This window comes from Pelophylax lessonae (assembly GCF_965119305.1).
Source record: "Pelophylax lessonae genome assembly, chromosome: 10".
Classification (NCBI taxonomy): domain Eukaryota; kingdom Metazoa; phylum Chordata; class Amphibia; order Anura; family Ranidae; genus Pelophylax; species Pelophylax lessonae.
In genome coordinates this window covers 201,872,517-202,016,695 of record NC_138777.1, presented here as the reverse complement: position 1 = coordinate 202,016,695, position 144,179 = coordinate 201,872,517, and the positions used below count along the sequence as shown (strand labels likewise).

The window sequence follows — 144,179 nt, the reverse complement described above, 5'->3', positions numbered from 1 at the left end:
CCATCCAAAATTTGCTGAAATTTTATTTAATCCATTTTTCCTTCTACTCGTGAGATGTTCCCTGTACCACTGACTGCAATACAACCCCAAAGCATGATTGATCCACCCCCATGCTTAACAGTTGGACAGAGGTTCTTTTCATTAAATTCTGTGCCCCTTCTTCTCCAAATGTACCTTTGCTCATTCCGGCCAAAAAGTTCAATTTTACCCTCATCGGTCCACAGAACTTGTTTCCAAAACGCATCAGGCTTGTCTATATGTTCATTTGCAAAGTTCAAACACTGATTTTTGTGGTGAGGACGTAGAAGAGGTTTTCTTCTGATGACTCTTCCATGAAGACCATATTTGTACAAGTATCTCTTTATAGTAGAATAGTGTACCACAACTCCAGTGTCTGCCAGATCTTTCTGGAGGGATCGTGCAGTCAAACGTGGGTTTTGAATTGTTTTTCTCACAATCCTGCAAGCTGTTCTGTCTGATATTTTTCTTGGTCTTCCAGATCTTGCTTTAACTTCCACTGTTCCTGATGACTGCCATTTCTTAATTACATTCCGAACAGAGGGTATTGACATCTGAAAACGCTTTGCTATCTTCTTATAGCCTTCTCCAGCTTTCTGAGTGTCAACTATTTTCAGTTTCAGTTTTCTAGACCACTGCTTAGAAGATCCCATGGTGCTGATTGTTGGGGCAAGGTCAGATGAGTCTGGGCATTTAAAACCTTTGAGATTGACATCACCTGGTCTTCCCAGACGATGATTGAGAACAATCCATGACACTGGCAGGTCTCAGCCTTGCAAAGGGGGCAGTGCATGCTATAAATTCTGCAGGGTACCCAAACTTTTGCAGAAGCCATTTTTTTGTTTTCTGTAATTTTGAAAGTGTAAATGATGGAAATAAAATCTAACTTTTGTTGACCTATTATAAGAATGTCTAATCTGTAATTTGATGCCTTTTGGAGATTTTTCCATCTTTCCTTGGCTTCTTTATGCACATTAATACAAATTTTTACCTGGGGTACCCAAACTTTCGATCACCACTGTATATACCCATCACCTGATGCTGAGGACACTAACATGTGTATATACCTGACACTGAGGACACTGCCGTATATACCTGACACTGAGGACACTGCCGTATATACCTGACACTGAGGACACTGCCGTATATACCTGACACTGAGGACACTGCCGTATATACCTGACACTGAGGACACTGCCGTATATACCTGACACTGAGGACACTGCCGTATATACCTGACACTGAGGAGACCACTGTATATACCTGACACTGAGGAGACCACTGTATATACCTGTCACCTGACACTGAGGACACTACCATGTATACCTGACACTGAGGACACTACCGTTACCATATATACTTGACACTGAGGAGACCACTGTATATACCCGTCACCTGACACTGAGAACACTACCGTATGTACCTGATGCTGCGGACACTACCGTATGTACCCGTAACGTGACACTGAGGACACTACCGTATGTACCCGTAACGTGACACTGAGGACACTACCGTATGTACCCGTAACGTGACACTGAGGACACTACCGTATGTACCCATCACGTGACACTGAGGACACTACCGTATGTACCCATCACGTGACACTGAGGACACTACCGTACGTATATACCTGACACTGAGGACACGAACATGTATATACCCATCACTTGACACACTGAGGACACTAACATGTATATACCCATCACCTGACACTGAGGACACTGTCATATGTACCCGTCACGGAACACTGCCGTATATACCTGACACTGAGGACACTGTCATATATACCCGTCAGCTGACACTGAGGACACTACTGTGTATACCCGTCAGCTGACACTGAGGACACTACTGTATATACCCGTCACCTGACACTGAGGACAGTACCGTATGTACCTGATGTTGCAAACGCTACCGTATATACCTGACACTGAGGACACTACCGTATATACCCATCACCTGATACTGAGGACACTACCGTATATACCCGTCACCTGACACTGCTGTGTATATACCTGACACTGAGGACACTATCGTATGTACCAGTCGCCTGACACGGAGGACACTATCGTATGTACCCGTCGCCTGACACGGAGGACACTATCGTATGTACCCGTCGCCTGACACGGAGGACACTATCGTATGTACCCGTCGCCTGACACGGAGGACACTATCGTATGTACCCGTCGCCTGACACTGAGGACACTACCGTATATACCCGTTACCTGACACTGAGGACACTACCGTATATACCTGACACTGAGGACACTATTGTATATACCCGTCAACTGACACTGAGGACACTACTGTATATATCCGTCACCTGACATTGAGGATACTCCCGTCTATACCTGACACTGAGGATACTACCATATACCCGTCACCTGACACGGAGGACACTACCATATATACCCGTCACCTGACACTGCTGTATATACCTGACACTGAGGACACTACTGTGTATACCCGTCACCTGACACTGAGGACACTACTGTGTATACCCGTCACCTGACACTGAGGACACTACTGTATATACCTGTCACCTGACATTGAGGACACTCCCGTCTATACCTGACACTAAGGACACTACCCTATATACCCGTCACCTGACACTGCTGTATATACCTGACACTGAGGACACTACTGTGTATACCTGTCACCTGACACTGAGGACAGTACCGTATATACCCGTCACCTGACACTGAGGACACTACTGTATATACCTGTCACCTGACATTGAGGACACTACCGTATATATCCGTTACCGAAGATTGCCGTAAATACCTGACACTGAGGACACTACTGTGTATATACCTGTCACCTGGCACTGAGGATACTACCGTATATACCTGGCACTGAGGACACTACCGTATATACCCGGCACTGAGGACACTACCATATATACCCGTCACCCGGCACTGAGGACACTACCGTATATACCCGGCACTGAGGACACTACCGTATATACCCGTCACCTGGCACTGAGGACACTACCCTATATACCTTTCACCTGGCACTGAGGACACTGCCGTATATACCTGTCACCTGGCGCTGAGGACCCTGCCGTATGTACCCGTCCCCTGATGCTGAGGACACTATTGTATATATACCCGTCCCCTGAGGCTGAGCACACTACTGTATAAACCGTCACCGGAGAATGAGGACACTGCCGTATATACCTGACAATGAGGACGCTACCATATATACCTTCACTTGACACTGAGGACCCTACCATATATATCCGTCACCTGACACTGAGGACACTACTGTGTATACCCGTCGCCTGACACTGAGGACACTACTGTGTATACCCGTCACCTGACACTGAGGACCCTACCATATATATCTGTCACCTGACACTGAGGACACTACTGTGTATACCCGTCACCTGACACTGAGGACACTACCGTATATACCTGACACTGAGGACACTACCGTATATACACATCACCTTACACTGAGGACACTACCGTATATACCCGTCCCCTGACACTATATACACTACCGTATATACCCGTCACCTGACACTGAGGAAACTACCGTATATACCTGACGCTGAGGACACTGCCGTGAATAGCCGTCCCCTGACGCTGAGGACACTGCCGTGAATAGCTGTCCCCTGACGCTGAGGACACTGCCGTGAATAGCCATCCCCTGACGCTGAGGACACTGCCGTGTATACCCGTTGCCTTACACTGCCGTATATACACATCACCTGAGACTGAGGACACTTCTGTATATACCTGTCATCCAACACTGCCGTATATACTGGACACTACAGTATATCCCTGACACTGAGGACACTATCGTATATCCCTGTCACCTGACACTGAGGACACTATCGTATATCCGTCAGCTTACACTGAGGATAGTACCGTACATAGATGATGGTCTCCTGACATCCTCTGTTCGTAGTGTTCACATCCCGGCTCATCACAGATGTGTCATGCTGCTAGATTTTCAGTTGTTTTATCTGTCTTGGTCTTGTGTGGTGATAGGATTTGGTTGTCATTGCTATGTTTTGTCTTGCAGGCCGCAGACACTCTCGCTGTCAGACAGAAACGTCGAATTTATGACATCACCAATGTGCTGGAAGGCATCGGGCTGATAGAAAAGAAGTCTAAGAACAGTATTCAGTGGAAGTAGGAATCCCGCACAGTGCAGGCCTCATGTCTGCAGTTGTCTGTGAATGGATTAGTCTGATTGGTGGGGCTCGTACGGGGACATCTCTGGGTGATGGCACTTGTATAGTGCACTGTCCTTCTTGTCTGTGGGGTCAGACCTGAGGATGAACTGTCCTTCCTGTCTGTGGGGTCAGACCTGAGGATGAACTGTCCTTCCTGTCTGTGGGGTCAGACTTGGGGATGAACTGTCCTTCCTGTCTGTGGGGTCAGACTTGGGGATGAACTGTCCTTCCTGTCTGTGGGGTCAGACCTGGGGATGAACTGTCTTTCCTGTCTGTGGGGTCAGACCTGGGGATGAACTGTCCTTCCTGTCTGTGGGGTCAGACCTGGGGATGAACTGTCCTTCCTGTCTGTGGGGTCAGACCTGGGGATGAACTGTCCTTCCTGTCTGTGGGGTCAGACCTGGGGATGAACTGTCCTTTCCTGTCTGTGGGGTCAGACCTGGGGAGGAACTGTCCTTTCCTGTCTGTGGGGTCAGACCTGGGGAGGAACTGTCCTTTCCTGTCTGTGGGGTCAGACCTGGGGAGGAACTGTCCTTTCCTGTCTGTGGGGTCAGACCTGGGGAGGAACTGTCCTTTCCTGTCTGTGGGGTCAGGTCAGACCTGGGGAGGAACTGTCCTTTCCTGTCTGTGGGGTCAGATCAGACCTGGGGAGGAACTGTCCTTTCCTGTCTGTGGGGTCAGACCTGGGGAGGAACTGTCCTTTCTGTCTGTAGAGTGCGTCCTGTGAATGGACCGTCCTTTCTATCTGTAGGGTCATTCCTTGGTATGTCCTACTTGTAGGGTCAGTCTTGGGGATGGACTTCTCTGTGGGGTCTATCTGGAGGATGAATTGTCCTTTCATAGCTGTAGGTATATATATATATATATATATATATATATATATATATATATATATATATATATATATAAATGTGTGTGTGTGTGTGTGTGTATATAGTGTGTGTGTGTGTTATGACATTATAGGAGAAGTAGTGGGTATTAATTTGAACAGTCTACCCCACAGAGAGGGCAGATTGGAGACTGAGGCGTTGTTCATTTTCATTTGGTGGGTGAATTGCCCCCAGGCAGGGCATTCTACACATCCCCACAGTTGGAAAGCAGCAGTGCAGCTACAAAGTTGGTTGGTTCTGACATTTTATGCTTTTATATTTTTGCATTTGTGCACAGAAACTACTTCCATGTACATTTGGTTCCTAGATCGGACAGATGGATACTTCGTTCTAATTTCCCAGTCCAGATAGAATTTTGTATGTATGTGTACATTGAACTATGGAGGGTAATCAGTTCTATTTGTTTGCAGGGGAGTCGGTCCTGGGTGTAACACACGGGAGATTGCTGACAAGCTCATTGACCTTAAGGCTGAACTAGCAGATCTGGATCAACGGGAGCATGAACTCGACCAGCAACGTGTCTGGGTGCAACAAAGCATCAAGAATGTGACAGATGACGTGCAGAACACAGGATATCCTTTTCCCAACTGATCTACCCCCTTCCCCCATACACATTATCTGCCCCTCCTCTTCCACACTGATCTACCCCTCTTCCCCCCATTCACTGATCTACCCCTCTTCCCCCCCCCCCCATTCACTGATCTACCCCTCTTCCATCATATATATTACCTTTTTCCCCTGCCCTGTATGGGGCTGTCTAGTCTTCTACACTGCTTACTCAAAAGACATGCTGCATGTCAGTCCTGTGCTAGGGCTATCTACTTATTGAACCCTCATTATTATGGCTGATATCCATGTGGAGATGATCTACAGAGGTTATTAGAATGTTCTTTCTTAACTGGGTTCACATTAGCATACCTCACACACGAAGATATCTGTCGCTGTTTTCAAGGTTAGTCTTGGTACTGATGTGAGCTGGGATGGGATTTGACAAGACCTGGTTACCCTTCAGAGTTGATTTCATCAGCTGATTATATTGTCCTTCTAGTGGGTCATCCTTATGCTGGACTCAGTGGTGGTGTTTCCAATCTATTACCCATGTTCCTGTAATGCTAGACTCCGTGGTTGTTTTCCCATCTATTAGCCATTTCCTTTTAATGCTAGACCAGTGGTGTTGTTTGCACATATTGCCCATGTCCCTGTAATGCTAGACTCAGTGGTGGTGTTCCCATAATGCTAGACTCAGTGGTGGTGTTCCCATAATGCTAGACTCAGTGGTGGGTGTTCCCACCTATTGCCCATGTCCTCATAGTGCTAGAATCAGTGGTGGTGTTCCTACTTACTGCTAATCTTAATTATAATAGTGCATGCATTGCATTTTTGTTGGGGAGTCTATTGTGATTGTTGTGGTTTTTCAGGTGATACTTTGCTTGCAATTAGAGCTCCGTCAGGCACCTGTTTAGAGGTTCCAGTACCAGAGGTAAGTGTCCTTTATTCTGATTTGTAGCGTATGCCTGTTGACTACATAGATCCTAATTCTTTCACCACCTGCTCCACCTTCAGGCAATCAATGGGCAGAAGAAGTTTCAGATTCATCTGAAGAGTTCCACGGGGCCCATAGAAGTTCTTTTGGTTAATAAAGACACTTCAAACTCTCCTCCAGTTGTGGTGCCTGTCCCACCTCCCGAAGAGATTGTCCAATCCAATGCTGCAATCACAAACACCCCCCATCAAGCTGCCCTCACCCATGAAACAGAACCCAAGCCCCACCCACCAGCTACGCTTCAGAGCACTGTTTCTGGTGAGTTACTATAATGTAAGATCTTTGCTTTATGTATGGATAGTGTGATATCTATTCTTTACTTACAGAGAGTATGGATAGTGAGATATCTACTCTATACCCCCAGGGAACATAAACCATATGATGGCTTCCCTGTATCCACCAGGGAATATAAATACTATGACCATTGCACACTACTCCCCAGGGGGTATGAATAGTGTGGATATTGTGTTGGCTCTTCTCTAGCTTTTCCTTAGTGATTGTGAAGACAGTAATGACTATTCCCTACTTCTCCCTCTGCGACTTTGAATACCCTAATGTGCACTTTCTACTTACCTGAGGAGTATGCCAAGTGATGACTACTGCCACCCCAAGTCATACGGATGCCATGATGAAAGGGTGATTTCATTAGACTTTTGCTAATTAATTGTATTTGTTGTTCAGAAACACAGGAATGCCCTCCGTCCAGCCCAACAGTGGAAGATTCTGGATCCTCCCATCTACCCAGTGTAGATACCAGCTGCCCCCTCCAGTCTTCAGCCTCATTAGACAGCAGTGTTGATTTGCCAAATCCATCTACCTCATTCCAGCCAATCAAGTCTGACCCATCAGATGGTGAGTTTTGTTATCACCACATTGTTCTTTGTTATAGAAGAAGATTAACGTTTTTTATTTCTTAACACATCAATAAAAATCTTTAATGGATTATATAGCGGTTAAGTTCATTAGCTCCTAAGTGTCCAGCCATACTATCTTGTATCATTTGTGGTGGTGGATTACAGAAGTCTGTGGAGGTGTAACACTTCTTTTCTTTTTGTTGTAGTATTGGAGCTACCCACAGATCTCTCCGAATTATTCGACCCAACAAAAGGTAAATGGCGCTACTTCTTTTATTCAGTCATTTCAGAGGTTTCCAGGGACTTCTGTGCAATCTGTCTATCCAGTGTGAAGGCCTGAGTCTCTAACTGGGGTGGAGGGGCCATGTATCTTTCTGTGGTGAAGAGCCGGGTATCCCACACAGGTAGTATACTGAATGTTCAGTCTGTATAGTAGAAAATGATCAAGGATTAAAGATATGCTCAGACCGAGTTTCCATATTGCCTGACATTATGATAGATTTAGAACTGTATAGGATATGATGAGGACTGGTATAGAGGTGCACTGAATGGACATTTTGGTGCCAAAACTGAAAATGACAGTTTAAAAAAAAAAATATATATATATTATAATAGTGCTATATTGGACCTTTTTATGAATATGAATTTATTGTTGTCCATTATCGGCACCTTTAGCGCAAGAAAAGCTAAAAAAAAATCCCTTTTAAATTCTATGTATGTCTTTACACTGGTCTGTTGTGCTTCCGTTGTGGTGTTAAATATATTGTTTGCTGCATTTTTGGTCAGTTAAAAAAAAAAAAAGCACCAAAAACGCATTGAAAACGCATCAATAAAGCACTTGAGTTACGTTTTTTTTTTGTTGCATTTTTTAAATTACATGACCTATGAAAAACACACCAAAAGCACAGTCAAATCGTGGCAAAACTGCGTGTATTTTCAGGGCCAATGGCTCCCGCTGCTGTCAATCGGCAAATGAGAGAGGGGGGCGGGGCTGAGCTGTGGCTCTGTGTGTGAATGGAAGTGAAGCGGACCGTATGGATGTACATCTTGCGTTCTGACATATAGAAAACCCCATGGATTTATGTCATTTGGTCTGTTGTACAGTGAACCCCTTAGATGTACATCTTATAGTCTTCCAGTGTGACGTACAGTGGACTGCATGGATTTACATCTTCCCTTCTGGCTTACATTGGACTCTGTGGATGTACAGCGTATCCTGTGGATATACATCCTCTTCTGATATACAGCGGACCCCAGGGATGTACATATTCCCTTCTGGTGTACAGTGACCTCTGTGGATGTACAGCCTATCCTGTGGCTATAGATCCTCTTCTGACACGGTGGACTGCATAGAGGTAGATCCCCGAAGTCTGATGTGCAGCAGGTCCTGTGGGTATACATCCTCTCTTCTGACATACAGCGGACTCCATAGATGTACTTCCTGTAGTTTGATGTACTGTGGACCCCATGGATGTACATCTTCCCTTCTGATGTACAGCGGACTCCATAAAATATTTTCACTGAGACTATCTATGTATCTGACCCTGGTGTCAAGTCTCCTGACTGAAGGTCAAATCCTTTACGTCTGCAGAATGTATGTGAAGTGCTGAAGAATCTTTAGTTTGAATGTTTGATGTGACTTCTGACTATGGATTCAAGATCACTCGGCTCATAATTTGTTGTACGAAATGTACCTACAATGGATATATTTACATATTAGTGTAGAGTTCTACCAGGGTAACCAGATTCCAGCTTTGGTCTCCCTAAGGTGGATTATGGAGAAGAAGTGATTGTTTTCAGTAATGTTTCTTTTTTCCAGTGTAATGACTATGTAATGACTGAAATATAAAATGCAGTGCTAAAAGGTATGAGTAAAGTACATTATTGAATATGAATGTCCATCATAATAAGGTGAAAAAAGTTAATGGTATAAATATTAGGGATGCACCGAATATTCGGCGGCCGAACATTATTCGGCCGAAAATAGAAAAAATAGCACTTTCGGTGTTCGGCCGAATAAGTCAAAAGGCCAAATAATTTTGTGCCGAACAATAGGGCTGAACGATAGTCGATATGATATCGACTATCGTTCTGTGGCCGTAGGCGATATTCATATCGCCGAGGTCACGATATTTACAGGGGGAAGGGACTCGGAGGAGGACAGGAGGACTCACAGACTTCCGTGAAGCCGGGACACTTCAGCGGTGAGCATACATACATTACTCACTCGTGCACTGCAGCCCGCCCCACACATTCAGTGAGTCTTACTCTCCTCCCTAGTTTTTTCAATGGCACATTCAGGAAGCCAATCACGCCGTGATTAGCTGCACAGCGAACCAATCACGCGTGCCTGCACACCTGATTGGTTCCGCTGTGCCGCTACTCACGGCGTGATTGGCTTCCTGAATGTGCCATTGAAAAAACTAGGGAGGAGAGTAAGACTCACTGAATGTGTGGGGCGGGCTGCAGTGCCACACGAGTGAGTAATGTATGTATGCAGCTGTGCTCCTTTCCAGGCTCCTACTAGTCAACCTCCAGCCTCCTACTACCACCACTATGAGAGACTGTCACTATAATCTGATCGAGTCCACACTGACACTGACTGACTGTCACTGAGTAATTGATGTTACCACATTAACCCTGACCTGCCCAGTGCCCTGTATCTGCAATTAAAATTTACAAGGCTGCCTGCATGCTTCCTGATTTCCATTCCCAGCATCCTTCCCAATCCCTACAGTGTCACTAACATTAACCCTATGGTATAAGGCTGCAGTGTGCACTGAATCCCATTCCCTACAGTAACATTTAGGGAGAGAGAGAGACATGAGAGGACGAGAGAGAGAGAGAGAGACATGAGCGGACAAGATAGTGAGAGGACAAGAGAGAGAGACAAGAGAGGGGACAAAAAATTGGCAAAATAAATGGAAAAAATGCGAAACACCGCGTTCGGTATTCGGCCTTCGGCCAAACATTTCATTATTATTCGGCTTCGGCCAAGAATTTCATTTCGGTGCATCCCTAATAAATATATTCAAACTTCCACCCGTCTGATGTGTGAACATGGACTTATCATTTGGTGAGCAGCCTACACCTCCACCAGATAAATAAGCCTCTTACCAGAAGCCGTGGATCACCATGGCAGGGGTGATCAATCAAGCCTTTAGTATTTAAATCCGGATGAAAACATCGCCTGGGACTTCACGGTAACATGCAGTAAGCGGCAATATGCAGCCAAAGGAAAAAGATGACTCTCCCAATATTAGTAGCCGATCATTCCAGAGCAGGTTAGAACTTTCAGCAGAAACAAGCATGTCCCGATTCCATGTTAAATCAACAATATTCATTGTGATCCACGGCTTCTGGTAAGAGGCTTATTTATCTGGTGGAGGTTTAGGCTGCTCACCAAATAAGTCCATGTTCACACATCAGACGGGTGGAAGTTTTTTGAATATATTTATACATGAATTTTTTTCACCTTATTATGATGGACATTCATATTCAATAATGTTCTTCACTCATACTTTTTTTAGCGTTGCATTTTATATTTCATTTTTTTACCACTGTTTGATTGATGCTGCGTAGGGATGCACCGATCCGATATTCGGATTGGATATCGGCGCCGATATGGCCATTTTAGATGGATCGGGGGATCGGTAACATTGACCGATCCACTGGCCGATCTGGTTTTTGCTGAGTAACAGCTCAGCCATCCCTTACTAGGTGCAGTAGTAGTATGGGATGGGAGCTACTACTTCCTGTATAGATCCGGCTCACAGGCGGAGTGATATCAGATGCACTCCACCTGTGAATGGAGGAGCCACACACATGAAGCAGCGCCTTTGCTCTGTACTGCAGCCGCTTGCTTTGTGTGTAGCTCCGGATCGGTTCCATTATCGGTATCGGCGATTTCACAACGCCAGATATCGGTATCGGGTCCAAAAATGTCGGATCGGTGCATCCCTAATGCTGCGGCTGTTATTGTATAAGCGCGGTTTTCTTTCTTTTTATATGATGACTGACACCTTAGGAAGCAGAAAGCAGTGTATGCGCTGTCTCTAGTGTGTTCTCCAGGTCACAGGATTTGCTGCAGTGGGGTACTGTGGGTGGAGTACCACCTTCTTCCTTCCCTTTTTTTTTTTTTTTTTTTTTTTTGTATGATTATTCTGTGAAAGCTCCTCCCCATTTTTGTATCACCATGGCGGAACACAAATGTGGGATCCCAGTCCTCTCCTCCCTTTTTTGTATCCTTCTTTCAAAAAACTCTCTGCATCTCCATGGTATCATGCAAACAATGAAGGAATACATTGGATTCCAATAGAACAGACATAGCCTAGACCATTATGTAGTGATGATGTATCAATGGGCTGTCTAAGGCTGGATGATCTTGTGGGGGAACATTCAGTCACCAGGCATGGATTATGCAGGTCCATGGTTGTTTTTCCCCTGACATAACCTAGGTGTATAAAGATGCATGCCAAGCCCATGCAATGCACCATGTGTATTCCCCACTGCACCCGTTTTTTGTTAATCAAGTTTGCAATTACCTACTTTTATTGTTTGCAGTGTCTCCACACCAAACTGACAGGTCTACTTGAATGGTGTGGAATTTTAAGACCATGTACACATTAATGTGTTCTTTTTTGTCCCAGAATGCACGGCCTCTGACCTGCTAGAAGAGCTTATGTCATCTGAAGGTGAGTGTCTGAGCTGTGCTGTGATTGCCTGGCTGTCCTGTGTTTTACTGGTGGTCTTCTTACCCTCCTGGTCCTTCCTCTCCAGTGTTCGCTCCTCTGCTCAGACTCTCCCCACCCCCCGGAGATCACGACTATATCTACAACTTGGATGAAAGTGAAGGAGTCTGCGACTTATTTGACGTTCCCATCCATCTTTGATGTCTGAACTTGGCCTTGTGCCATATTGTGAATAGAGACACTATTTGGTTCCATAATGAAGAGTTGTCTATTTTTGGATTTGATAGTTATTTGTGCAATGCAGAATGGTGTAGAGACTTTGCATTACGGCGTTCCCGGAAGACACACCTCCACGTTGCCCTATGTGCCAGGAGAATGGCCATTCTTGCAGGAATATGTGGATATAAAGATATTTTTCTACCAAATTGTCCTTTCTGTGCTTCATGTTCTAATATTTTTTAAGTTTTTTTTGTTTTTTACAAAATAAATCCATTTTGGCCAGTAGCACTTTATGGACATAAAAGCTGTTCTGATTCTTGCTATGTTATGATGTAATTACCTGACATAAGAACTGTCTGTATTATTCACTACCTACCAGTTGGCTTTCAGTCACACACACACACACACACACACACACACACACACACACACACACACACACACACACACAGTTCCCCTGTTCCGTGAAAAAAAACCTACCCGTGAGAAATGCCTACCCTCGTCACTTCCGGTGCACCTACGTCAGCAGAAGGTATGAAATGTTCACGGTAGTGTGTTATACACCGCATCACCACATTAAAATATCTCCACTGCAATATGAGTCATCTCCGCTCCTACCCCTCTCATACTAAATGTAAAAGCGGATCACAGAGCCAAGATCTCCGTCATTTAGATTTCATACACCCGCCGCCGCTTTTACATTTGCTAGCCGAGATCAGGGAAATGACAGGGATAGGAGCGGAGATGATTCATATTGCAGCCGAGCTGTTTTAATGTAACCGCCGCTGTATATCGTTACACAAACTGCCGTGAACAATCCATACCCTCCGAGCTTCTCAATTCCTCAGCTGTTCAATGACGTATCCGGGGCTTTGAGCATGCGCACTGCTACGCTGCTCTGCTGTTCCTGACAGGAAGTGACGAGGGTAGGCATTTCTCACGGGGTAGGTTATTCTCACGGAACACCCCCATTATGCGCTACAGTAGTTCATTCTGAATCCATCTGCACCGATTTTTTTTCCATAGTCCCTCTGCAAAGTCTTTCAAATACCTGTTTATCTTGCTAAGTAAAGTCCACCCAAAGGTGTGTGGCTATCAGCATTTACAATCCTGTAGCTTGTCAATCATCACCTTGCCACTGCTAGTCCAGCCCACTGCTCTCTGCATAGACCCCACTGTCTCCTTTGATTAAATTCTCCCACTGTGAGCTGCAGTGTCTGGGATGAGGAGCATGCAAGAGAAATGCTGGAGGATGTGGCTCAGTCAGGGGTGGGAAAAGAAGATTTTAGTCTACTTTTATGGGGCTTTTATATAGCACCTAGATCTGGGAGTCATACAGGAGCCTTTTGATATACTGTGGCCCACCCACAGTCTCACTGAAACAGCAGTTGTTTTTTGTCTGGAAAATGTTCTAGGACACTTCTGGTCAATCTAGACAGTTCTTAATTCAGACTATACGTACCATTTTTGAGGGGCCCGGTCTGAAAAAGGTGAGTAGTGCGGTGTTCAGAAGTTCTAACTAGACAGGGAGCGACATCACACCAGTCCTAAATAGACAAGAGAGCAATATTTCACTGGTCCAGGTAGCTAGAGAGCCACATCTCACTGAATCAGGTAGATATAGAGGGACATCGCAAAGGTCCAACTAGCCAGAGAGCTACATCTCAAAGGTCCAACTAGCCAGGGAGCCACCTCTCGAAGGTCCAACTAGCCAGGGAGCCACCTCTCGAAGGTCCAACTAGCCAGGGAGCCCTTTCCTGACATAAGGGTCTTTGCATTTGCCAGGGCAGCCCTCAGGGGAAGCTCTGTACTAGATAAAAGGGGCCCGCCCTTTAACATTTTCAGGGCTTGCAGTCATAGGGTGCTCAGTATTCAAAATAAGGTGGTGCCATCACTGCATGCGCTCAGTACTAGGCATAAGGGCCTATGCACTCTGCAGAGGCTGCCCTAGGGGGTGCAAAGTACTAGGCACAAGGGCCTGTGCATTTTGCAGGCATTGCCATCAGGGAGAGCTTAGTACAGGCATACCCCGTTTTAAGTACACTCGCGAGTACGAACACAGCCTGGTCAGCTTGGCATGGCACAACTCCCGGTTTACCATCGGCGTCTATGGGAAATCTTGGTCAGCTTGACATGGCACTGCTCCCAAACCATAACTGACAGGGATACCAAACTTAGGAAGCACCGAGAGGAGACCCAGGACTACAACTTATCCCAGGTAATCTACCATGTCATAGTCCTGGATCCCCTTAACATGCTCCCCAAGCTTGGTGTCCTTGTCACTTATGGTTTGGGAGCAGTGCCTTGTCAAGCTGAACAAGATTTCCTATGGAGCTAGTGTATTTCCATGCATTGAGAAATGAAAAAAGGTATTGCTTCACTTTAAGTACCTTTTCGTTTTACATACATGCTCTGGTCCCATTGTGTACTTAAAAGTGGGGTATGCCTGTACTAGAAATAGGGGTCTGTGCACTTTCCACGGGTTGACATCAGGGGGTGCTCAGTACTAGGCAGAAGGGCCGATGGAGGCTGAGATATGGTCCTCCCCAAACAGGGTACAGCACTAAACCTGTAGCTAAATGAGGGTTTGCTTTTTCATAAATGGAAGAGTGGGTTTGATAATAAAGTTGGCAATGCCTCCACTCAGGACAGGGCCTTTATGAACAGGGGATTCCCTTCCTGGAAAAAGTAATCCGTAATCCAATCTAAGTAGTTGAGAGCAGAGGAACTATTGCAATCGGCTTAAAAAAATTTACCATAATCATATATACTATATTACCATAAGTATGGGTTCAATATTGAGTTGCAAAATATATAAAGGTACGGCGCTCAACAAGAAATGAATCAAATTATGTAAATTATATAAACCACAACGTGCTTAATAGTGAACAGTGAAGTAAAATGAAATTTGGCTACACACTCTTCCTGCTAAGAAAGTGTATTCTACATCAAGTGCCAATTTATATGTGGATATATATCAGTGTGAGATTTATACGGTCTGGTCGGGGTATATGCTGAAAGGATTACGTTTGTGACCCCCCTATAATCAAGGGGTCCCATATTTCTGGTAAACAGTAAGATTTGCTTGCACTGGGTGAATGAGTGAAGGTGGAGGCTTAAAGGAATACACACTCTATAAAGTTTAAAGCGGAGTTCCGGGCACAAAAACAAAATTTCAATGAACATACCCCCGGGACAGTCGGGGCTCGTACATTCCACAATGGCTAGCCTCTGATCTGTCCCGGTTCGCACTTACCTGCAAGAAGAAATACTCACTCATAAAATTTCTTCTCCAGCGTTGCCATCTCTGTTGTGGGCAGCTGAAGCCAGCGCGATCCTCTTCTGCGTCGTCTTCTCCCAGAATGCGCCTTCACCGGCCTCTCTCGTCACTTCCTGTGCGGCGCCGCATTCCTCCACAGCTTCTGGGCATGGCCAGAAGCTGTTTAGCAGGGAATGCGGCGTCGCACCGGAAGTGACGAGCGGGGCCGGTGCCATCGCATTGATTCCTGGGAGCGATGACGTTCAGCTCCCAGGAATCATTGCAAACCGGAAGTGATGGCGCGGGCCGCGGCCACAGAGGGAGGAAGTGCAAAATAGGTGAGTATTTCTTTCTAGAATTACAAGGTTAGTAAAAAAAAAAAACAAAAAACCTAACCATCCAATTCCTTTTCAGGTGAAGGAGACCAAGCGGATGGACACAAAATCGATTAGGTCGATTTTGTGACCGAAACTCCACTTTAAGATTTCCTATCAGCTGCTGATATTTGGATTATCTGTTTGATGTTTTGAGCACTAGAGACTTGATATATTTAATTGATTTATTGTCACTCCCTATTGATTGAGCACTGGAGTTTGACTTATTTAATTTTACTTCACTGTTCACTATTAAGCACGTTGTGGTTTATAGAATTTACATAATTTGATTCATTTCTTGTTGAGCGTCGTACCTTTATATATTTTGCATTTATCCATGGGTACCACGTTTATGTTGCAGCTCACAAGGTTGAAAGCAATTTCACAAAACACATGAATCCTTATTTATTAGTTCAGTATTATAATTATCACATTCATTAGCGCAGGTTTGTTGGTGGATCACACCAACCCCCCCCCCCCCCTTTTTTCGATATTGAGTTGGCCCACCCTTTGCAGCTATACCAGCTTCAAGTGCATGTGTGAGGTCAGGCACTGATGTTGGATGAGAAGGCCTGGCTCTGCTGTCTCTGCTCTAATTCATCCCAAAGCAGGGGGGATTTGATTTAACTTGCCATTTAAATCACTAGTAAAAAGACTTGATTTAAATCATAATTTTTAAAGAGCCACTGTCATCTCTATCCCGCTGCGGCTCCTCTGACCCGCTGTTGACTGACCGACAGTCCCATTCACTTTAATGGGACGGCTGGTGATGCAGCAGTGACACAAGGTGTGGGACATGGCGGCAGCAGGTGAGTGGATGCCTGCTAGCAGGCTCTGCCATGATGGATCTGAAATGACAGGTGCTCTTTAAATGTAAGGACTCATTCTTGCTGGTAGTTGGTGTGAATGCACCAATGCAGTGCATGTTATCTAGCAGAGCTTGGATTTATTGAATGAGTTTACCAAAAATGTAAATATTGCAGAATATACAGCCTATATAACTAAGCTCCATTTCATGCTGCATAAACTAAATTATTAAAGTATCTTAAATAGAAAATTACCTTTTAGATAGATTTTTTACTCCAAAAGCATTTTATTAAAATAAATGTAATACAAGAAAAAAAAAAAAATCTGATTTTAAATAAAAAAAAAAAAAAACAATTATCAATTTTTATCCACCCTGTCCCAAAGGTGTTCTATCGGGTTGAAGTCAGGACTCACTTATCCATGTCTTTATGGACCTTCCTTTGTGCACTGGTACAAATCATTTGGTGGAGGGCGTATTGTGGTGTGGGGTTGTTTTTCAGAGGTTGGGCTTGGCCCCTTAGTTTCAGTGAAGGGAACTTTTAAGGCGTCAGCATACCAAGACTTTTGTGGACAATTTCATGCTCCCAACTTTATGGGAACAGTTTGGGGATGGCCCTTTCCTGTTCCAAAATAATTGCACACCAGTGCACAAAGCAAGCTCCATAAAGACATGGATGAGCGAGTTTGGGGGTGGAGGACCTTGACTGGCCTGCGCAGAGTCCTGACCTCAACCCAACAGAACACATTTGGGTGTTCCAGGATGAGCCAGGCCTTCTCATCATACATCAGTTCCTGAGCTCCCAAATAATCTAGAAGAATGGTCAAACATTCCTAAACCTTGTGGACAGCTTTCCCAGAAGAGTTGAAGCTGTTATAGCTGCAAAGAGTGGGCCAACTCAATATTGAACCCTAAGGACTAAGACTGGGATGCCATTAAAGTACATGTGCATGTAAAGGTGGGCACCCCAAAACTTTTGGTAATATAGTGTAGATACACATCAGTAGCAAAACTGTACAAGCTTTGTATCAGAAGAGATAAATAATAGTACATGCAGCAAAGGGCCCAACAAGAGTCCTGGTAGAATTGTGCACATATACCCAGGTTTAAAACTTTTTTTTTTTTTTTTTTAAATCTTTTTTTATTGGTTTTCCAAAACACAAACAACAAACAGGTGCTTTGGGTTCACAGTACAGCAAATTAAGACCCCATTCAGACTAGCGCGACTTGTCAGGCTGACAAGTCGCGCTCGGTCGCTCGCCATTGATTAGCACAGGACCCATCCTAAAAGGAGCGACACAAGTCTCTCCAACTTGGAAAAGGGGTCCTGTACTACTTTGGGGCGACCTGGGAGCGACTTGCATAGACTTCCATTATGTGAAGTCCCTGCAAGTTGTGCCGAAGTCGCCCCTCGAAGTTGGATCACGCCAGTCTGAATGTGCTGTAAGTCAACATGGCAAGCAGCTACGATTAACCCACGCAGGGGCGATGAAGAATAGTGTAATTCTGAACAAGGGTAAATGGCTAATGGAAGACGGCCAGCAATGCGGGGGGGGGGGGGGGGGGAAGTATATGAAGGACCAGACAGCAAGGTATATAACATTATTAATAAAGATATTTCTAGTTTAATGCTGCAGGAAAGTTCAGTTGCAGGAGGTCCTGAGGATGAGGTGGTGAACTTCTTATGTCCGAGACCTGAAGACAAGCAATGATGGGGAGATCCTCCAACTGTTTTTCAACCAGCCCGGAACACCAGCAGAAACCATTGTGTGGCCCTGGAGTCAGCCTATCTACTCTGCCTCTTCGTCCCTAGTAGTTTCTAATCTGTCATGCAACCAGACCTTTTAAAGTGGAGTTCCGGCCACAAAATCATGGCTTTAGATTTTATGGCATCCACTTCCTTATCGTTACCTGTACAAGAATTGGATATTCCCGGCTTTTTTTTTTTTTTACTTACCTTATTTCAGAAGATAATATACTCCACTTCCTCGGCCGCGGCCCGCACCGTCCCTTCCTGTCCCGCAATGCGTCCTGAGAGCTCATCCTCATTGCTCCCAGGATGCAATGGGCAGTGACGTAGATGGCCGGCTGCTCCTCTCATCGCGTTATTTCCAAACAGGAAATGACGCAATGTTAGGCGGAGCACAGTTCTCTTTCGGTCTGCGCCTCTCTCTCTCTGTCTTCTCCTTTCCTCCACGCTTGTTGATCTTCCAGGAGGCGGAGAATGGCTTTATAGGGGCGGGAACTTCCTCCACACTGCCGTCCCTATGGAAACGCATACTATGCCAATCGCATAGTACTGGGCATGCGCGAGATTTCGCGCTGGATTCACCGACCTCCTCCCACTAGAAGCAGGGCAGACATTTCCCCACTGCGGACTTGGCTAACCCGGACAAAGATGGCATCGCTCTGCAGAAATTATATAAAGTAAGATTTTATGCTTGCCTAACTCTTATTTAACTGTATAAAACAGGATTAGCGGATATATAAAGGTCGGAGGGTCACTGTTTGGGGGGTATTAAAAAAAAAAAAAAGGATTCTGTGGCGGGAACTCCGCTTTAACTACAAAAAAGTGGCAATCTGGTGCCTAACCTGGCTCTAGCCTATACTGGTTATTGAGCCCTTACCTAAAACTAGCTTTAGAATCCCAGGTCAGAAGGGACAGAGTTAACTAAAATAACAGGAGCTGCAAATAAATGTATCTATATTCGACCCTAGGTCTCTCCTTTGCCCTCAAAAGCATCTAGTCAAACTGAGATTGGTTTGATCAAACTACAAACTGAAACCGGAAGGAACAAATTCCTTGTTGTTTCCAGTTTCATAGACCATTGAGTTGATCTGGGAACAGAAGTTGCTCCTTCATTGCTGTAGTGTGCTGCCCTGACTGCCAGTTTCAGTCCAAGGCTCTCTGGTGGAACAGGAGAAACCAGGGAGGCTGTGTAAGTGGATTTTTTTTACATTATAGAGCACTGCCAGCTCTAAAAAAAGATACCAGGTTCATGAATGCAGCTGCAGCCATGACTCTGGCAGATCCACTGAAACCTGAGGAAGTATAGGTACGTCCATCTGGGGGAAGTGGTTAAACATACTGTAGGGGTATTTGTCTAATAATAGAGCACCGAAGCTCCTCCTACATTGCGATCAGTCTATGTTCAGTCAGCTGCAGACATCCAAATTGTTTTCTGACACTCTCAAGATAAAGATTATAAATCAATTAAAGATGGAGTCCCTCCTAAAGGAATTAAGAAGTGATTGATTCATTGCCATTTTTGGAGTTAAAGGTGTTGCACCAAAAGGGGGCACTGATGCAAAACAAGCATGCAGTCAGTGAAGTGTCTGGGCATGTAATATGCACTAGGGCTGCACGATATTGAAAAAAAAGTACATTGCGATATTTTTTTTCCAACGATATATATTGCGATATTGAGAGAGTCAAAAATTACTTTGAGAAGTAGTGCAGCAGCCTTCTTCTGATTGTACTACAGGGCCAGCCAGGGTTAATGTTACTGTAGTAGGATTTGGGAAGTAGTGCAGCAGCAGCCTTCTTCTGATTGTCATTGCAGTTGCACCATATAGGGCAGGCCAGGGTTAATGGTAATGTAGGGAACTGGGTGGACAGGGAACTGCAGGTTAATAAGACACTGACAGTGTGACTGTGCTGTGGAAGGCAGAGCCTCATAGGACCCCTTTGCCCATCACAGTTGTCTCAGCCAGCTGAATGGTAGGAAGGTGGAGGAGAGGCAGGAACGTCCATTACCAAAGTCACTAGTGTGCCAGTAGTGATTTCTTGCATATAATTCGTTATTATAATACAATTCAATAAAACTTTGTGCTCATTATAATGTCCTTAGTGAGAAGACGTCACCGGATGTGACGAAACGTGTCAGCTTGGACCGCATAGCGTCATCACGCTACCCTGAGTGGAACGCAAGTCGGAAGTAAGCCCGTTGATTCCGCAAGGAGGACGCGCAGCCCACACCGCTGACCACCAGGGAGTGTTTTATACTTTGCTTTCATGTTCGGAACCCTATGTATGGGTAATAAACTTCACATTTGACTTTATTACGCTATTTGGAGCTTTCTTTCTTCTCCTTCCCTACCATACTGGATTGTTGGTCCCCGGAGTCCAGAGGAGCTTTACCAGTCCACAGGACCGCCCAAAGGGGAACCCTTTGGCCCAGGAGGCCACCAAAGCTTGAATGGTCTTAATGTCATACGACATATGAGACCCACTGCATCTGGTAAGTGATCCAATTCTTTCATTCACTTGGGAGAGGGAATCGACACCATAGCTAGCCAATCAAGTCACAGCATTTGCACCTTCCAGTTGTGAAGAATCACTCTCACTAAGGACATTATTTTGAGCACAAAGTCACTACTCAATACTGGACTGTTCTATTATTGAATTGTATTATAATAACGTATACTGCAGATTGCAATTATTTATTGTTTGATATATATATTTGAATTTTATGTCACAGCCACTCATGCACAAAGGGATATACTTTGAGCACACAATCACCCTTTCACTTTTTATTGTTTTTTACTGTGGATTTCATATGTTATCAAGTCATTTATGCATTTGGTTTAATCAATATTGGGAATCTTCATATATATAATGTATTCAATTTTCAGCTAGCAAGCGCTGTATGTGGCCTTTTTTCCAAAAAGACCATTCTTTTACACTACATATTTTATTGTACAGCAGCTGCTTTTACCTCTATTTATTAGATTCTCCTATTTATTTATTTATATATCCACCTGGAACCCCATCTTTGGCGCGTGGTATCTACTTTGTATATTTTTTCACATATAATTCGTTATATGGTGATTCACCCAGGTTAATTGTGACTATTAGGGACTCACAGTGGTGGTAGAAGAATACAGCCCGACATCCGTTGCACATGTTAAGTCTGCCCTGCAGCTCTCCTGATCGAGCGGTGAGCGCCGCACAGCGAACCAATCACGTTGTGAGTAGCGGCACAGCGAACCAATCAGGTGTGCAGGCATGCGTGATTGGTTTCCTGTGCCGCTGCTCACGGCGCACTGCTCCCCGCTCAGTCAGGAGAGCTGCAGGACAGACTTAACATGTGGGACGGTTTTGGGGCTGTATTCTTCTACCTTCACTGTGAGTCCCCAATATCGCATGATCCGGCGATGTGACTATCGCCCACGCCCGCAGCACGATATTCGATGTTACATCGAATATCGTTCAGCCCTAATATGCACACACTTGTTTAGTAAAGCCAGGATTAGGAAGTTCTGGATATTTACCTTAATATATTGGCAATCAGATGGAACCATGGGATTGGTTCTCTACTTTGTGTCACAGAGATCTAATGAACTGCTACACGGGAAGAACATCCGTCCCTTTTTGCAGGCCCAGTTTTTCCAGTGCCATTCAAACACCAAGTTCACATGTATCCTTTATAGCAGTGGTTCTTAACCTTGTTGGAGGTACTGAACCCCACCAGTTTCATATGCGCATTCACCGAACCCTTCTTAATTGGAAAAATAAAATATGATTTTTTCAAATTCAAAACATAGGTATATATTTAGGTATATATTTATACATAGGTGCACAAAATGAACAAAATCATTAAAGAACAAAACCATTAAAACATGATTTTCACACAAAAACATAATAATGAATATTTACTGCAAATCAGTGTGACTTCTGCTGTTGTCTTTCAGAGACCAGTTCAGAAATTACCTCTGCAGAACCTGCGAGACTGACTCACCGAACCCCTGGGGTTCAATCGAACCCAGGTTAAGAACCACTGCTTTATAGTATCTGCCATAGTTCTGCTTTAAATTTGAAGGTTAATATCCAGTTTTGGTGTTAGAGGTGACCCCAGAATTTGGAATTGATAAATGTTCTCTAGTTTGTAGAATTCCTCCAATAGATCTGTCATGGAGTTGGAAGTCAGTTTGTGGTCCCAGAATTCCTCCCTGCAGACAAACTGCCAAACCAGAAGGAACCTCGGAACACACAGCCATTGTTATAGTCATATGGAGACAGCGGTGGCCAGCGACCTTCACTACAGAGTTCAGAGCTGGGCCCCTTCCAGTGTAAGTTACACCCTACAGGTGCCAGCTAGCAGTACAGAACATACAGTCAAGTTACCTTGCCCTAGTACATGTGTCAAACACAAGGCCCGCAGGGGCCGAATGTGGCCCACCAGGCCATTTCATTTGGCCCTCACACCTCTCCTGCAGCTGCAGCAAGGTGAGGAGGAGTGCACTGTGATGTAAGGGAGGGTGGGGGACTCTTGACTTCTGAAAGTGGGGGGATGGAGTGCTCTGGACATCTAGTCTTAAGGCCCATACACACGATACGAAAATCGGAAGGGAAATTTCATCCGACGAGCTGCCAATTTTTGGATTGTTAAGCCCCATACACACGAGTAGAAATTCGGCCGGGAAATTTCGTCCGACGACCGATCTGCCGATTTTCGGATTGTGTTAGTATGGTGCTTCCGACAACTGACTTCAGGATTTTTTCGGCTGAAAAGTCGGTGTGCAGGCTATATAATTTTTGTCGACCGTCAAAACACGTCCGATTTTCGTCTCAGTACAGATTTTGATGGGGAAAAAATCTTATAAGGAAAACTAGGCATGCTCAGAGATGAAAGAACACAAAGAAACAATCCAACACATGACATCACTTCTGAAGTAGAATTCTGTCATGTGGGAAAATTCGTGTGCAGTCTAGGCACATTCCAACCAACAGACACCACTCTGGACAAAAGACGGACGACCGGTCGGCGGAAATTCGTTTCGTGTGTACGAGGCTTTAGTAAAGTGATTTCGACAGCCAATTACGGTTTTTCGGACGACAAAAACTGGATGTGCAGGCTATACATTTTTTATCGTAAGTCAACACAACGTCCAATTTTCGTTTAATTAGTACAGTTTTCGTCTGAAAAAAAAGGGTAAGAGCAAGACTAGGCATGCTCAGAAACGAAAGAAAAACGGACGACAGATCGTTCGATAATCTGATCGTGTGTACGAGGCTTTACAGATACAGACGGCCCTTTGAGGGTAACCATAATGCTGATGCGGCCCGTGATGAAACTGAGTTTGACACCCCTGCCCTAGTACAAGACAGTCATAGTCAGGGCTGGATTTCTTCCATTGTATGCTGCCCTCCTACAGGTGTCAGTTAGTAGTACAAAGCATACGGTCCAGGTGACCTCGTTCCAGTACAAGGCAGTCATGGCCAGTGCTGAATTCCTTTGTATGCTGCCCTCTACAAGTATCGGTTAGTACAGAACATACTGTCAGGTGACCTTATTCCAGTACAAGGCATTCATAGCAATAATTGGAGTCTTGTAGTCATGGCCAGTGTTCTATTCCTTCCATTGTATGCTGCCCTCTAGAGGTGTTAGTCAACAGTACAGAACATGTAGTCAGATGACCTCTCCCCAGTACAAGGCAGTTACGACCAATGCTGGATTCCTTTCATTGAATTTTTCCCCCTACAGGTGTCAGTTAGTACAGAACATACAGTCAGGTGACCTCATCCTTGTACAAGGCAGTCATGGTCAGTGCTGGATTCCTTCCATTGTAGCTGCCCCCAACAGGTGTCAGTACGGAACATACAGTCAGGTGACCTTGTTCCACTACAAGGCAGGCATGACCAATGCTGGATTCCTTCTATTGTATTTTGCCCCTTACAGGTGTCAATTAGTACACAACATATAGTCAGATGACCTCATCCTTGTACAAGGCAGTCATGGTCAGTCCTGGATTCCTTAAATTGTATGCTGCCCCCTTCTGGTGTCAGTTAGTACACAACATACAGTCAGGTGACCTGGCCCTGGTACAAGGCAGTCATGGCCAGTGCTAGATACCTTGTATTGTATGATGCCCCCCTAAGGGTGTCAGTTAGTACACAACATATAGTCAGATGACCTCATCCTTGTACAAGGCAGTCATGGTCGGTGCTGTATTCCTTCAATCGTATGCTGCCCCCTACAGGTGTCAATGCACAAATATCTTCAGGTGACCTGGCCCCGGTATAAGGCAGTCATGGCCAGTGCTGGATTCCCTCTATTGTATGATGCCCCCTACAGATGTCAGTTAGTATACAACATATAGTCAAGTTACCTCATTCTTGTACAAGGCAGTCATGGTCAGTGCTGGATTCCTTCCATTGTATGCTGCCCCCTACAGGTGTCGGTACACAAAATACCGTCAGGTGACCTGGCCCCGCTACAAGGCAGTCATAGTCAGTGCTGGATTCCCTCTATTGTATGATGCCCCCTTCAGGTGTCCGTTAGTACACAACATATAGTCAGGTGACCTCATCCTTGTACAAGGCAGTTGTTGTCAGGGGAACAAACTGACACCCCTTATGCCCCGTACACACGTGCAGATTATCTGCAGACTTTTGTCTGCAGACTTACCTTCTCTATGTAGTGCAAGGGCCTGCCGGATTGCATACAAATTGAAAGTGTTTAGGTTTGACCTCATATTATATGGTTTTGGTAAGTCTGCAGATAATCTGCACGTGTGTATGGAGCATTAGTCCACGCTGTAGCCGCAGATGCAAATTCTCTAAAAGAAGAAGCAGCTGGGCTCATTCATGTCATAAGAACTTATAATTTGTGAATACCTCCAATGCTTCTATGGGACATTAATTACATTTTTGTTTCAGATTTGGGTGGGTTCAGAGAACATAGACCATGTGAGAGGGATCTGTAGATTGCAAGCTCTGTCGGTTCAGGAAGAAGTATGCTGTCTACAGGGCTCCTAGTTCAAAGGCGTGACTCTTCTCTAGAGCAATGGAATGCAGACTTGTCCCAACCCGTCTGTGAGCCTCCACCTCCTCCTCCTCCACCTTCCTTGCCAGGTAATTCTGATCCTTCTCCATGATTCCTCCAGGACGCTGGGAGTGACTACGCTGTGTGTTTCCTGATCGGAGAGGTTTGTGGGGTCACCTGGGGGGATGTCAGTGCTGTAATCTTTTGTACTTGTGTTCTATAGGTGTGTAAAATGTCACCTTCTCACTTTACAACTGTGTTTACAGCAACCAGAAAACTTTCTTCTGTCAGCTACGCTCTCTCTTAGAAATGATCTCATATTCTCAACAATGGGCCACTTGTGTCCCCAGACATGGGCCCCCACAGCAGATTTGTATGATATTAAAGCAGAATTCCACTTGTTTTTGTGTTTATTTAAAGTCAGCAGCTACAAAAAGTGTATCTGCTGACTTTTATCAAACGCACACTCACCTGTCCCACGGTCCAGCGATGCGGCCGCCCAAAGCCTCTCTCTTCTCCCACTGGTCTCGGCGGCGCCGACATCACTGGTGCAAGCACCCGGCTGTGACAGCTTGCAGCTTCATAGCTGGGTGCACACTGTGCATGCACTAGTCGCGCTGTGCGTCGTGAATGGCTAGGCAAGCTTCTGGGGACCTCGGACATGTCCCAGAAGATTGCAGGGAGGGAGTGGAGAAGAGAACTTCCGCTCGAGCCGCCTAGGCGGCCTGAGCGGAAGTGGGAGCGGGTATCTGTCAGAACTAGGTACCCGCTCCACCTCCCAAAAAAATGACATGCCAAATGTGGAATGTCAGGGGGTCAGGATTATTTAAAGCGAAAGTTCCACTTTTGGGTGGAACTCCGCTTTAATGCAGGATTGCTTCCTTTCCACATATACATTATAAGAGATACAAAACAATTCCTGTACTTATGTAATAAACAATATCTCGTCATAGATATGAGTCTGTCCCTGAATTATCACCCTATAATTCCCTGCGCAGTAGGGGGATGGGGCAGCAAAAGGAGGCAATCCGGTGTTCCGTGAGAATTACCTACCCGTGAGAAAAACCTACCCCTCGTCACTTCCGGTACTCCGCACTGTATGTAATGCAGCGGGTACATTAAAACAGCTGTGCTGAAATACGAGTGATCTCCGCTCCTGTCCCGGTCACTTCCCTGCTCTCGGATAGTAAATATAAAAGCGGCGGCGGCTGTATGAAAACATAAATCACTGAGCCGAAAGCCGCTTTTATATTTACTTGCCGAGAGCAGGGAAGTGACCGGGACAGGTGCGGGGATGACTCGTATGTCAGCACAGCTGTTTTAGGTAAGCGCCGCGTCGGTAGGTTTTTTTCACGGTACACCGTGATCGTTTTATACTAGTGCGCATGCGCACTAGTAAGTTCCTCTGTTCTGCCATTAGGTATCCGGCGCTCTGAGCATGCGCACTGCTGCGCTGCTCAGATGCTTCTGGCCGGAAGTGACGAGGGGTAGGTAATTCTCACAGGGTAGGTAATTCTCACGGAACACCGGCCCAGCCTCAGTGCTTATGTGCTGACAGGAGGAGAGAGCAGAGTGATGACATTATTGGTGGGCTGTGGTATCAGGCTGGGGGTGTGTTCTTGACCAGGCTATGCAGATGCTATATTGGAGGTCAAGGACCTGGTTATATTGTGCGGCAGGAATTCTTGGATCATGAGACCGAATAGAATTAGAAAACCTTTAGTAGGTGAAACCGTTTCATATATGTATTTGAGCTGTAAAGAATAGGAACACACAGTGCATAACAGGAGTTACCAAGAGCTGCGACAATGTAGAGTAAACCCAGAGAGAAACGTGTCCAGCAACTAACATCTGATTCACCAGAGATAATATTATATGTTTATACCGGTCCTGCATCCTGTATGATGTAGCAGTCAGTATAATACATGATATGTGACATTATATGTGTATACGCCTCCCATGTCTTGTTTGACATAGCGATTTGGGGTGCCAAAGTTTGCCATCACTGGCAATTCTGTCCCATGTCCTGTATGACATAGTGGTTAGTAAAGGATATGTTATGTGACATTATACATGTATACTTGTCCTGTATGACATAGCAGTCAGTATAGTATACACTAAATTACCAAAAGTATAAAAGCAAGGTTTAGGAGTGTGTCTTTGGGAATATTTGACCATTCTTCCAGCGTTTGTGAGATCAGGCACTGATGTTGGAGAGAAGGCCTGGCTCGCTGTCTCCACTCTAATTCACCCCAAAGGTGTTCTATCGGGTTGAGGTCAGGACTCTGCGCAGGCCAGTAAAGTTCCTCCAGTCCCAAACTCACTCATCCATGTCTTTATGGACCTTGCTTTGTGCAGTGGTGAGCAGTCATGTTGGAACAGGAAGGGGCCATCCCCAAACTGTTCTCACAAAGTTGGGAGCATGAAATTGTCCAAAATGTCTTGGTATGCTGACACCTTAAGAGTTCCCTTCACTGGAGCTAAGGGGCCCAAGCCCAACTGCTGAAAAACAACCCCACACCGTAATCCGCCCTCCACCAAATGATTTGGACCAATCCACAAAGCAAGGTCCATAAAGACATGAATGAGCGAGTCTGGGGTGGAGGAACTTGACTGGCCTGCACAAAGTCCTGATTTCAATTTGATAGAACACCTTTGGAATGAGTTAGAGCAGAGACTGTGAGCGAGGCCTTCTCATCCAACATCAGTGCTTGACCTCACAAATGCGCTTCTGGAAGAATGGTCAAACATTCCCATAGACACACTCCTAAACCTTGTGGACTGCCTTCCCAGAAGAGTTGAAGCTGTTATAGCTGCAAAGGGTGGGCCAACTCAATAATGAACCCTACGGACTAAGACTGGGATGTTATTAAAGTTCATGTGCGTATAAAGGCAGGCGTCCCAATACTTTTGACAATATAGTGTGTGATATGTGACATTATACGTGTATATCTGTCCCATGTCTTATTTGACATAGCAGTCAGTATAGGATAGTTTGTTTGACATTATACGTGTATACCCATCCTGTATCCTGCATGACATAGCGGTCAGTATAGTATATATGGGACAATATATGTGTATATCTGTCCCATGTCCTGTATGACATAGCAGTCAGTATAGTATATGATATATGACAATTATACATGTATATCTGTCCCATGTCCTGTATGACATAGCAGTCAGTATAGGATTTGTTGTGTGACATTATACATGTATACCCATCCTGTGTCCTGTATGACATAGCAGTATAGGATTTGATGTGTGACATTATACATGTATACCCATCCTGTGTCCTGTATGACATAGCGGTCAGTATAGGATTTGATGTGTGACATTATACATGTATACCCATCCTGTGTCCTGTATGACATAGAGGTCAACATAGTATATGATATGTGACATTATACGTGTATATCTGTCGGATGTCCTGTATGAAATAGCAGTCAGTATAGTATATGATATCTGATATTATACATGTATACTTGTCCTATGTCCTGTGGGGTATGTAGTATCTGATACACACAGATGTCACCAAAGACTTTCAGAGTTCTTCTAGGGAACATTAATTTGACCTCCATCCCATCACATAACATTAGATCTCTTCTTTTACAGAGTGTTGAGATTTGAACCTTATTTTGGTATTGACGGGTCCTCTTTTGGGTATTGGGATTGCTTTTCTTTGGGAATTCCTACAGCCATTTCTTCCTTAATTAGTTTGGAGTCTTTGCGCTCGTATTGAGAATGACACACTATGGGAATCTACGATCTGTCTGGTCGGGTTGTAGACCAATCCTATCTTTGTTCCCCTGTTAACCTTGGATTGAGTTTTTGAAAGATTGGAGATCTGCTAAGAGACCGCTGAAGATAGAGGAACCCTCTGCGCATGGATAACATACAGTTCATAATGGATACGTTTGGGTTTAGGGTCCCCAGGTTCTCCTGAGCATCTAAGACAACCTACCACCTGCATCTTTGGGATCATGGGATCAGTTTCAGTCACACTTTACATTAGACTATCTGCTAACAAATGAAATGTTTCGGAAAGTCATGCTTTAAATTATTGGTTGTCATTGAATGCAGTTTTACTTCAAACCAGTTCTGCTCGACATGTGTTGTTGGGGCTGCTGCTGATGTGATGGGCATGAGCATAATGTGAAAAAGCTGCAGCCAGGTAGGTAGCATTGCAGGGCTGTCTATTGCTCCACCCCTGCTGGACATAACAAAATAACGCTTTCCTCTCTGTCAGTCGGGAGTTTCAGATAAATTATATCGCAATATACAGTAGTTTGAAATTAACTTTGTGATGTCTTCCCTGTAGACAATACCTGGGTGACATGGAGCCCCCCAAAAATATTGTGAAGATTGCCGTTCAGATGATGGGAGCGTACCCCCAGCTGATTGAGCTGAATCAGGTATAAGCTGGGTAAAAGACCGTGTTGGGGGAGATCTTCATCCTCTGGCTTCAATACATGTGGTTTGTCACAAACAGGGGGCACTCTAACACATTGCTTTTCTATTTTAGAGCAAGCCTCTGTCTGCAGTACTGAAGGATGTGTGTGACGCGTAAGTGTCATAATGGTGCTGTGAGACATTTTTAGGACCTTGTAGATGATGTGCTATTCTGATGATGGTTTGATGATTATTATTATTGTTAATATATGGGATTTATAAAGCAAATCTTATCTAACAAGTATCATGCAGATTGGAGGATGTGTAAAAAGGCAATCCTCCTCTGTTAAAAAAAAAAAAAAAAAAAGGCAATCCTCAGCACAGATAATAATTTACTATTATGCTCATCGTCAGGGGCGTAACTACAGGGGTTGCAGGGGTTGCAATTGCAACCGGGCCCCATGCTCCAGGGGGCCTGTGCGACTCCCCTGTACACCTGCATATGAGGGGCGGTGGGAGCAGCAGGTAGAGAAATCACTGTCCTCCTTTTTCCTCCTGTAGCTGCAGGAGGAAAATGGAGGAGATTGGTTCCTCTGTATGCTACCCCTGCCACTCCTCCTATCCAGTTCACTTGTGTTCTGCTGTCTCTGGGCCCCTGTGTGCTCCATTGCCCCCCCCCCCCACTGTGCTGCCAGTGAAGGTTCTAGTTACGCCTCTGCTCATCGTTATACAGTTGACATTTTTATTCTGATACTTGACAGGCTGCCCAATGGCAACTGGCATGCAGCAGGCTGACAACGCTGCGAGTAATTGAAGGGCCGTGGTTTAGTGTTGTCAGCCTCCAACAGGAAAAAAAAATCACAAGTGTATACGGTGAGACATGACACCAAACATACTGAAAAATCGATTGTGACAGTTTGAATATGATATGGTCCCTGGACAGAAATAAAATTGAGTTCTATAAGTGGAAGCCGAAATGACACATTTTCTGCTACAATGAGAAAGGGTAAGGTGTCAAACTGGTGGCCCTCCAGCTGTTGCGGAACTACAAGTCCCATCATGCCTCTGCCTGTGGGAGTCATGCTTCTAACTGTCAGCCTTGCATTGCCTCATGGGACCTGTAGTTCCGCAACGACTGGAGGGCCGCCAGTTTGACACCTGTCGGGATTGTATTGCAACCTGTGTCTCCATAAGTGATATGTAGATACATAATCGCCAGCACACCAAGGATCTTGCAAAAGCAGTCCAAAAAACGTTTTCTCTGTCGCTCATTGACAGACGTAGTCTTCTTGATTCACAAGAACTGGGTTATGTTGTCTCCGCAGGAGTAGGACTAGGCAGAAAGAAAAAACGTTCTGGCTCCACCTTAGGGGCAGTCCCAGAGGGTATATCCTCCCTCTCTCTGCTACAAGGAATCAGTTTTTTTCTGTCTAGTCATCCAGGGGGTGCGACATCTGGCTCCGCCAGTGCGCGCGCCGTTACCACCCTGGGATCTTGATTTAGTATTGTCGGTTCTTCAGAAACCTCCCTTTGAAGATATTAGGGAGATTCCTCTACCTACGTTGTCCCAGAAGGTGGCCTTCTTGGTGGCTATCACTTCTGCACGCAGGGTGTCAGAACTGGCCGCTTTATCTTGTCGTTCCCCATATCTGGTGGTTCATAGAGATAAGGTGGTTCTTCGTCCGAATCCATCCTTCCTACCAAAAGTGGTTTCAGAATTTCATCTGAATAAAGAAATTGTGTTACCTTCCCTGTGTCCTAAGCCCAGTCATCCTCGGGAGTTTGCTTTGCACTCCTTGGATGTGGTCCGGGCGATCAGGGTATACTTGAAAACGACAGACTCGTTTCGCAAGACGGATTCACTTTTTGTGATCCCGGATGGACCCAAAAAGGGGTTGCCTGCATCTGCCGCGACTATTTCCAAATGGATCAGACAGACGGTGGTACAGGCTTATTCTATTAAGGGTCGGGAGCCCCCGTTCCCTGTTAAGGCGCACTCCACTCGGGCACTTAGTGCGTCATGGGCCTTTCGCCATCAGGCGTCAGTGGTCCAGGTGTGCAAGGCGGCTACCTGGTCGTCGGTGCATACCTTTACAAAACATTATAAAGTTGATGTAATGGCATCGTCTGATGCCTCGTTTGGCCGCAAGGTTTTGCAGGCCGCCATTTGAGGAGACCAGTGGTCTACCTCGAGGGTTTTTTTCCGTTGGAAATTTTTATTTGAGTCTCATTCTTTGTTTATAATGAGCCTTTAAAACTTCTAGTTGGCACCGGTTGGGCCTTCTAGATTGTATTTTGATTTCTGTCAATCCCACCCCTCATTTGTGGCACTGCTTCTGGATGTCCCAGTTCTTGTGAATCAAGAAGACTACGTCTGTCAATGAGCGACAGAGAAAATCGGATTTTTGTAAGATCTTACCGTAAAATCCTTTTCTCTTAGCTCATTGACAGACGTAGTACCCGCCCCTCTATCATTGAGTTGGGTTGGGTTAAATTCTCTGTTGCTGCTTTGTGACAGAACTGATTCCTTGTAGCAGAGAGAGGGAGGATATACCCTCTGGGACTGCCCCTAAGGTGGAGCCAGAACATTTTTTCTTTCTGCCTAGTCCTACTCCTGCGGAGACAACATAACCCAGTTCTTGTGAATCAAGAAGACTACGTCTGTCAATGAGCTAAGAGAAAAGGATTTTACGGTAAGATCTTACAAAAATCCGATTATTCCAGATAAGGTCACATCAGAAAAATACTGTAACTATATTTTTCTGATGTGATCTTATCTGGAATAAAGTTTTTTGGACTGCTTTTGCAAGATCCTTGGTGTGCTGGCGAATATGTATCTACTTGTAACTGATCCAGTTGCCAACTGGTGATCGCTTCAGCACTCAGTATACAAGTGCCTACAAACCAGGAAGGTGTGCGATAGGAATATGAACTATATTCCATAAGTGATATTTCTCTTTTAACTAGAGTGGAGTGATTTTATGGTATGTAGAAAGTCTTATGGACTCTCTGTATTGTCTTCAGGTGGAATATCAGTAATTCCGAGCAATATGCCCTGCAGTATGTGGATGGACATCAGGCATATATCACCGAGCTGGTGAGTACTTCTGATTGGGGGTGATCTTTGAAGAGAAGACTATTTAGAAATTGTTTTGTAGATTTGATCTCAGCTTTTCCTAGTCACATGGGAAAATTTGGTACACGAAGAGCCTTATGTTCTTTATACTGAGCTCTGACTGTCCATCTTTAGAAATCACACAATGACACATAATGAAACTGATCGGATAGACACACTGCAGTGTTTTAGCTTGATCAAATTTTTTTTTTATTTTTTCTTTTCTAGAACAGAATGGAAATAAAGAATGGCAGCATCCTGAAACTGACCACATCCCCGGTGAGTTCCTCAGTTGCCTTATGGGGTTAGCGTTAAGCGTACCTTGACCCTCACCCTAACTTCAACCCTAACCCCCTAACCTTAAGTCAGGAAATGTAAGCCATAAGGGAGTCAGGTGTTTCCTTAAGGGCTAAACTATACAGGTACCAGTGGCCCAGATGTGTACTGTATCGGGGACATATGTGGCATGCAGGGGTGGACTGACAACTCATGGGGCCCCCGGGCAATCAGAGATCATGGGGCCCCCTGTGTCCACACTCAAGCCACACAAAGCCCCACCTACAAATTGCAGCTCAGCCACATAGAGTGGGCATTTAAATATTTACCACAGCATAGTCTGCATGGAAGTTCCTGGCTTCTTTCTGTAGTGTGTAGCCTCTCATGGGGCCCCCTACTGACCCTGGGCCCTCGGGCAGTGTCCTAATCCCCGAATGGTCAGTCCGCCCCTGGTGGCATGATGTGGCCAACTTTGATGGGTGGCTTTAGGTCAATCATTGCAGATCGTTGGTGACTGGTGAAGGTTTTGTGTGGCAGGCCGCCAAAGAAATCTCTCCCAAAGCAAAATACCTAAGTGAGAAGACTCAGATGGGAGCGGCTGTTCTTTTTCCAGGGTCACATGCTTTCCAGGGTAGTGAAGCTGAGCGCACTCAGTGTAATTAAAAGACCTGGGTGCCATAAAACCAGTGTGCTGATTGAGTATTGGAGAAGGGCAGCAAGTCTTCTAACTCACGTATTTTGTTTGTTGAGATTATTCTCTCAACACTCTGGCCGCTCCTAGTAGACGTCTTGTGACGAAACCGGTAGGGCGGAGTCAGCGACGTCTAACGTCATTTCCGGCACCCGGAGCCAGAGCCGTGGAACGCGGAAGCTTCCCGGCCATACAACACTGATCGCGGACAGCCTCGAATTTCCCTGTGAGTCTCTACATTTTTTCTATCATGTTGTTTGGATATGGTACCTAGGGGTCTCCTTTCTTCTTTCTGAGGAACACACAGACCCACAAGGAAGTCAGGGTGGACAGCGGAACCCATACACGGTACCCTCCTGCAACTGATATCAGGTCGTATAGCAGGGTGCGACACCTAGCGGTCACGCAGGTTGTTGCAACCCGAAATCATCACATTGACTCAATTATCTTATTCATCTCACACTTATTAATTTCAGTTATACGTTTATTATTGTTTGCTCACAGCAGCATTTACCTATTTTCTCTTCACTGAGCACCATCACCTCTGCTTCATAGTGAGGATAGCTATATGCTTCACCTGGTTTTTTAAATAAAATTCACTAATTTACTTCAGCCTTGTGTTTCTCTTTTCTTTGCACTAGTACTTATGCACTTTATCACCAATAATTAAAGATACAAGGCATATATATAATCTATTTTTACTGATTTCTGTAATTTTTATATAGCTTTTAAAAGATTGCACTTTAAAATTTATTTATTCATTTATTCACGGCACACATTAAAGCGGAGTTCCACCCAAAAGTGGAACTTCCGCTTTAGGGAGTCCTGACCCCCCGACATGCCACATTTGGCATGTCATTTTTTGGGGGGGGGAGCGGGTACCTAGTTTTGACAGGTACCCGCTCCCACTTCCGCTCGGAGCGCCGCGGCGCCCTGAGCGGAAGTTCTCCTCTCCCCCTCCCTCCCTGCAATCTTCTGGGACACGTCAGAGGTCCCAGAAGATTGCCGGCCAATCACGGCGCGCAGCGCGACTCGCGCATGCGCAGTGGGTACCCGGCTGTGAAGCCGCAAACTGTAACAGCCGGGTGCCCACAGCAGTGATGCCGGCGCCGAGGGAGAGGATCGAGGCTTCCGGCGGCCGCATCGCTGGACCGTTGGACAGGTGAGTAAATGGCTGGAACTCCGCTTTAAGTGGTATCACTACTCACGTTAAGCAAATACAATATTTCTATCTCTTTGTAATACGGTAGCGCCGTTCACAACCCCACTTGCACTATTACATTTCCAACCCAACTTGTTGGGTTTGGTTGTTGGCAACTTACACCGTCTGTTTCTGCATTCACATCATAAATCCATAGCGCTGGTCACCTTTGTTTCAATTAACTCTGGCTCACAATCTAAATTTTCTTTGGATTTAACGAGTCAACCACTTGACCCTTTTCCAGATCAAGTAGTAGAGTTTTTTGTTTTTGTTTAGTAGGACTGTACAATGGTAGACGTGAACTCTAAAACTTGGCCCGATCCATAAACACTGGAGCCATGCCCAGAACAGCTGATAACCTTGGCTAGGACAATAAGTACTGTACAATAATGGTACAGTATTGTCCCATACAATGAAACTCCAAGAAAGTCTTTTGTAGCTGATCCTTAGAGGAACTGGGCTAGAAGACATTAAATCTAATTGTCAATATTTACTTAGGCTTCGTTCACATACTGGCATCTTGGATCGCAGGCAGATTCTGCCTGTGATCCCGAATCATTGCAAATTGCGAGACGCCCGTGCGATTCCCGTTACTTGCAATAGCACCCCAAATGCTTTTTTGTCATGATTTTGCCACGATCGTGGTCAGATGAATTGCATTAAAATCGCACAAACAGAATCGAGGGACGCCTGCCACCCATTAGTAAAAATATCTCATGGTAGCCTAAAATAAAACAGTTCCAACAGATAATGGTAGACAGGCCCTGCATACAGATATTCACAGGTTATTAAAATATGGACAAAGTCATTATTTGAGCCCAATTAGCCTGTATTCAGCAACTCGGTACACAGAAAGGAATTCTCCCGAAGTGGACATTCACCCGAATTGAGAAATCCAAGTGTAATAGGTCAAAAGAGAGTGCCAAATGAAACATCACTAAGAGTCCGAAGTCATTATTGACCAACTGGTTACAACAAGGTCTAAAGAAAACCAATGCATTTCAGGGGCCACAAAATCCCCCTTCATGAACCATAACCCTAGCCCTGATGAAGGTGGATTGTGTGGCACCTGAAATGTGTTGGATGCCTTTTGGCCTGCTTGTTATAACTGTTTGGACAATAAAGACTTTGGACTCCCAACGATTTTTCATTTGGCACTTTCTTTGACCTATTACACTAAAATAAAATAGATGTCCTTGCTGTGACAAAAATATTTGACGGTTCCTGTGAAATGGCCTGCTGTAGTCCGGAAGTCTTTTTATTGTTCATTTTTTCCCCTTTGAATATAAAGGACAAGGAGGCCAGCAGTCTGTGTAATGGTGTTCAGAGTCAGAATCAAGATGTGAGATCAGAGTCTTTGAAGAAATTGGCTGCTTTGTCCGCTGATGTTACATTTGCCCAGGAATTCATCAGCCGTGATGGACTCCGTATTCTGGCCAGGACGGTGGAAGAGCAAAAAGAGTAAGGGTCAATAAAAAAATGCTCCATTGCCATTATACCTTATCAGTGCATTTTTCATGTTTTTTGCTGTCCTTGGTGCCTTCACTTCTTTTTGGGCCTGTGGTGGAAAGTAGAAAATCAAAAAATATTGAGAGGATGTTACTACACTAGAGATTATTCCTCATGAAAAAGGGTAGGATTGGTTGTAGGTCAATAAAATGTTCGTAATGGTTGATTAATATAGGAAATGGATGTCATGAGGGAAATTTTGGATTTCTCATAACTCTGTGTACTGACTCTCTGCACCACACTCCCTAGTATGTGATCAGTTTGATTGTTGACTTTCTGAGTCAACAGGCAATTGACCTAGATAGATAGTGAGACAGTGAACCCAATTTCTGAATATCTTTCTCCAAATCTCTAACCAGTTAAAATGTTATGGCTATGGTGACTACCTATCAAAGCAGTAAGGTCCCTTTGATGTTAATGGGGAAAAGGGAACAGCCATTTTATTTATGATTATCAAACATGGATTTATGATTAAGCAGATATATTGGATGTATATATTCTGAGAAGTCATATTGTATAACAGCTGTTGTATTCAAAAGCCATTTACAGCTCCAGCTGTTAAGATTGCTATCTCGACCTTTGAAGATTTGTTCAATTTACGAACTTGGAAGTTACACGTCTTTGTGAACAACTATTCTGCATTTCAATCAAGATGTGACTTCAAAGAAACTTTAGATAGATAGGTGCCACCCTCTTCAGAATGTATAAATTGTAATACAAGTCCTTAGGAAGTTAGAGCAATGTTTATTAAGCCAACAGAATGTATGTAACTGAATTGCTCTCCAAACATGTTTACCTACATGTTTGTCTAATAAATATAATTTCTCTTACGTCCTCTGACAGTCGCCGCCCACTCATACAGTCTTCACCAATGGGCACTGACCTCTTATCCACAGGAGCAAGCTAGGCATAAGACCTGTCATACAAAGCAATTTACATAGACACACCTGTAGGGGGCTGTCCCTTTGGTCCAATACCCCCCTGCTATCATCCTTCCCAACCCAGTTTGTCTTCTGCCTAGTTAGGAGTAAGATAGGCTTCCCTGTGCTGGGGCTATATGTCTCAGCCTTTTTTTCTGTTTTATTACTTTTATTTGCTGCAAAAGTGTTTTCTTTGCACTACTAGCTTTTTATTTGTCTGTGCTTAGTTAGTCGGATCTTCGGAAGACTACAGCGTTGCTGAGCTGGGAATCGGACTGGTCGTCCTGGTACTCCAGGACAGAGGATCTTATGGAATCCCAGGCCGCCATCAAGCGTTTCCCGGGCTATGAGTGCGCCCTGGCCTAGCAAACGACCTGCCCCTGTCCTCAGGGGCATCAGCCTGGGAGGTGGCTCCCCTTGTGTGTTTTGATCGTGCAACGCATCCTATTTTGGCTGCCTGCCCCCCCGGCGTCTGGGGTGGGGGGTTCCCGCGATATTGAGGCGCCCACGACATATGGAGCGGTAAGTAACTTCTGTGTGGGGCCTCTGTTTGGTGATGACAGTCTGCTGATGTCTGTGCTCTCCCCTCATGTCTGTGTCCGGGGCTCGCATCCCTACCGGTCCCTGCGGGGACCTCTTGGCGCATGTATCGCTGTGGGGGTCCCTATCCTTGTCCACTTGTCAGTGTGTTTGGGGGTGCAGACATGGCGGTGCGGACCGCTGCGGTGCAAAAAACCGCGGGTCCGCCATTTTGGGTGTGGGCAGCTACTCTGGCCTCACTGTGGGCACTTTATGCAGCTCTCTATGTAGTGTTTTTTGGCGCCTTCGGGGGCCATCTTGTGTATGGCAAGGTGTTCTTCTTTGCACATGTTCAGCAGCCATTTTCCCAGAGCCTCCCATTCAGATGCATTGGCAACCATTTTCCCTTAGACAGCTTCCTGTTCAGATGACATCACTTCCCTTCCTGTATGCAGAGATCGTTTCCAGCAGCGTGGTAACACTTCTGGGGGTTCTTTTTGCTGGTTTTGGGGAATATTCTTCTGTTTTCAGTGCTTTTTCCCATCTCAGGGGGGTACCTTAGTGTGATCCTTATTGCAGTGCACTGCGGTGGGTCGCTGCGATCGCTTCTTAAAGGGCCAGCGACAGTGATATTCTCATGGAGTCCCAGGACTGCAAATTCCCCCCAGCCTTGGCGAGTGATTCAGGTACTCCTGAATCTTCACCTTCCCTTGCTGCTGCACTTGCGACTTTAGCGTCCAAGGTGGATTTGTTGATGTCAGAGCGGGATTCTAGGAAACGAGCTAGGGCTTCATTGTCCTCTGATTCTGAGTCTGATATGGTTGCCCTGGACAGTTTACCCCCTGAGGGGTCTCAGTCCTTGCATTCTGATATGGAGGGGGAGGAGGAGGATGATCCTTCTCCTGAAGCGGCAAAAGAACGCGCTGCTGTGTCTGCGCTTATTGCTTCTGTTAAAGAGACACTACGTTTAGAGGATGAGCCCAACCCACCGGGTAAGCAGTCTTCCTTTGGAACTCGCAGAACCCGAAAAGCGGCACAGGTGTTTCCTTGTCCCGCTGAGTTTCACGAAACGGTGAACGAACAATGGCGTAATTTAAAGTGCCCTTTTGTGGTACCAAAACGGTTTCAGTTTCGTTACCCTTTCGCGTCTCCTACGGATTCACGATGGAATGTGTCCCCTAAAGTGGATCACACGGTGTCCAGGTTAAACAAGGCCACTCTCATGCCCTCTGAGGATTCTCCGGTGTTCCGGGACCCTACGGATAGGCGGGTGGATTCTCTTACACGCCACGCGTATATATCCTTACTGAAGCCCATCTTCGCCTCTGTTATGGTCTCTCAGGCTGTGGCTGATTGGGCCCAGGTGCTCAAACGCACTCTGGAGGCGGATTCCGCACCTCCAGCCACTGTGGCAATGATGGAGCAGATGCATCTGACGGTTTTGTACCTGTGTGACGCGGCCTTGGATGAGGCTCCTCTAGCAGCACGGCTGTCTGGCGTCACGGTGCTGCTCCGTCGTTTAATGTGGCTGAAGAGCTGGTCGGCTGACCAGTCTTCCAGGAAGACGTTGTCTGACATCCCTTATGTGGGGAATCATCTTTTTGGGGAATCCCTGGACGAGTTGGTTAAGGGGGTCACTGGGGGTAAGAGCACTCTGCTGCCCCAGAATCCCAAGGGTAAATCCTTCCGCGGTAAGCGGGGGCCTTCCTTTAAACCACATGAGGGGTCCTTTCGTGCCTTTAAGGCACTGGACAAGGGGAAACCCTTTAAAGGCCAGGGTGGTCAGAGGAAGCCTTGGGCGGGCAAGCAAAAATCCAACCACGCCAGCCCAGCGGGTCCTTCCGCCTCTACCTGAAGGGACGCCCTCACCCGTTACAGGGGTGGGGGGACGTCTGCGCGGTTTCCTAGAACCTTGGCTGCTCCAGGTTCTGGACAGGTGGGTTCAGGAAATCATTCGATCGGGATACAAGATCGAATTCCTTTCGCGGCCAGCGGACAGATTCTTTCCCTCAAATCTTAATTTGACCCCAGATCGGTTGCACGATCTTCTTCGGGTGGTTCAGGATCTCCTCGCCCAAGGGGTGGTCGTCCCAGTGCCTCATTGGGACAGGTTTCGGGGTTTTTATTCGAATCTGTTCACTGTGCCCAGGAAGGAGGGCAAGGTACGTCCAATTCTGGACTTGAAAGCTCTGAACCGCTTCCTGCGGGTTCAGAAGTTCTGCATGGAATCCCTCCGTTCGGTGGTGGCCTCCTTAAGTCCGGGAGATTTCCTGGCTTCCATCGACCTCAAGAATGCGTACTTACACATCCCCATATTCGAGGGTCATCAGAGGTACCTCCAATTCGCTATCGCGGAGGAATACTATGAGTTTGTGGCGTTACCTTTTGGTCTCGCTTCAGCTCCAAGGGTATTTACCAAAGTGCTGGCTCCTGTTCTGGCCCTTTTATGGGCACAGGGGATTGCGATTTTGGGATATCTGGACGATCTCCTGTTAAGATCGAGCCCCAGTCCGAGTCTGTTACGCGATCTGTTGACTACCGTTCAGACGCTCCAGGAGTTTGGGTGGACCATCAACGTTCAGAAGTCGACCTTGTCCCCTTCTGTTCGTCTCCCTTACCTGGGAATGGTCCTGGACTCTGCCCAAGCAAAGGTTTTTCTGCCAGGGGACAAGCTCCGGACTCTGCAGGATGAGGTCAGGTCCCTCAGGGACAAGGATTCCTCGTCACTCCGGGCCTGCATGCGGTCCCTGGGGTTGATGGTGTCAGCCTTCGAGGCAATTCCATTTGCACAGTTCCACACGCAATCTCTTCAAGCGGAGATCCTGGCCAGATGGGACAGGCATCCTCAGTCCTTGGAAAGGAGGATATCTCTGAGTCACCACGTCAGGGAGAGTCTTCTCTGGTGGCTCCAGTCCCCGGCTCTGACAGAAGGCAAATCCTTCCGCCCATTGTTGTGGACGGTGATCACCACGGATGCCAGCCTGTCGGGCTGGGGTGGTGTTCTGGGCATTCTGTCTGCCCAGGGCACTTGGTCAAAGGAGGAATCCTCCCTACCGATCAACATATTGGAACTGCGAGCGATCAGACTGTGCTTGCTCCGTTGGTCGGATCAACTTTGGGGTCGCCCTGTGCGGGTTCAGACAGACAACGCCGCTGTGGTGGCTTACATCAATCACCAAGGGGGCACCAGGAGTGCCCGGGCTGCCCGGGAGGTGACCAACATAATGTCTTGGGCCGAGACGCACGTACTGGCGATTTCGGCAGTTCACATTCCAGGTGTGGAGAATTGGCAGGCCGACTATCTGGGTCGCCAGACCCTGGACCAGAGAGAATGGTCCCTACACCCGGAGGTGTTTCAGATGCTGTGTGCGAGATGGGGAACCCCTAGATGTGGATCTGTTCGCATCTCGGCTAAACAACAAGGTGGGAAAGTTCGTAGCAAGAATGCGCGATCATCTGGCAGACGCCTCGGATGCGCTGGTGGTGCCTTGGCATCAGTATCGTCTGATATATGCCTTTCCCCCGATTCAGTTGTTGTCCAGGTTCCTTCGCAGGTTGGTCTCGAAACCGAAGTTGGTGATTCTGGTGGCCCCGGACTGGCCGCGCCGGTCTTGGTACGCGGACATCATACAACTGGTCGTCGAGCCTCCATGGCGGCTCCCGTTACAAGGCGATCTATTGTCTCAGGGGCCGATCTTCCACCCTGCTTTACAGTTGCTGGCTTTAACGGCATGGCTGTTGAAAGCCAGGTCCTGAGAAACAGGGGTCTCTCATCGGAGGTCATTCCTACCCTGCTCAAGGCTAGGAAGGCCTCATCCGGTAAGATCTATTACCGTACCTGGAAGGCTTATTTTGCCTGGTGTGAATCCAGGGGCATCCCTCCTCGCTCCTTCTCGGTGACAAGGGTGTTGGCCTTCCTGCAAACTGGTGTGGACCAGCGCCTTGCGTTGACCACGATTAAGGGCCAGTTATCTGCACTGGCTGTCCTTTTCCATCGCCCCTTGGCGTCTAACTCTTTGATACGCATGTTTATTCAAGGTGTGCGTCATTTGGCCCCTCCTCGGAGGGCGCCTTTACCTCCTTGGGACTTGAACTTGGTTCTGTCCGTTTTGCAATGTCCTCCCTTTGAGGGAAATTTCTTTGCCTCTGCTGTCACAAAAGGTTGCCTTTCTGGTGGCGATCACTTCTGCCCGCAGAGTGTCGGAGTTGGCGGCCCTGTCTTGCCGCTCCCCTTACCTGGTGGTTCATAGGGATAAGGTGGTCTTGCGACCTAACCAATCTTTCCTTCCTAAGGTGGTTTCTGATTTTCACCTTAATGAGGATATTGTTTTGCCTTCGCTGTGTGCGAATCCTAAGCATCCTAAGGAGTTTCCCTTCCATTCCTTGGATGTTGTCCGGGCGATCAGGGTTTACCTGTCGTCCACTGAATCCTTTAGGAAGTCGCATTCTCTTTTTGTCCTTCCTGAGGGACCTCGGAAGGGTACGGCTGTGTCTGTGGCAACCATTTCCAGATGGATCAGACAGATGATTGTGCAGGCCTATTCGATTAAGGAATGGGTTCCGCCCTTCCTTGTCAAGGCGCACTCTACCAGGGCGGTGAGCGTGTCATGGGCCTTCCGGCATCAGGCTTCGGTGGTCCAGGTGTGCAAGGCTGCGACTTGGTCGTCCGTGCACACCTTCTCCAAATTTTACAAACTTGATGTTCTGGTATCAGCAGATGCCTCCTTTGGCCGCAAAGTTCTGTGTGCGACAGTACCTTGAGGGGGCCCTGGCTTTGCCGGTTCCTGCCTGTTGGGGTTGTTTTCCCCTTGTTTATTTGCTTTCCTGGGTTGTTGCTCCAGTTGAGCTTTTTGTTACCCAGAGGGTTTACCTTTCTGTTCAGATAAGGTTCCTTTCTCTGACCTGGGTTGCTGCGTTGCCTTTGTGACGGTTGCGCTTCCAACCCCTCGTCGTATCTACACTGCTTTGGGACATCCCATTGGTGAAGACTGTATGAGTGGGCGGCGATTGTCAGAGGATTGAACTGAATTTTTGTAAAATCTTACCGTAAAATTCCTTTCTCTGAGTCCTCTGACAGTCGCCGCCCCCGCCCCTCTTTTGGGGTTTTATTGACTCTAACTGCTTGCTACCAAATTGAGTTGGGAAGGCTGATAGCAGGGGGGTATTGGACCAAAGGGACAGCCCCCTACAGGTGTGTCTATGTAAATTGCTTTGTTTTGACAGGTCTTATGCCTAGCTTTCTCCTGTGGATAAGAGGTCAGTGCCCATTGGTGAAGACTGTATGAGTGGGCGGCGACTGTCAAAGGACTCAGAGAAAGGAACTTTACTTTAAGATTTTACAAAAATTCTGTTTTTCAATCTGGCTTCAACAGTCAAAATGTTACTGAAACCCATGAGTTTTGGGGTTACCCTTACAATGTTAAACCAAGACACTCTTGGATACGGTGGACATTCTGGTTATTCAATGGAGGTAGTACAATATTGTGTATAATAGGAGCTCAACATGTTTCCCTCCAACTGCTTAAGAACTACAAGTCCCATCATGACTCTGCCTTTGGGATTCATGCTTGTAACTCTCAGCCTTGCAGTGCCCCATGGGACTTGTAGTTCCACAACAGCTGGAGGGCCACAGGTTGAGTATCCATATCTGTACATGTTTCTGATGTTGGCCCTCCTGCCATAAGTGCTCATGAAAAACAAAATGAGGATAGCAGCAATTATTCCAGTAGTGTCTTACTGGGCCAGCCTATCTTCTGACATTCTGCTTAGGCTGCTTGCCTACCAAGAACTCCTCTCACGGGGTCCTGTTCTCACATTTAACAGTATAGGTGTTGAAGCTCATTTACTAAAGAAAAGGGGCTTTTCTTAAAAAGTCATCAAATTGCAGGCCAAAAACCTTCCACCTGGAAAGCATATCTTCATATGTGGTCTATGCAATTCAAGTAGAATGAGGATGAGTTTCCTTGAAAGAATTGCATCTTTTAAATCCCACTGGTTTGAAACTTTAGTGTGCATGTTTTTACAAGATATTGTCAACGTAGATTCCCATTACAAAACTCTCGTCCTTTGGGAATCAGAATGTTGTCCTGTTGGTGCTACAAGGAAAAAAATAGTGTGTCCTTTTAGGAGGTTCTCTGCTTGTACCTTTCTCCCGTTGAACCCTTTTCTAGCATTTGGTTTAAGATCGTTATCCGGTTCATTAATTTTCCATGTTGCCAGATGTTATCTGAATACATAGTTTTGTAGAAATAGTTTTTACCCATTTATATTGGTTCACGTTCCTTTGAGCTTTTCTTTTCAATGAGTATTTTGTGTTGACTTTAAGGTTTTTACCTCCTTGCCAAGGTGTGACAGTGAAAGTTGCAATTCAGTTGTACTTGCTGTAAAATCATTCCTGAGCTTGCTGGGAACATAGACTTCACCCTGGGGTTAACGACTCCAACCTGAGAACAAAGAGAATGTCCTGGGAACATTGATTGCTTATTCCGCAGGCTTCCTACGCACCCAGTTTTGTGTAAAATTTACCAGAAACCCCAATAGTTTCCCTCTGGGAACATAGAACTCTACCCCCTGGTTGTTAAGTTTTGCCAGTAATGATGGCAGTCATATGTTTTATGCTTTCATTCCTATTTGTGATCCTTCATACCACTCTATTATATACAGATGACATTTGGATTAGAGAAAAGAGAAGAGCCCTCAAAGGAGCGGCTGCTTTCGATGGTCACGCAATGAACTCTTCAGGAATTTGATATCAGGGTAGATACAAAGGATTCCTTGTTGTTGGTGTTTGCTGTGGGGATCTTCAGACCTAATGATACAAATGTTATACACACAGGCAGTGCTGTATTTTGGCCTAGGCAAACAAGGCCCAGGCCTAGGGCAGCACTTTGCAGGGGGGCAGCAAAAAAGCCACCCTCCTCCACCTGAGACTGTATTGGCCACTGGTTGCTAGAGCCACCTCTCTCACCCCCCTCTCTCTCTCTCTCTCACTCACCCCCTCTCACCCACCCTCCTCTATCTCCACCCTCCCTCTCTCTCTTTCACCCCTCCTCTCTCTCTCCCTCTCTCTCTCCCTCTCTCTCATCCCCCTCTCTCTCTCATCCCCCTCTCTCTCTCATCCCCCTCTCTCTCTCATCCCCCTCTCTCTCTCACCCCCCTCTCTCTCTCATCCCCCTCTCTCTCTCATCCCCCTCTCTCTTATCCCTCTCTCTCTCTCTCATCCCCCTTTCATCCCCCTTTCTCTCTTATCCCCCCTCTCTCTCTCTCTCTCTCATCCCCCTTTCTCATCCCCTCTCTCTCTATCCCCCCTCCCTCTCTCTCTTCTCTCTCTCATCCCCTTCTCTCATCCTCCCTCTCTCTCTCATTCCCCCCCCCTCTCTCTCTCTCTCTCCCCCCCACTCTCCCCCTCTCTCTATCCCTCCTCCCTCTCTCTCTCTCTCTCTCTCTCCCCCCACTCTCCCCCCCTCTCTCTCTCTCTCCCCACTCTCCCCCCCTCTCTCTCTACCCCCCCTCCCTCTCTCTCTTCTCTCTCTCATCCCCCTCTCTCATCCTCCCTCTCTCTCTCATTCCCCCCTCTCTCTCCCCCACTCTCCCCCCTCTCTCTCGCTCTCCCCCCCACTCTCCCCCCTCTCTCTCTCTCACCCCCCCTCTCTCTCCCTCACCCCCTCTCTCCCTCATCCACCCCCCTCTCTCTCCCCCCTCTCATGAGATCTCAGGGATTCATGCTGGGACTTGTACTCCTTCAATTTAGGAGGGAGTCACATCTGTTAAAAAAGGAGTGGGGCAAAGTTACATAGAAGGGGAGGGCACCCAATTTTAGTCTTGCCTAGGGCAGCACAAAACCAAAATACACCACTGCACGCAGGGCTCCCTGGGCACCCAGTTTTATGGTTTACAGAGAAAAAGAAATTATATTTTAAAAGCAGCTTAACTGGCTATATGCGTTTTTAAAATACTGAAAGCTGGTCAGAAAATTGCAATGTACAATATAAAGAAATATAATACAAGTGAAATGTCTCCTGGCTACAACTTCATCTTCTTCTCTTCACAGGGGGGAGGTGATGTGCCACACACTGAGAGCCATCGCCGAGCTGATGGAACACGGAGTTGTATCTTGGGAGACGTTCAGCACAAGTTTCATTCACAAGGTGTGCACAAACAACTGGGAATTATTTAAATATGAGGAACTGCATTTACATACCATATTTTGCCCTTTGCAGCCAGCATATGATAAGAGCCATTCTGGTGCTCTATGGTTCAGATGTATTTTACTGCTGTACTGTGAACAGCCCTGAGGGGTCATAGGGTACACACAGCTGAATGACTCAGAGGAGAGGCTGCCTCTCAATCTCTTCTCCTTCTGTACTAGTAGGTACTGTTGGATTTATTGCTAGACTCTCTTAGCTCTCTTATTAAAAATGCTGGCAAACATTGCATACACACTGAAATATCAACAATTCTGTATTAAATAGTTATTAAAAAATAGGATTTTTTATACAAATAATAGGAATGATGACAAAATATCATTTTATAAACATTAAAATATACAATTTACCAGAAACTACAATAGTTTCCCTGTAAAAGAAAAAAAAAGCTCACCATTCAAGCAGTAGTATGCAAACATATAGAAATAATTGCCCCCCCCCCTCTCTCCAGGTACATGTATTAAAACCTTTATGTATACGATAAACCATAAACCATATTCCCATATACCATACCTAAATTTAGGGTCACATGATTCCTCTGTTCTGCCCAAGGCTACCACTTAGGCTTCGGCTCACAAGCTCTTCCATCTAATGTTAGCTTTAAGATCCTACAGGAGGCTCTTTGAGCTGCAGGCCTGCTTAGTTTTCTGTTGTTTGTTTTCTTGGTTCTGTTAGTGCTTGCTTGCTGTGCTCCTCAGTTGGACTTATTTTGGATGTTGTGGAATTGTGCTAACTGTAAAATCTTCTTGGAGTCTATTGAAGGACACAGATCTCACCACTCTGTGTTTATGATCATGCCCTTGGTACCGCTTTGCTACAGAACTGAAGCAGGCTGGTAGTTTGAGGCTGTATCCTGGGCTGGCCTACAGTTTACTATTGTCCAATCCTGCTGTAGAGGGCAGTGTAACCCAAAGGTTAAAGACTTCCTGTGTTCCTCAATGGAGTCCAAGAAAATGGAAAATTGTATCAAATATTGTATCAAATACCATCAAAACCATTCAGATTCAGATTTTAATGGCCAGTCTAATGCGGACTAATGGGAGTAAAAGTACCTTCAGTTCTGAAAACGCATAAAATCTATTTGATATGAGCCATTTACCTGGAGACGCATATAACCTACATGACATTTATTAGCGGTACACTACACTCTATACATACCAGAATTCAGATTTTGCTCTCCGCTGACGTTTGGTTCTTTGTGTCCAGGTGGTGACATTTGTGAATATGAATCTGATGCTGGTAGAGATCACACAGCTGGCGCTGGTCATCCTGGAGAATGTGGTGCAGAGTAACGCCAAGCTTGGAGGAATGGTCAAACAAGAAGTTCCTTTGGACCGACTTCTTACTTTACTGCAGCTGTAAGTCAGACTGAAAGTGACCGTTATATGAAGAGCTGCCCTAGGCTGGCTTTAGGAATGATTACTCTTCATAGTAGCTTGAGGATAGGATTGAGTGTTGCTGTAACGGGAGGCCTGCTAAAGGCAGAAGAAAAAACGTGCCAGCTTTAGTTGTAGACCTAGGTGTCAAGCTGAGCATCATATTAGGTTAAAGTGGTATTAAACCCAAAGGCAAACATTTATTATATTGCAGCTTAGACATTTATAGGTGTGATGGCTGCATTAGTTTTCTTTTTTAGGCTTTCTTATTTTCATCTGGTGATCCAGCCAGGAAGTCTGTTCTTTTTCAACAGAACAAGCTCTCCTTCACATGTATCAGTTATGAGTGTTGGGACAAACCATTTAACACTGACAGGGGTGCTTACAATGATCAGCTTTGATTTATTAATGTAAAATCTGTATTCTAAAAGGAAAAAAGGTTTTTCTGTAACTGCTTGTGTAACTAAAGTGTTATCTGGATTTTGGCTTCAATATGCTAGTGTATCCAAATCTGCTTGTCCATCTAATACTTCCCTTCCCTCGAGACTGACACTGCTCCTGTCTAAAGGTGTCCCTGTGTTCCTTCATCCAGAGTGGAGGCAGTATAAAATAGGAGGTGTGTTACTGGTTAAATCATCAGGTGAAACAGAGGGGAAAAAGCCTACAAACGAAAACAAATACAGTCACCACATACAGTGCCTTGCGAAAGTAATCGACCCCCTTGAACTTTGCGACCTTTTGCCACATTTCAGGCTTCAAACATAAAGATATAAAACTGTAATTTTTTTTTGAAGAATCAACAAGTGGGACACAATCATGAAGTGGAATAAAATTTATTGGATATTTCAAACTTTGTTAACAAATAAAAAACTGAAAAATTGGGCGTGCAAAATTATTCAGCCCCTTTACTTTCAGTGCAGCAAACTCTCTCCAGAAGTTCAGTGAGGATCTGAATAATCCAATGTTGACCTAAATGACTAATGATGATAAATAGAATCCAGCTGTGTGTAATCAAGTCTTCGTATAAATGCACCTGCACTGTGATAGTCTCAGAGGTCCGTTTAAAGCGCAGAGCGCATCATGAAGAACAAGGAACACACCAGGCAGGTCCGAGATACTGTCGTGGAGAAGTTTAAAGCCGGATTTGGATACAAAAAGATTTCCCAAGCTTTAAACATCCCAAGGAGCACTGTGCAAGCGATAATATTGAAATGGAAGGAGTATCAGACCACTGCAAATCTACAAAGACCTGGCCGTCCCTCTAAACTTTCAGCTCATACAAGGAGAAGACTGATCAGAGATGCAGCCAAGAGGCCCATGATCACTCTGGATGAACTGCAGAGATCTACAGCTGAGGTGGGAGACTCTGTCCATAGGACAACAATCAGTCGTATACTGCACAAATCTGGCCTTTATGGAAGAGTGGCAAGAAGAAAGACATTTCTTAAAGATATCCATAAAAAGTGTTGTTTAAAGTTTCCCACAAGCCACCTGGGAGACACACCAAACATGTGGAAGAAGGTGCTCTGGTCAGATGAAACCAAAATCAAACTTTTTGGCAACAATGCAAAACGTTATGTTTGGCGTAAAAGCAACACAGCTCATCACCCTGAACACACCATCCCCACTGTCAAACATGGTGGTGGCAGCATCATGGTTTGGGCCTGCTTTTCTTCAGCAGGGACAGGGAAGATGGTTAAAATTGATGGGAAGATGGATGGAGCCAAATACAGGACCATTCTGGAAGAAAGCCTGATGGAGTCTGCATAAGACGTGAGACTGGGACGGAGATTTGTCTTCCAGCAAGACAATGATCCAAAACATAAAGCAAAATCTACAATGGAATGGTTCACAAATAAACATATCCAGGTGTTAGAATGGCCAAGTCAAAGTCCAGACCTGAATCCAATCGAGAATCTGTGGAAAGAACTGAAAACTGCTGTTCACAAACGCTCTCCATCCAACCTCACTGAGCTCAAGCTGTTTTGCAAGGAGGAATGGGCAAAAATTTCAGTCTCTCAATGTGCAAAACTGATAGAGACATACCCCAAGCGACTTACAGCTGTAATCGCAGCAAAAGGTGGCGCTACAAAGTATTAACTTAAGGGGGCTGAATAATTTTGCACGCCCAATTTTTCAGTTATTTATTTGTTTAAAAAGTTTGAAATATCCAATAAATTTCGTTCCACTTCATGATTGTGTCCCACTTGTTGATTCTTCACAAAAAATTACAGTTTTACATCTTTATGTTTGAAGCCTGAAATGTGGCAAAAGTTCGCAAATTTCAAGGGGGCTGATTATTTTCGCAAGGCACTGTATAATGCTTGGTAAGCTGCAATATAAGAAATTTTTGGTTTTGGGTTTAATACCGCAACCAGAGAGAAAAAAAAAGCCTAAAACAAATGCAGTCACCACACCTAACAATTGGTAAGCTGCAATGCATTACATTTTTGGTTTATTTCTTTAAGTATTGGGGTACATAAATTGGGTGTTTGGTGTCCATCTATAGGTTAAGTAGTGGGTATAGAGGTTAGGTAGTCAGAGTTGCGGTCGATAGTATCAGGGTATAGAGGTTAATCTAGGTATCAGGGTATTTCAGTCTATAGGTGAAGTATTAGAGTATATGGGTTAGGTGGTCAATGTTGCCATGTGTAGGTTAAGTATTTAGGTATAGAGGCTAGATGGTCATTGTTGCTGTGTTTAGGTTAGGTATTTAGGTATAAAGGCTAGGTGGTTGTTTTTGCTGTGCATAGGTAAAGTATTGCTTTATAGAGGCTAGGTGGTCAGTGTTGCCATGTGTAGGTTAGGTATTTAGGTATAGAGGCTAGGTGGTCAGTGTTGCCATGTGTAGGTTAAGTATTTAGGTATAGAGGCTAGTGGGTGATTGTTGCTGTGTTTAGGTTAGGTATTTAGGTATAGAGGCTAGGTGGATGTTTTGCTGTGCATAGGTTAAGTATTGCTTTATAGAGGTTGGGTGGTCAGTGTTGTGATGTATAGGTCAAGTATTGAAGTATAAAGAATAGCTGGTTGGTGGCTGACTTTAGGTTAAGTTTTGAGGTATAGAGGTAAGGTGGTTGGTGTTGCGATGTATAGGTTAAGTATTGGGGCATAGACGTTTTGTGGTTGGTGTTTCGGTGTATAGGTTATTTTGTGGGATATAGCAGTTATGTGTTGCTGTTTCAGTGTATAGGTTAAGTACTAGGACAGGGGTCTTCAAACTATGGCCCTCCAGTTGTTCAGGAACTACAATTCCCATCATGCCGAGTCATGTCTGTGAATGTCAGAGTTTTACAATGCCTCATGGGATGTGTAATTCCGCAAAACAGCTGGAGGGCCGTAGTTTGAGGATACCTGTACAAGAGTATAGAGGTTAGGTGGTCGGTGTTAAGGTTAAGTATTGGGGTATAGTGTATAGGTTAAATATTGGGGTATAGAAGATATGGGTTGGTATTTCAGTGTATAAGTTAAAGGAGAAGTGTGGGAATTCAAGATAATAAACATTTAAACATACCTCAATGGCTGCAGCATCGCTGTGATGCTGCAGCTGTCTCACTTCAGCTCTAAGACTGAGAACTGAGCGATCACATGACCACAGAACTAAATGCACTCCTGTGACCAAGAAGAGAAGTATGGCCAAAAAAGCTTTAGCCATACTTATCTTGTAAGTGTGGTGTACAGGTTCCTAATTGGGATATAGAGGTAAGGTGGTCAGTGTTACAGGCTATAGGTTAAGTATTGGGGCATAGAAGTTATGTGGTTATGTGGGTGGTGTTATGGTGTATAACTTAAGTATTTTGTAATAGAGGTAAGGTGGTCTGTGTTGTGGTGTATAGATTAAGATTTGTGGTATAGAGGTTAGAAAGTCAGTGTTGTGGTGTATAGCAGTGGTCCTCAACTCCAGTCCTCAGGGCCCACTAACAGGCCAGATTTTAAGTATTACCTTGGGGAGATGAAGACTAGAGTACTGAAATCACTGAGCAGCAAATTATATCACCTGGGATGTATTTTAGTTATCTTGCAAACCTGGCCTGTTAGTGGGTCCTGAGGACCAGGGTTGAGGACCACTGGTGTATAGGGTAATTATTTTGGTATAGAAGGTATGTGGTGTTGGTTAGTATTGTGGTGTAAAGGTAAGTACTGGGATATAAAGGTTCGGTGGTCGGTTTTGCAGGCTATAGGTTAAGTTTCAGGATAAAGAAGTAAAGTGGTTAATGCTGTGGTGTATAGGTTATGTATTGAGGTATGGAGGTTAGGCGGTCAGTGTTGTGGTGTATAGGTTAAGTATTAAGGTGTAGAAGTAATGGATTGACTTTGCATTGTATAGGATAAGTATTGGGTATAAAGGTTAGGTGGTCGGTGTTAAGAAGAATAAGTTAGGTATTGGGGTATAGAGGAAAGGTGGTCGGTGTTGTGGTGTATAGGTTAAGTATTGGGGTATAGAGCAAATGAAAGCGAATCAAATATTCTCCAATAACTTGTTTATTCTTCTCCCAGAGAACTCAATGACTATGAGCTTCCACCTTCAGCCTGTAGTATGTTGTTGTTACTGTTCAGTTTGGATATATTTATGATGTTGTTTAAGCTAGATCCCTAAATGTTTATCTCTTGCAGGCCTAATCAGCCTCTGCAAATTAAGGTGATGGCTCTGCTTGTGGCTCTACTCCAGAAAGCTGGGAATAGGGAGCGAGCGGTAAGAGCACCCATGGGCAATTGCTGAATATCAGGGAATAGAGAATGAGTGGTAAGAGAACACATGGATGATGGCCGAGTGTCTGGGAATAGACAGTGAGCAGTAAGAGAGCACATGAATGATGGCTGCGTGTCTGGGAATAGAGAATGAGCAGTAAGAGAGAACATGGATGATGGCTGAGTGTCTGGGAATAGAGAGCTGTAAGGGAGCACATGGATGATGGCTGAGAGTCTGGGAACAGGGAGCTGTAAGAGAGCACATGGATGATGGCTGAGTGTCTGGTAATAGAGAGCTGTAAGGGATCACATGGATGATGGATAGGTGTCTGGGAATAGAGAGTGAGCATTAAGAGAGCACATGGATGATGGCTGAGTGTCTGGGAATAGAGAGCTGTAAGGGAGCACGTGGATGATGGCTGAGTGTCTGGGAATAGAGAGCTGTAAGGGAGCACATGGATGATGGCTGAGTGTCTGGGAATAGAGAGCTGTAAGGGGTCACATGGATGATGGCTGAGTGTCTGGGAATAGAGAGTGAGCAGTAAGAGAGCACATGGATGATGGCTGAGTGTCTGGGAATAGAGAGCTGTAAGGGAGCACATAGATGATGGCTGTGTATCTGGGAATAGAGAGCTGTAAGGGAGCACATAGATGATGGCTGTGTGTCTGGGAATAGAGAGCTGTAAGGGAGCACATGGTTGATGGCTGAGTGTCTGGGAATAGAGAGCTGTAAGGGAGCACATGGATGATGGCTGTGTGTCTGGGAATAGAGAGCTGTAAGGGAGCACGTGGATGATGGCTGAGTGTCTGGGAATAGAGAGCTGTAAGGGAGCACGTGGATGATGGCTGAGTGTCTGGGAATAGAGAGCTGTAAGGGAGCACATGGATGGTGGCTGGGTGTCTGGGAATAGAGAGCTGTAAGGGAGCACATGGATGATGGCTGAGTGTCTTGGAATAGAGAGCTGTAAGGGAGCACGTGGATGATGGCTGAGTGTCTGGGAATAGAGAGCTGTAAGGGAGCACATGGATGATGGCTGAGTGTCTGGGAATAAAGAGTGAGCAATAAGAGAGAACATGGATGATGGCTGAGTGTCTGGGAATAGAGAGCTGTAAGAGAGAACATGGATGATGGCTGAGTGTCTGGGAATAGAGAGCTGTAAGAGAGAAAATGGATGATGGCTGAGTGTCTGGGAATAGAGAGCTGTAAGAGAGAAAATGGATGATGGCTGAGTGTCTGGGAATAGGGAGCTGTAAGGTGAGCACATGGATGATGGCTGAGTGTCTGGGAATAGAGAGCTGTAAGGGAGCACATGGATGATGGCTGAGTGTCTGGGAATAGAGAGCTGTAAGGGAGCACATGGATGATGGCGGAGTGTCTGGGAATAGAGAGCAGTAAAAGAGCACATGGATGATGGCTGAATGTCTTGTAATAGAGAGCTGTAAGAGAGCACGTGGATGATGGCTGAGCATCTGGGAAGAGAGAGTGAGCATTAAGAGAGAACATGGATGATGGCTGAGTGTCTGGAAATAGAAAGTGGTAAGAGAGCACATGGATGATGGCTAAGCATCTGGGAATAGAGAGAGAGCGATAAGAGAGCATGTGGATGATGGCTCAGTGTCTGGGAACAGAGAGCGGTAAGAGAGCACATGGATAATGGCTGAGCATTTGGAAATAGAGAGTGAGCGATAAGAGAGCACACGGATGATGGCTGAGTGTCTGGAAATAGAAAGCGGTAAGAGAGCACATGGTTGATGGCTGAGCATCGGGGAATAGAGAGAGAGCGATAAGAGAGTATGATTGTAAATAACTGGGAAGCCTGGATAAAATGTATGTGGAGCCTTCTCCTTATAGTATGTGTGTGGTAATTACAGACAGCAGGAATGGCAGCTGCTCTTCACTAGCTGCGTATTACAGGTGACCAGACTGTCTCTTCTTCTAGGACATGCTAGAATTTCTGTGGAAAAAGAATATGAGGCAGTTCATCCATAAGGTGAGTGTTGTGTTGATTCCTCTTGTACAGAATCCAAAAACAGTTGAATAATCTGTAATATTCTCTCTCTGCAGCACATTATTCATGACTGGCCTGTCCTGGGAGATGAGATGAGCCATTATCTGTATGTCTTGCAATGTCTAAGCCTAGGCCTGTTAGAAGATTCTATGAGGACTCCAATGGACCCCAATAATGCTGTAAGACACCCGCAAAGAACAGAATGACCCCAGAGGTTGGGACCCTGGGATGATGTACTTGTGTACCTTCTTTGATGTCTCAAATAACTCAGTTGTCTTCCATCAGTTTTTACCTGTCTTCCAGCAGTCTCCGCTCTCTTGCTGTGAATTCATCTATCTTTCATAAGTTCCCAGCTGTCTTCCCACAGTTCTCAGCTGTCTTCCAGCAGCCCAAGCTCTCTTGCAGAAAATCCAAGTGCATTCTTGAAGTTTCCAGTTGTCGTTCATCAGTTCCTAGCTGTATTTCAGTAGCCCTAGCTCTCTTGCAGTGAATCCATTTACCTCTTAGATGAATAAAGAAAATGCGCTGGATGGGTAAAGTAAAGCTGCAACCTTGGAACCAGATAGGAACAAATGTGATAAAGTGAAAAAGCAGGTGCGCTAAACTTATAAATGCTCTGTTCAAAATAACAGAGAATGATAATGACAGCGAATAAGTCAAATAAATCATGTGTGATGATCACAATCGGATCAGGTGATATGTCACCCGTGTAAGTATATAACTAAAACAATGGTGGACAAATAGGTTAAATAACCAAACATAAGCAAATAAATAAATGCAATATATAATAGATAATAATGGTGTTGAAAGTGAAAAGTCCAAATAGTCCGTGAAATCACAAAAACACATTCACTCTGGCTCCACGTGAAAAAATTCACAGCAACTGGATGTGCAAATATCCCTTCACCGCTAGTGGACTGGCTCCCTTATCGGAGTGAAGAAAGTGATAGGGCGTGTGTATGTACAAATCCAGGGTATACAAGGTGCTCAGGTGGAGGGAGGAAATCGTGTGGAATTCTTCTCTCCTCTCAAGGAGGGAAATAGAGAAGCCTCTTACCAGAAAATAAAACTGTAAAAGCTGTTGGTAAACTTCCACTGTTAATAGATATCCTCTTTTTCTCCTGATATGCGGCTGGATAGGACCCCTCTTGTTATTGGGTAGTACGATGCCTCACGATAAACCATGTAAAAGATGGAACGGACCAATAGTGCAGTATCCTCCTCTGCTGCCTCTTCCAGCAATGTCTCCTCTCTCCTTTGTGCACAAAGGAGAGAGGAGACATTGCTGGAAGAGGCAGCAGAGGAGGATACTGCAAAGGCACAAAGGAGAGAGGAGACATTGCTGGAAGAGGCAGCAGAGTAGGATACTGCAAAGGCACAAAGGAGAGAGGAGACATTGCTGGAAGAGGCAGCAGAGGAGGATACTGCACTATTGGTCCGTTCCATCTTTTACATGGTTTATCGTGAGGCATCGTACTACCCAATAACCAGAGGGGTCCTATCCAGCCGCATATCAGGAGCTGTCTTCATGCAATTTCTAGCTGTATTCCTGCATTTACTTGGTGTCTTGAAGCAGTTCCTAGCACTATTCCTTCTTTTCCTAGTTGCCCTTCAGCAGTCCCAGTCCCAGCACATCTATGTATCTTCCAAAAGTTTCCAGTTGTCTTCCTTCAGCACTAGCTGCCTTCCAGCAGTTCCATCTCTCTTGCAGCGAATCCATCTACCTTCCCGCAAATCCCAGCGGTTCTCAGCTTTCTTTTTTTTTTCATTTCCCAGCTTTCTTCCAGCAGTTTGCACACTCTCCCAGTGGTCCCAGCTTTCTTCCAGTGGATCCAGCTGTCTTCCAGTAGTTGCCAATGTCTCCCCACAAACCCAGCTCTCTTTCACTGGATCTATGCATCTTCCAGTAATTTCCAGCTGTCTTTCCCAGATGCTTTTATGCAGTTCCCAGCTGTCTTCCAGTAGTTCTCAGCTGTTGTCCCACAGTTCCCACCTCTTATTTATCAGTTCCCAGTGGCCTTCCTGCACTTCTCAGCTGTCTTTCCACATTTTCAAGCTGTCTTCCAGCAGTTCCCACCTCATAATTAGCAGTTCTAAGCTGTTTTTCTACTGGTCTCTTCCATATCCTATTCACCATGTACTGATCATGGTATACCCTAATCCAATGCTTCATAGAGGCTGGCTGTCAGGGGACAGGTATTTTCCAAACCCTCCAGGTAATTAGTGTCTATTGAAACTTATTGATTTCTCTCCTGCAGGAGCAGCGCCAACAACTCCAGAACCTTCGAATCACAGCTTTTCCAAATGAGGGGGATGAAGAAGGTCACATGACCACGGACAGACGACATTCACTTTGTGCCAAGGAATTCCGCAAGCTTGGTTTTTCAGTAAGTTCTTACATTTTGGATTGAGGGAAACCTTCTAAACTTATCATTAATCACTAGCAATTACTGACAATGATTAGGTTGGTTGGTGTTTCATCACTGTAGTATGCCCAAGTGTGCATTGTGGGAAGGCACAGGGCATATCACTTGTTCCCTCTATAGCCAGAAAACCTAGCACAGAGTGGAGGGGGGGTTCAGGTGTATAATTAAATGACGTGTGTATCGAAGGATGGCTAGCACAGGGTGTGGGGTCCCAGCTGTATATTTATATGATAGGTCTCTACCAGAGGATGCGTAGCACAGAGTGTGGGGTCTCAGGTGTATATTTTGTTGACAGGTGTGTACGGGAGAGTGAAAAAAGTTTAACACTGTGCTCAAAGAGAAAAAGCTGCTGACACTTGGAAAAATACCAACTTCCAATAAAAATTTACAGTACAAATAGTGCAGCGCTAAAAACATGTATACACCATTAGAATGTCATAAATGATAGTCCCAAATAACACCACTCCCGAGATGAAAAGCCGTAAGACCATGTAAGGAGGAAAAGGGGTGACTTGGAAGAGGTGAAAAAAACCAGCACACTTCACACCCCAGGTGCAATAGAGATCTCCTTACCAGACGGCAATGACCACTAAATGATAGGTGGTCAAACAAGCATCAAGTAATGCAAGCAGGGGAGACTGTGTACAGTCCAGGACAAATCAGCATCCATGAAACTTCCTCAAAAATTCCCAGGAACTCTCCATGAAGAGGGCAGCAGTAAAATATAAAGAAGAAGAGATGCTCCGATAGTGCATTAAAAGATAAACTTTTATTCATGCATAAAACTGATTGCACTCACGGTTAAAAGGTAATCTTCAAGCATTTCAAACTAAAGCAGATAGAGGCTCGCCGTGGCGTTCCTGTGGAGCTCCGTCCAACGCCGACCCGCCTTCCTGGGGAGGGAAAGAAACGTCCTCCAATGGTGTGCAGGGGGCGTCGATGCCGTCATCCGTGACCAACCCCGATGACGTCATATATGACAAAATTAGTAGGCGTGGTTCACGACGGTGATGGCATCATCTCATCCTTGCATGGACTTATGGCTTTTCATTTCGGGAGTGCTGTTATTTTTTTTGACTATCATTTATGACAGTCTAATGGTGTATACATGTTTTTAGCGCTGCACTATTTGTACTGTGTACGGGAGAATGCCTAGCACAGGATAGGAGTCATGGGTGTATATTTATATAACAGGTGTGTACCGGAGGATGCATAGCACAGGATAGGATTCTCGGGTGTATATTTTTATGACAGCTGTGTGCCAAAGGAAATTAGGGAATCCTTCCTCATATACTAAATGTATTTTTGTAAAACAAAGATTTCATATTTATAACAAAGTGATATAAAATATCAGTTTTAAAACGTATAAACTTAAAACAAAAACAATTCAAACTGACCCACAACAATTATGGATCCTTCACACAGTCAACGGAACCAGAATCCATCCAGAACAGGTATTTCTGTTGTGATTTGACACAGATCGGCTGAGATGATGATCCATTTTTTAGATGTTATAACAATCTGAAATTAATTTAGCTTTCTTAAATATTGCTTAGAACAATAGCAGCCCATGGCAGGACCTGGCTCTCACCCCACCGGGACTATTGGCTCTGGAAAATATGGTGTATTTCTCAACACGCTTGCCCAACGCTTACAGCCGGGTGAGTGATTGGCCATATAGGATGAGTGGCATCAGTAATTTTGCATGCAGAACATCTAACATGAACTTCTGTTCTGTCCACAGTTTGTCCTTGAAAACAGCAGCCGGGAGGATAAACATGTGTGCCCCTTTGCTCGGAGCAGCATTCACCTGACACTCGTCCTGTGTGACATCTTGCGGGTTAGAGAGACAGGTAGCCAAGATCTCTTCCTCATCGCTCTGCTTTTAGTCTCCAGTGTTTCTCTTTAGGAAAGTCTTTGTAGCACATCTCTCCTTGTAGTACACAACCGTCTGCAATCAAACATGTACCCCTTGAATCTGTACCTTCTAAAGCAGCAGTCCCCAACTTCCCCCGCTCCAGAGACTGGCCTCAGCGATGACGACCCCATCACGGACCTCTGGGTGTGGGGTGCAGCCTGTTTCCCTCCGGGGGGGGTCAACAGCCTGTTACCTCCAGTGGTGTGCAGCCTGTTACCTCCAGGAGGGGGGGGGGCTTTGGGGGGTTGTGTGTTTCTCAAGGGGAGGGCGGTGTGGGTGCTGCCTTTTATGTCCGTGGAGAGGGGGTGGTGTGTGCAGCCTGTCACCTCCCTTATGCGAGCAACGCCTGTCACCTTCAGGGGGTGGTGTGTGTGCAGCCTGTCACCTGGAATGGGGGGGGGAGTTGTATGCGCAACCTGTCAGCTCCAAAGGGTGTGAGCGTGTGCAGCCTGTCACCTCCGGGCCAGCCCAGCTCTTCTCCCTTTTCTTCTTCTCCCCTTCCTCTCTGCACAGTAGGTAAGGTCAGGGAAGGGAGTAGTGGTGCCAGGAGAGGGGGAGTGGGTGCCCTCTGGTGGGAGATTGTCAGTACAGGTTGTGCTGTCTAGCTTTCCTGCCGCCCACCCCCAGCCACGTGGCCCAGCCCCCAACAAGCCACGGACCGCCACCGATCCATGGCCCGGGGTTCGAGTAACCCTATCCTAAAAAATGAGTTCACCCCTTAAAGCAGAATTTAGCTGTATCTGATCACCACAAACTGAAAACATTATTGAATGTTTTTTAAATATTCAAAGCAAACCCATCCATCCATGTCTCCATGCTTTATTTTACTGAGAAGTCATTCCCCTAACATTTCTACCCACGCCCATCTTGAGTGAGGGCATTCAGGCAGTAGGGTGTGCTTGGTTGAGAAAGTCCCTCCTCTCCTCCTCCCATGAAGACTCGTTGGATGCATGACATCCTTTTGGCCTAGGCTATAAAACCGGGAAACAACTCAAGAAATGTAAAATAAAAAAAAAGAGTAAAATAGGTAAATAGAATATACTGTACTTTCCAATCTATTTACTAAGACTAGCAGCATAAGAATTAAAATAATTCATGTTCCTTGAGTTTAGTTCTTTGTTACTGAACAAGTTCATTTAGGCTATAGGCTTTTGCCTCTGTGTGTTTTGTGGACTGTTGGTGTACACTGCCTGTCCAATTAAGCAATATTTAGCTGGAGATATTCTTATTCAGTTGTACCATCTCACATGAACCGATTATGAGGTGAACAGATTGGAGGCTAATTGTTGAGGAACCAATCTCAGCTAACTGGGTATATGTTGGTAGCTGATCATGGACTAATGAGAGTAAAAGCAAAGCAGGAGCTAAACGTGGACAGTGGTAGGAAGAAGCAGATTGGCAGCTGATCATTGGGGGAACTGTAGGTAAAGGAGGAACAATGGCGAATTAATGTGGATTGGAGGGTATTGAGGGGGTAGGGATCATAGAGACATTGACCACTGTGATTGAACATTGGGGTGAACGTTTCCATCTTGTTTCCTCGCCCTCACCTCTTCTGCCGGTGTTGGGCCATCCATTGTTCCCTATGGGAACTTTGGATCGTGCTCTGGCGGCTTTACAGGATAGAGGGATTTATCAAGCTTCCCACATTTTAATAGGGACCCGATGGCCAACTGTCTCCGAATTGATGTCAGAAGGGGGACCTTTTGCACTTCAGTTTTGGTCTGCCATTAGAGTTCATCATTTTCTTGCCTCTCTCCTGACGCTGGCTGCCTATTCTAGGCCTCTGACCCCATTTGAAGCTTTGTGTATGGGAAAAGAGGTGCTTCCTCGTACCCTTTCTCAGTCATACAGTCTGCTTCAACCTCAGCCTGAGCAGGTTGCTCTACCTTGGGTTGAGAAGTGGGAGACAGATATTGGACACCAGCTTACTGTGCAGCAGAAACACAATATGATCCATCTAGCCTTGAACTCCTCGATCTGTACCAAGATACAGGAGACGAATTTTAAGCTCTTGGCACGTTGGTATTACACCCCAGAGCGTCTCCTTCCTTTTTTTTCCTAAGGCATCAGATCGATGTTGGAGATGTAAAGGCGAGAAAGGTACGTTATACATATTTTTTGGTCATGCCGATGCTGTTTCTTTCTGAGGGGAGGTCCGTAGAATATTAGTAAGATTCACGGAATGGAATATCCCGGATGACCCGGCTTTTTTTTTTTTGCTTCAAGCGGTAGATGTTCCATTAGGAGCCTTCAAGAAATCCTTGCTCTGTCTTCTTTTGAATGCTGCCCAGGCATGTATATCATCCATGTGGAAACAGACGACACCTCCGCGGATTGCCCATTGGCTACGGAGGGTTGAAGAGGTTAATAGGATGGAGAATTTGATCGCGACTTCCCAACATAGGGGAGATGGACATGCGGAAAAATTGGGGATGTGGGATCTTTTTATCACTTCCAGAGAGGGGGCTCGTCTGATGGTGGAATGATTAAATTAAAAGAACAGATAGTCATACCTAAGGTCTGATGGCAGGGTCAAATATGGCCTGGGGATATAGGTCCCTTTCTTTGTCTTTTTTTTTTTATTTTTTATTACTATCTCTTTTCTTCTCCTTTTCTCTCTCTTTTCATACTTTGGTCCTAATGGTAGACCTTTTGTCTACTAAAAGGAAAAAAAAAAAAAAGAGAAAGTTGCATCCCAGTGAGGGTTTTTTTTTTTCTATGGTACTTAAGGGGGGGGGGGTTTGATTCGCGTATGTTATGATGCCAAACCCTAATTAATGACTTTCGTATTACCTGTACCTGGCTGTAATCAATAAACTTTATAAATACATAGAGACGTTGACCATAGAGCTTCGGGAGGGAATGCAGACTTGAAGCTGATCACAGGTGTGTTGGAAGGAAAGAGAGAAAAGACATAACAGGAGCTGATCAAAGATGAAGGAAAGAGAGACAAGGGAAAGTGGGATTTGTTGTGAATAAGAACCAGGACAGTGTTATGACACAAAATAAAGTAGAAAGGACAATTTTGTAGAGAATGGATGCCAGAGAAACACAAGGACACAAAAATGGCCACAAAACAGCAGTCATAAGGGTTACAGGTTAAGGTAATGCACAAAACATGAGGGAGTAGAATATGGACCTTTCTGAATGCAACGGGTAGTATTGTGGAAACGGTTTTTGAAGGAGAACAGTGTGAACCCATACAGACATGACCAGGCTATATTGTGGAAAATGGAGGGCTTTGTGGAGTTAAAGATTCCCTAGATGGTGTGGAGAGAGCTGCTATTGTGGATACAGTGGGGTGAGCGCTATGATAGGTGCACTGGGTGTAAGGATGATGAAACCAGTAAACATAAGGGATTGTTTAAATGTGCGATTGGGAGTGTTAAAAACACAGTCAAGTCACGTTTTTAGGGCCTCCCGCACTACTGCCCAAAAGTGGAACTTCCGCTTTAAGTACTCCTGACCCCTTGACATGCCACATTTGGCATGTCATTTTTTTTTGGGGGGGGGGGGAGCGGGTACCTAGTTTTGACAGGTACCCTCTCCCACTTCCGCTCGGGCCGCCTAGGCAGCTCGAGCAGAAGTTCTCCTTTCCCCCTCCCTCCTTGCAGCAATCTTCTGGGACACGTCGGAGGTCCCAGAAGATTGCCTGGCCATTCACAACGCGCACAGTGCGCACCCAGCTGTGAAGCCGCAAGCTGTCACTCCCGGATGCCCACACTAGAGATGCCGGCACCGCCGAGACCAGAGGGAGAGGAGCGAGGCTTTGGCGCTGGATCGTGGGACAGGTGAGTGAGTGTGTGTTTATTAAAAGTCAGCAGATACACTTTTTGTAGCTGCTGTCTTTTAATAAACACAAAAACGAGTGGAACTCCGCTTTAAGCTGCAAAGGTAGCAGACAGGTGTGTTCACATGCCGCAGTCACAATGCTTCGCTTTTACACCTGGGGGGAAATTATCATTCCTGTCACGTCAGACAGTACCACCTCCCAACACCACCCATTCAAGCAAATAATCGCATGCCGGAAATACTCGCATAACATGCAGTTTCTGTGAATTGATGTGGCAATTACAGGGATCAAGCAGGGTAAATGCCTCTGCAAAAGAATCCAAACGCAGATCAATTTTCAGAGGCACTGGAATTTAGCCACACATCTAAATGAAGCCTAAGGGAAAAGTGTAGTGGTATGTGGACAATGGGCGGAGAGCTGCCACATAGGTATGAGGAGCATGTGCACTAATGCATTGCTGAGGGAATCCTCTATATCCCAGGGATCTGCACATGCAGTGGAAGGCCCCAGAAGAGGTCCAATCAGATTGGTGGATCATGTTTTCCTAAAATGTAAACTCTTGGTGACTGAATCCTGTAGCAGTAACTTATCTTGTCTCTACATAGCAGGAACGAAGGAGGAAGAGCTGATACTCAAATGTGCTTTGAGCAGCTGCTCAGGCTGATTACACAGATTGTGAGCCCCGTACTCACAGTAGATAGGATGTAGCCTTACATGGTGGCAGAAACTTCCAGTGATAAAAGGAAGTTGTAATTCCCTTTTACATAGTTACATAGTAGTTGAGGTTGAATAAAGAAAACAGTCCATCCAGTTCAACCTGTGTGGGTGTGTGTGGACGCAATCATCTCACATACCCCTGAATGTAATGATCCTTGAGATGTACGTCCAAGAGTTTTTTAAAAGTAGCCATACTCCCTGCGGTTACTACCACATGTGGTAGAGAATTCCACAATCTTGTAGCCCTTACTGTAAAAGACCCCCTGCATAGCCTGAGGTTAAATCTCTTCTCCTCTAATCGCATTGTATGGCCTTGTGTCCTCATGCATTCGTTGCGACTGAACAGTTCTTTTTCTATGCTGAGATCACCATTGAGGTATTTGTATATCGCTATCATGTCCCCTCTCAGGTGTCTCCTTTCCAGTGAGAATAAATCCAGCACTTGTAAGCGCTCTTCATAATTAAGGTCTTCCAATCCCCTAATCAGTTTAGTTGCTCTCCTCTGGACTCTCTCCAACTCCAACACATCCCTTCTGAGGACTGGCGACCAGAACTGGACAGAATACTCCAGATGCGGTCGGACCAGAGTTTTATAAAGTGGTAGTGTAACGGAACAGGGCACCCCGACCAGGTACCTCCGTTGAAAGATGCTCCTAGTGCTTCCAGAGGGCTCCAAGCACTCCACCAGACACCGTAGCCACTTCAGACCCCACGAACCGCCGCAGCTTGGCTAGGGTCTTGGCATCTCCTACCCACCCTGGACCTACGACAAGGCTCCAGGTTCCTGTGGGTGAACCTCTCTTTCCCCAGAGAGTGCAGCAGGACAAGCTCTTACACAAGCTCTTACAAGAGCTCAGTGATTCTCTAAGGGAGTATGGAAGACCATAGCAATCCCTTGCCGCAGATTCCCCCAATAAGAGACAGAACTCTAGATTGAGGTTGAAGGAACTCAGCACAACTTTATTTGAACAGACTTATATCCAGTTTTCACCCACAAAGTTACCACCCAGATGGACCTTGTTGAAGACTGAACATAATATTCACCATCCAATAGGAACAGAGTTTTACACTCTCATACAGTGTACAAAATATACAATGTGGTACAATCCCCCCTCCCCCTTAGCATCTAATCCACATTCCTATAAGTTTCTCTTAAAGCAGACAGACAGAACAAAGGTGAGCTCATTAGCACAGTTAACAATAGGCGAATTGACAGCCTCCTCAGAACTTCCTGGGATGACCATATTAGGAGTGGACTTCCTGTACCTTACAGTTTACAGGAATAAAGGTTTAGCTTCCAGGATAGAGGCCAGACTCCATTAGCCCCATGACTTATCCGTCTTTAAATTCCAGTGACGGTGAATACTGTCACAGGTAGGATTATAGATTTATCTCTGGAATACATCCCCTTCCTTATGCAAGCTAATGTTCTGCCGGCTTTGGCAGCTGCAGCTTGACATTGCATGCTATTACTAAGTCTATCTTCCACTAAGACTCCCAGATCTTTCTCCATTTTTGAATCCCCCAGGGGTCCCCCCCCCCCCAAAGTGTATTTGGCGTTTATGTCTTTAGTCCCCAAGTGCAATAGCTTACACTTCTCCACATTAAACCTCATTTGCCATGTAGTTGCCCACTCTGTTATTTTGTTCAGGTCATTCTGTAAGATTTCTGCCTCACGATGTGAAGTTATTGCCCTACTTAATTTTGTGTCATCTGGAAAAACTGATATTGAGCTACTGATCCCGTCCTCGATGCTATTTATGAATAAATTGAACAAAATTGGTCCCAGGACTGAGCCTTGGGGGACCCCACTTATCATCCCAGACCAGTCTAAATATGCGTTATTTATTACCACCCTTTAAAAGGGACACGCCCCTTTAACCAGTTTTGTATCCAAGAGCAAACCTTGTGGCCGATGCCTGCAGACCTTATTTTATAAATTAAGCGTTTGTGGGGAACTGTATCAAACGCCTTGGCAAAATCCAGGTACACCACCTCCACAGGTCTCCCCCTATCTAGCTCACAGCTCACCTCCTCGTAGAATGTTAACAGATTGGTTTGACAAGAACGCCCCTTTGTAAACCCGTGCTGATCGCTACTGATGATGTTGTTGTCTTTAGCAAACTCTTGGATATAGTCCCTTATCATCCCCTCCAGAAGTTTACATACTATTGAAGTCAGGCTGACCGGCCTATCATTTTCTGGTACATGCCTCTGCCCTTTTTTTGAATATTGGTATCACGTTAGCTTTCCTCCATTCACCTGGTACATTTCCTGTCAAAATACTGTCAGCAAAGATCAGGAACAGTGGTCTAGATATAACCTTACTGAGTTCTTTGAGTACTCTCGGATGTACGCCATCCGGGCCTGGTGATTTACTTGTGTTAATTTTATCCAGCCTGTCCCTGATTTCACCCTCTGTTAGCCATAGCGGCAAGTCCAGTGAAGTACTGCTAACCATACAGTCATGTTCAGTGTACACCTCCTTTTCCTGTGTGAAGACTGAGGAGAAGTAAGCATTTAGCACGGTTGCCTTTTCAGTGTCCTCTGTAACCATCCTCCCATCATCGTTAATTATGTGTGCAACATGCTCTGACCTCATTTTTTTGCTGTTGATATATTTAAAGAATTTTTTAGGGTTCTTTTTACTTTCCTCTGCTATTTGTCTCTCGAAGTTAATTTTAGCCATTTTGATTTCGTATTTACACTTCTTATTTAATTCCTTGTATTGCTGGAAAGCCAATAATGAAGGCCATTTTTTTTTTTACTAATACGTTTTTTTACATCACGGTTAAGCCAGCCAGGTTTGGCTTTGGCTCTTCTAAATTTATTTCTCATAGGAATGCACTGTGCGATGCTATTGTTTAATATGTTGCTAAAGCATTCCCATTTTTCCTCAGTGGTCAGTGTTCCTAGGGTTTGGTCCCACTTTATTTCCTCTATCATTGAGCACAGTTTGGGGAAGTTTGCCCTTCTGAAGTTTAGGGTTCTTATATACCCCTCTTGCCTTGCTATATTGTTATTTACGCTAAATGTGGTCATCCTGTGATCGCTAGAACCCAAGTTGCCCCGGACTCCTACATTTGAGATTAGATCTGGGTCATTAGTAATTAATAGATCCAGCACTGCATTCATTCTAGTAGGAGAATCCACCAACTGAGACATGTAGTTTTCCTGTAAGGTTTTCCAAAAGAGACGGGCCTTTAGTGAGTGTGCAGTCCTCTCTTCTCAGTCAATGTCGGGATAGTTGAAGTCCCCTAATATGATGACTGATCCCAGCTTTGCCGCGTTACCCACGATTGTTGTGTGTTCGAAATTCGACCGAATTCCAAACTTTTTGCGGTAAAAGTTTGGAATTCGGTCACCAGAACCGCCCAAAATGCAATGGGTCAGGAAGTGGGCTTTAAAAGCCTGTGATTGGCCCAGAAACATCAGTAAAAGCCAATGAAGGGGGCAGGAGTCTGCTAGGAACGTGATTGGAGTGACTACGGGGTCCAGAGGCCAATCAGGAGTGAATAAGCCCCCCAGTATATAATATAGCCCCCCCTAACCTCTAGCAATGTAATATAGAGGCTTTTGAAGAGAGTGGGAGCATGTGTGTTTCTCCTGCTGTATGGAGCTGTTCTTTTAGTGTGAGGAAAGGGATATGCAGTGTAGTTAGGGTACTATATACCACTATAGGTAGATTCAATAATCTAGTTTTTGTAGGGATACTTTTAAGTGTCAGGGTGACCGGAGTTTAGGGTGACCTGACTCTGCCATGCCTGGGTGACCGAACTCTGCCATGTCAGGGTGACCGTAGTGTAGTTTAGCTGAGTCTGCCTGCCATACCAGGGTGACTGAACTTTGCCATGTCAGGGTGACCGTAGTGTAGTTTAGCTGACTCTGCCTTACCAGGGTGACCGAACTCTGCCATGTCAGGGTGACCGTAGTGTCGTTTAGCTGACTCTGCCTGCCATACCAGGGTGACCGAACTCTGCCATGTCAGGGTGACCCCACTATGCAGATTTTGGGTTAGGGGTATATATATATATATATATATATATATATATATATATATATATATATATATATATATATATATATATATATATATACCCCTAAACAGAAGTTCAGATGTCATGCCTGCCTCCAAACGCCTTAAAAAAACGCCTGAAACAAAAACGCCCAGGTGTGAAAGGAGGGTAACCCCATACCTAAGATACTGTAATTCTAAGAAAAAATATCTGTTTTTTTCTGGTTCTGGACATGCTACAGAGCTGAAACTTCACAGGTACACTTTTTAGACCCCCCAGACACTAAATCCAAAGAAATCTCATTTTTCTTTTTTCAATATTTTTTTCAATAATTGTCTCTCTATCAAAAACGACAATTTTTAAGAACTTTTTTTTGCCTGATTCATAGTCCCTGGGGCATGACCCAGAACCCTGGGCACTTTTTAGGGGCATTTATTGGGTTTTAGGGCTTCAAAATGGTGTTTTTTGATTACCGAAGTTCAGGTCCCATTGATTTCAATGGGGTTCTGGAATCCGAACCGAACTTTCGGGAAATTCGGGTGGTCTGGTCGAACCTAACTTTTCAAAAGTTCGATCGTCCCTAATGTTAATGACGTTCTGGCCAGTTGGCTAGATAATTAGTTTAGGGTTATTCTGTTCCTGTATACAAATCTATCTGCATATGCTAATGCAATCAGACTCACCTTACCTGATAGTGTATATAATGTGTGTGTGTGTGGGTTCAATAAACAGTTCTTCTTGCTTACCCTCAACATAGAGTCTCATCTCATGTTTGTGGGAGAAGGCTATACCAGCTCTATCTCTCTTCTGCTTGGATCGCTAAATCACTAGCTCTGGTAAGAGCGGTTCCTGCTCTACTCTACAGCATCCCTCCCCCTAGGGGGAAGAGAACATCTTTGGCGGTGAAACCCCTCTTTCCATCGGGGCGGCCACTACACTTTCCCCTTTACTTCTTCCCTTTCCCCTTCTCTGGAGTTCAATCCCACACGGTTTCTAACTCCATACTCATCCCTTCCATAATATCACTCCTCCCTACCACCTTTACATTATTCTTGACATACAGACATACCCCTCCCCCTCTTTCCTTCCATGTCCTTCCGATACACAGTATAACCTTCGATATTGGCCAGCCAGTCATGTGAGGGGTCGAACCACGTTTCTGTTATTCCCACAAGGTCTATGTCCTCCTCAAGTACTAACAGTCCAGCTCATCCTTTTTATTAGCTAGGCTCCTGGCATTTAGTAACATATTGAATTGGATAAAGGATAAGACCATGAGACATAGAGGTTGATTTACTAAAACTGGAGAGTGTAAATTCTGGTGCAGCACTGCAACCAATCAGCTTCCAGGTTTTATTGTCCAAGCCTTTTTGAACAAACTGAAGTTAGAAGCTGATTGACTGCTATGCACAATTGCACCAGGTTTTGCACTCTCCAGTTTTAGTAAATCAACCTCATAGTATATAAAGCCCGATTCTTAGACACATGTTTAATACAGTTATTATAACAAGCAGCTTTCTTAATTGTTTAATACGGGACACAGGAAGAGTATTCAGGAACATCGGATTACGTGGCTGCCTTCAAAATTTAGGATGTTGGCAACAAAAGCTGAAAGGACAGCCCAGAATAACCCTGCCGACTCCCAGCATGTCTCAGTTCTTCGCTAGGGGAACAGAACTCTTCTCTTAGAGAAGCTACTCATTTTTTACTTCTATCAGGACAATTTTTTACCAAGTTATCTTCAGTTGCTGCAGAGCCACTGGGGTCATTTGGCAAGTTTCTGGCTGATCCTTCACACAGCCTTGGAAGCCGTACTTAGACCCTACTGAGAGGAAGCTAGCCAGCTTGCAATCCTCTAACATTGCCAAGGGGTCCTACAGTGGCTCCTCTATAGGACCGGACACCAACATGTGGGAGGGGCCTCTTGTCCTGCACATGCGGGGGGTTCCCCTCCTCCTCTTCTCATGTACACTCTCATTAATGCCCGAAACCAGGCGAGGTTGCATTTAGGTGAAAGTCAACGTTAGGGAGGAACTCCGGTTTAGAGATGAGCCGTACACTGTTTGCAGTCGTATGGTGTACAGAGTTCCTCTCTGTGCACTCCATCCCAGGTTACTACGCACCCTTGCTTGATGTATGTTGATGTATGTACCTCATGGATGCACTTATTACTCCTTCAGCTGTCTTCGGCCATGCGGCTAGGTCCTTGGGTCTCCGTACCATGTCTTCAGTCACAATTGCTTTTGGGGAAACTGACTGCAGGACACTGAACCTCTCGCTACGGGCGGACCTGTAACCTATGCCAGGTACCAGGGCTTATTGACCGTCTGCTATACATTCACACTAGTTCATGGTTACCCATGGCAACTACTCTCCTGCTCCAACTCTCCTGCCTAGTTAAACATTTATGGTGACCATACTCCTGTGCGTGCTTTACAGGTTCTGTTCTTCTGATATGCCATGTTCTGCCATGCACCCCTTTCAATTACTCAAACCAGGCATTTGGAGAGTTCAAGAGACTTTACTGAACGCTTTTGAGCACAACAGATTACAATGCAGACTTAGTCCTCCTTCCTAGTTAAGCTTTGCCTGCCCAGGCATACCTGTACAGGTGTAAGTCTAAGTCTGGCAGAGTCCATTAGTAGATAATCCCTTTAGGGTGGAAGACAGACGTTGCTGTGGGCTACATCTTCTCCTGTGATCCGGACCTCCTTGCTTCCCACGTGGTCCCATACTCCCGTCAAGCCCGGCCTTCCCCCTATTTATATGTAAGGGAGGGGGACAGAACCCAAAAATCCTGGGAAACCAGCAGACCCAAAGCTTACCCCTTCCTTGCCTGTGCAACTAACTCACGCTTACTAACGGGACACTTACTTAGTAGGCACTGCCTACAAACAGCTTTGATCACTGTCATCTGCCCGAGTGGCAGCATTACTCTAAGTCACCCTTAACCCTTTCTGGAATAAATCCTAACTCAGTATTATCTAGGGAAACATTCTCAGCTATTGTGTCTGGTTTTATGGGCAAAATTTCAGCCATGATAGGGGTTACAAGTGTGCTTCCAAGCCTTCTCCACCAGGGTCTGTCTCTGACTTCCTTGAGGCTACAGTTGCTTCTGCAGAGTCTAGTGAGGATGATTACTGATGGACTTAGTACACAAGAAGTCACAGTTGCAGACATTACTTCAGATTTAAGGATACCATCCTGGTCCATGTTGACACAGTCCAGACATGTCTAGATTTGGAGCTGCCTGCGTTAGCTAAGGTGAATAGCTTGGGTTCTCTAAAGAGCACCCAATCTGTTAAGACCCTTCCAGTGCATTCCCTAGTGCATTGGGTCCTGTATAGTGATTGGCCTAATCCAGAAAAGGTTCTTGCTCCTCACAAGTGTTTTGCCAGCAATACCTTGCAGGAGAAGGGATTCCAAAAAAAGGTTTTCTGTCACCATTGTGATCCCGGTCATTTCCTGTCTTAACAAGACTCTGACTGCCCCTTTTTAAGATGTATCCATGTTTAAAGACCCTGTGGTAGAAAGGCTAAATGCCCTTTCTAAGGTCTTGTTCTCCCTTTGTAAATTCTGCTCTAGAACCTGTCATTGCAACCATGTACATCTGCCAGACCTTAGCTGTCTGGTCCAAGGTTATGTCCTGGAATCCTTGATCTATCCTGATGGATCCCGCTGTTCACCATGCACAGGGCTGCCATCAGGGGGGTACAGCCCATACAGATGTAGGGGGCCCAGGCGTCCAGAGGGGCCCAGTCCCGAGGGATTCCCAGGCTCCAAGTTGACACCTCCCCTTTTTTCCTTTCCTCCCCTACACTGGCAACTAGTCCTTACTCTCGCTGGTGCCACCCGTTGCACTGGCTCCTGACTCCCAGCCTCCCCCTGGCCGCCGCTGTCAAAATGATTGGTTGCTAGGACCCCCTGGTGTCCTTGCATTCAATCAAATGCATTCACAGGCCCAGGCAGAGGAGGAAGTGGTCAGGCCTAGGGGGGCCCAGGCCTAAAGCTGTGTAAGGGGCCCAAAAATTTCTGATGGCTGCCCTGACCATGCAAGTGGACCTCATGCCTGTGGTCCTGCTGTATTGTGTGAGCAGACAATTGTAGCACTGTCTCTGTAGGGCTTGCTGTGTGATGACTTCTTGGGCCTCCCTCTGATTTCCTGCAGGCAGTTGCTGGGGTTTTTTCACGTATCCCTCTTAACTCCCATTTTGCTTGTTACTTCAGAAACAGTCCAGGGTATTTGTTTTTTTTGGTATTTATTGTGGAACTTGGATGAGAGAGGGGAATAGTGGGATACTCCAGCTGAACTATTTACAGTAGATAAGGACAACTCTCACTTGGCCTGACCAGATTGTTTGCGGAAGCAGACACACTGCTTTTACCATACTGCCACTTAACCCTAAGGTTAGGGTAAAGGCCCGTACACACGATAAGAAAATCTGTAGGGAAAATTCGTCCGACGACCGATCTGCCGATTTTCGGATTGTTAGTATGGTGCTTTCGACAGCCAACTCCGACTTTTCGGCTGACAAAATCCTGATGTGCAGGCTATAAAATTTTTGTTGTCCGTAATACAACATCCGATTTCCGTCTCATTAGTACAGATTTTGACGAAAAAAAATCTTAAGAGCAAGACTAGGCATGCTCAGAGACGAAAGAACACATACAAAACAATCCAGCACATGACATCACTTCTGAAGTAGAATTCTGTCGTACGGGAAAATTCGTATGAAAATAACCTCTTTACATTCCACATCAGACTAGCATGCCACAAAAAACGGACGACAGATCGTTCGATAATCTGATCTTGTGTACGGTGCTTTAGTTCTTATAATCCACTCCTATCAGTGCTTGCTAACGAAACTGAACCGTGCTGGGAAGGTGAGGGGTTCTACCTAACTGTCTTTAACTTTTTTTTGCCAGTGTCCAACCTCATGGCAGCAACATAACCCAGTGTTCCTAAATGTTCTTTCTGTGTCCAGTAATGCATTTTAGGAAATTAATTTTTTTAGCAAGTCGAGACTTAATTTTGCTTTATTTATTTGTGGACAAGGTTGTTGAGTATGGAATGTGACTGGTATCTTGTTCCAGGTTATCAGTTTCCAGAATGGTATCTGTAAAATGTAATCAAATTTTTGTTTTATTTCAGCTTCGGAGACAGGCCAAAGCTTCCTAGCTCTCTTCTATGCACAAGACCACTTCATACATGAGCTGTTCTCTGTCTGCATTCAGGTGTTGAATAAGACATGGAAGGAGATGAGAGCCACCCAGGAGGACTTTGAGAAGGTTTCTGCCTCCTTGTTATGAGCTTCTCATGTCTTTAAGTCTCATTTTCGATCTTCTCATTTTTGTGAGCTTGTTTTATTTATTTTTTGCCCAGGTGATGCATGTGGTGAAGGAACAGATTTCTCGCACTCTTGCTCTCGCACCAACGTCGTTGGAGTTTTTCAGAACAAAGATTTCATCCCTCAATTACAGCGAGATTCTTCGCAGACGTCAGGAGGAGAGGCTGATCCAAGATGAAGCACTTTCCCCACCTGTGATGTGAGAAATGCACCACAAAGCCAACTTGAAGTGAGCCTGACCAAAGTGTGGGCACCTCGTGGTGACTGACAGAAAACCTGTGCCAAGAGGAACAGGAAGATTGCCATTAGTGATTTCCTTGTGAAAATGCTAATAGACTGTCAGTCATGCCTGATCCCCTGACTTTGGAGCTTTCTGGTCTAGAGGTTATTATTTGCATATTGTTCCAAGTCAGTGATTTCAGAAGAATTTAGACTGTTAGTTCAGCAGTTCAATTTTTCAGGAGACGGAGTCTACAATTGTAGCTCTTCACATTTCTCCCAAGTATAAGTTTCCTTCATAGTAGTGCTGGGACAAGGTACCTAGAGCCCAGGGCGAACATGCCAAACTGTGCCCCCCCCCCCCATATGTATATGTCAGCAAAAATCTCCCCCCCCCCCCAAAAAAAAAAAGAAAAAACTAGGCACTAATCAGAGGCGTAACTAGAGCCTTCAGGGCCCCGATGCAAGAAACCATGAAGGGCCCCCCCAGATCCCTGGCCGGGGCCCTTCCCTTCAAGCCCAGGGCTCTTCCCACTGGGGCTCTTTATTCTCGTTGCATGGCCTTTTATTACGGTCCCGCAGCAGGATCCTTTCACAAGTTCTGCAGTGGGCTCCCTTCCTGCAATCTTGGGGCCTCCCCACAGTGGTGCAATGCCAGGGCCCGTCGCAAGTGTGACTTTTGCAATCCTGGAAGTTCACCCATTGGTTTGCTACTGGGCCCCCTGGAGCATGGGGCCCGGTAGCAATCGCAACCCCTGCAACCCCTGTAGTTACGCCCCTGGCACTAATCATGATTACCTCCTGAGAATAAACTCCCCCTTCTCCCAGTACAAATCCGCCCCCTGCTAAAATCCCCTTCCCAGCAGAAAAGCCCCCCTCCAACCAACAAAATTCACCCCCTTCTAGCACAAATCCTCCACCCCTCAAATTTCCCCTAGTACCCCTAGTTCCCCCTGAAGAATCACCACTCCTAAACACACCTAAATGTCCCCTGCTAGAACAACTATTCTTACCCCCTGCTGCCCCCCAAATTCCTCCTCCCAACACAAATCCCCTCCCTCCTCAATCTCCTCACGGTGCCCTTCACTTCACATGATATCACAGTGCCCAGGGTAGCCACCCCTCCCGTCCACTACTTGTTCCAGCCCTGTTTCAAAGTACTTATTTGAGTATGCAAACTGATTTCAGATGTCCCAACACTAAGCCTGCCACTGTCATACAAATCACATGCTAGAACCCTTTTGGGCAGTAGAGGCACTGGCATTATACATCTGAATAACAGATGGGACTCAGTACCTGGAGGAATGGGTGGACTTATACTAAACCTTTACTGAGAGAAACGTGGCTGTTGCTTCTTCTTCTGAAAATACTAGTTTCCTGGCTGTCACGCTGACTCTCTGACTTCAGTACTGAGTTGCTGATTTGAAACAAACATGCGGATGAGAACTTCCACCTTTCCTAACCTCCATACTTGTTCCAGATCCAGTTGCTTAGCTGAATAGCCAAATAAAGAGGGTTTTGTACAGGAGGTCAGCCCCACATTTCTCTCAGTAAAGGCGTTATTTTAATCTTGCCTCCGGAACCCTCAAGGTCTGGTATCCAGTATTTGAAGACCAACACAGGAAGGCCATAACCACATGGTGCAGCACAAATTTCAGGTCAGGTTCAGTTTAAGCCTGTGCTCAAACAACATTACACATATAGCTGTCATTTATGACACTATTCCTGGAGAGATCGGTGGTGTATCTATGAGTCAGAATGAAGTCTATAGGTCATAGATAAGGAGATGTCTTATATAAATGCTGTTTATTTATACGGCTTAAGCTTGTAAAAGACCAGTGTGTACAGCAAGCTTTAAATAGCTCCATTTAGCTCCAGTTTGGGGAGGTTAAACACAGATCCAGAATTCACCTTTAGGCTCCATGCACACTGTAAGGGACTTTTGAACCGGATGGCTAGATGGACTCCCTACGAGTATTCGGAAACACATATGGCGCTTTTCCACTGCATGGAACCAAACGGTTCGACATGCTTTTGTGCTTTTCCACTGCTGGTACCGCATGGTATAGTGTCGGAACGGTTCAGTTCGGTACGGTACAGCGGCACTTTTTCACTGCATGGAACCGTACGGTACGGTATGGCTCTGAAAAAACAGTACCTACTCGATTGTGGTTCCAACAGGTACCATAACCGGTACCATATCCCACAATCCTTTGCATGCAGTCACTTCTAGCCACTGATTGGTCAGAGAATCCCACCCACCCCGTTGTTATCCCACCCACTTAACTTTAATACTACTTTAGTGGAAAAGCAAACCTATACCGTACCGTACTGAACCGTTCCAACACCGTACCATGCGGTACCAGCAGTGGAAAAGCAAACCGGGCCAAGCAGGGCCGAGTAGAGCCGAGCCGGTACTTGCAGTGGAAAAGTGCCAATAGAGACACACACGAGAGTAGAGTCAAAGCATGTTCGTTTATTTCAGGAAATGTCCAGAGCATATATGCAGTTAGAACAACAGAGAAACGAATTTCGCAATAATGGGCTTGGCTTTAGTATGACCCACGATCACGATACTTTTTGGCATACTACACAAGTTTAAACTGTTCCCATAACAGACTAAACTGTTCCCATAACAGACTAAACTGTTCCCATAACAGACTAAACTGTTCCCATAACAGACTAAACTGTTCCCATAACAGACTAAACTGTTCCCATAACAGACTAAACTGTTCCCATTACAGACTAAACTGTTCCCATAACAGACTAGAACAATCAAGATGTTCTTATGTGCAACTATTTCTGCAGAGTCAGACATAGCCGAACAAACAAGATGTTATGACTATAAATCAGGCATAACTGCAGGAGAATATACAGCATGAAAACACCATTAACCCACACTAGCTTAACCACTTTAGCTCCGGACGGTTTTACCCTTTTCATGGCCAGGCCATATTTTTGCTATTCAGCACCGCTCTACTTTAACTGAGAATTGCGTGGTCATGCAATACTTTACCCAAGCGTAGTTTATATAATTTTTTTTCACACAAATAGAGCTTTATTTCGGTGGTATTTGATCAATTCTGGGTTTTTATTTTTTATATTATAAATGAAAAAACAAATTGACAATTTTGAAAACAAAATATATATATTTTTTACTTTCTGCTATAAAATCATATCCCATAAAACATGTAAAAATCAAATCTCTTAATACATTTTGGCAGAAATGTATTCTGCTACATTTTCTTGGTTAAAAAAAAACCCCCCAATAAGTGTATATTGATTGATTGATTTGTGTGAAAGTTATAGCGCCTACAAACTATGGGATATATACTGGAATTTGTATTTATTTATTTTTATATGCTAGTAAAGACGGCGCTCTGCGGGACTGTGATAGTGTGGCAGGTAATCTGACACTAACTGACACTGGGGGAACTGACTAATTGACACTGACATCAGCAGTGACATTATTACAGTGATCAGTGCTAATAATATGCACTGTCACTGTACTGACAATGGGCAGGAAGGGGTTAACATCTAGTGCGATCAAAGGGTTAAATGTGTGCCTAACAAGTGTTTATATGTGTACTGTGTGCTGTTTTTACTGGGGATCTAGTTGTTTTCATTCTCTGCTAATGCCCCGTACACAAGCGTTGATAGTTGGCCGTGAATTTTCTGACAACGTCCGATCGGCTGATTTTCGGCTTGTTAGTATGATGCTTCTGACAACCGACTCCGACTTTTCGGCCGAAAAAAATCTGGTGTGCAGGCTATAAAATTTTTGTTGGCCGTCACCACAATGGCCGATTTTTCCATCAGTCGGTACAGATTTCGGCAGACAAAAATCTGATGAGCAAGACTGGGCATGCTCAGAGATGAAAAAACACACGGAAAGTAAACCAGCACATGACATCACTTCTGAAGTTGATTTTTGTTGGCCGAGAAAATTCGTGTGCAGTCTAGAGCACATTTCAACCAACACAACACTACTGGACAAAAGTCGGCCGATCGGTCGGCCGATAATTGTTGCGTGTGTACGAGGCATTAGCAAGGAGTGAACAAACAACAAGATCCCCTGTCACTGAACACAGCTCTGTGTTGTTTACATTCACAGAGCTGTTTCGGGGAAGAAAAAAGCCGATTACCAGGTGCTGGCAGTCAATCATTGACTGGGACCCAGTGATCGGCATGTGCTGTGACTAATCACAGCACAGCTGAGCTAGGGGGTGCACGCGCCCCTTGCTCAAGTGGGTGGATCATGTACTAAGTACGTGATACTGCGCAGGGAGGCCGCTTTGCCAGCATCCTTGTGATGCAGTTGATAAGCAGTTAAAAAACGCTGCTCCTAGAGGAGTTTAGCGCTTTGCCTGTAGAAGCAACTAATGTTATCATATGTGTCTATATACATTAGGTAGTAAATGTCTCATTTTTTTAGCTCAGTGTTTGAAGGGCGAAAGAAAAAACCTTCTGTTTTGCGTTTTTTTCTGTCAGAAAAAAAAACGCAAAATGTTCCTAAATGCTAGTATAAAAAAACGCTCAAAATTAGCTTTTTTGTTTCTGCCAAGAGCACTGCCATTTTTTTTTTTTTTCTAGTATGCATGGACGCTAAATCTGAAGCTGTTTCCTGCAGTCATTTTTTGTCATCTGGGTTAAATGTAGCCCAGTGTCAGTCAATCTGAAATACTGAGGTGTCACAGACATGTAATGGTATAGCCAGCACTGCATCATTGAGAACCACCCATACTTAGATGAACATCAAAGAGAACCTCTGTGTACTACGTGACTGGTCAGAAGACTTTAAAATATTAAATACACACTGGGGTCGGGAGCCAGAGTTGGGCTTTAATGGGACTGCTAACTGTCTAGTACTTCTTTAAGGCCGGGTTCACATATGTGCGGCCGTGGGTTAGTGCCTGGGGTCTGGTGCATGTCTGTTCACCAGTTCAGGTGCGATCCAGGTCTGAATTTTTGCCTAAATACCACAACTGAACTCAAAAATGCAGTGCGACCACCCTGGACCTGTGTGCAGGGCTGCCATCAGGGAGGGACAGTCCACACACACTTATGGAGCCCCGTTATCACTAGGGGCCCAGTCGCTTTGGTGTCCCAAGCTGCAGAGGGGATCTTTGCTGGATTTGGATGTGTTTTTTGCTGGATTGGGCTGTCTCTTTGATGGAGGGGCTGTCTCTTTGCTTGACTGGGCTGTCTTTTTGCTGGAGGGGATGTCTCTTTGCTGAATTGGGATGTCTCTTTGCGGCATAGGGTTGTCTCTTTGCTGAAATTATGGGGCTGTCTCTTTGCTGGATTGAAAGGAAATGGCAATGTGAAGGAAGGTAGAGTGAAAATTTTACCCCCCCTGTGAAATGGGCATGTAAAGGAAGGAGAGGTGAAATGTTGTGGTGGCAGGCCTCATATTTTTTGGCCAAAATATAGTTGCTTACTCTTAAATCTTGAAAGCACGGATGACTTGGAATACACTCTTCCTTTTCATATATTAAAGCGGAGTTCCACCCAAAAGTGGAATTTCCGCTCTTTTGTTCCCCCCCCCCCCCTCCAGTGCCACATTTGACACCTTTTAGGGGGGGAGGGGGGAACGGGTACCTGTTTTTTGACAGGTACCCTTCCCTACTTCCGGGATACGGTGCCGCGGCACTGTCCCTTGGAAGCTCAACCCGCGCATGCTTCGCGCATACTTCGCGCATTAGGAAAATGCCCGTGAAGCCGCAAGGCAATGGTGGCGGCAGCAACCGACAGCCGATGGAAACATCGGCTGCGGTGCCAACATTGCTGGACTCCAGGACAGGTAAGTGTCCTAATATTAAATGTCAGCAGCTACTGTATGTGTACAGTATGTGTAGCTGCTGACTTTTAATTTTTGGAGGGGGAGGCGGAACTCCGCTTTAAGTTGTAGGAGTGTTAAATAAAAGTGAAGGACTTAGTGAGATGGCCATTGGGGCCTGGGGAATGTTGGTGATCAGGCCTGGGGGGGGGCCCAGCCAAAAGCTGCATTGGGGGCCTCAAAATTTCTGATGGCTGCCGTGCCTGTGTGAACCAGCTCCATTGAGAGCCGGTCACACTTGCCTGTCATGCCAATTGGATGTGGTGAACCCCGCATCCAATTCACATATATGTGAACCCTGCCTGAAGCTTGTTAAAGCCTGGCTAGCTGCTTGTTAATAGTGACAGTGGACCTGCATTTTCCTAACACTAAAACAGCCATGCTGGAAGCTTGCTGAGACCGTTCCAAATGCTTTGCAGACAATTGTGAACCAGACAGAGAAAATGATAGCGCTGATCAGTGAGGTGATAAATCTCCACTTTTGTCTTTTATTTAGGGAACTAAGAGAGCAGCTTCAGCCGGAACTCCTGAAACTGATCAGACAGCAGAGACTCCACTTCCTGTGTGAGGGCACCAAGTTCAGGAAGATCAGCAGCCGTCGGAGGCAGGGTAAATGTTGGCACAGGGGACACTGCCAGAGCTTGGGGCTTACTAAACTCCAGTTTGATCTATTAAATCCCAACAATGATTTACCCACCAATTTAATCAAATTTCTTCATCAATTTAGGCCAATATGTATTCTGCTACATATTTTTGGTAAAAAAAAAAAAATCCTAATAAGCGTATATTGATTGGTTTGTGCAAAAGTTTTACCGTCTACAAACTGTGGGATATTTTTATTTGTTTATTTAATAGTAACAGCGACCTGTAGTGGGACTGTAATATTGCAGCGGACTGTCTGACACTAACTGACACGTTCAACACTTTTTGGGAACTAGTGACACTAATGCCTCGTTTCCACTTAGCGGATCGGTTCGGGTTGGTACAGTTTGGAAGGGTTAGAATGGTTAGTCCGGCCTATTCAGGTGAGCGTTTCCACTGCAAGTCGGGCCATCAGGGGCCATATGGGGTTTACACCAAATGCCTTTTGACGTGAGCATTGAGGTTTTCCTGTCCGCCAATCAGAGGAATGTATCGTGTGACGCCAGTAGCTCCGCCCTAACCCTACCATACCATTTCCTATGGCCCTACATCTGAAGGAGGACCAGGAATGGTGCGGTTTGGTTCGGTTGCATGGACCACTTTCATAATGGAAACACTCAAAATAGCGTACATACTGAACCGACCCGAACCGATCCACTGAACCGAACCGAGGCATAATACAGTGATCAGTGCTAAACAATATGCACTGTCACTGTACTAATGACAATGGCTGGGAAGAAGTTACCATCAGGGGCAATCAAAGGTTTAACTGTGTGCCTATCCAGTGTTTTTCTAAACTCTGTGAGGTGCTTTTTCTAGGGGAAAACATAGATCCTAGTCCCTGCTTTGCAGAGTCACAGGATCCATGCCCTCCCTCCTCTCAGAACTGCAATCTGCCGTGTTTACAATGGCAGATTGCAGTTCTGCCTCTGTGGCTGATGATCAGCGGGTGCCAGTGGACATCGAGCCTGCGGTACCCACTGATCGCCTCCTACTGTGTGGCTCCTGCTGTGTGTAATCACAGCGGGGGCGATCCGGTGGGAGCACACGTTTGCACGTATATATATATATATATATATATATATATATATATATGTGATCCTGCATACAGCGGCCTCCATGTAGCAGGAAAACTGCTATAAGGTGGTCGGCAAGTGATTAACTAGATCTAAGCATTGGTCACTAAGACAGAAAATCCAAAGTGTGACAGTTGTCATTGTACCAGGAAGAGAAAATAAATGTTCTATTGGTAACAACTGTCAAGGAGGTAATTTCCCTTACTTTGGAGAGATTTCCTATAACTTTTAACTGTGTCCCTTCTAAAGGAAGTAAGGGGTAATCTCCCTAATGAAATATCTGATAGTAGTTTTAAAGCGGAGTTCCGGGCACAAAAACGATATTTTTTTTTTTGTGCCCCTCCGCTAGGTAGACCTCACCTGAAAAGGAATTGGATAGTTATTTTTTTTTTTTGTTTACTTACCTTGTAATTGAAGATCGAAGATACTCACCTCAGAGTACTTCCTCCCTCGGAGCCGCGGCTCACCCCGTCACTTCCTGCCTCGCTATGATTCCTGGGAGCTGAACGTCATAGCTCCCAGGAATCAATGCGACGGCACCGGCCACGCTCGTCATTTCCGGGCGACGCCGCATTCCCCTGCTAAACAGCTTCTGGGCATGCCCAGAAGCTGTGGAGGAATGCAGCGCCGCACCGGAAGTGACGAGAGGGGCCGGTGCGGCGCATTCTGGGACAAGAAGACGCGGAAGAAGACACAGAAGAGGACCGCGCCGGCTTCAGCTGCCCACAAGAGAGATCGAAACGCTGTGGAAGAAATTTTATAAGTAAGTATTTCTTCTAAAAGGTAAGTGCGAACCGGGACAGATCAGAGGCTAGCCATTGTGGAATGTGCTAGCCCTGACTGTCCCGGGGGTATGTTTATTAAAAAATGACATCTGTTCCCGGAACTCCGCTTTAAAGTGTATGTGAACCCTTACCTTGTAAATCAACCCATTCAATTAAAAATAGAAATGCAAGGCAAAATATTTGTGTATATAGATAAAAAACAAAAAAACATAACTTCTGTTCTTAGCTGCATAAGGGGCTTAGAGAGCTGGGGGTGGAGACTGCAGGGGGCGTCTGAGCAAGAGGCAGAGAAACAACAATACATCAATCATCCCAGTGAAGTTCAGGGGGGGGGGGGGGTGTGACAGAACCCACTGTCACTGTGTGTTTTGGAGGGGACTGTGCGCAAGCCTCCTACCGACAGACTATGGGCCAGAAGATACTGGAGTTTGGCGCTGCAGCCTTTTGACTTTACCATCCACTACTGGCCTGGTAAGCAGAATGGCAACGCTGATGGGTTGTCCCGGCAAATGGAACTCAGCCCCTAACCTAAATCCGGACATCCCCTAGTTGACCTGAAAAGGGTCAAGCCGGGTCTGCCGGAGTGTTCCACAAGGGGGGAGCACTGTGACGGATCACCCTGTCCCTGGATTGTAAATCCCTTCGTTTCATTTTCCTACGAGTTTGGGACATTGGCCTTTTATTGCATTTTATTTTCTCTTCATTCATCCTCAGAACAAAGGAAGATGGCAGGACTCATGGCATTGTGTTAATGTAATGTAATGTAATGTAATGTTACAGCCCCCCCCCCCCCCCCCCGCCTCCTGTTCCTGTGTCTAAGGGTGTGGATTCATGACACAGACACTTGTCTGAGCTGAAGACATCTCTCCGCAGGGGGTGTGTACTAAGACTGCCTGGTTCAAATGTACAAATGTTCAGTTCTCATTGGTTGGTCTTTGTCTCATCCCCCCCCCCCCCTTGCAGGGCTAAGGGGAGTGCCCCTTAGCTGTTTGTAACTGTATGGTTTGGAATGTAATAAACAGTTTAAGCTCTGCATGGCTAACCCTCAACACCTGTGTGGATTGTCTCGTGATTGAGGGGTTACGGGCTGGGTATGGCTTCTCCGCAGGCTGTGGGTGTATTTGGAGGACAGGAGACACAGTTTCGACGGATGTGCCCAGCTGGGGTACAAAGATCCGTTACATTGGTTGGCAGCGGTGGGATGTCTCCTGCAGTCCAGGATATCCAAACCACCACCAGGATTCAAGATCTGGGCAGCTGCCGAGGAATGATACGGGGACCAGCCAGCATGAGAGCGGAGTTCGGGAGGAGGCTGCAAGGCATGCGGAAGCAACATCGGGGACCAGCGACAGAGCACACCAGGCTTTGCTGGGAGGATGTGATCCGCCGGCAACTCTGGCATGAGGCGCTAAGCCACGAGCGGCACCATCAGGGGAAGATCCTTCCCTCCTCCACAGAGATGTACCGGAAGCAGTACCGTGCGCGAGAGGTGTTCCTGAGGGAACGACCGCGAGATGAAGGGAAGACAGAGCTCGGAAGATTGGTCCAGGAGGAAATGAGGCTGGATGCCAGCTACAGAGCCCTCCGGTGGTTCGCGGCTCAACTGTGGCCAGGTACAGCAGATGGCAGCCCAACAGAAGGCGTTGGCTATGGCGGCGTGGGGCTGCTCCATCAAAAAATGTACGGAGACCCAGACTTTGGGAGCGATGAGGAGTTGCGGCTGGAACACATTCTGGATTTCCGAGATGAGATGCTGGACCTCCCCGACGAGGTGTGTGACCTGGAGGAATTGGAGTTCCTGGTTGAGCAGGAATGGGAGCTCGAGATTGCCTACAAGCGGCTGTTTGACGGTGATCAGCAGCCTGGCATGGCTCCCATTGCCTGGAACTGTCCGAGAGAAATAGCAGACAGTCACAAAGATGAGAAGCAAATGGGGCCAGGGGTGACCCTGCGTTTTCCCGTACTAACTGCAATGGAAGAAGCAGCGATGATACAGAGGGCACTGCGAGCGCTAGAATGCCAGAACGCACTGGAGGTCCCCCAGGCAGCGAGACAAGCTGATAGCATGAAGGTCTCAGAAGGGGGAGTTGAGACAGGCGCTGGAAGGCTGGGAAATGGTGATCAGCAGCAAGTCCAGAGTATCTCATCTGGTGCCCCAGCAGAAGCGCTGGCTACAGGGCAGAGTGCCCTTGGCATCTGCCCAGCATCAGAAAAAGAGTGGGATCCGGAGAGTCTGAGAGAGGATCTGCGTGAGCTGTTTTCCCAACAGCAGATATCCCCACCGGGAGTAGAGAAAGCAATTCTCCCTCCCCAACAATTGGACACTACCCCAATGTTCATCCCCCCAGCAGAAGCGCTGGCTATGGGGCAGAGTGCCGCTGGCCTCTGCCCACCCTCAGAGGTAGATCCAGGGAGTCCGAGGGATGACCTCAGTGAGCCGTTTCCCCAGCACTTGGACACTACCCCAGTGGTTATCCCCCCAGCAGAAGCGCTGGCTACAGAAGAGAGCGCTGATGGTCTCTGCCCAGCATCAGAACAAGAGATGAAGAATCTGGGAGACAGTCCCTGCAAGATACCTTCTCAGCGGCTGGTAACTACACCAGGAGAAAAGCAAGTACCTTTTTCTCCTCAAATGCATAGCCCTACTAGCCTACATTCCCTACCAGCGGAAGCGCTGGCATCAGGGCAGAGGATTATTCAGCTCCCCCCAATATCTGCAACCCAGCCCCGGATCAGAGGAGTGCATACAGTTGTTCCCACTCTGCAGCGGCTGTTTTTATTCATGGGAGACCCTATGTGCAGTTTTGCTCCCCAGCGCCAGAGTCGTACTTTTACTTTTCCTGGTTGCCTGGGGTGGAAGTTTGTGACTAACGCAGGTCCAGACCAGTTGAGGGTCAGAAACCTCGTTAGTCTGTTTTTAAAAGGGGAGAAATGTGACAGAACCCACTTTCACTGTGTGTTTTGGAGGGGACTGTGCGCAAGCCTCCTACCGACAGACTATGGGCCAGAAGATACTGGAGTTTGGCGCTGCAGCCTTTTGACTTTACCATCCACTACTGGCCTGGTAAGCAGAATGGCAACGCTGATGGGTTGTCCCGGCAAATGGAACTCAGCCCCTAACCTAAATCCGGACATCCCCGAGTTGACATGAAAAGGGTCAAGCCGGGTCTGCCGGAGTGTTCCACAAGGGGGGAGCACTGTGACAGATCACCCTGTCCCTGGATTGTAAACCCCTTCGTTTCATTTTCCTACGAGTTTGGGACATTGGCCTTTTATTGCATTTTATTTTCTCTTCATTCATCCTCAGAACAAAGGAAGGTGGCAGGACTCATGGCATTGTGTTAATGTAATGTAATGTTACAGCCCATCCCCCCCCCCCCCCCCCCTCCTGTTCCTGTGTCTAAGGGTGTGGATTCATGACACAGACACTTGTCTGAGCTGAAGACATCTCTTCGCAGGGGGTGTGTACTAAGACTGCCTGGTTCAAATGTACAAATGTTCAGTTCTCATTGGTTGGTCTTTGTCTCACCCCCCCCCCCTGCAGGGCTAAGGGGAGTGCCCCTTAGCTGTTTGTAACTGTATGGTTTGGAATGTAATAAACAGTTTAAGCTCTGCATGGCTAACCCTCAACACCTGTGTGGATTGTCTCGTGATTGAGGGGTTACGGGCTGGGTATGGCTTCTCCGCAGGCTGTGGGTGCGTTTGGAGGACAGGAGACACAGTTTCGACGGATGTGCCCAGCTGGGGTACAAAGATCCGTTACAGGGGGTGTCAGCACAAGTCTTGGCCATTGGAGGACAGGCAGATTGTGCTTCCAGCACAGCCAGAAAACAGACCACGCTGGGAAAAATGTGCTTCTTTGCCAAGCGTGGTCAGTTTAAAATAGGAAAACAAGGGGACTGGTGGTAGGATAACCAGGTATTTCACACAAAAGAAGCAATACAGAAAGAACAGGATACCTTTTTTTGCAAGTACATGCTACAAACTGACAAATATCGGGGATATAAAATATCGGGGTAACATACTCTTTAAACATTCCCTACTCTATACAAAACTAGAAAAAGGTTGATTCTTTATATTAACTATTAACCGTAATCCCTAGAAAAAAACAAGATACTTCACCTTATTCACCTAAAGTATCCTTTGCTGAATCTCTGCAGTCCCTATTCACCCAAAGTATCCTTTGTTGAATCTCTGCAGTCCCTTTTCATCCAAAGTATCCTTTGTTGAATCTCTACAGTCCCTATGGATATGGATAGCTTGGTGCCAAACTTTTAGTGTCACACCAATTCCAATGTTTGCACCATGCCTGGGGTGATAAAATACTGGTAGCAGTTCATGACTTCTGTCTAATTCCCCATTGATTTATTCATTGTGACTATGTGTAATCCTCCTGGATTAGCAAACCTTTCCCTTATTTTAGATAAACTCTGGTTCTGCCGCCTCTCCCCAAACCACAAAGTGCTGCACTACGGGGACCTTGAGGACAACATTGATAACTCTCCAATTGAAATGCTTGCATCAAAAGGTGAGTTCATTTATACTAAAATAAATATGATGGGTGATGTGGGCTCATTGGAGGCATGGGGTCTAAGTGAAAACTTGGTGATCAAGGAATAATATACTGGTAACCTTGTATACTGACTAAGAGAAAGATTATTGGAGTTTGGGGGAGGGAGGCCTGTATACTGAGGAAGTGACATATTATTGGGATGTGTGTGGGGACTGTATACTGAGGAGGTGACAGAATATTGGGGTGTGTGGGGGACTGTATACTGAGGAGGTGACAGAATATTGGGGTGTGTGGGGGACTGTATACTGAGGAGGTGACATATTATTGGGTGTGGGGGGGACTGTATACTGAGGAGGTGACAGATTATTGGGGTGTGTGGGGGGGACTGTATACTGAGGAGGTGACAGATTATTGGGGTGTGTGTGGAGACTGTATACTGAGGAGGTGACAGATTATTGGGGTGTGTGTGTGGGGACTGTATACTGAGGAGGTGACAGAATATTGGGGTGTGTGGGGGACTGTATACTGAGGAGGTGACAGATTATTGGGGTGTGTGGGGAGACTGTATACTGAGGAGGTGACAGATTATTGGGGTGTGTGTGTGGGGACTGTATACTGAGGAGGGGACAGATTATTGGGGTGTGTGTGTGGGGACTGTATACTGAGGAGGTGACAGATTATTGGGGTGTGTGGGGGACTGTATACTGAGGAGGTGACAGATTATTGGGGTGTGTGGGGGGGACTGTATACTGAGGAGGTGACAGATTATTGGGGTGTGTGGGGACTGTATACTAAGGAGGTGACAGATTATTGGGGTGTGTGGGGGACTGTATACTGAGGAGGTGACAGATTATTGGGGTGTGTGGATAGACTGTATACTAAAGAGGTGACAGATTATTAGGGGGTGTGTGGGGGACTGTATACTGAGGAGGTGACATATTATTGGGATGTGTGTGGGGACTGTATACTGAGGAGGTGACAGAATATTGGGGTGTGTGGGGGACTGTATACTGAGGAGGTGACAGAATATTGGGGTGTGTGGGGGGACTGTATACTGAGGAGGTGACAGAATATTGGGGTGTGTGTGGGGACTGTATACTGAGGAGGTGACATATTATTGGGTGTGTGGGGGACTGTATACTGAGGAGGTGACAGATTATTAGGGTGTGTGTGGGGACTGTATACTGAGGAGGTGACAGATTATTAGGGTGTGTGGATAGACTGTATACTAAAGAGGTGACAGATTATTAGGGGGTGTGTGGGGGACTGTATACTGAGGAGGTGACATATTATTGGGATGTGTGTGGGGACTGTATACTGAGGAGGTGACAGAATATTGGGGTGTGTGGGGGACTGTATACTGAGGAGGTGACAGAATATTGGGGTGTGTGGGGACTGTATACTAAGGAGGTGACAGATTATTGGGGTGTGTGGGGGACTGTATACTGAGGAGGTGACAGATTATTGGGGTGTGTGGATAGACTGTATACTAAAGAGGTGACAGATTATTAGGGGGTGTGTGGGGGACTGTATACTGAGGAGGTGACATATTATTGGGATGTGTGTGGGGACTGTATACTGAGGAGGTGACAGAATATTGGGGTGTGTGGGGGACTGTATACTGAGGAGGTGACAGAATATTGGGGTGTGTGGGGGGACTGTATACTGAGGAGGTGACAGAATATTGGGGTGTGTGTGGGGACTGTATACTGAGGAGGTGACATATTATTGGGTGTGTGGGGGACTGTATACTGAGGAGGTGACAGATTATTAGGGTGTGTGTGGGGACTGTATACTGAGGAGGTGACAGATTATTAGGGTGTGTGTGGGGACTGTATACTGAGGAAGTGACAGATTATTGGGGTGTGTGGGGGGGGGCTATATACTGAGGAGGTGAAAGATTATTGGGGTGTGTGGGGGGACTGTATACTGAGCAGGTGTCATATTATTAGGGTGTGGGGGACTATATACTGAGGAGGTGACAGATTATTGGGGTGTGTGGGGGGGGGGGGGCTGTACACTGAGGAGGTGACAGATTATTGGGGTGTGTGTGGGGACTATATACTGAGGAGCTGACATTATTGGGTTGTGTGGGGGACTGTATACGGAGGAGGTGACAGATTATTGGGGTGTGAGGGGGGGGCTGTATACTGAGGAGGTGACAGATTTATTGGGGTGTGTGGGGGTGGGGCTGTATACTGAGGAGGTGACAGATTATTGGGGTGTGTGTGGGGACTGTATACTAAGGAGGTGACAGATTATTGGGGTGTGTGTGTGGGGGGGGCTGTATACTGAGGAGGTGACAGATTATTGTTGCGGGGGGGGGGGGGGTTTATACTGAGGAGAGGACAGATTATTGGGGTGTGTGGGGGGCTGTATACTGAGGAGGTGACAGATTATTGGGGTGTATGTGGGGGCTGTATACTTAGGAGGGGACAGATTATTGGGGTGTGTGTGGGGACTGTATACTGAGGAGGTGGCAGATTATTGGGGTGGGTGGGGGGCCTGTATACTGAGGAGGGGACAGATTATTGGGGTGTGGGGGGACTGTATACTGCAGAAAGGACAGTTTTCTGGGGTGTGCGGGGGGACTATATACTGAGGAGGTGACATATTATTGGGGTGTGTGGGAGGGAGCTGTACACTTAAGGAGGTGACAGATTATTGGGGTGTGTGTGTGTGTGTGTGGGGGGCGACTGTATACTGAGGAGGTGACAGATTATTGTTGCGGGGGGGGTATGTATACTGAGGAGAGGACAGATTATTGTTGCGGAGGGACAGATTATTGGGGTGTGTGTGGGGACTGCATACTGAAGAGGTGACAGATTATTGGGGTGTGTGGGGGGCTGTATACTGAGGAGCTGACATATTATTGGGGTGTGTGGGGGGGGGGGCTGTATACTGAGGAGGTAACATATTATTGGGGTGTGTGGGGGGGGGGGGACTGTATACTGAGGCGGTGACATATTATTGGGGTTTGTGTGGGGACTGTATACTGAGGAGGTGACAGACTATTATGGTGTGTGGGGGGCTTTATACTCAGGAGGTGATAGATTATTGGGGTGTGTGGGGTGGGGGCTGTATACTAAAGCGGTGACAGATTATTGGGGTGTGTGTGGGGGGGGCTGTACACGGAGGAGAGGACAGATTATTGGGGTGTGTGGGTGGACTGTATCCTGAGGAGGTGACAGATTATTGGGGTGTGTGTGGGTGGGGCTGTATACTAAAGAGGTGACAGATTATTGGGGTGTGTGGGGGGCTGTACACTGAGGAGAGGACAGATTATTGGGGTGTGTGGGTGGACTGTATCCTGAGGAGGTGACAGATTATTGGGGTGTGTGGTGGGACTGTATACTGAGGAGGTTACAGAATATTGGGGTGTGTGGAGGGACTGTCTACTGAGAAAGGGACAGATTATTGGGGTCTGTGGGGGGGGGGGCTGTACACTGAGGAGGTGACAGTTTATTGGGGTGTGGGGGTGGTCTGTACACTGAGGAGAGGACAGATTATTGGGGTGCGGGGGTGGACTGTACACTAAGGAGAGGACAGATTATTGGGGTGTGTGTGGGGGCCTGTATAGGAGGTGGCAGATTATTGGGGTGTGTGGGGGGACTGTATAGTGAAGAGGTGACAGATTATTGGGGTGTGTTGAGGGACACTATGCTGAGGAGGGAACAGATTATTGGGGTGTGTGGGGTGACTGAATACCGAGGAAGGGACAGATTATTGGGGTGTGTGGGGGGTGTATATTGAGGAGGGGACAGATTATTGGGAAGTTAGGGGGTGACTGTTTACTGAGGAGAGGACAGATTATTGGGGTGTGTGGGGGGACTGTATACTGAGGAAGGGACAGATTATTGGGGTGTGGGGGGACTGTATACTGCGGAAAGGACAGATTTTTGGGGTGTGCGGGGGGACTATATACTGAGGAGGTGACAGATTATTGTTGCAGGGGGATGTACCCTGAGGAGAGGACACATTAATGGGGTGTGTGGGGGGGCTGTACACTGAGGAGAGGGACAGATTATTGGGGTGTGTGGAGGGACTGTATATGGAGAGGACAGATTATTGGGGTGTTTGGGGGGCTGTATACTAAAAAGGTGACAGATTATTGGGGTGTGTGGGGGGACTGTATTCTGAGGAGGTTACAGATTATTGTGGTGTGTGTGGGGACTGTATACTGAGGAGGTGACAGATTATTGGGGTGTGTGTGGGGGGGGGGGTTTATACTGAGGAGGTGACAGATTGGGGTGTGTGGGGGACTGTATACTAAGGAGGTGACAGATTATTGGGGTGTGTGGGGGGACTGTCTACTGAAGAGATGACAGCTTATTGGGGTGTGTGGAGGGACTGTATACTGAAGAGGTGACAGATTATTGGGGTGTGTGGGGGGCTGTATACTGAGGAGGTGACATATTATTGGGGTGTGTGTGTGGGGACTGTATACTGAGGAGGGGACAGATTATTGGAGTGTGTGGAGGGACTGTTTACTGAGGAAAGGACAGATTTTTGGGGTGTGTGGGGGGACTGTATACTGAGGAAGGGACAGATTATTGGGGCGTGGGGGGGACTGTATACTGTGGAAAGGACAGTTTTCTGGCGTGTGTGGGTGGGGGACTATATACTGAGGAGGTGACATATTATTGGGGTGTGTGGTGGGGGGGGGGCTGTACACTTATGGAGGTAACAGTTTATTGGGGTGTGTGTGGGGCTGTGGGGGGCACTGTATACTGAGGAGGTGACAGATTATTGTTGGGGGGGGGTGTATACTGAGGAGAGGACAGATTATTGGGGGGGGGGGGGGTTTCGGGGGGCTGTATACTGAGGAGGTGACAGATTGGGGTGTGTGTGGGGACTGTATACTTAGGAGGTGACAGTTTATTGGGGTGTGTGGGGGGGGGGCTGTATACTGAGGAGGTGACAGATTATTGGGGTGTGTGTGTGTGGGGATGTGGAAGGGACTGTATACTGAGGTGACAGATTATTGTTGCGGGGGGGGGGGTGTATACTGAGGAGGTGACAGATTATTGGGGTGTGTGCGGGGACTGTATACGATGGAGGTGACAGATTATTATTGCGGGGGGGGGGTGTATACTGAGGAGAGGACAGATTTTTAAGGTGTGTGGGGGACTGTATACTGAGGAGGTGACAGATTATTTGGGTGTGTGTGGGGGGGAGGGGCGGCTGTCTACTGAGGAGATTATTGGGGTGTGTGGGGGGCTGTATACTGAGGAGGTGGCAGATTACTGGGGTGTGTGGAGGGACTGTATACTGAGGAGAGGACAGATTATTGGAGTGTGTTTGTGGGGGGGGGGGCTGTATTCTTAGGAGGTGACGTATTATTGGGGTGTGTGAGGGGCTGTATACTGAGGAGGTGACATATTTTTGGGGTGTGGGGACTATATACTGAGGAGCTGAAATTATTGGGGTGTGTGGGGGACTGTATACGGAGGAGGTGACAGATTATTGGGGTGTGTGGGGGGCCTGTATACTGAAGAGGTGACAGCTTATTGGGGTGTGTGGAGGGACACTATGCTGAGAAGGAACAGATTATTGGGGTGTGTGGGGGGCCTGTATACTGAGGAGGGGACAGATTATTGGGGTGTGTGGAGGGACTGTTTACTGAGGAGAGGACAGATTTTTGGGGTGTGTGGGGGGACTGTATACTGAGGAAGGGACAGATTATTGGGGTGTGTGGGGGGCCTGTATACTGAAGAGGTGACAGCTTATTGGGGTGTGTGGAGGGACACTATGCTGAGAAGGAACAGATTATTGGGGTGTGTGGGGGGCCTGTATACTGAGGAGGGGACAGATTATTGGGGTGTGTGGAGGGACTGTTTACTGAGGAGAGGACAGATTTTTGGGGTGTGTGGGGGGGACTGTATACTGAGGAAGGGACAGATTATTGGGGCGTGGGGGGACTGTATACTGTGGAAAGGACAGTTTTCTAGCGTGTGCGGGTGGGGGACTATATACTGAGGAGGTGACATATTATTGGGGTGTGTGGGGGGGGGGGCTGTACACTTATGGAGGTAACAGTTTATTGGGGTGTGTGTGGGGCTGTGGGGGGGACTGTATACTGAGGAGGTGACAGATTATTGTTGGGGGGGTGTATACTGAGGAGAGGACAGATTATTGGGGTGTTTTTCGGGGGCTGTATACTGAGGAGGTGACAGATTATTGTGGTGTGTGTGGGGACTGTATACTTAGGAGGTGACAGTTTATTGGGGTATGTGGGGGGGGCTGTATACTGAGGAGGTGACAGATTATTGGGGTGTGTGTGGGGATGTGGAAGGGACTGTATACTGAGGTGACAGATTATTGTTGTGCGGGGGGGGGTGTATACTGAGGAGGTGACAGATTATTGGGGTGTGTGTGGGGACTGTATACTGAGGAGGTGACAGATTATTGTAGCGGGGGGGGGGGGGGGTGTATACTGAGGAGAGTACAGATTTTCAGTGATAGATTATTGGGGTGTGTGGGGGGGGGCTGTATACTGAGGAGGTGGCAGATTACTGGGGTGTGTGGAGGGACTGTATACTGAGGAGAGGACAGATTATTGGAGTGTGTTCGTGGGGGGGGCTATATTCTTAGGAGGTGACGTATTATTGGGGTGTGTGGGGGGACTGTATACTGAGGAGGTGACAGATTGTTGCAGGGGGGGTGTATACTGTGAAGGTGACAGATTATTGGAGTGTCTGTGTGGGGGGAGGGGGCTGTATACTTAGTAGGTGACAGATTATTGGGGTGTGTGGGGGGCTGTATACTGAGGAGAGGAGAAATTATTGGCGTGTGTTTGGGGGGGGGGGCTGTATACTTAGGAGGTGACGTATTATTAGGGTGTGTGGGGCGACTGTATACCGAGGAGGTGACAGATTATTGTTGCGGGGGGCGGGGTGTATACTGAGAAGGTGACAGATTATTGGAGTGTCTGTGTGGGGGGAGGGGGCTGTATACTTAAGAGGTGACAGATTATTGGGGTGTGTGTGGGGACTGTATACTGAGGAGGTTACAGTTTATTGTTGCGGCAGGGGGTTATACTGAGGAGGTGGCAGATTATTGTTGCGGCAGGGGGTTATACTGAGGAGGTGACAGATTATTGTTGCGGCAGGGGGGTATACTGAGGAGGTGACAGATTGTTGTTGAGGGAGGGGGGTATACTGAGGAGGTGATAGATTATTGGAGTGTGTGGGGGGACTGCATACTCAGAAGGTGACAGATTATTGTTGCAGGGGGAGGGGGGGGGGAGTGTATACTGAAGAGGTGACAGATTTTTTTTTTCCTTTTAGTTGCAGTTGCAGATATAAAGTATATTCTAACAGGAAAGGATTGTCCTCACATCAAGGAGAAAAGTTCAGGGAAGCAGAATAAGGTGAGTTCTCTGTATATTTTTAGCTTGTTTCTGATTCTATGAAATGTCTTATTGGTTTTCATACGAACATCGATAAATGTGTTCAGCATTTTGCCATTTTATTTCTACACTGCTCTGCTGTAGATTATTTTTATTACACTTTCTGTCATAGGAGCACCAGCCCAGGAATTGATTAATTAATCTTCTGAAATTTCACAGTACTGAGAAGTACTGAAGAACTCTCCTGAGCTGTACCATTGTCAGAGATGCCAGGTTTACCTGATAATGGGACAAGAAGGTGCCATATGATGCCCAAGCTGCTGCCCTGCAGATGATTTCTGGTTGAACACTTTTTGCTGATTGTAGTTTTCCCATTCAATGGCTTCTATTAGGGGTTCCCAAGTGCAGAGACAAAGCCCCCTGCAGACAATTCTTACGACCCTTCCTCTGAAGAAGCCAAAGCACCTCAGTTGATTTGCAGAGATGGAAGGCTGGACGAAGGAATGGGATCTGCTGTTGATGGCACTTAGTTAGGAGGCAGACCCTGAATGGACTCCTGGGCTGTCTATAAAACCAAGACAATCGCTTAAAGCATAAAAAAAGATCCTGTTCCCTTAAAGCATGCTTTACAGCACAGTGCTTGTGCTGTGTCATTTGGCCCCTTGTAACACCTAAAAAACCTGGTTGATCCTGCCAGTTTCTGCCCTCCCCCTGTACACTGACCACGGTGTATCATGGCTGCTGAGCCCTGACACCGTGGCTAGCATATGTGTCTCTGTCAGCCCTGCACTGTTCTTCCATGTCTTTCTCTCACCCTTCTCTCCCTGCCTCTCTGCTCGTCAGTGCCCACCCTCTCCCCCCTGCTGTTCTCATAATTATTGTAAAATAATCTGATACCCTCTGTAATAGAACAATAACTGCCCCTGTGCCTGTTATTCAAAAAAGATGTGATCTGTACCTAAATCCGAGCGGCTCCCAACGATCACGTGACCGATCGGCTCTCTCTCTCCTCTCTTCCTCTCCTGCCCGGCTGACATCAGCTTCAATGCTTGGGCCCACCTACTGGAGCTGTCAGCCGGGTAGAGGAGAGATCTGAGGAGTCAGCCGAAGCTGGGAGCCACTCGGATTTGGGTACCAATCTGCCAATCTTTTCTATAACACAGGCACAGTGGCACTTAGTGTTCTATTACAGAGGGGATTATATAATTTTATATAAGTAGCATAACAACCACTTTAAGCCTTGTCCTGGCCCTAGTCACAGAAAGCTTGTGCAAGGCATGCTTGGCAATTTCTGTGACAGTGCCAGCTTTCCACATGCCCGGCACTAACCCTTTTGAGGACCACCCTGATGGGAAATGGAATGACTAATAATGGAAACAATAACTACGATAACTGTGCCCCTTGACCTCGAGGATGACCTTGACTTGTTTTTCCAGCACATCCCACAGATGCCGGTTTGGATTGAGTTCTGGAGAATTTGTAGCCCAAGTCAATACCTCAAACTCGTGTTCCTCAAACTATTCTTGAATTCATCATAGCATGCCACCTTCTTCAATTGCTCCGTGATGCAGTTCTGATGTTTACGTGCCCATTGTCTGTGGGCAGCCTGACCAGTCTGCTAAAATTGCAGTGCACTGTGTGTCCTGGCACCTTTCTATCACAACCAGCATTACTTTCCCAGCAGTTGGAGCTACAGTAGCTCTTCTATTGGATCGGACTAAACAGGTCAGCCTTTGCTCCCCATGTGAATTAATGAGACTTGGCTGCTGGTTCTCCTTCCTTGGACCACTTTTGGTCGGTCCTGACCACTGCATACCATGAACATCCCCAAGAGCTGCAGTTTTGGAGTTACTTTGACCCAATTATCTAGCCCAGTGGTCTCCAAACTGTGGCCGGGGGCCAGATGCTGCCCTTTGCTTGTTTTTTCGGCCCTTGGGGCACTATTTCATCCACTGATACCAACAATGGGGCACAATTCCTGCCAATGACCTCAACAATGGGGCACAATTCCTGCCAAAGACCCCAACAATGGGACTTAGTTCCTGCCAGTGACCCCAACAATTGCGACAGTTCCTGCCATGGACAGCCACAATGGGGCACAGTTCCTGTCAGTGACCCCAACAATTGGACACAGTTCCTGCCATGAACCGCCACAATGGGGCAGGGTTCCTGTCAGTGACGCCAACAATTGGGTACAGTTCCTGCCATGGACCGCCACAATGGGTCACAGTTCCTGTCAGTGACCCCAACAATGGTACACAGTTCCTGCCAGTAGCCCCAAAAATGGGGCACAGTTTCCTGCCAGTAACCCCAACAATGGGGCACAGTTGCCACCAGTAACCCCAACCATGTACCAGTAATCCCAACATATTTGTATTTGAGTGACTTTGACTAGGGCAAATTGTAATGGCTAGATCAGGGGTCTCCAAACTTTCTAAACAAAGGGCCGGTTTACTGTTCTTAAGACTTTTGGGGGTCAGACTAAAACTGGCCCTTTGTTTAGAAAGTTTGGAGACCCCTGATCTATCTATTACAATTTGCCCTTGTCAAAGTCACTTAAACTCTTACGCTTAACCCTTTTTTCTGGTTTCAACACATCAGCTTCAGGGACAATATGTTCTCTTGATGCCTTATATATCCCACCGATTTTCAGGTGCCATTGTAATCTAATCAATGTTATTCGCTCTATCAGACGCCGGTAATGTTATGGCTGATCGGTGTATATTCATTTTGTATGCTCCAAATGACTTTGCAAACCTAGATATTACTTCTAAAAGAAGTAGTGATATCATCACTGTGCTGTACATAGCCTGTGGAGAGAGCAGAGCTGTGGGAGGGGACCAGCAGGCTCCATCCACTATAGATTGCCTGAAGAAAACTACAGGAGGGGCGGAGACAAAACCAGTCACCATGCACCATTTGAGAGAGCAGCAGTGACTGGTCTTTATTACAGGAAGTTTCACACTGGATTACTGCAGAGCACAGCAAGATTTAAGAAGAATACACGTGTTGAATAGATTTATAATCCCGGAATTCAGCTTTAGGGAAAAGGCTTCAAAAGAGAAATATGTAGTCGTCATTGCTGACCTCATGAACATGCTAGTTGTCATGCTTTGTAGTTTGTCATTTGTCAAAAGTATGTAGCCAGTGAAGTCAGAGTGAAAAGAGAAATGGTATACCTCTGAAAGTTGAGTTGTGAAGTTGTTGGTAGAGGCAGTGGGTGGATTTCCCAGTAGATGCAGTTTTGCTTTTTTTCTTGGCGGAAACCATTAGGAGTAAGAAGAGTTCAACTGTAGGTACTACATTCTGTAAACTTTGTCTTGTCTTGTAGGATCTCATGGATCAAGCCTTCTCCATCTACTATGACGTGGACAGTTGTTTGAATTTCATCGCTCCCTCATCTAATGATGTAAGAATGAACAGACATTGTGTACGGGAGAGATAGGGTTGACAAAGCGGGTGGTGGGGGGCACGGAGAGGCTGGCCTCTGTTTGGGAGATGTGTGGTGGGGAAAGAGACTATACTCCAGGGGTCTTCAAACTACGGCCCTCCAGCTGTTGCAGAACTACACATCCCATGAGGCATTGTAAAACTCTGACATTCACAGACATGACTAGGCATGATAGGAATTGTAGTTCCTGAACAACTGGAGGGCCATAGTTTGAAGACTCCTGCTATACTCTGTTGTAGTCTGACCTCTCTAGAGGAAGGTGGGATAGAGGCTGTTGTCAGTATGGGAGATTCATAGCCGAGATGGAGGCTGACTTCTTTAACAGGGATGAGAAGTGGGGACAGAGACCTGGCCTCTGTGAAAAGGGGGGATGGGGGGGGGGGTAAGGGCAGAGACGGACTACTATCCACTATAAAGGTCAGCCTCTGTCCTAATGGCACCTCTACACCCTAGAACAGTTATGGCAAACCCTGGCACCCCAGATGTTTTGGAACTAAATTTCCCATGATGCTCAACTACACTGCAGAGTGCATGAGCATCATGGGAAATGTAGTTCCAAAACATCTGGGGTGCCAAGGTTCGCCATCACTGCCCTAGAAGTTAGTCTCTGTCCCCGCTGCACATCTCCCCAATTGAGGCTAAACTCTGTAGGCAAGGGGTGAGGACAGAGGTTGGTTTTGTTTGAGGATTAGGGCAAGGATGGAGGCAGGCAGGCCTTTGTAAGGGAGATGGGAAGTGAGGACAAGGGTGGACTGCTGTAGGGAGGCTTAGGGCAGTGACTGAGGGGGACCTCTGTTGGGCAGAAGTGTGGTGGAGATGGTGGTAGACCCCTATAGAGATAGGGCAATGACAAGAGGTGGAACTCTGTAGGGTGTGAGGGGATGGAGGTGGTTTTCTGTAAGAAAGACGTGAAGCAGAGACAGGGGTGAACTTCTGTAGGGAGGCTTGGAGCATTGCTTGAGGGGGACCTTTGCAGGGCAGAAGTAGGATGGAGATTGAGGGACACCTCTATAGGGCTCTATATATCTGAATTAAAGATGACCCAATTGTTTCTTGTCTTTGTACAGTTCTGTATGTGGCTGGATGGGCTTTATGCTCTGCTGGGGAAAGAAATGCCCAGCGAACGTTGTCGCACAGATCTAGACCTACTGCTCAATACTGAACTGAAACTCAGGTTACTGGACTTGGAGAATATTCACATTCCAGAACAACCTCCACCAATTCCACCACGGCCTCAGAATTATGACTACTGCTACCAATTCACTTCTGCTGAGGCTTGACAACCAACAAATCAATGCATTCATATAATCTGCCAACATTAAGTAGAATTTAGAATAAATATTTTACAGGAACACACTATATGAATGGACGGAGGATGGACTACTTCTAAAAAACAGTATCGGCAGCCAGAGTTCCCACTACTTCTAGCCTGGGAAGGTAAATGATTGTTACTCATTATGTTTCCTTCATTGAGGTCGGGTGGGTGGGTGTCTTTGTGTACAATCTCCTTCCGAAGCTGGATTATCATCATGACCCGATCTTTGTCATCATGCCCCGATCTTACTCAGCAAGTCTTAATTTATCTCAACCTGGAACCATTCCATTTCCTCCTCTCATCAACAGACACTTCGTCCTATCATCACTATAAATATTAGACAGAAGGAAGCACCATTTATAGGGGCAAGAATGTGCAATAGTCTTTATCTATGTTAATATTACAATGTGATGAGTATTATGATATGATATAATATAATATGATATGATGCAATATGATGAGTATTATTTTTTTTTTTTAACAGAAATGTTTTTATTGATGTTTCAAACAACACAAAAAATCACAGTATACACGAGAATGCTGTAACAAATCAGGTGGGGTATAAAGTGAAGATCAGTGTAGCACAATGGCCAAGTACAATCAGGCAAAAAATGGAGTAATGACAGGAAGTGGAACCCAGCATAGGTAATCCGCACAGTCCCAAGTTCACATAGAGCAGTGATGGTGAACCTTGGCACCCCAGATGTTTTGGAACTACATTTCCCATGATGCTCATGCACTCTGCACTGTAGTTGAGCATCATAGGAAATGTAGTTCCAAAACATCTGGGGTGCCAAGGTTCGCCATCACTGACATAGAGTATAAGGCACATTTTCCAAAGAAAAGGGAATCTCCAGGGAGTAGGTGAGAGGTGACAAGGCAGAAAAAGTAGAGAAGTTGTGGGAGACCAACAGGAGAGGAAGGCACCAAAGATAGGAAATCAGCAGGAAAGCCAGGAGACATCAACGTAATTTAGTGCAGAGGCGGGGCCCAGAAGAGCAGGACATTACAGTATTGCCTGTGATCCCAGCCAAGGACCCCAGACCTTGTGAAACTTCTGCGGACAACCCCTGCTCATGTAGGTGAGTTTATACAGCGGCAGGACAGAGTCAACCAATGCTTTCCAGCAGGAGACCTGGGGAGGGTCCGCCGATTTCCATCCCATCAGTATCATTTTCCTAGCATAAAATAAAAGGTAAAAGACAAACAGTTGCATATGTACCCGGGGGGAAACTGACTCACAAAGGGAGTAACACTTCGGGATCTAGGGTCATGGAGGAAATCCCCAGACCCCACATCTCATCCACAACTACCTGCCAGATGATGAGTATTATAACATTCCTCTTAACACCCCACCCTCCCCTCCTCCACTGCAGGATGGGGGATACAGGAATCCGACACTCCTGGAAGTGTCAAATGTGGAGCAGCACTAGAGCAGCTTAATGACCCAGCTGATAATTTGGTGTTGCAGAGTAAATTGTAACTAAATGTAAAAATAAAATGACATACAATAGTAGCCGACCCCACAGAGGTTCCATTGCTGTGATTGGTATTTTCTTTCTCCAGGAATGAACTGATCCCACTTGCCATGGATTGTGTGTTCAGAACAACATAGCACCAATCCCATCCCTCCTCTATCATTGCTCTTCCCGTGAGTCCTCTTCCTTCTTCTGGTAAAATGGTTGATGGATGGAGGGAGAGGGATGGACTACGCATGCTATGCAGGATTTCAAGTAATGTGTACTCCTGCTTTTTTGTAAACGTGTGCAAAATTTTTGTCTACAAGTTTACAAACATTGTGTTGTAGTTAATGACACCCTAAATGCAGCAAGCCGACGTGCCTTTCTCTGCTCACAGTGGCACGCAACAAATGGAGCAACTGGAAAGCACAAGGCTCAACGCAGCAAAAAGTTACATGAGCGACTTTGCTGTGTTTGTTGCGCATTGGCAATCCACTGAAATAAGTGGGCTGCCCAATGCGTGAAAACGTGCAAAGAACGCATGTTTGCAAACCACTAGGTGTGAATGGGATCTAAAAGCTGAGTTTATAGAAACTGCTTTAAACATGACCCCACTGTGAGAATAGTTTTGACAGTTTTACTTCCCTTACCGGCACCACCGCAGGCTTCCTCCTCTCTGTGACCAGTCCTCAAAGCTGCTTTCCTTTAGTGCTCCATTGGTCACTGACATCATTAAGTATAACACAGGACCAGCAGTCATGCATTGTAAGTGAGGACACCGAGGACCCACCCTCAACTCGTACTGCTGGAACGACGAGGAGAGCATCAGCTGCCGGGGAACCAAAGGATAAGGTACAACTTATTTTTAATGGCACCCCACACAAAAACCAGCACATCACCCTTGCACTACAAGGCAAGTTTTGACATTTCCCCAGAGTTCAGCTTTAGGCAAAGCTATTTCTTGGGGGAGGGGGGGGGGATCTGTTGGAAAGCTTCTTTTCATTGAGATCCATCTGTTAACAGTTTTTAGGCTAGGTGGTAACGGCAGCAGCCTCTGAACAGCGATCAATGGTGGATGGCTTTTCAGAAGGTGGTAGAGTAGCAATGATTAGGAGGTCGTACTGTGGCCACAAAGCCAAGCATTGCAGTGCTGTATGATTCCCTCTAACTGCTTTGTTAGGCCGTTCATATTTTTGCGAAGCCGAAACAAGCGTTTCCACTGCACAATTTTCACGCGATTCTGCTTGTTGCATAGAGCCAGCCCATTCACTTGAATGAATATTCACAAAAAGTGTAGCGCTAAACTTAAAAAATTGATCATAAATACAGTGAAAAAATGAATATCACAATATAACAAAAATTGCATATAAATGGAATAAAAAGTGTTTAAAAATTCCCAAGAAAAGTCCAAGGTGAAACAAATCCAAACAAAGTGATAACAGTCCTTCTTTCTGTGACACCCAGGGAATGCGTAAGGTGGGGACACCACAGTGCACTAATGAGGGTAGCAGCTTACCAAAAAGCCGTGGCTACTCAACTTAATGAGAAAGCCTCACCAGGTAAAACAAATCACAGGAAATCCAAGGAACCATGAGCAGCGCCGTGGAAAATTAATTCCTTAAGGAAGCTCCATAGTGGTCAGATGGATATATGGAAGAAAGTAGTAAAAAAGACCATAGCGTAATCCCATCAAGAGTTAAATTGATGTTTATTAAAAAAACGTACTCGCATGGATTTAGCACAAACAGGCACATAAAAGACGGTTTGCTGGAGGTTCAATCACGGCGTTCCTCAAGTAACTCATCAGCATTAGACAAACAGCCGATGTTCCGTGAAAGAACCATACCCGTGAGAAAACCATACCCTCGTCACTTCCGGTGCACCTACGGAGGGTATGGATTTATCACGGTAGTGTGTGTAATGTTACACTTGCCGCGGTTACATTAAAACAGCTCCTCTGCAACATGAGTCATCTCCGCTCCTATCCCTGTCATTTCCCTGATCTCGGCTAATAAATATAAAAGCGGATCACGGAGCCGACATCTCCGTCAGGGAAGTGACAGGGATAGGAGCGGAGATGACTCATAGTGCAGCCGAGCCGTTTTATGTAACCGCCGCAAGTGTAACATTACACACACTACTGTGATAATTTCATACCCTCGGAGCATGCGCACTTGTCAACTTCTCAGCTGTTCAATTATGTTTCCGGGGCTCTGAGCATGCGCACTGCTACGCTGCTCAGCTGTTTCGGACCGGAAGTGACGAGGGTATGGAATTCTAACGAGGTATGGTTTTCTAACGTTACACCTGCTCAGAGAAGGGGTGTGTGGACGTAGCGTCTGGAGTCGCCAACGTTTAGTCATCAAAAGACGTCGTCTGGGCGTGACTACCAGATGCAAGACACACGCCATATACCCCCTTGAGCTAAATGAGCGGCATGCATCTCAGCCAATAACAGACGGGCAGGGGCGGGAGCCACACCCACACGTCATATGGACCGTAGGGTGAATGATAGATGGCTCAGCCTATCTCACTGATGTAGAGGCGGAGACTTGCATGCCGTATCGACAAAAGAAAAGTGAGTAGCGTATGTATACGCCCACCACTCTGCGAGCAAACCACAAGATTGAATGTACCTCATTTTCATATGAGCAAAAAAAAAAGGACATAAATATTTAATTGGACTAAACTCAAAAGGATCTTATTTATCCAGTAATGAAGGACTATGTCCAACACTTATAAAAACTCATAATATAAATGAGTCCTGCATGGTATGGAAACCTGAGCATATAAAAAAGTATATGTATATCTCTTTTAGCTAGCGCCATCTTGTGGACAAATGATATTATAACAAATAATGAGTATAAAGTGATTCATGTTAAAAAATCAAATAAATATGTCACATTCTCATGTGAATGAGAAGAGACCTTTTGAGAAAAAATAAGTAATCTCAAAAAGTATAGAATGAGAGGAGTATCAACCCTCCAAAATTCTATAAGAAAAAAGTGAATCCATATCAGAAAACCAAAATATATAAAAAAAGATAAGTGAATCTAAATATATGATACTGTGATTCGTGCGTATAAAAATATATGTATAAGTTATGAACCCAAGATAAATAGAATGATTGTAAATACATAGAACAATGAAGTTCTTATTAAAAATCCAATATGTGAGTATTGTGAAAGTAAGTGTGAAAACCAAGTGAATAAACTAAAATCAATTCCAAACACTACAATGTGTGAAAATAAAAAAAATAAAGAATGACGATATGATGGTGAGCATAATATATATGAAAAAAAGAGATAATTAATAAAAATGCACAGGGTAAATACCATGCATACCCATAACATGCAAAAAATTAATTAATATATGAAAAAGAACATATACATAGTAATATTAATAAACCATAACAATAGATTCATATAAAAATCATATGATATGTTAAAATTTAAAAGGTTAAAATCAACTATTGTTGATAAAAGAATTAACGTCCCATTCTACGTTTAACCCGTACGGGACATTCACTTGAATGGGCTTCCTTATGCGTGTTTGTCGCCTGAAAAGAAGCTCCTGCTTCTTTCTGGGCAACAAGCTTCATGCGTTTTTAAAAGAGGCGGTTTGCCGTGATGGCCGCACAACAATCGCAGTAGAATTGCATTGTGTTTGGGGTGCCACTGAAAGATAGTGGCACCTAAACACGTGTTGTGCTGCGATGATTTGAAATTGTGGGCAAAATTGTGACGATTCTGCGCACAATTCCAAATCACGAAGTATGAATGGAGCCTAAAGGGCCATACACACTATAAGATTTTCTGAAGACTTTTTCCTTCAGATTTACCTTTTCTATGTAGTGCAAGGGTCTGCCAGATTGCATACAAATTGAAAGTGTTTAGGTTTGACCTCATATTATATGGTTTTGGTAAGTCTAAAGGAAAAAGTCTTCAGAAAATCTTATAGTGTGTATGGCCCATTAGGCTTTCAAGGGGTGGTTAAAGTGCCATTAAATGATTGATCTCAACCAAACTATTGTATATATTGGGCTAAAATTTGATTGCACAGCAAACATAATTCAATTGATGTGCTATACATGTACTTTCTGCATATATAAATCGATCTTATCAAGTTGTTCGAATGGAAATAAAGATCTCTTTTTGTGTTGCCGGGTAAACTATAGGAAAACAGCCATTGATCAACCCTTTTTTTTTAGCCATAACTGATTGACTTGGTTTGACTGCAACTGTCACTGTCTGTTGCTCATCGTGTGGCCAGGCCATTTTTGTCTGGCTCGATCGTCCAATTCAATCATTTCGTTTTTTCACACCGAGTACAGCCACCATGATTGTTGCAGGCATTGGCAGGACAAGATCATCCAGGAAAATATGCCAAATTATGCCCCCCCCCCCCATTACGTTTGAGCCTATACGGGGATGGGGGAGAGGAAGCACAGCCTGCACCTCCTCCCTGCTCTCTCCTCCTCTCCTTGCCGCTGCCAGCACTAAGCTGGCAGAAGTGGTGATGCTGCTGATGATCAGTGCCCTGATTATTAGTGTAAATGTGTGCTGTCACCAGATACCTGCTTATCAGCCTTCCTTTCTTTACACAGTGACAGCGCTGAGGAAAGGAAATGACGATAAATGGCATTTGTTTACATGGGATCAGCTGTAATTGGACACAGCCAATCACATGGTAATGGGCCGCTGAGATTGGCCCTTTACCTTCCTCTGTAATCAGCTGTGTCCAAAGGAGGGGGGCAGGGTTTCAGAGGACATCAATAGACGCCCTCCCAGAACTGGACGACCGTACTGTAGCCATCTTTTTTTAACCATGGCGTGGTTGGCAAGTGGTCAAATTGGTTGTAATGGCTTAAGGTTTTTGTACCTAATGCATTTTTTGCATTAAGCTTAAGAAACTGTCTGTGCATAGGATGCCCCCCAGTTCCCCCTAAATACTTACCTGAGCCTGGCTCTCTCTGCTCCCCCCGACCCCCCCCCCTCACAGGACAGAGAGGCAGCAACGGAAGCCATTGGCTCCTGCTGCTGTCAATCAAATCCTGTGATGGGTTGGGGTTGAGCTTCTCTTTTTGTATCTATAGAAGCAAGCAGCGTGACCAGAATGGAGCCCGCACAAGTGCCCTCATAGGAAGCGGCTTGCCATGTGGGCACTTGGAGGTGGAGCCAGGAGCGCCGGCAGGGGACCCGAGAACAGGAGGAAAAAAAAAAAAAGGTTTGCAGTCAGCTTTACTCACCTGTTGTGAGGTGAGGCCTCTAGCGATCTGACTTGTTTTTCCAGCACAACTCAAATGGACTGAGATCAGAAGAATTTGAAGTCAACACCTTGAACCCGTTGTTGTGTTCCTCAAACCACTCTTGAATCATGTATTCAGTGTGTTATCCTGCTGAAAGAGGCCACTGCCATCAGGGAATACGGTTTCCATGAACGGGAGTAATTGGTCAGTAACAATGTTTAGGTGGGTAGTACAAGTTAAAGCGGAGTTCCGCCTTCCCCTCCACCCCCTCCAAAAATTAAAAGTCAGCAGCTACGCATACTGTACACATACTGTAGCTGCTGACTTTTAATATTAGGACACTTACCTGTCCTGGAGTCCAGCGATGTCGGCACCGCAGCCGATGTTTCCATCGGCTGTCAGGTGCTGCCGCCGCCATTGCTTGTAAGGGAGCCCGGCAGTGAAGCGCGCCGTACCCCGGAAGTGGGGAAGGGTACCCCTGAAAGGTGCCAAATGTGGCACCGGAAGGAAGCAAAAGAGTGGAAGTTCCACTTTTGGGTGGAACTCCGCTTTAAATAACATCCACATGAATGGCAGGAGCCAAGGTTTCCCAGCAGAACATTGCCCAAAGTAGCCTACTGCCACCGCCGGCTTGCCTTCTTCCCATACTGCATCCTGGTGCTATCTCTTCCCCAGGTAAGCAATACACACACACACACACACACACACACACACACACACACACGGCCCTCCACACAATGTAATAGAAAACGTGATTTATTAGACCTGGCCACCTTCTTCCATTGCACCATGGTCCAATTCTGATGCTCGTGTGCCCATTGCAGGCACTTTTGTCTGCGGACACGGGTCAGCAGGAGCACCCAAAATGGTCTGCAGCTACACAGCCCCAAACACAGCAAACCTCCAAGCACTGTGTGTTCTGACACCTTTCTATCAGAACCAGTATTACGTTTTTCAGCAATTTGGACTACACAGACCAGCCTTCGCTGCCCCATACATCAAAGAGCCTTGGCTGCCATAACCCTGCTTCTCATTTCACTGGTTTTCATTCCTTGGACCAATTTTGGTCGGTCCTGACCATCACAGACTGGGAACATCCCACAAGAGCTGAATTTTTGTAGTTTCTCTCACCCCAGGGCTGATCCAAGACATTGTGCTGCCTGGGTCCAAGAATGAATTCCCTCCCCAAAAAAAATTACGCCAACCAAAAGGCCTCCACATCCATTATTTTATATCATAAAAATTAAAACTAAAATTAAATTGATCAGGAAGTCAGATTTACATGCAACAGTGGTGGTGGTGGTGGTGGGGGGGTTCAGTCAGAGGTGGTGGTGGTAGGGGGGCTCAGTCAGATGTAGTGCCTATACTGGTTCTACAACATGGGAAGACATTTCATGATGGACCAGGTGGAATAAGTTAGGCTTGATGGTTGATTGTCAGTCATCCACTAAGTTCGGGGTACCTACCCTATCGCAGGAACGACTATATACCTGCCAGACCCCATTGTCTAACGTTTAGGAACTGTTAATTGTATTTTATTATGCCAGTTTGACTTTAACTGTTTTGCATTGTTTTATCCTGTATAATTCTCAGCTGCACTTTATTATTTATATCTGTAAAATGTGTAATGTTGGGGTGTGTTACACAGCCAGGACAGCTTGTGTTTTAGAGAGGAGGTATGTAGGCAGGTGGAGTTTCAGGCTGCCCCAGCTGTGAGGGTCAGTGTTAAAATGGTTCTTTTTTGACAGATTCTATCCTATGCAGGTATGCTGGAGCAGCCATCGAGCCTAAGGGCTCTTTCACAAGGAGCGGACGGCATTGCGATCCGCTCCGGCACTTTTTTTTTTCACGGAGCGGATGACATTTGTGTCATCCGCTCCGTATGTCCGCATATCATCCCATCCGTTTGCGGATGATATACGGACATAATGTATGTCTATGGGCATTGCGGATGTCAGCAGATGACACCGCTGACATCCGATTTTGCATCCGTTCCGTTTTTTACACTGAACAAAAATAGGGTTCTGTTCCGTTCCAAAAAACGGAACAGAACTGAAAGGACGAAAATCGGATGTCAGCGGATGGTCATCCGCTGCCATCTGCAATGCCATTGACATGCATTATATCCGTATATCATCCGCAAAAAAATAGGATGATATACGGACATGCGGAACGCCCGTGTGAAAGGGCCCTAAGTTAGGAACTAGGAATGCTAGGAAAAGACTGTTATTGTTGTTGCCTGTAATGATAATTTTTTTTAGTAAAGCTTTGCAAACGTTGTTCTTGCCTGGTCTGAAGTTGCTTAAAGCGGAGTTCCGGCCTATTTTTCAACTTTGCATTATTTTCTGTTAGCATAAAATAACCTGAAAAAGAATTGGATAGTTAATATTTTTTTTTTGCTTTACTTATCTTATTTTTTCAGAAAATTAACTTACCTTCCTTCCACTTCCTCCCTCTGCAGCCGCGGCCCCCGACATCACTTCCTCCTTTGCATTGACTCCTGGGAGATGAGCGGCATCGATCCCAGGAGTTAATGCGCCTGCACCGGAGTCACTCGTCACTTCCGGTGCAGGCGCATCATTCCCTGCTGAACAGCTTCTGGGCATGCCCAGAAGCTGTGCAGGGATGACGCGCCTAAACCGGAAGTGATGAGCGGGGCCAGTGCAGGGCATTCTGGGACGCCGACGTCACCGAAGAGGACACGAAGAGGGACGCTCCGTCTTCAGCTGCCCACACCTGAGATGGCAGCGCTGGACAAGACATTTTCAAGGTAAGTATTTCTTCTTACAGGTAAGTGAAACATGGGGACAGTTCAGAGGCTATCGTTGCTTAAATGCACTAGCCCTGACTGTCCCGGGGGAATTTTTAGGTTAAAAAAAATGTTCTGCCCGGAAATCCGCTTTAAAGGGTTTGATGCAAGTAACTGGCACATATAGTTTTCAGTTTTGGTCAGTTAAACACATTGGGGTATGAAGGAAGTAATACAAGAGTTAATGTGCAACAGAATGCAGCAGTTGGTTACCAAGGGTAACAAAGATTTCTTTAGCAGCCTGTCATGTGTGAGGTGGGATACCCTGTTGCAGGATGAGTTGTTGTCGGCACTCCCCCCATGTGTCCCTCCTAAACTAAGGTGACCAGACTTTTAAAAGGAAATCCGGGGACATATTTCTTTTATTAGCAAATGGCACAGGACTGCAAAATACACAGAGCACGGGGAACAAAACTGCATAATATACAGAGCGCTGGGCACAGGACTGCATAATACACAGAGCGCTGGGTACAGGAAGGCATAATGCACAGAGCACTGGACACAGGACTTCGTATTACACAGAGCATTGGGCAAAGGACTGCATAATGCACAGAGCTCTGGGCACAGGCCTACCTAATACACAGACCGCTGGGCACAGGACTGCATAAAGCACATAGCGCTGAGCACAGGACAACATAATGCACAGAGTTTTGGGCACAGTACTGCATAATACACAGAGCGCTGGGCACTGGATGGCATAATACACTGATCGCTGGGTAGAGGACTGCACAAAAACAGAATGCTGGGCACAGGACTGCATAATACACAGAGCAGAGCACTGGGTACAGGACTGCATAACACACAGGGCACTGGGCACAGGTCTGCATAATACACAGAGCGCAGGGCACAGGACTGCATAATACACAGCGCAAGGCACAGGACTGCATAATACACAAAGCGCTGGGCACAGGACTGCATAATAAACAAAGCGCTGGGCACAGGACTGCATAATACACAGAGTGCTGGGCACAGGACTGAATAATGCACAGAGCGCTGGGCACAGGACTACATAATACACAGAGTGCGGGGCACAGGACTACATAATATACAGAGCTCTGGGCACAGGACTGCATAATACATAGAGCGCTGGGTACAGGACTGCATAATACAAACAGCGCTGGCCACAGGTCTGCATAATACACAGAGCGCTGGGTAAAGGACTGCATAATTCACAGAGTGCTGGGCACAGCACTGCATAATACACAGAGCACTAGGCACAGGACTGCATAATACACAGAGCGCTGGGCACAGGTCTAGATAATACACAGAGCACTGGGCACAGGACTGCATAATGTACAGGTTTCTTGGCACAGTACTACATAATACACAGAACGCTGGGCAAAGGACTGCACAATACACAAAGCGCTGGGCACAGGACTGCATAACACACAGAGCGCTGGGCACAGGACTGCATAATGCCCATAGCGCTGGGCACAGGACTACATAATGCACACAGTTCTGGGCACAGTACTGCATAATACAAAGAGCGCTTGGCACTGGACTGCATAATACACCAAGCGCTGGGTAGAGGACTGCATAAAAACACAGAATGCTGGGCACAGGTCTGCAAAATAAACAGAGCGCTGGGTACAGGACTGAATATTACACAGAGCGCTGGGCACAGGTCTGCATAATACACAGAGCGCTGGGCACAGCACTGCATAATGCACAGAGCGCTGGGCACAGGACTGCATAATGCACAGAGCGCTGGGCACAGGACTGCATAATACACAGCCCGCTGGGCACAGGACTGCAGAATACACAGCGCTGGGCATAGCACTGTATAATACACAGAGCGCTGGGCACAGGACTGAAAAATGCACAGAGCACTGGACACAGGGCTACATAATACACAGAGCGCAGGGCACAGTACTGCATAATACATAGAGCGCTGGGCACAGGACTACATATTACATAGAGCGCTGGGCAAAGGACTGCATAATACACAGAGCGCTGGGCACAGGACCGCATAATACACAGAGCACTGGGCACAGGACCGCATAATGCACAGGACTCTGGGCACAGGACTGCATAATACACATAGCACTGGGCACAGGACTACATAATGCACAGAGTTCTGCACACAGTACTGCATAATACACAGAGCGCTTGGCACTTGACTGCATAATACACTGAGCGCTGGGTAGAGGACTGCATAAAAACACAGAATGCTGGGCACAGGACTGCATAATAAACAGAGCGCTGGGTACAGGACTGAATATTACACAGAGCGCTGGGCACAGGTCTGCATAATACACAGAGTGCTGTGCACAGGACTGCAAAATACACAAAGCGCTGGGCACAGGACTGCATATTAAACGGAACGCTGGGCAAATGACTACATAATACACATAGCCCTGGGCACATGGCTACATAATACACAGAGCACTGGGCACAAGACTGCATAATACACAGAGTGCTGGGTACAGGACTGCGTAATACACAGATCACTGGGCACAGGCCTGCATAATACACAGCGCTAGGCACAGGACTGCAAAATACACAAAGCACTGGGCACAGGACTGCATAATACACAGAGCGCTAGGTAAAGCACTGCATAATACACAGCACTGGGCACAGGACCGCATAATGCACAGGACTCTAGCCACAGGACTACATAATACACAGAGCACTGGGCAAAGGACTGTATAATACACAAAGCGCTGGGCACAGGACTGCATAATGCACATAGCGCTGGGCACAGTACTGCATAATACACCGAGCGCTGGGTAGAAGACTGCATAAAAACACAGAATGCTGGGCACAGGACTGCATAATAAACAGAGCGCTGGGCACAGGTCTGCATAATACACAGAGCGCTGGGCACAGGACTGCATAATACACGGCGCTGGGCACAAGACTGCATAATACACAGATTGCTGGTCACAGGACTGCAAAATACACAGCGATGGGCACAAGACTGCATAATATACAGAGCGCTGGGCACAGTACTGCATAATACACCGAGCGCTGGGTAGAAGACTGCATAAAAACACAGAATGCTGGGCACAAGACTGCATAATATACAGAGCGCTAGGCATAGGACTGCAAAATACACAGAGCGCTGGGCACAGGTCTGCATAATGCACAGAGCGCTGGTCACAGGACTGCAAAATACACAGACCACTGGGCAGAGGACTGCATAATACACAGCGCTGGCACAGAACTGTATAATACACAGAATGCAGGGCACAGGACTGCATATTAAACAGAACGCTGGGCAAATGACTACATATTACACATGGCTACATAATACACAGAGCACTGGGCACAGAACTACATATTACACAGAGCGCTGGGCACAAGACTGCGTAATACACAGATCGCTGGGCACAGGCCTGCATAATACACAGCGCTAGGCACAGGACTGCATAATACACAAAGCGCTGGGCACAGGACTGCATAATACACAGAGTGCTGGGCACAGGACTGAATAATGCACAGAGCGCTGGACACAGGGCTACATAATACACAGAGCGCAGGGCACAGTACTGCATAATACATAGAGCCCTGGGCACAGGACTACATATTATTACACAGAGCGCTGGGCAAAGGACTGCATAATACACCAAGTGCTAGTCATGGGTCTGCATAATACACAGAGCGCTGGGCACAGGACCGCATAATACACAAAGCGCTGGGCAAAGGACTGTATAACACACAGAGCTCTGGGCACAGGACTGCATAATGCACAGAGCTCTGCACACAGTACTGCATAATACACAGAGCGCTTGGCACTTGACTGCATAATACACCGAGCATTGGGTAGAGGACTGCATAAAAACACAGAATGCTGGGCACAGGACTGCATAATAAACAGAACGCTGGGTACAGAACTGAATATTACACAGAGCACTGGGCACAGGTCTGCATAATACACAGAGTGCTGTGCACAGGACTGCAAAATACACAAAGGGCTGGGCATAGGACTGCATAAAACACAAACTGCTGGGCATAGGACTGCATAATACACAGCGCTGGGCACAGGACTGCATAATACACAGAGCGCTGGGCACAGGACTGCATAATAAACAGAACGCTGGGCAAATGACTACATAATACACAGAGCACTGGGCACAAGACTGCATAATACACAGAGGGCTGGGTACAGGTCTGCATAATACACAGCGCTGGGCACAAGACTACATAATACACATAGTGCATAATATACAGTAGCTAGGCACAGAACTGCATAATACAAAGAGAGTGCTGGGCACAGGACTACATAATACACATAGTGCTTGGCACAAAACTACGTAATACACAGAGCTCTGGGCACAGGACTACACAATGCACAGAGCGCTGGGTACAGGATTGCATATTACACAGAGTGAGGGGCACAAGACTACATAATATACATAGCCCTGGGCGCAGGACTGCATAATACACAGACCGCTGGGCAGAGGACTGCATAATACACACTGATGGGCACAGGACTGCCAAGTACATAGAGCGCTGGGAACAGGACTGCATAATACACAGGGTGCTGGACACAGGACTGAATAATGCACAGAGCGCTGGGCACAGGACTACATAATACACAGAGCTCTGGGCACAGGACTACATAATACATAGTGCGCCAGGCACAGGATTGCATAATACACAGAACGCTGGGCACAGGACTACGTAAAACAGAGAACACTGAGCACAGGACTACATAATACACAGAGCACAAGGCACAGGACTACATAATACACAGAGCTCTGGGCACAGGACTACATAATACATAGTGCGCCAGGCACAGGACTGCATAATACACAGAACGCTGGGCACAGGACTACGTAAAACAGAGAACACTGAGCACAGGACTACATAATGCACATAGTGCATGGCACAGGACTACATAATACACAGAGCTCTGGGCACAGGACTACATAATACACAGAGATCTGGGCACAGGAATACATAATACACAGAGTGCTGGGCACAGGACTGAATAATACACAGAAGGCTGGGCACAGAACTGCATAATACACAAAGTGCTGGGAAAAGGACTGCAATAAAGACAGAGTGCTGGGTACAGGACTACATAATACACAGAGCGCTGGGCACAGTACTACATAATACACACACCGATTGGCACAGGACTGCATAATACACGGAATGCTGGGCACAGGACTGCATAACACAGAACGCTTGGCACAGGACTACATAATACACATAGCGAAGAGCACAGGATTGCATAATACACAGAGCGCTGGGCACAAAACTACATATTACACAGAGCGATGGGTACAGAATTGCATAATACACAGAGCACTTGGCACAGGACTGCATGATACACGGAGTGCTGGGCACAGGACTGCATAATACACAGAGCGCTGGGCAAAGGTCTGCATAATACAGAGAGTCGCAGCCGCAGTGGAATCAGTTGGCAGAGTGCGGGGCGGAGGAGCCCCCGGGGAAGCCTCGCCTGGCGGAGAACGGGCACCGGATAGTGTCCTTTGAGGTACCAGTGGGTTGTAAGCAAATGTGAGGTTCTCTCAACACGTTTCGCAGGGTGAAGCTTCATCAGGAGAGCAGCGGTTTCCTTTTTATGGCCACCGGAGGGACTACATCCTAAGGACCAGAATTTCTAAGATCCATTTGCCCCAGGGAACATGGCAAGCTGCCGAGGCTGATAACAGACACCCTTTCATGCCTGTAACGAAGTGTCATCTGGTAAGAGGCTGACCCAATTCTTTGTGTGAAAGTCTTTGGCGGGTGCACCTAATTTTCCTGGCACACATTTGGATCTTGATAAGAACCCTTTCACACTTATGCGTCGCGATTTTACCGCGATTTTGACGCGACTTTGAAAGCTGTGGCTATGGCTCAAAACGCAATCAAATCATGGCAAAGTAGTGCAGGAACTACTTTGAAGTCGGTGCGACTTCAAAACGCACTGATATGAATGGGGCTCATTGAAAATAATGGAAAACGACTTGTCATGCAATTTTGCGGTCCAAAATCGTGGGACAAGTCTCACAAGTGTGAAAGGGGCCTTACACACACGCCCTTGTGTTATCTTTATCTGGTAAGGGGCTCATCCGTTCACGGTGGAGGCTTCACTGCTCACATCTACTTTGGATTCAGCACCTTTGGATTTTGTTCACATGCATGTTAGTTGAACATATGTTTGGACATTTATCTTTCACTTTATGGACTCACTCTTTTCTGATTGATCAGATTGATTATCACCACGTCTCAGCCTGATTCAGTATTAATTGGCATATTTTCTGGATAGGTTTGTCTTCCTTAATATCACCATTTTTGTTGATGTGTCCATTTATGTATTTTTTTTAGATACACTATTAAGCAGTTTAGCGCACCTGATACACCTTTTTCAATAATACAGAGAGCGCTGGGCACAGGACTGCATAATGCACAGAGCTCCAGCCACAGGACTACATAATACACAGAGCACTGGGCACCGGACTGCACAATACACAGAGCGCTGGGTACAGGACTGCATAACACACAGAGCCCTGGACACAGGACTGCATAATGCACATAGCTCTGGGCACAGGACTGCATAATACAAAGAGCGCTGGGCACAGGTTTGCATAATACACAGAGCACTGGGCACAGGACTGCATAATACACCAAGCGCTGGGCACAGGACTGCATAATACACAGAGCGCTGGGCACAGGACTGCATAATGCTCAGAGCTCTGGGCACAGGACTACATAATATATAGAGTTCTGGGTAAAGGACTGCTTAATACACAGAGCTCTGGGCACAGGACTACATAATACACAGAGCGCAGGGCAAAGGACTGCGTAAAACGCAGAACGCTGAGCACAGGACTACATAAAACACACAGCGCTTGGCACAGGACTACATAATACACAGAGCTCTGGGCACAGGACTGCAAAATACACAAAGCACTGAGCACAGGACAGCATAATGCACAGAGCACTGGACACATGACTTCGTATTACACAGAGCATTGGGCAAAGGACTGCGTAAAACACAGAACGCTGAGCACAGGACTACATAAAACACATAGCACTTGGCACAGGACTGCATAGTGCACATAGCGCTGAGCACAGGACTACGTAATGCACAGAGTTTTGGGCACAGTACTGCATAATACACCGAGCGCTGGGTAGAGGACTGCATAAAAACAGAATGCTGGGCCCAGCACTCTGTGTATTATGCAGTCCTGAACCCAGCTCTCTTTGTATTGTGCAGTCCTGTGCCCAGCGCTCTGTGTATTATGCAGTTCTGTGCCCAGAGCCCTGTGTATTATGCAGTCCTGTGCCCAGCGTTCTGTGTATTAGGCAGTCCTGTGCCCAGCGTTCTGTGTATTGTGCAGTCCTGTGCCCAGCATTCTGTGTATCAGGCAGTCCTGTGCCCAGCGTTCTGTGTATTAGGCAGTCCTGTGCCCAGCGTTCTGTGTATTAGGCAGTCCTTTGCCCAGCGTTTTTAGGCACAGGACTGCATAACATACAGAGCTCTGGGCACAGGACTGAATAATACACTGAGTGCTGGGCATGGAATTACATAATACACATAACGCTGGGCACAGGACTGCCTAATACACAAAACGCTGGGCACAGGACTGCCTAATACACAGAATGCTCTGGCACAGGACTGCACAATACACAGAACGCTGGGCACAGGACTGCCTAATACACAGAACGCTGGGCACAGGACTGCATAATACACAGGGCGCTGGGCAAAGAACTGCATAATACACAGTGCTGGGCACAGGACTGCACAATACACAGAGCGCTGGGCACAGGACTGCATAATATACAGAGTGCTGGGCACAGGACTGCATAACACACAGAGCGCTGGGCACAGGACTGCATAATACACATAGCGCTGGGCACAGGAACGCATAACACACAGATCTCTGGGCACAGGACTGAATAATACACAGAACGCTGGGCACAGGACTGCCTAATACACAGAATGCTGGCCACAGGACTGCACAATACACAGAACGCTGGGCACAGGACTGCATAATACACAGGGCGCTGGGCACAGGACTGCATAATACACAGGGCGCTGGGCACAGAACTGCATAATACAAAGAGTGCTGGGCACAGGACTACACAATACACAGAACGCTAGGCACAGGACTGCATAACACACAGATCTCTGGGCACAGGACTGAATAATACACTGAGTGCTGGGCATGGAATTACATAATACACAGAACGCTGGGCACAGGACTGCCTAATACACAAAACGCTGGGCACAGGACTGCCTAATACACAGAACGCTGGGCACAGTACTGCCTAATACACAAAACGCTGGGCACAGGACTGCCTAATACACAGAATGCTGGGCACAGGACTGCACAATACACAGAACGCTGGGGACAGGACTGCCTAATACACAAAACGCTGGGCACAGGACTGCCTAATACACAGAACGCTGGGCACAGGACTGCCTAATACACGGAACGCTGGGCACAGGACTGCCTAATACACAGAATGCTGGGCACAGGACTGCACAATACACAGAACGCTGGGAACAGGACTGCCTAATACACAGAACGCTGGGCACAGGACTGCATAATACACAGGGCTCTGGGCACAGAACTGCATAATACATAGAGCGCTGGGCACAGGACTGCACAATACAAAGAGCGCTGGGTACAGGACTGCATAATACACAGAGCGCTAGGAACAGGACTGCATAATACACAGAGCGCTGGGCCTAGGGCTACATAATATACATAGCGCTGGGCACAGGACTACCTAACACACAGAGCGCTGGGCACAGGACTGCATAATACACATAGCGCTGGGCACAGGACTGCATAATACACATAGCGCTGGGCACAGGACTGAATAATACACTGAATTCTGGGCATGGAATTACATAATACACAGAACGCTGGACACAGGACTGCCTAATACACAGAACGCTGGGCACAGGACTGCCTAATACACAGAACGCTGGGCACAGGACTGCACAATACACAGAACGCTGGGCACAGGACTGCCTAATACACAGAACGCTGGGCACAGGACTGCCTAATACACAGGGCGCTGGGCACAGAACTGCATAATACACAGAGTGCTGGGCACAGGACTGCACAATACACAGAGCGCTGGGTACAGGACTGCATAATACACAGAGCGCTAGGCACAGGACTGCATAACAAACAGAGCGCTAGGCACAGGACTGAATAATACACTGAGTGCTGGGCATGGAATTACATAATACACATAACGCTGGGCACAGGACTGCCTAATACACAGAACGCTGGGCACAGGACTGCCTAATACACAGAACGCTGGGCACAGGACTGCATAATACACATAGCGCTGGGCACAGGACTGCATAATACACATAGCGCTTGGCACAGGACTGCATAATACACAGAGCGCTGTTTACAGGACTGCATAATACACAGAGCGCTGGGCATAGGGCTACATAATATACATAGCGCTGGGCACAGGACTGCCTAACACACAGAGCGCTGGGCACAGGACTGCATAATACACATAGCTCTGGGCACAGGACTGCACAATACGCAGAGCGCTGGGCACAGGACTGCACAATACGCAGAGCGCTGGGCACAGGACTGCACAATACGCAGAGCGCTGGGCACAGGACTGTACAATACGCAGAGCGCTGGGCAAAGAACTGCATAATACACAGTGGTGTGCACAGGACTGCACAATACACAGAGTGCTGGGTACAGGACTGCATAATACACAGAGCGCTAGGCACAGGACTGCATAATACACAGAGCGCTGGGCATGGGACTACATAATATACATAGCGCTGGGCACAGGACTGCCTAATACACAGAACGCTGGGCACCAGACTGCCTAACACACAGAGCGCTGGGCACAGGGCTGCATAATACACAGAACGCTGGGCACAGGACTGCATAATACACAGAGCGCTAGGCACAGGACTGCATAATACACAGAGCGCTGGTTACAGGACTGCATAATACACAGAGCGCTGGGCACAGAGCTACATAATATACATAGCGCTGGGCACAGGACTGCCTAATAAACAGAACGCTGGGCACAGGACTGCCTAACACACAGAGCGCTGGGCACAGGACTGCATAATACACAGAGCTCTGGGCACAGGACTGAATAATACACTGAGTGCTGGGCATGGAATTATAATAATACACAGAACGCTGAGCACAGGACTGCCTAATACACACAGAACGCTGGGCACAGGACTGCACAATACACAGAACGCTGGGCACAGGACTGCACAATACACAGAACGCTGGGCACAGGACTGCACAATACACAGAACGCTGGGCACAGGACTGCATAATACAGAGTGCTGGGCACAGCACTGCATAATACACAGAGCGCTGGGCATAGGGCTACATAATATACATAGCGCTGGGCACAGGACTGCCTAACACACAGAGCGCTGGGCACAGGACTGCATAATACACATAGTGCTGGGCACAGGACTGCATAATACACATAGCGCTGGGCACAGGACTGCATAACACACAGATCTCTGGGCACAGGACTGAATAATACACTAAGCGCTAGGCATGGAATTACATAATACACAGAACGCTGGGCACAGGACTGCACAATACACAGAACGCTGGGCACAGGACTGCCTAATACACAGAACGCTGGGCACAGGACTGCCTAATACACAGGGCGCTGGGCACAGAACTGCATAATACACAGAGCGCTGGGCACAGGACTGAATAATACACAGAGCGCTGGGCACAGGACTGCATAATACACAGAGTGCTGGGCACAGCACTGCATAATACACAGGAGCGCTAGGCACAGGACTGCCTAATACACAGAACGCTGGGCACAGGACTGCCTAATACACAGAATGTTGGGCACAGGACTGCCTAATACACAGAACGCTGGGCACAGGACTGCATAATACACAGGGCGCTGGGCACAGAACTGCACAATACACAGAGCGCTGGGCACAGCACTGCATAATACACAGAGCGCTAGGTACAGGACTGCATAATACACAGAGCGCTGGGCTTAGGACTACATAATATACATAGCGCTGGTCACAGGACTGCCTAACACACAGAGCGCTGGGCACAGCACTGCAATTATGTATTAACACAGCGCTGGGTACAGGACTGCATAATACACAGAGCGCTGGGTACAAGACTGCATAATACACATAGCGCTGGGCACAGGACTGCCTAACACACAGAGCTCTGGGCACAGGACTGCATAATACACATAGCGCTGGGTACAGGACTGCATAATACACAGAGCTCTGGGCACAGGACTGAATAATACACTGAGTGCTGGGCATGGAATTACATAATACACAGAACGCTGGGCACAGGACTGCCTAATACACAGAACGCTGGGCACAGGACTTTCTAATACACAGAACGCTGGGCACAGGACTGCCTAATACACAGAACGCTGGGCACAGGACTTTCTAATACACAGAACGCTGGGCACAGGACTGTCTAATACACAGAACGCTGGGCACAGGACTGCCTAATACACAGAACGCTGGGCACAGGACTGCCTAATACACAGAACGCTGGGCACAGGACTGCCTAATACACAGAACGCTGGGCACAGGACTTTCTAATACACAGAACGCTGGGCACAGGACTTTCTAATACACAGAACGCTGGGCACAGGACTGCCTAATACACAGAAGGCTGGGCACAGGACTGCCTAATACACAGAACGCTGGGCACAGGACTTTCTAATACACAGAACGCTGGGCACAGGACTGCCTAATACACAGAACGCTGGGCACAGGACTTTCTAATACACAAAACGCTGGGCACAGGACTGCCTAATACACAGAACACTGGGCACAGGACTGTCTAATACACAGAACGCTGGGCACAGGACTGCCTAATACACAGAACGCTGGGCACAGGACTGCCTAATACACAGAACGCTGGGCACAGGACTTTCTAATACACAGAACGCTGGGCACAGGACTGTCTAATACACAGAACGCTGGGTACAGGACTGCCTTATACACAGAACGCTGGGCACAGGACTTTCTAATACACAGAACGCTGGGCACAGGACTGCCTAATACACAGAACGCTGGGCACAGGACTGCCTAATACACAGAACGCTGGGCACAGGACTGTCTAATAAACAGAACGCTGGGCACAGGACAGCCTAATACACAGAACGCTGGGCACAGGACTTTCTAATACACAGAACGCTGGGCACAGGACTGCCTAATACACAGAACGCTGGGCACAGGACTGCCTAATACACAGAACGCTGGGCACAGGACTTTCTAATACACAGAACGCTGGGCACAGGACTGTCTAAAACACAGAACGCTGGGCACAGGACTGCCTAATACACAGAACGCTGGGCACAGGACTTTATAATACACAGAACGCTGGGCACAGGACTGCCCAATACACAGAACGCTGGGCACAGGACTGTCTAATACACAGAACGCTGGGCACAGGACTGTCTAATACACAGAACGCTGGGCACAGGACTGCCTAATACACAGAACACTGGGCACAGGACATTCTAATACACAGAACGCTGGGCACAGGACTTTCTAATACACAGAACGCTGGGCTCAGGACTTTCTAATACACAGAACGCTGGGCACAGGACTGTCTAATACACAGAACGCTGGGCACAGGACTTTCTAATACACAGAACGCTGGGCACAGGACTGCCTAATACACAGAACGCTGGGCACAGGACTGCCTAATACACAGAACGCTGGGCACAGGACTTTCTAATGCACAGGACTGTCTAATACACAGAACGCTGGGCACAGGACTGCCTAATACACAGAACGCTGGGCACAGGACATTCTAATACACAGAACGCTGGGCACAGGACTGTCTAATACACAGAACGCTGGGCACAGAACTTTCTAATACACAGAACGCTGGGAACAGGACTGCCTAATACACAGAACGCTGGGCACAGGACTTTCTAATACACAGAACGCTGGGCACAGGACTGCCTAATACACAGAACGCTGGGCACAAGACTGCCTAATACACAGAACGCTGGGCACAGGACTTTCTAATACATAGAACGCTGGGCACAGGACTGCCTAATACACAGAACGCTGGGCACAGGACTTTCTAATACACAGAACGCTGGGCACAGGACTGCCTAATACACAGAACGCTGGGCACAGGACTGCCTAATACATAGAACGCTGGGCACAGAACTGCCTAATACACAGAACGCTTAGCACAGGACTTTCTAATATACAGAACGCTGGGCACAGGACTGTCTAATACACAGAACGCTGGGCACAGGACTGCCTAATACACAGAACGCTGGGCACAGGACTGCCTAATACACAGAACGCTGGGCACAGGACTTTCTAATACACAGAACGCTGGGCACAGGACTGTCTAATACACAGAACGCTGGGCACAGGACTGCCTAATACACAGAACGCTGGGCACAGGACTTTCTAATACACAGAAAGCTGGGCACAGGACTTTCTAATACACAGAACGCTGGGCACAGGACTTTCTAATACACAGAACGCTGGGCACAGGGCTTTCTAATACACAGAACGCGGGGCACAGGACTGCCTAATACACAGAACGCTGGGCTCAGGACTTTCTAATACACAGAACGCTGGGCACAGGACTGTCTAATACACAGAACGCTGGGCACAGGACTTTCTAATACACAGAACGCTGGGCACACACAGAACGCTGGGCACAGGACTTTCTAATACACAGAACGCTGGGCACAGGACTGCCTAATACACAGAACGCTGGGCACAGGACTGCCTAATACACAGAACGCTGGGCACAGGACTGCCTAATACACAGAACGCTGGGCACAGGACTGCCTAATACACAGAACGCTGGGCACAGGACTGCCTAATACACAGAACGCTGGGCACAGGACTGCCTAATACACAGAACGCTGGGCACAGGACTGCCTAATACACAGAACGCTGGGCACAGGACTGCCTAATACACAGAACGCTGGGCACAGGACTGCCTAATACACAGAACGCTGGGCACAGGACTTTCTAATACACAGAACGCTGGGCACAGGACTGCCTAATACACAGAACGCTGGGCACAGGACTTTCTATTACACAGAACGCTGGGCACAGGACTGCCTAATACACAGAATGCTGGGCACAGGACTGCCTAATACACAGAACGCTGGGCACAGGACTGCCTAATACACAGAACGCTGGGCACAGGACTGTCTAATACACAGAACGCTGGGCACAGGACTGTCTAATACACAGAACGCTGGGCACAGGACTTTCTAATACACAGAACGCTGGGCACAGGACTGCCTAATACACAGAACGCTGGGCACAGGACTGCCTAATACACAGAACGCTGGGCACAGGACTGCCTAATACACAGAACGCTGGGCACAGGACTGCCTAATACACAGAACGCTGGGCACAGGACTTTCTAATACACAGAACGCTGGGCACAGGACTGTCTAATACACAGAACGCTGGGCACAGGACTGCTTAATACACAGAACGCTGGGCACAGGACTGCTTAATACACAGAACGCTGGGCACAGGACTGCCCAATACACAGAACGCTGGGCACAGGACTGTCTAATACACAGAAGGCTGGGCACAGGACTGTCTAATACACAGAACGCTGGGCACAGGACTGCCTAATACACAGAACGCTGGGCACAGGACTGCCTAATACACAGAACGCTGGGCACAGGACTTTCTAATACACAGAACGCTGGGCACAGGACTTTCCAATACACAGAACGCTGGGCACAGGACTTTCCAATACACAGAACGCTGGGCACAGGACTGCCTAATACACAGAAGGCTGGGCACAGGACTGCCTAATACACAGAACGCTGGGCACAGGACTTTCTAATACACAGAACGCTGGGCACAGGACTGCCTAATACACAGAAAGCTGGGCACAGGACTTTCTAATACACAAAACGCTGGGCACAGGACTGCCTAATGCACAGAACGCTGGGCACAGGACTGTCTAATACACAGAACGCTGGGCACAGGACTGCCTAATACACAGAACGCTGGGCACAGGACTGCCTAATACACAGAACGCTGGGCACAGGACTTTCTAATACACAGAACGCTGGGCACAGGATTGTCTAATACACAGAACGCTGGGCACAGGACTGCCTTATACACAGAACGCTGGGCACAGGACTTTCTAATACACAGAACGCTGGGCACAGGACTGCCTAATACACAGAACGCTGGGCACAGGACTGCCTAATACACAGAACGCTGGGCACAGGACTTTCTAATACACAGAACGCTGGGCACAGGACTGCCTAATACACAGAACGCTGGGCACAGGACTTTCTAATACACAGAACGCTGGGCACAGGACTGCCTAATACACAGAACGCTGGGCACAGGACTGCCTAATACACAGAACGCTGGGCACAGGACTGCCTAATACACAGAACGCTGCGCACAGGACTGTCTAATACACAGAGCGCTGGGCACAGGACTGTCTAATACACAGAACGCTGGGCACAGGACTGCCTAATACACAGAACGCTGGGCACAGGACTTTCTAATACACAGAACGCTGGGCACAGGACTGCCTAATACACAGAACGCTGGGCACAGGACTTTCTAATACACAGAACGCTGGGCACAGGACTGTCTAATACACAGAACGCTGGGCACAGGACTGCCTAATACACAGAACGCTGGGCACAGGACTTTATAATACACAGAACGCTGGGCACAGGACTGCCCAATACACAAAACGCTGGGCACAGGACTGTCTAATACACAGAACGCTGGGCACAGGACTGTCTAATACACAGAACGCTGGGCACAGGACTGCCTAATACACAGAACGCTGGGCACAGGACTGCCTAATACACAGAACGCTGGGCACAGGACTTTCTAATACACAGAACGCTGGGAACAGGACTGCCTAATACACAGAACGCTGGGCACAGGACTTTCTAATACACAGAACGCTGGGCACAGGACTTTCTAATACACAGAACGCTGGGCTCAGGACTTTCTAATACACAGAACGCTGGGCACAGGACTGTCTAATACACAGAACGCTGGGCACAGGACTTTCTAATACACAGAACGCTGGGCACAGGACTGCCTAATACACAGAACGCTTAGCACAGGACTTTCTAATATACAGAACGCTGGGCACAGGACTGTCTAATACACAGAACGCTGGGAACAGGACTTTCTAATACACAGAACGCTGGGCACAGGACTGCCTAATACACAGAACGCTGGGCACAGGACTGCCTAATACACAGAACGCTGGGCACAGGACTTTCTAATACACAGAACGCTGGGCACAGGACTGTCTAATACACAGAACGCTGGGCACAGGACTGCCTAATACACAGAACGCTGGGCACAGGACTTTCTAATACACAGAACGCTGGGCACAGGACTGCCTAATACACAGAACGCTGGGCACAGGACTTTCTAATACACAGAACGCTGGGCACAGGACTGCCTAATACACAGAACGCTGGGCACAGGACTTTCTAATACACAGAACGCTGGGCACAGGACTGCCTAATACACAGAACGCTGGGCACAGGACTTTCTAATACACAGAACGCTGGGCACAGGACTGCCTAATACACAGAACGCTGGGCACAGGACTGCCTAATACACAGAACGCTGGGCACAGAACTGCCTAATACACAGAACGCTTAGCACAGGACTTTCTAATATACAGAACGCTGGGCACAGGACTGTCTAATACACAGAACGCTGGGCACAGGACTGCCTAATACACAGAACGCTGGGCACAGGACTTTCTAATACACAGAACGCTGGGCACAGGACTGCCTAATACACAGAACGCTGGGCACAGGACTGCCTAATACACAGAACGCTGGGCACAGGACTTTCTAATACACAGAACGCTGGGCACAGGACTTTCTAATACACAGAACGCTGGGCACAGGACTGTCTAATACACAGAACGCTGGGCACAGGACTTTCTAATACACAGATAGCTGGGCACAGGACTGCCTAATACACAGAACGCTGGGCTCAGGACTTTCTAATACACAGAACGCTGGGCACAGGACTGTCTAATACACAGAACGCTGGGCACAGGACTGTCTAATACACAGAACGCTGGGCACAGGACTTTCTAATACACAGAACGCTGGGCACACACAGAACGCTGGGCACAGGACTTTCTAATACACAGAACGCTGGGCACAGGACTGCCTAATACACAGAACGCTGGGCACAGGACTGCCTAATACACAGAACGCTGGGCACAGGACTGCCTAATACACAGAACGCTGGGCACAGGACTTTCTAATACACAGAACGCTGGGCACAGGACTGCCTAATACACAGAACGCTGGGCACAGGACTGCCTAATACACAGAACGCTGGGCACAGGACTGCCTAATACACAGAACGCTGGGCACAGGACTGCCTAATACACAGAACGCTGGGCACAGGACTGCCTAATACACAGAACGCTGGGCACAGGACTTTCTAATACACAGAACGCTGGGCACAGGACTTTCTAATACACAGAACGCTGGGCACAGGACTTTCTAATACACAGAACGCTGGGCACAGGACTGCCTAATACACAGAACGCTGGGCACAGGACTGCCTAATACACAGAATGCTGGGCACAGGACTGTCTAATACACAGAACGCTGGGCACAGGACTGTCTAATACACAGAACGCTGGGCACAGGACTTTCTAATACACAGAACGCTGGGCACAGGACTTTCTAATACACAGAACGCTGGGCACAGGACTTTCTAATACACAGAACGCTGGGCACAGGACTGCCTAATACACAGAACGCTGGGCACAGGACTTTCTAATACACAGAACGCTGGGCACAGGACTGTCTAATACACAGAACGCTGGGCACAGGACTGCTTAATACACAGAACGCTGGGCACAGGACTTTATAATACACAGAACGCTGGGCACAGGACTGCCCAATACACAGAACGCTGGGCACATGACTGTCTAATACACAGAACGCTGGGCACAGGACTGTCTAATACACAGAACGCTGGGCACAGGACTGCCTAATACACAGAACGCTGGGCACAGGACTGCCTAATACACAGAACGCTGGGCACAGGACTTTCTAATACACAGAACGCTGGGCACAGGACTTTCTAATACACAGAACGCTGGGCTCAGGACTTTCTAATACACAGAACGCTGGGCACAGGACTTTCTAATACACAGAACGCTGGGCACAGGACTTTCTAATACACAGAACGCTGGGCACAGGACTGCCTAATACACAGAACGCTTAGCACAGGACTGCCTAATACACAGAACGCTGGGCACAGGACTTTCTAATACACAGAACGCTGGGCACAGGACTGTCTAATACACAGAACGCTGGGCACAGGACTTTCTAATACACAGAACGCTGGGCACAGGACTTTCTAATACACAGAACGCTGGGCACAGGACTGCCTAATACACAGAACGCTGGGCACAGGACTGCCTAATACACAGAACGCTGGGCAGAGGACTTTATAATACACAGAACGCTGGGCACAGGACTGCCCAATACACAGAACGCTGGGCACAGGACTGTCTAATACACAGAACGCTGGGCACAGGACTTTCTAATACACAGAACGCTGGGCACAGGACTTTCTAATACACAGAAGGCTGGGCACAGGACTGTCTAATACACAGAGCGCTGGGCACAGGACTGCCTAATACACAGAACGCTGGGCACAGGACTTTCTAATACACAGAACGCAGGGCACAGGACTGCCTAATACACAGAACGCTGGGCACAGGACTTTCTAATACACAGAACGCTGGGCACAGGACTGTCTAATACACAGAACGCTGGGCACAGGACTGCTTAATACACAGAACGCTGGGCACAGGACTTTATAATACACAGAACGCTGGGCACAGGACTGTCTAATACACAGAACGCTGGGCACAGGACTGTCTAATACACAGAACGCTGGGCACAGGACTGCCTAATACACAGAACGCTGGGCACAGGACTGCCTAATACACAGAACGCTGGGCACAGGACTATCTAATACACAGAACGCTGGGCACAGGACTTTCTAATACACAGAACGCTGGGTACAGGACTGCCTAATACACAGAACGCTGGGCACAGGACTGCCTAATACACAGAACGCTGGGCACAAGACTGCCTAATACACAGAACGCTGGGCACAGGACTTTCTAATACACAGAACGCTGGGCACAGGACTGCCTAATACACAGAACGCTGGGCACAGGACTGCCTAATACACAGATCGCTGGGCACAGGACTTTCTAATACACAGAACGCTGGGCACAGGACTGCCTAATACACAGAATGCTGGGCACAGGACTGCCTAATACACAGAACGCTGGACACAGGACTGTCTAATACACAGAACGCTGGGCACAGGACTGCCTAATACACAGAACGCTGGGCACAGGACTGCCTAATACACAGAACGCTGGGCACAGGACTGCCTAATACACAGAACGCTGGGCACAGGACTGCCTAATACACAGAACGCTGGGCACAGGACTTTCTAATACACAGAACGCTGGGCAAAGGACTGCCTAATACACAACGCTGGGCACAGGACTGCCTAATACACAGAACGCTGGGCACAGGACTGCCAAATACACAGAACGCTGGGCACAGGACTGTCTAATACACAGAACGCTGGGCACAGGACTGCCTAATACACAGAACGCTGGGCACAGGACTTTCTAATACACAGAACGCTGGGCACAGGACTGCCTAATACACAGAACGCTGGGCACAGGACTGCCTAATACACAGAACGCTGGGCACAGGACTGCCTAATACACAGAATGCTGGGCACAGGACTTTCTAATACACAGAACGCTGGGCACAGGACTGCCTAATACACAGAACGCTGGGCACAGGACTGTCTAATACACAGAACGCTGGGCACAGGACTGTCTAATACACAGAACGCTGGGCACAGGACTTTCTAATACACAGAACGCTGGGCAAAGGACTGCCTAATACACAACGCTGGGCACAGGACTGCCTAATACACAGAACGCTGGGCACAGGACTGCCAAATACACAGAACGCTGGGCACAGGACTGTCTAATACACAGAACGCTGGGCACAGGACTGCCTAATACACAGAACGCTGGGCACAGGACTGCCTAATACACAGAACGCTGGGCACAGGACTTTCTAATACACAGAACGCTGGGCACAGGACTGCCTAATACACAGAACGCTGGGCACAGGACTGCCTAATACACAGAACGCTGGGCACAGGACTGCCTAATACACAGAACGCTGGGCACAGGACTTTCTAATACACAGAACTCTGGGCACAGGACTGCCTAATACACAGAACGCTGTACACAGGACTGTCTAATACACAGAACGCTGGGCACAGGACTGCCTAATACACAGAACGCTGGGCACAGGACTGCCTAATACACAGAACGCTGGGCACAGGACTTTCTAATACACAGAACGCTGGGCACAGGACTTTCTAATACACAGAACGCTGGGCACAGGACTGCCTAATACACAGAACGCTGGGCACAGGACTGCCTAATACACAGAACGCTGGGCACAGGACTGCCTAATACACAGAACGCTGGGCACAGGACTGTCTAATACACAGAACGCTGGGCACAGGACTGTCTAATACACAGAACGCTGGGCACAGGACTGTCTAATACACAGAACGCTGGGCACAGGACTGCCTAATACACAGAACGCTGGGCACAGGACTTTCTAATACACAGAACGCTGGGCACAGGACTGCCTAATACACAGAACGCTGGGCACAGGACTTTCTAATACACAGAACGCTGGGCACAGGACTGTCTAATACACAGAACGCTGGGCACAGGACTGCTTAATACACAGAACGCTGGGCACAGGACTTTATAATACACAGAACGCTGGGCACAGGACTGCCCAATACACAGAACGCTGGGCACAGGACTTTCTAATACACAGAACGCTGGGCACAGGACTGCCTAATACACAGAATGCTGGGCACAGGACTGTCTAATACACAGAACGCTGGGCACAGGACTGCCTAATACACAGAACGCTGGGCACAGGACTTTCTAATACACAGAACGCTGGGCACAGGACTTTCTAAAACACAGAACGCTGGGCTCAGGACTTTCTAATACACAGAACGCTGGGCACAGGACTGTCTAATACACAGAACGCTGGGCACAGGACTTTCTAATACACAGAACGCTGGGCACAGGACTGCCTAATACACAGAACGCTTAGCACAGGACTTTCTAATATACAGAACGCTGGGCACAGGACTGTCTAATACACAGAACGCTGGGCACAGGACTGCCTAATACACAGAACGCTGGGCACAGGACTTTCTAATACACAGAACGCTGGGCACAGGACTTTCTAATACACAGAACGCTGGGCACAGGACTGCCTAATACACAGAACGCTGGGCACAGGACTGTCTAATACACAGAACGCTGGGCACAGGACTGCCTAATCCACAGAACGCTGGGCACAGGACTGCCTAATACACAGAACGCTGGGCACAGGACTGCCTAATACACAGAAGGCTGGGCACAGGACTGTCTAATACACAGAGCGCTGGGCACAGGACTGTCTAATACACAGAACGCTGGGCACAGGACTGTCTAATACACAGAGCGCTGGGCACAGGACTGCCTAATACACAGAACGCTGGGCACAGGACTTTCTAATACACAGAACGCTGGGCACAGGACTGCCTAATACACAGAACGCTGGGCACAGGACTTTCGAATACACAGAACGCTGGGCACAGGACTGTCTAATACACAGAACGCTGGGCACAGGACTGCTTAATACACAGAACGCTGGGCACAGGACTTTATAATACACAGGACGCTGGGCACAGGACTGTCTAATACACAGAACGCTGGGCACAGGACTGTCTAATACACAGAACGCTGGGCACAGGACTGCCTAATACACAGAACGCTGGGCACAGGACTGCCTAATACACAGAACGCTGGGCACAGGACTGCCTAATACACAGAACGCTGGGCACAGGACTGTCTAATACACAGAACGCTGGGCACAGGACTGTCTAATACACAGAACGCTGGGCACAGGACTGCCTAATACACAGAACGCTGGGCACAGGACTGCCTAATACACAGAACGCTGGGCACAGGACTATCTAATACACAGAACGCTGGGCACAGGACTTTCTAATACACAGAACGCTGGGTACAGGACTGCCTAATACATAGAACGCTGGGCACAGGACTGCCTAATACACAGAACGCTGGGCACAGGACTGCCTAATACACAGAACGCTGGGTACAGGACTTTCTAATACACAGAACGCTGGGTACAGGACTGCCTAATACACAGAACGCTGGGCACAGGACTGCCTAATACACAGATCGCTGGGCACAGGACTTTCTAATACACAGAACGCTGGGCACAGGACTGCCTAATACACAGAATGCTGGGCACAGGACTGCCTAATACACAGAACGCTGGACACAGGACTGTCTAATACACAGAACGCTGGGCACAGGACTGCCTAATACACAGAACGCTGGGCACAGGACTGCCTAATACACAGAACGCTGGGCACAGGACTGCCTAATACACAGAACGCTGGGCACAGGACTTTCTAATACACAGAACGCTGGGCAAAGGACTGCCTAATACACAACGCTGGGCACAGGACTGCCTAATACACAGAACGCTGGGCACAGGACTGCCAAATACACAGAACGCTGGGCACAGGACTGTCTAATACACAGAACGCTGGGCACAGGACTGTCTAATACACAGAACGCTGGGCACAGGACTGCCTAATACACAGAACGCTGGGCACAGGACTTTCTAATACACAGAACGCTGGGCACAGGACTGCCTAATACACAGAACGCTGGGCACAGGACTGCCTAATACACAGAACGCTGGGCACAGGACTTTCTAATACACAGAACGCTGGGCACAGGACTGCCTAATACACAGAACGCTGGACACAGGACTGTCTAATACACAGAACGCTGGGCACAGGACTGCCTAATACACAGAACGCTGGGCACAGGACTTTCTAATACACAGAACGCTGGGCACAGGACTGCCTAATACACAGAACGCTGGGCACAGGACTTTCTAATACACAGAACGCTGGGCACAGGACTTTCTAATACACAGAACGCTGGGCACAGGACTGCCTAATACACAGAATGCTGGGCACAGGACTGCCTAATACACAGAACGCTGGACAAAGGACTGTCTAATACACAGAACGCTGGGCACAGGACTGCCTAATACACAGAACGCTGGGAACAGGACTGTCTAATACACAGAACGCTGGGCACAGGACTGCCTAATACACAGAACGCTGGGCACAGGACTGCCAAATACACAGAACGCTGGGCACAGGACTGTCTAATACACAGAACGCTGGGCACAGGACTGCCTAATACACAGAACGCTGGGCACAGGACTGCCTAATACACAGAACGCTGGGCACAGGACTTTCTAATACACAGAACGCTGGGCACAGGACTTTCCAATACACAGAACGCTGGGCACAGGACTTTCCAATACACAGAACGCTGGGCACAGGACTGCCTAATACACAGAAGGCTGGGCACAGGACTGCCTAATACACAGAACGCTGGGCACAGGACTTTCTAATACACAGAACGCTGGGCACAGGACTGCCTAATACACAGAAAGCTGGGCACAGGACTTTCTAATACACAAAACGCTGGGCACAGGACTGCCTAATGCACAGAACGCTGGGCACAGGACTGTCTAATACACAGAACGCTGGGCACAGGACTGCCTAATACACAGAACGCTGGGCACAGGACTGCCTAATACACAGAACGCTGGGCACAGGACTTTCTAATACACAGAACGCTGGGCACAGGACTGTCTAATACACAGAACGCTGGGCACAGGACTGCCTTATACACAGAACGCTGGGCACAGGACTTTCTAATACACAGAACGCTGGGCACAGGACTGCCTAATACACAGAACGCTGGGCACAGGACTGCCTAATACACAGAACGCTGGGCACAGGACTTTCTAATACACAGAACGCTGGGCACAGGACTGCCTAATACACAGAACGCTGGGCACAGGACTTTCTAATACACAGAACGCTGGGCACAGGACTGCCTAATACACAGAACGCTGGGCACAGGACTGCCTAATACACAGAACGCTGGGCACAGGACTGCCTAATACACAGAACGCTGCGCACAGGACTGTCTAATACACAGAGCGCTGGGCACAGGACTGTCTAATACACAGAACGCTGGGCACAGGACTGCCTAATACACAGAACGCTGGGCACAGGACTTTCTAATACACAGAACGCTGGGCACAGGACTGCCTAATACACAGAACGCTGGGCACAGGACTTTCTAATACACAGAACGCTGGGCACAGGACTGTCTAATACACAGAACGCTGGGCACAGGACTGCCTAATACACAGAACGCTGGGCACAGGACTTTATAATACACAGAACGCTGGGCACAGGACTGCCCAATACACAAAACGCTGGGCACAGGACTGTCTAATACACAGAACGCTGGGCACAGGACTGTCTAATACACAGAACGCTGGGCACAGGACTGCCTAATACACAGAACGCTGGGCACAGGACTGCCTAATACACAGAACGCTGGGCACAGGACTTTCTAATACACAGAACGCTGGGAACAGGACTGCCTAATACACAGAACGCTGGGCACAGGACTTTCTAATACACAGAACGCTGGGCACAGGACTTTCTAATACACAGAACGCTGGGCTCAGGACTTTCTAATACACAGAACGCTGGGCACAGGACTGTCTAATACACAGAACGCTGGGCACAGGACTTTCTAATACACAGAACGCTGGGCACAGGACTGCCTAATACACAGAACGCTTAGCACAGGACTTTCTAATATACAGAACGCTGGGCACAGGACTGTCTAATACACAGAACGCTGGGAACAGGACTTTCTAATACACAGAACGCTGGGCACAGGACTGCCTAATACACAGAACGCTGGGCACAGGACTGCCTAATACACAGAACGCTGGGCACAGGACTTTCTAATACACAGAACGCTGGGCACAGGACTGTCTAATACACAGAACGCTGGGCACAGGACTGCCTAATACACAGAACGCTGGGCACAGGACTTTCTAATACACAGAACGCTGGGCACAGGACTGCCTAATACACAGAACGCTGGGCACAGGACTTTCTAATACACAGAACGCTGGGCACAGGACTTTCTAATACACAGAACGCTGGGCACAGGACTGCCTAATACACAGAACGCTGGGCACAGGACTTTCTAATACACAGAACGCTGGGCACAGGACTGCCTAATACACAGAACGCTGGGCACAGGACTTTCTAATACACAGAACGCTGGGCACAGGACTGCCTAATACACAGAACGCTGGGCACAGGACTGCCTAATACACAGAACGCTGGGCACAGAACTGCCTAATACACAGAACGCTTAGCACAGGACTTTCTAATATACAGAACGCTGGGCACAGGACTGTCTAATACACAGAACGCTGGGCACAGGACTGCCTAATACACAGAACGCTGGGCACAGGACTTTCTAATACACAGAACGCTGGGCACAGGACTGCCTAATACACAGAACGCTGGGCACAGGACTGCCTAATACACAGAACGCTGGGCACAGGACTTTCTAATACACAGAACGCTGGGCACAGGACTTTCTAATACACAGAACGCTGGGCACAGGACTGTCTAATACACAGAACGCTGGGCACAGGACTTTCTAATACACAGATAGCTGGGCACAGGACTGCCTAATACACAGAACGCTGGGCTCAGGACTTTCTAATACACAGAACGCTGGGCACAGGACTGTCTAATACACAGAACGCTGGGCACAGGACTGTCTAATACACAGAACGCTGGGCACAGGACTTTCTAATACACAGAACGCTGGGCACACACAGAACGCTGGGCACAGGACTTTCTAATACACAGAACGCTGGGCACAGGACTGCCTAATACACAGAACGCTGGGCACAGGACTGCCTAATACACAGAACGCTGGGCACAGGACTGCCTAATACACAGAACGCTGGGCACAGGACTTTCTAATACACAGAACGCTGGGCACAGGACTGCCTAATACACAGAACGCTGGGCACAGGACTGCCTAATACACAGAACGCTGGGCACAGGACTGCCTAATACACAGAACGCTGGGCACAGGACTGCCTAATACACAGAACGCTGGGCACAGGACTGCCTAATACACAGAACGCTGGGCACAGGACTTTCTAATACACAGAACGCTGGGCACAGGACTTTCTAATACACAGAACGCTGGGCACAGGACTTTCTAATACACAGAACGCTGGGCACAGGACTGCCTAATACACAGAACGCTGGGCACAGGACTGCCTAATACACAGAATGCTGGGCACAGGACTGTCTAATACACAGAACGCTGGGCACAGGACTGTCTAATACACAGAACGCTGGGCACAGGACTTTCTAATACACAGAACGCTGGGCACAGGACTTTCTAATACACAGAACGCTGGGCACAGGACTTTCTAATACACAGAACGCTGGGCACAGGACTGCCTAATACACAGAACGCTGGGCACAGGACTTTCTAATACACAGAACGCTGGGCACAGGACTGTCTAATACACAGAACGCTGGGCACAGGACTGCTTAATACACAGAACGCTGGGCACAGGACTTTATAATACACAGAACGCTGGGCACAGGACTGCCCAATACACAGAACGCTGGGCACATGACTGTCTAATACACAGAACGCTGGGCACAGGACTGTCTAATACACAGAACGCTGGGCACAGGACTGCCTAATACACAGAACGCTGGGCACAGGACTGCCTAATACACAGAACGCTGGGCACAGGACTTTCTAATACACAGAACGCTGGGCACAGGACTTTCTAATACACAGAACGCTGGGCTCAGGACTTTCTAATACACAGAACGCTGGGCACAGGACTTTCTAATACACAGAACGCTGGGCACAGGACTTTCTAATACACAGAACGCTGGGCACAGGACTGCCTAATACACAGAACGCTTAGCACAGGACTGCCTAATACACAGAACGCTGGGCACAGGACTTTCTAATACACAGAACGCTGGGCACAGGACTGTCTAATACACAGAACGCTGGGCACAGGACTTTCTAATACACAGAACGCTGGGCACAGGACTTTCTAATACACAGAACGCTGGGCACAGGACTGCCTAATACACAGAACGCTGGGCACAGGACTGCCTAATACACAGAACGCTGGGCAGAGGACTTTATAATACACAGAACGCTGGGCACAGGACTGCCCAATACACAGAACGCTGGGCACAGGACTGTCTAATACACAGAACGCTGGGCACAGGACTTTCTAATACACAGAACGCTGGGCACAGGACTTTCTAATACACAGAAGGCTGGGCACAGGACTGTCTAATACACAGAGCGCTGGGCACAGGACTGCCTAATACACAGAACGCTGGGCACAGGACTTTCTAATACACAGAACGCAGGGCACAGGACTGCCTAATACACAGAACGCTGGGCACAGGACTTTCTAATACACAGAACGCTGGGCACAGGACTGTCTAATACACAGAACGCTGGGCACAGGACTGCTTAATACACAGAACGCTGGGCACAGGACTTTATAATACACAGAACGCTGGGCACAGGACTGTCTAATACACAGAACGCTGGGCACAGGACTGTCTAATACACAGAACGCTGGGCACAGGACTGCCTAATACACAGAACGCTGGGCACAGGACTGCCTAATACACAGAACGCTGGGCACAGGACTATCTAATACACAGAACGCTGGGCACAGGACTTTCTAATACACAGAACGCTGGGTACAGGACTGCCTAATACACAGAACGCTGGGCACAGGACTGCCTAATACACAGAACGCTGGGCACAAGACTGCCTAATACACAGAACGCTGGGCACAGGACTTTCTAATACACAGAACGCTGGGCACAGGACTGCCTAATACACAGAACGCTGGGCACAGGACTGCCTAATACACAGATCGCTGGGCACAGGACTTTCTAATACACAGAACGCTGGGCACAGGACTGCCTAATACACAGAATGCTGGGCACAGGACTGCCTAATACACAGAACGCTGGACACAGGACTGTCTAATACACAGAACGCTGGGCACAGGACTGCCTAATACACAGAACGCTGGGCACAGGACTGCCTAATACACAGAACGCTGGGCACAGGACTGCCTAATACACAGAACGCTGGGCACAGGACTGCCTAATACACAGAACGCTGGGCACAGGACTTTCTAATACACAGAACGCTGGGCAAAGGACTGCCTAATACACAACGCTGGGCACAGGACTGCCTAATACACAGAACGCTGGGCACAGGACTGCCAAATACACAGAACGCTGGGCACAGGACTGTCTAATACACAGAACGCTGGGCACAGGACTGCCTAATACACAGAACGCTGGGCACAGGACTTTCTAATACACAGAACGCTGGGCACAGGACTGCCTAATACACAGAACGCTGGGCACAGGACTGCCTAATACACAGAACGCTGGGCACAGGACTGCCTAATACACAGAATGCTGGGCACAGGACTTTCTAATACACAGAACGCTGGGCACAGGACTGCCTAATACACAGAACGCTGGGCACAGGACTGTCTAATACACAGAACGCTGGGCACAGGACTGTCTAATACACAGAACGCTGGGCACAGGACTTTCTAATACACAGAACGCTGGGCAAAGGACTGCCTAATACACAACGCTGGGCACAGGACTGCCTAATACACAGAACGCTGGGCACAGGACTGCCAAATACACAGAACGCTGGGCACAGGACTGTCTAATACACAGAACGCTGGGCACAGGACTGCCTAATACACAGAACGCTGGGCACAGGACTGCCTAATACACAGAACGCTGGGCACAGGACTTTCTAATACACAGAACGCTGGGCACAGGACTGCCTAATACACAGAACGCTGGGCACAGGACTGCCTAATACACAGAACGCTGGGCACAGGACTGCCTAATACACAGAACGCTGGGCACAGGACTTTCTAATACACAGAACTCTGGGCACAGGACTGCCTAATACACAGAACGCTGTACACAGGACTGTCTAATACACAGAACGCTGGGCACAGGACTGCCTAATACACAGAACGCTGGGCACAGGACTGCCTAATACACAGAACGCTGGGCACAGGACTTTCTAATACACAGAACGCTGGGCACAGGACTTTCTAATACACAGAACGCTGGGCACAGGACTGCCTAATACACAGAACGCTGGGCACAGGACTGCCTAATACACAGAACGCTGGGCACAGGACTGCCTAATACACAGAACGCTGGGCACAGGACTGTCTAATACACAGAACGCTGGGCACAGGACTGTCTAATACACAGAACGCTGGGCACAGGACTGTCTAATACACAGAACGCTGGGCACAGGACTGCCTAATACACAGAACGCTGGGCACAGGACTTTCTAATACACAGAACGCTGGGCACAGGACTGCCTAATACACAGAACGCTGGGCACAGGACTTTCTAATACACAGAACGCTGGGCACAGGACTGTCTAATACACAGAACGCTGGGCACAGGACTGCTTAATACACAGAACGCTGGGCACAGGACTTTATAATACACAGAACGCTGGGCACAGGACTGCCCAATACACAGAACGCTGGGCACAGGACTTTCTAATACACAGAACGCTGGGCACAGGACTGCCTAATACACAGAATGCTGGGCACAGGACTGTCTAATACACAGAACGCTGGGCACAGGACTGCCTAATACACAGAACGCTGGGCACAGGACTTTCTAATACACAGAACGCTGGGCACAGGACTTTCTAAAACACAGAACGCTGGGCTCAGGACTTTCTAATACACAGAACGCTGGGCACAGGACTGTCTAATACACAGAACGCTGGGCACAGGACTTTCTAATACACAGAACGCTGGGCACAGGACTGCCTAATACACAGAACGCTTAGCACAGGACTTTCTAATATACAGAACGCTGGGCACAGGACTGTCTAATACACAGAACGCTGGGCACAGGACTGCCTAATACACAGAACGCTGGGCACAGGACTTTCTAATACACAGAACGCTGGGCACAGGACTTTCTAATACACAGAACGCTGGGCACAGGACTGCCTAATACACAGAACGCTGGGCACAGGACTGTCTAATACACAGAACGCTGGGCACAGGACTGCCTAATCCACAGAACGCTGGGCACAGGACTGCCTAATACACAGAACGCTGGGCACAGGACTGCCTAATACACAGAAGGCTGGGCACAGGACTGTCTAATACACAGAGCGCTGGGCACAGGACTGTCTAATACACAGAACGCTGGGCACAGGACTGTCTAATACACAGAGCGCTGGGCACAGGACTGCCTAATACACAGAACGCTGGGCACAGGACTTTCTAATACACAGAACGCTGGGCACAGGACTGCCTAATACACAGAACGCTGGGCACAGGACTTTCGAATACACAGAACGCTGGGCACAGGACTGTCTAATACACAGAACGCTGGGAACAGGACTGCTTAATACACAGAACGCTGGGCACAGGACTTTATAATACACAGGACGCTGGGCACAGGACTGTCTAATACACAGAACGCTGGGCACAGGACTGCCTAATACACAGAACGCTGGGCACAGGACTGCCTAATACACAGAACGCTGGGCACAGGACTGCCTAATACACAGAACGCTGGGCACAGGACTGTCTAATACACAGAACGCTGGGCACAGGACTGTCTAATACACAGAACGCTGGGCACAGGACTGCCTAATACACAGAACGCTGGGCACAGGACTGCCTAATACACAGAACGCTGGGCACAGGACTATCTAATACACAGAACGCTGGGCACAGGACTTTCTAATACACAGAACGCTGGGTACAGGACTGCCTAATACATAGAACGCTGGGCACAGGACTGCCTAATACACAGAACGCTGGGCACAGGACTGCCTAATACACAGAACGCTGGGTACAGGACTTTCTAATACACAGAACGCTGGGTACAGGACTGCCTAATACACAGAACGCTGGGCACAGGACTGCCTAATACACAGATCGCTGGGCACAGGACTTTCTAATACACAGAACGCTGGGCACAGGACTGCCTAATACACAGAATGCTGGGCACAGGACTGCCTAATACACAGAACGCTGGACACAGGACTGTCTAATACACAGAACGCTGGGCACAGGACTGCCTAATACACAGAACGCTGGGCACAGGACTGCCTAATACACAGAACGCTGGGCACAGGACTGCCTAATACACAGAACGCTGGGCACAGGACTTTCTAATACACAGAACGCTGGGCAAAGGACTGCCTAATACACAACGCTGGGCACAGGACTGCCTAATACACAGAACGCTGGGCACAGGACTGCCAAATACACACAATGCTGGGCACAGGACTGTCTAATACACAGAACGCTGGGCACAGGACTGTCTAATACACAGAACGCTGGGCACAGGACTGCCTAATACACAGAACGCTGGGCACAGGACTTTCTAATACACAGAACGCTGGGCACAGGACTGCCTAATACACAGAACGCTGGGCACAGGACTGCCTAATACACAGAACGCTGGGCACAGGACTTTCTAATACACAGAACGCTGGGCACAGGACTGCCTAATACACAGAACGCTGGACACAGGACTGTCTAATACACAGAACGCTGGGCACAGGACTGCCTAATACACAGAACGCTGGGCACAGGACTTTCTAATACACAGAACGCTGGGCACAGGACTGCCTAATACACAGAACGCTGGGCACAGGACTTTCTAATACACAGAACGCTGGGCACAGGACTTTCTAATACACAGAACGCTGGGCACAGGACTGCCTAATACACAGAATGCTGGGCACAGGACTGCCTAATACACAGAACGCTGGACAAAGGACTGTCTAATACACAGAACGCTGGGCACAGGACTGCCTAATACACAGAACGCTGGGAACAGGACTGTCTAATACACAGAACGCTGGGCACAGGACTGCCTAATACACAGAACGCTGGGCACAGGACTGCCAAATACACAGAACGCTGGGCACAGGACTGTCTAATACACAGAACGCTGGGCACAGGACTGCCTAATACACAGAACGCTGGGCACAGGACTGCCTAATACACAGAACGCTGGGCACAGGACTTTCTAATACACAGAACGCTGGGCACAGGACTGCCTAATACACAGAACGCTGGGCACAGGACTGCCTAATACACAGAACGCTGGGCACAGGACTTTCTAATACACAGAACGCTGGGCACAGGACTGCCTAATACACAGAACGCTGGACACAGGACTGTCTAATACACAGAACGCTGGGCACAGGACTGCCTAATACACAGAACGCTGGGCACAGGACTTTCTAATACACAGAACGCTGGGCACAGGACTGCCTAATACACAGAACGCTGGGCACAGGACTTTCTAATACACAGAACGCTGGGCACAGGACTTTCTAATACACAGAACGCTGGGCACAGGACTGCCTAATACACAGAACGCTGGGCACAGGACTGCCTAATACACAGAACGCTGGGCACAGGACTGCCTAATACACAGAACGCTGGGCACAGGACTGTCTAATACACAGAACGCTGGGCACAGGACTGTCTAATACACAGAACGCTGGGCACAGGACTGTCTAATACACAGAACGCTGGGCACAGGACTGCCTAATACACAGAACGCTGGGCACAGGACTTTCTAATACACAGAACGCTGGGCACAGGACTGCCTAATACACAGAACGCTGGGCACAGGACTTTCTAATACACAGAACGCTGGGCACAGGACTTTCTAATACACAGAACGCTGGGCACAGGACTGTCTAATACACAGAACGCTGGGGACAGGACTGCTTAATACACAGAACGCTGGGCACAGGACTTTATAATACACAGAACGCTGGGCACAGGACTGCCCAATACACAGAACGCTGGGCACAGGACTTTCTAATACACAGAACGCTGGGCACAGGACTGCCTAATACACAGAATGCTGGGCACAGGACTGTCTAATACACAGAACGCTGGGCACAGGACTGCCTAATACACAGAACGCTGGGCACAGGACTTTCTAATACACAGAACGCTGGGCACAGGACTTTCTAATACACAGAAAGCTGGGCTCAGGACTTTCTAATACACAGAACGCTGGGCACAGGACTGTCTAATACACAGAACGCTGGGCACAGGACTTTCTAATACACAGAACGCTGGGCACAGGACTGCCTAATACACAGAACGCTTAGCACAGGACTTTCTAATATACAGAACGCTGGGCACAGGACTGTCTAATACACAGAACGCTGGGCACAGGACTGCCTAATACACAGAACGCTGGGCACAGGACTTTCTAATACACAGAACGCTGGGCACAGGACTTTCTAATACACAGAACGCTGGGCACAGGACTGCCTAATACACAGAACGCTGGGCACAGGACTGTCTAATACACAGAACGCTGGGCACAGGACTGCCTAATCCACAGAACGCTGGGCACAGGACTGCCTAATACACAGAACGCTGGGCACAGGACTGCCTAATACACAGAACGCTGGGCACAGGACTTTCTAATACACAGAACGCTGGGCACAGGACTTTCTAATACACAGAACGCTGGGCACAGGACTTTCTAATACACAGAACGCTGGGCTCAGGACTTTCTAATACACAGAACGCTGGAAACAGGACTGTCTAATACACAGAACGCTGGGCACAGGACTTTCTAATACACAGAACGCTGGGCACACACAGAACGCTGGGCACAGGACTGCCTAATACACAGAACGCTGGGCACAGGACTGCCTAATACACAGAACGCTGGGCACAGGACTTTCCAATACACAGAACGCTGGGCACAGGACTGCCTAATACACAGAACGCTGGGCACAGGACTGCCTAATACACAGAACGCTGGGCACAGGACTGTCTAATACACAGAACGCTGGGCACAGGACTGTCTAATACACAGAACGCTGGGCACAGGACTGTCTAATACACAGAACGCTGGGCACAGGACTGCCTAATACACAGAACGCTGGGCACAGGACTGCCTAATACACAGAATGCTGGGCACAGGACTTTCTAATACACAGAACGCTGGGCACAGGACTGCCTAATACACAGAAGAACGCTGGGCACAGGACTGCCTAATACACAGAACGCTGGGCACAGGACTGCCTAATACACAGAACGCTGGGCGAAGGACTTTCTAATACACAGAACGCTGGGCACAGGACTGCCTAATACACAGAACGCTGGGCACAGGACTGCCTAATACACAGAACGCTGGACACAGGACTGTCTAATACACAGAACGCTGGGCACAGGACTGCCTAATACACAGAACGCTGGGCACAGGACTGCCTAATACACAGAACGCTGGGCACAGGACTGTCTAATACACAGAACGCTGGGCACAGGACTTTCTAATACACAGAACGCTGGGCACAGGACTATCTAATACACAGAACGCTGGGCACAGGACTGCCTAATACACAGAACGCTGGGCACAGGACTTTCTAATACACAGAACGCTGTGCACAGGACTGTCTAATACACAGAACGCTGGGCACAGGACTGCCTAATACACAGAACGCTGGGCAGAGGACTTTCTAATACACAGAACGCTGGGCACAGGACTGCCTAATACACAGAACGCTGGGCACAGGACTTTCTAATACACAGAACGCTGGGCACAGGACTTTCTAATAAACAGAACGCTGGGCTCAGGGCTTTCTAATACACAGAACGCTGGGCACAGGACTGTCTAATACACAGAACGCTGGGCACAGGACTTTCTAATACACAGAACGCTGGGCACAGGACTGCCTAATACACAGAACGCTGGGCACAGGACTGCCTAATACACAGAACGCTGGGCACAGGACTGCCTAATACACAGAAAGCTGGGCACAGGACTGCCTAATACACAGAACGCTGGGCACAGGGCTTTCTAATACACAGAACGCTGGGCACAGGACTGTCTAATACACAGAACGCTGGGCACAGGACTGCCTAATACACAGAACGCTGGGCACAGGACTGCCTAATACACAGAACGCTGGGCACAGGACTTTCTAATACACAGAACGCTGGGCACAGGACTGCCTAATACACAGAACGCTGGACACAGGACTGTCTAATACACAGAACGCTGGGCACAGGACTGCCTAATACACAGAACGCTGGGCACAGGACTTTCTAATACACAGAACGCTGGGCACAGGACTGCCTAATACACAGAACGCTGGGCACAGGACTTTCTAATACACAGAACGCTGGGCACAGGACTTTCTAATACACAGAACGCTGGGCACAGGACTGCCTAATACACAGAACGCTGGGCACAGGACTGCCCAATACACAGAACGCTGGGCACAGGACTGCCTAATACACAGAACGCTGGGCACAGGACTGCCTAATACACAGAACGCTGGGCACAGGACTGTCTAATACACAGAACGCTGGGCACAGGACTGTCTAATACACAGAACGCTGGGCACAGGACTGCCTAATACACAGAACGCTGGGCACAGGACTTTCTAATACACAGAACGCTGGGCACAGGACTGCCTAATACACAGAACGCTGGGCACAGGACTTTCTAATACACAGAACGCTGGGCACAGGACTGTCTAATACACAGAACGCTGGGCACAGGACTGCTTAATACACAGAACGCTGGGCACAGGACTTTATAATACACAGAACGCTGGGCACAGGACTTTATAATACACAGAACGCTGGGCACAGGACTGCCCAATACACAGAACGCTGGGCACAGGACTTTCTAATACACAGAACGCTGGGCACAGGACTGCCTAATACACAGAATGCTGGGCACAGGACTGTCTAATACACAGAACGCTGGGCACAGGACTGCCTAATAAACAGAACGCTGGGCACAGGACTTTCTAATACACAGAACGCTGGGCTCAGGACTTTCTAATACACAGAACGCTGGGCACAGGACTGTCTAATACACAGAACGCTGGGCACAGGACTTTCTAATACACAGAACGCTGGGCACAGGACTGCCTAATACACAGAACGCTTAGCACAGGACTTTCTAATATACAGAACGCTGGGCACAGGACTGTCTAATACACAGAACGCTGGGCACAGGACTGCCTAATACACAGAACGCTGGGCACAGGACTTTCTAATACACAGAACGCTGGGCACAGGACTTTCTAATACACAGAACGCTGGGCACAGGACTGCCTAATACACAGAACGCTGGGCACAGGACTGTCTAATACACAGAACGCTGGGCACAGGACTGCCTAATCCACAGAACGCTGGGCTCAGGACTGCCTAATACACAGAACGCTGGGCACAGGACTGCCTAATACACAGAACGCTGGGCACAGGACTTTCTAATACACAGAACGCTGGGCACAGGACTTTCTAATACACAGAACGCTGGGCTCAGGACTTTCTAATACACAGAACGCTGGAAACAGGACTGTCTAATACACAGAACGCTGGGCACAGGACTTTCTAATACACAGAACGCTGGGCACACACAGAACGCTGGGCACAGGACTTTCTAATACACAGAACGCTGGGCACAGGACTGCCTAATACACAGAACGCTGGGCACAGGACTGCCTAATACACAGAACGCTGGGCACAGGACTTTCCAATACACAGAACGCTGGGCACAGGAGTGCCTAATACACAGAACGCTGGG

The 144,179-nt window shown here is 47.3% G+C and overlaps 2 protein-coding genes across 2 annotated transcripts in view; both read left to right on the top strand.

The window, feature by feature from the left end:
• E2F4 (E2F transcription factor 4) overlaps positions 1 to 12,686 on the top strand; it is a 16,071-nt gene extending 3,385 nt beyond the window's left edge. Inside the window, exons 2-10 of the mRNA XM_082270743.1 lie at positions 4,048 to 4,157; positions 5,502 to 5,668; positions 6,005 to 6,043; positions 6,510 to 6,571; positions 6,655 to 6,892; positions 7,316 to 7,486; positions 7,695 to 7,742; positions 12,138 to 12,182; positions 12,268 to 12,686. Coding sequence (XP_082126869.1) covers positions 4,048 to 4,157; positions 5,502 to 5,668; positions 6,005 to 6,043; positions 6,510 to 6,571; positions 6,655 to 6,892; positions 7,316 to 7,486; positions 7,695 to 7,742; positions 12,138 to 12,182; positions 12,268 to 12,380 — 993 coding nt within the window. The 3' untranslated portion in view covers positions 12,381 to 12,686. The remainder of the gene's footprint in view (positions 1 to 4,047; positions 4,158 to 5,501; positions 5,669 to 6,004; positions 6,044 to 6,509; positions 6,572 to 6,654; positions 6,893 to 7,315; positions 7,487 to 7,694; positions 7,743 to 12,137; positions 12,183 to 12,267) is intronic.
• A 20,336-nt stretch (positions 12,687 to 33,022) lies between these two features.
• ELMO3 (engulfment and cell motility 3) lies at positions 33,023 to 97,961 on the top strand. The gene is made up of 18 exons (XM_082270705.1): positions 33,023 to 33,090; positions 33,337 to 33,387; positions 36,568 to 36,737; positions 46,275 to 46,371; positions 47,635 to 47,786; positions 52,416 to 52,494; positions 54,431 to 54,481; positions 54,556 to 54,678; positions 56,758 to 56,886; positions 58,482 to 58,586; positions 58,670 to 58,778; positions 72,525 to 72,661; positions 72,756 to 72,919; positions 79,275 to 79,387; positions 85,705 to 85,809; positions 93,084 to 93,166; positions 96,477 to 96,554; positions 97,664 to 97,961. Exons 2-18 carry the CDS (start codon positions 33,343 to 33,345, stop codon positions 97,874 to 97,876), a joined length of 1,953 nt encoding a protein of 650 aa, XP_082126831.1. The 5' UTR covers positions 33,023 to 33,090; positions 33,337 to 33,342; the 3' UTR covers positions 97,877 to 97,961.
• The last annotated feature ends 46,218 nt before the right edge of the window (positions 97,962 to 144,179 follow it).

Coding starts and splice junctions, on each gene's coding strand:
- ELMO3 (XM_082270705.1), top strand. CDS start 33,343: ATGGAAATAAAGAATGGCAGCATCCTGAAACTGACCACATCCCCG. Junction 58,779..72,524: donor CTTGCGGGTTAGAGAGACAG/GTAGCCAAGATC, acceptor GTTTTATTTCAG/CTTCGGAGACAGGCCAAAGC. Junction 85,810..93,083: donor TGAAATGCTTGCATCAAAAG/GTGAGTTCATTT, acceptor TTTTCCTTTTAG/TTGCAGTTGCAGATATAAAG.